This window comes from Eleutherodactylus coqui, chromosome 9 (genome assembly GCF_035609145.1).
Source record: "Eleutherodactylus coqui strain aEleCoq1 chromosome 9, aEleCoq1.hap1, whole genome shotgun sequence".
NCBI classification, from domain to species: domain Eukaryota; kingdom Metazoa; phylum Chordata; class Amphibia; order Anura; family Eleutherodactylidae; genus Eleutherodactylus; species Eleutherodactylus coqui.
Window position 1 is genome coordinate 142,961,532 of NC_089845.1, and position 144,179 is coordinate 143,105,710.

The 144,179-nt window shown below is 46.9% G+C and overlaps 1 protein-coding gene across 2 annotated transcripts; it reads right to left on the reverse strand.

The window, feature by feature from the left end:
- Positions 1 to 8,367: 8,367 nt before the first annotated feature.
- Positions 8,368 to 109,541, reverse strand: JPH1 (junctophilin 1). Of its 2 annotated transcripts, XM_066578592.1 has the most exons (7): positions 109,030 to 109,541; positions 92,202 to 92,516; positions 91,763 to 92,093; positions 46,387 to 46,505; positions 26,180 to 26,814; positions 14,581 to 14,677; positions 8,368 to 12,588 (listed from the first exon to the last, which is right to left on the reverse strand). In XM_066578592.1, the coding sequence occupies exons 1-6, from the start codon at positions 109,406 to 109,408 to the stop codon at positions 14,597 to 14,599; spliced, it is 1,860 nt and encodes a 619-aa protein (XP_066434689.1). In that variant the 5' UTR covers positions 109,409 to 109,541; the 3' UTR covers positions 8,368 to 12,588; positions 14,581 to 14,596. The 2 variants fall into 2 exon arrangements, with proteins under 2 accessions (XP_066434689.1, XP_066434688.1); XM_066578591.1 differs by having other exon boundaries at positions 91,763 to 92,516.
- Between the last annotated feature and the right edge of the window lie 34,638 nt (positions 109,542 to 144,179).

The window sequence follows — 144,179 nt, forward strand, 5'->3', positions numbered from 1 at the left end:
CTTTTTAATTTTTATCTCCCCTGGAGGACCACAACTAGCGATGCTTTGATCGCTCCTGCAGTATTATGTAATGCTACAGCATTACATCATACTGCAATCTGACAGGCAGTCTATTAAGCCACCCCACCGGGAGGCTTGATAGGCAGTCTGCTAAGGGTCTTTCAGAAGGCCCCCGGCTGCCATGACACCCATACAGCTCCCTGCGATCTCACATCTGGTTTTTAAAAGGTCTTAAAATTACAATCTCAGATAAAAAAAACACATGATAAATTACACCATGTCATTATTTATTTATCAAAACTAGGCCAAAATGCAGAAGAAGTGTGTGAAAACTTATGTACATTCTTACTGCTTTCATAGGAATTAGGAGGGTATGTAGCAGCCAGGTGCTGCTAATCAAATACCCTTGATGCATTCAGGAGTGTGTTAACGCAGTGCCAAGGAGGAAAGACAGCAGCAATGATCTTGGAGAAGCAGTTGTTGCTGCCCATCAATATGGGAAGGCTTATAAGGCCATTTCCAAACAATTTGGATGCCATCATTCTACAATGAGAAAGATAATAATAATAATCTTTTTTTGTATAGCGCCAACATATTCTGCAGTGCATACATAGACGGGGAATATAGAAAGACCAAAAATTACAGAACCAGGGTTACATAGTAATCAGTTGATGGAAACAATAGTACAAGTAATACTACAAGTAATGGTGTGATACAGAAGGTAAAGGGCTGGAGATGTGCACGGTATGGCGAGGTGGAGAGTGAGGGATTCTATACACATAGACAATGGTAAGACATTTGGCCGTGTGACGGCAGAAACGGTATGACTGCAGGAGTGGTTTATGATGGCTAGTGTTGCAGCCGTTCTGAGGCCTGTACCTTGCTTGCAGGCCAGACCAGGTTTTGGGTGCGCCCTTGCTTCTCCTGGAGCTGAGGGGTGTGGTAGCTGCAGGAGTAACGTCAGTCAGCACCTGGTGCTGAGTAGCCTGGCTCCTACTTAAACAGTGCCAGCATTATCTCCTGTGCTGGTAAATACTTCAGTTGCCTTTGGACAGCGACGGAGAAACATATCTTGGCTGAAGCTCTCCATGCTAGCTAAGTTCTTTTCTGTTTTGTTTGGTTTTCTGATTCACCTTTCTTTTGTGCTAGGGCTCCCTGATAGGGACTTGTCAGTGGACCAGGCATGCGTGGGGCTCGCACTTGTCAGAGCGATCGGTCCGCTGAGTAGGCAGGGCCCCCTCCCGGATTAGGGGACTATAGGGAGAGAATTCCCTATAGTTTTCTTTGCACAGTTGTGCCTTTTGTTTATGTTTTTGAGGTTGAACGTCCGGAGGACGCAACAGCTAGCAGGGATTACAGTCAATAGGTCAGGGAGCATGTTATCAGGCGAAGTACAGAGGGGTTTGTTTAGGTATTGCGGTATGCATTCCTTATTATTCACAAGTGTAGAACATTCCAGATAGTTGACAATCTTCCCAGGATTGGACTCCCAGAAAATACACCCCAAGGCCAAGCCATGCAAGGCTTTGAGAAATTGCAAAACACCCAAGAGCTTCATTTCAGATTCCAGATTCCTTGGATAGCATGTTAAATGTTCAAGTACCTGACAGTACAGTTAGAAAAAGACTAAACAAGTGTGGTTTGTTTGGAAGGGTTGCTAGGAGAAAGCCTGTTCTTAAAAAGAATGTGGCAGTATAGGTAAAGTTTGCACAGTTGCATCTTCTGGAACAATGTCCTTTGGACATACAAGACCAAAGTTCAAATGTTTGGCTATAATACTCAGTGCCATAGTTTGTGATAACCAAACACAACACATCAGCACAAACACCTCATACCAACTGTCAAGCACAGTGTTGAAGGGGTGAAGATTTGCGCTTGTTTGGCAGACAGGAATTGGGCAGCTTGCAGTCACTGAGTTGACCATGAACTCCTCAAAGTATTTTAAAGTCAAATTTGAGGCCATCTATCCAAAAGCTAAAGCACGGCCGAAACTGGATCACGCAACAAGTCAATACCACCAAGCACATTAGCAAATCTACATCAGAATGGTGGAAAAGGAAAAGAATCAAGGTGTTGCAATGATCCAGTCAAACTCCAGACCTCAACCCAATTGAAATACTGTGCAGAGTTGAGTATAAATGTATGCTCACAAACCTCCATGAACTGAAGTAACATTGTAAAGAAGAGTGGGCCAAAATTCCTCCAGAATCATGTGAGAGACTAATACAGTGATATAGATAATGATTACTTCAAGTTAAAGGGGTTGTCCCGCGCCGAAACGGGGTTTTTTTTTTCAACCCCCCCCCCCCCCCCCGTTCGGCGCGAGACAACCCCGATGCAGGAGTTAAAAAAGAACACCGGACAGCGCTTACCTGAATCCCCGCGCTCCGGTGACTTCTTACTTACCTGCTGAAGATGGCCGCCGGCATCTTCTCCCTCGGTGGACCGCAGGGCTTCTGTGCGGTCCATTGCCGATTCCAGCCTCCTGATTGGCTGGAATCGGCACGTGACGGGGCGGAGCTACACGGAGCCCCATTGAGAAGAGGAGAAGACCCGGACTGCGCAAGCGCGTCTAATTTGGCCATTAGACGGCAACCATGGAGACGAGGACGCTAGCAACGGAGCAGGTAAGTGAAAAACTTTTTATAACTTCTGTATGGCTCATAATTAATGCACAATGTACATTACAAAGCGCATTAATATGGCCATACAGAAGTGTATAGACCCACTTGCTGCCGCGGGACAACCCCTTTAAGTTATTGTTGCTATAGGTGGTTCTACAAACTATTGATTCATGGGGCGTACTTAATTTTTCACACACTGCTTCTGCATTTGGTTAAATAAATAATGACACGGTACAATTTGTCATGTGTTGCTGTTCATCCGAGGTTGTGAAGGACCAGATGTTTTTTATTATGTCCTGATAGGTAAAACCATAGAATTCAGAGGGCGAACTTAGTTTTTCTCATGACTGCAGATGAACCATCAACACTTTTGTTTTAAAAGTGACACTACCAGTTCTCTATTTTTCTGCCTTGCTTATAAAGTGAAGAGTTGTAGTCACGCAATATGCAACCTGTGCATCCATGAGAAAATCTGCTTCCTGTAATTCTTCCTCACTGTTCGGCAAGGGATCTGCAGCAGCTCTTTGTAATACAACTATCTGATTTTATACAGCTGGATCCTAAAGGAATACTTTTTGTTAATTGCGACTCATTACATACTTGAGGAATGTCAGGATGATTTAATGGATAAACCATTAATAATGTTTATACTGTATATAGTAAAAGGCAATTCTAAAAAATAATGTACAAATAGTTATAATGATATAATAATGAATACATAGCTACTAGAGATGAGCGAGCACCTAAATGCTCGGGTCCGCGTTATTCGAGTCGAGCTTTTCGTAAAATTCTAGAGCTCTACTTGAGTAACGAACCTCATTGACTACAATGGGAGACTCGAGCATTTTTGTATGTGGAACGCATGGTCCCGAGCGTTTTTTTTCTTTCTTGGTTTGTGTCTCTCTCTCTCCCCCTTTCTGCCAGACTAAAAATTTTCAAATGACGCACGCTGCGTCGCAGTGGGGAGGGGCCAAAACAGGCACGTCACTGCGGGGAGGAGCCAAAAGCTGGGACGGTGTCGAACGCGATTTGATGCTCGTTCGAGTAACGAGCACCATTGAGTACGCTAATGCTCGAACGAGCATCAAGCTCGCCAAAGTACGTTCACTCAGCTCTAATAGCTACCTTTAATGCCCGTTTCAGGTTCCTGAACTTTAGGACCAGGAGGCTAATCTTCTTATAACCTGAGAAGACTTTCCATCTGGACCAATTCTCTGCTACTATATATACAGTAGAAAAAATGACAACCACTGTGCTAGAAAAGATCTAAATGTCGACGACCGATACAATGCTTTTTTCAAGCCCAATTACGATAGGTCGGCCAGGTTTCCTACAGCTGTTACAATTTTTTTTTACTTGACAATGTTTTCCCTGATCTTTCTCTTTTTGCCCCAGAAGATGTTATATATGAACCCCAGGCGCTTTTACACACTCATTTACATGTTTAATAGTAAAGATGAGCAATTGCTGCATACATCGTAAGGCCGGGTGCACACTTCCCTTGTATAAGAGTTGTGCCCAAGGGATTTGGGTGAAATTAGCATCGGACAGCACACAGATATCAGTCCAGGTGCAGGCCAGTTTACGCAGATGCATCACATTGACATACGTCCTGGTTCTCGTTCATCATACGGACAAGAATAAGAAATGCGATGAGCTTTTCTCATTAATGCATCAGTCCATATGGAAATATGTTGTTTATAGCGCGTGGTGTCCGTGAATTAATGCTAGCGTGCCGAAAGCCTAATATGGAGAAAATCACAGACATCTGCTGCTCAGAACGTACAACTTTGCCTATCGCCATGCCAAACAAGCCCACTTCACCTCTCTTATCTCCTCACTACCCAATAATCCAAAACAACTCTTTGGCACTTTTCACTTCGTCTTTAGCCCTAAAGTGCAGCCGTCTGTACCCATGCTTTCCATTCTGCTTACAACCTTAGACTAAATTTCTCTTTAATCCAAACCTCGCCAATATGTTTCCCAAGCTGCACCAGTACTTTGGACTGCGCTACGCCAGACAATATGGTTAATTTCAACGCCTAGTTTTTTTAAGCATGCCCTAGAAACACATTTTTAGGGAGAACTACCATATTCCTTAATCTAAATTCTTCTCCATTTTCCCTGCTTCTACATTGCCTCTCAGAACCCGGTCCCCTTCAACCCTCCGTATCCCCCTCATCCCATACACCCTAATGTACTTCATATCGGTATATACACAGATACTGATTGGTGACTGATTCATACAGCTTTAAATATAGTACGGTGTGCATTTCAAAGATGGCTGGACCATTGTACAGAACAAGCACTTGTAGCTTTTAGGTCACCCCTATTTCCTCATAGCCTGTAAGCTTTCATGAGGATAGTCATGCCTATTGTTCAAATGGTCTATTGGCTTTATATAGTGTCCAATTTTGTCTGTTTCCCTTGACTTGCAAAGTGCTACAGAATATGTTGGTGCTGTATGAAGATTATTATTATTGACTTTCTTTGGTCTGAACAATTCTTTACTTTGCGCAGCAGAGGTGCACATTGACTTTTTATTAGGTAACCTTATACAGTGACTGTAAACTTGATGACTTTTGGGCAGAAACACCCCATGGGATCTGAGCGTTTAATGGTAAGTATACTATACATGCCGTCAATAATGAGGGTTAGGTATCTCACCTTGTGCTTGAGTTCATTTCAGGATCAGAGAGATCCGATTGGCCAGCGCAGAAATGGAGGGAAAAAAAGGGGAACAGAATTGCTGGCCTAGTGATAAGCACTGATTGGCTGGCTGTAAAACAGAGGGAGGGAGCTGTTCTATAAGAACCCTGGAGATCAGTGAAACAGCAGCAGTTACAAAAACTCCAAGTTGAAGCTCCCCCTCCCTCCCCTTTGGTTTACTCCGTTGCAGTATTCAAAGGGTGGTTTGGTGGTATTAATTGGTTGGGATGGGGGCTTGAGTTGGTAGGACTAAGTCCTCTTTTAAGTTATTACAAAGTTGATGGCGGTATGTGGGCTGCAGTTGGTAGGATAAGGCCCAGATGACTTATATGGTCACTTGTGTCGTGGTGACCAAGTATTGGTTTAAATTATTACATGGTGTTTGATGAAATTGGATTATGGGCGGTAAACTCCCCAACTGAACCCTTTAATATACCGCAGCCTTTTACCTCCAAAAATGGTGTCTTGTGTTTTTTTTTATTCAATGAAGTTGGTTTAATTATACGTCAAAAAAGCATAAGATCCCACGAAAGAAAAAATACTTTTTAGAATGGAAAACAAAAATGTAAATTGTGTTTTTTTGCGCTCCGTTACCCTCTTGACTTTCTGCACCTTGCATCAACACACCTGTAAGAAGGAAAACGATACAGCAGACGAAGCCTGATAAAGAACATTTTTATTGAATCGAGTGAAGTTCAGAAAACCATAAATTAAACATTTTTAGGTTCATAAATAAAGGAACTTGTAAATAAAGACTTTTCTTCCACAGCAAGAAACATTTAAAGAGACGACATTCCATTGGTAAGTACATTGGCAGACTGTTCCTTGTCCAAAACGTAGTGTACAGTATAACAACCAATTATAAATAGCATCTTATGGAAAATACAGCTGTGCACATCTTTAGAAAAATACCAACATTTTCTGTTTCAGCTTTGTTTTTATAAAAGCCTATAAATCGTACATAAAATGTAGCCGACATGCTTATTAGTGGTTTATTACCCAGTATTATCTTCAAGGAAAAATAAGGGGGGGGGGGGGGGGGGGACATTTATAACAAACAGGGTTTCAGTAAGAAATGTATAATCCTCATCCAAGAGGCTTCTGAGCTATACAGGAGGCAAAGAAGTTGTCAAATATATATATACACATACAAAAGTTTAAATAACAATTTAGTGTCTTATTAATTACTCTGCAGCTAAAACTATATAGAACAATATGTTAATAAATATACAATTTCATTTATTTCTATCAGTGTTTTCTCAATACAGGCAATCACACCAAAGGGGTGAGAAAAAAAATATATAAAAAAATATGCACCCTCTCTGTAGACTAAAGGGATATTCCGTTTTCAGCTAATAAAGCTTATTGTTGGTGTAATGAGAAGTTCATAAATTTTTTAATTTATTTCTATATAAATTCTTAGGTTTTAAACTTTTTTCCTTACAGTAAATATCACATGGAGAGTGGAGTACAGAAAATAAAGGCCCACTTACACTGAAAGATGATCGCTCAAACCGCAGATTGAGTAACAGTTTTGAGCGATCACTTTGCACAAACTCCTAAGTAGCTGATTAGCTACTTAAAGAATTTATTAGTGTATAAATGAAGGCTCTTGCTGTATGCAGATGACAGCAGGAGCGCTGTTATCTGCAAACAGCTGCATCGTTCTCGGAGCTGAGAACTCATAGCGGGATACTAGCTGAAAGAATACTATCAGTGGTGTCCCGCTGGGAACTCAGCGTTCGGCGCTGATAAGGCTCATTGCTGACTTTAAGCTAAGTGAGCGATGAACGAATAGTACACGATGGGCGCTCATTTACACACAAGAATTATTGCTCAAAAGCCATCTTTTGAGCGAATTTTGAGCGATAATCGTTGTGTCAAAATGAGCCTTTACATGAAGCTCCCCGGAAAGTTTTATTTACAGACCCAACAGAGTGGTGCCGTTATGAGATTCGAAATGTTGATGAGTAGAAAATGCAAGTGTAAAAGGTGTTCGCGACCCAGTTGACGCCATGAAATTGGAATGGGCGTGATACTAAATGTCAGAGAGTGTGCAAAATTCTGGGAAATGGTTTAACGATTTATAGAAATAAGCACTAAGACCATTATAAATCTGACTTCTATTTTATTTGTTTAGAATCAGCCAATACGATGCGTTTGGCGGACACAGCCCCTTCCTCAGAAATGCTGGATAGTGCACGACTTTTTGGTGTTTAGGCAGGCATAGTAATGCCCACGGAAAAAAGAGAGTTGCTATAAAAGTTTAGGTTAAGTTTCAGCATGTTCAGGTGGTTGAGCCTCAGATTTTTAGCGCATTTTTACTCCGTATTTTTATAGATTATAATACGGAACATTTTTTAAAAATTTATTAGGCAGCTACGAATGTGTATTTGTCACGTAGAAAACAAAATCAATGAGAGCAAATACGGATCGAACAATAACAAAATAATGATGACATATGGCTTCAGTGTCAACTGTAACACGCCGTACTGCGAATCTGTATTACGTGTGAACATACGCTAGAGTGCAACTGGCCTTCCAGTTATCAGAGCTGTGTCCTGTGATAAGCCGTGCACCTGTTTATCTATCATATCACATGACAGATTTTTATCGCCTACTGAAGACTCCTATTGAAGAGAAGCAAACAAATCTTAAAAAAAGGGAATTGATACTAAAAGGATACCAGAAAACTCTATAACTTTTCATCACAATGGATAAGCTTTAGGAGATGGAATTGCAATATCCCTTTAACACTACTCCCATTTTATTATAAAATATTCTAGACTCCGTCACACCATGCTCATATATAACACTTCAAAGGATAGCTAACACCAGTAATACTCAGCTTTGCATTAAGCCATGCAGACTACTTCAATTTGTTACAGATAAACCCAAAGATCAAAAAGTAGGAAACACTCTTCATGAAGATAAACTCTGTATTGTAGATCCAAGCCCTTTTCTGAGTAATGCTTTAAAGTGAAAATATTCTACCGGCTTACAAAAAAAAAAAAAAAAAAAGGCCCTCAAAAATTAAAAAAAAAAGAAAACACAAAAGAGATGCTAGTAAACATGCTCTAAAAGTACAAAAATATAATGTGTGCTGTGTAACCAATTGCACATTAAATCGGCAAGCCTGGATTTAAAAATCCATTTAAGACGCTAAAAGATGGCCCAGTAGCATTAAAGTTAAGGGTTAACTAGCATTTCGGGTAAAAGACAAGCAAGCAAATCTTCCCGAAGTAAACAGGCTTTATACTTCATGGAAGAGGTTGTCCCACAAAATTAACTTATCTCCTATCCACATAATAGGGGATAACTATCTGATTGGTGTAGGAATCCAACCGCCGGCACCCCAACCGATCATGAGTGCACTACCGCTCCATCTATTTCAATGGGACTGCTGGAGAGAGCCGAGAACAAGCACTGGATTTGGTTAACTCTGGTAGCCCTATTGAAATTAATTGAACAGCGGGGGTCCCAGTAATTGGATCCTCACCGATCAGATAGTTATGCCCTATCCTGTGGCTAAGGAATAGCTTCTTTTCGTGGGCCAACCCCTTTTACTTTCTGGTCCATTGCTTAATTAGAGCAAGCAAATCCTCCAGTTCCCCTGACTATAGTCTGTATAACTCTTCACAGAGCGCTCTATATACCACTTTAGTTTTTTCACACTGATGGCACTTTGAACACAACCCGTGATTAGGTTTGTTAAGTCACAACTGTGCAGTTTGATATAAAAGTAGATCCTAAAAGATGCAACTTCTGAAGAAAACCAAGCTGGGCCGGCCGGCTGGAGGCAAAGTTGCACACTAGTATGTTAGTGCTGGTGCTATATACTTCTAGAAGGGATCACAGTGCTCATACTACTGATGTCTACCCTGCGTTAACCCCTCTAATCCAATTCTGTATTTGCCAATGCAAAAATGGATATTAAAACTGCACCAAAACTACACTGTGGAAAAGCAGGGTAATATAATTTACCCGCCGTAAAACGTAATCACAAAGAAAGAAACCTAGGAGACCCAGGCAAGAAGATTGAGACCTCATGTGCACTACATAGTATGGCACCCATAGCTTGCCATGAGCCCATTCTGTCTAATATAAAACAGATAAGTTGTGACAATGAAATATTGTATTAGCTTATTTTCATATTACCCAGAGGAGCATGGATGGCCTTATAAGTTTCCTCACTCACCTTATTGGTGCTCTCCCTAAGGAGTGATGTTACCCCTACCGACCAATGAAATATCGTGGCATGACGTATTATGAAGGGATTATAAGAGAGAATATTGTGCATTACAAATGCAGCATACACTTTACAAGGTGCATGCAGAAAGCCTTGCCATATGCAGAAGCAACTACACTGACTACAGGAGGGGACTTCTGCCGCTATATTTAAACAATAGGATGCAAAAGGAAAAGTGACCCTCCAGTGCCAGAGACACAATTTTTCCAGAGGGAATTACATTACCTAGTGTTCTCCTCTGTGCTATTCCAAAATGGGACTAGCCAATCACAGGTATATGTAGTATCTTAGACTAACGCACTACCAGTGTATCAGGTAGTCTAAGAAGCACAGTTACCATCGTGGAACACCACAAAAGGGTCCTGGGAACAGGCAAATTGGTGAGAAAGGATGGCACCAGGCAATATAAATCCTCCTATCTGCTCCCAGGACTGGAGGATTGCTTTAATAAAATAGATGGCAAATTTACTGCTGTGAGATTTGCCTGCTTGTACATTCTGTCTGAAATGAGAGGAACATGCTAGAAATAAAATGTCAATCACATTTATTCCCATCCCTAGCATGAGCAATTGTAAGCGGCACAAATACAATCTTTGATTTATGCTTTAAATAATGTGATTAATATCTTAAGTAATGCCGAGAACGTTCATACTAAACTACTGGATGAGCAAGTTAGCAATTGTTGCCATCGCATGTATTATAAACGACGTACGCCCGGGAGATTAAGAACAAATTATTGTGCAATATAAAATCTAGAAAAAAATAGCCGCCATCTACACTGAAACAACGTCAGACATCTCAAAACCTTAGATTTTTTAGTTAATTTGTGCCTTTAACTGAAGAACAAAATGTGCCCAAATGTATCCTTGTGCAATTGTTCTTCGAATGTGATTTTATACATATTTCTGTACATTATCTAATGTCATGTAGAGGCCGGAAACATTTCCGTTCTTTTCTTGTAACATATGGCTTCTTCTAGGAAAATAAATCCCGTTCATAAACTAAAAGACTTTCAACCTTCCATTTCAATAAAGATCAGCAGAATAAACCATCACACATACCCATCTTTGTCTGTATGAGTCTTCAAATAAATAATGTATTCAGCACATGTAGGCGGGCATCCATAGAGCATATATACATACTGTATATATTCGAGTATTAGCCGACCAGAGTATAAGCCGAGTCAATAAGTTTTACCACAAAAAACTGGTAAATCTTATTGACTCATGTATAAGCCTAGCTAGACTAGAGTATATACTAGGTAAAGAAAAGATGCAATACTCACCTCCCAGCCGGCGTCTGTATCCCCGGCCCAATGGTCTCAAATCACAGCCGGCGCTCGATAAACCTATCACAGCCCTTCAGTGATGTCATCCACTGAATGGCTGTGAATGATCGAGCGCTGGCTGTGATTGGCTGGTGCTCGATCCAATCACAGCGCTTACCTACACAGCACTGACGGCGGGGGAATTCCAAGCTGAGCATGGAGATGACAGTGGGGAGAATTCTCGAGCAGCTTGCCGCACTGCCAGGGAGACCGGGGACACAGATGCCGGCTGGGAGGTGAGTGTTGCGGGGTTTTTTTGTTGTTGTATAAGCCGAGGGGGGCTTTTTCAGCATTAAAAAATGTGCTGAAAAACTAGGCTTCTACTTGAGTGCATATGGTATATATATATATATATATATATATATATATATACACACACACATTCTGCGGATGCCCACCTACACATGCTGAATATATTATACATATATATATATCTTATACTGCTGGGTCGTACAAATGAGAGTAGAATGTAGGAGCCAGCCCGGTTTCTCTTAAACTACAAGCATGGAAGCAAATTCATTGACCTCAATTATACATTGAGAGGAACATTTAAGTGTCAAGAGTCTGTGTCTCCAGGGATCTGTCCAGCCCTTAATTATGTACATATCCATACATAAATTGCACAGTACTATGACATAAGGTTCAGGGAACTAACACAAGCAAAAAAAAAAAAGTAAAATAAACTACTAAAAATTGTGAAAATGTAATTGTATCAAAGTAAAAAATAAAATAAATAACTTCAATCAGACATGTTGTGAAGCGCTGCCAATGCACAGTGGAGGCGGATCCTTAGTATCCTCGACCGATACCCCCAAGGAAGATACGGGGAACATGTGCCTCACCCCAACCTCCGAGTGGGATGCAGTTTAATGAATACTGGTTTTGTTCATCCTCACCGTCTACAAAGTGTAAGCTAACATTTTTAAAATAAAATTTGTAATAATTTTTAATAAAAAAAAAAAATTGTGAGAAACTGCAATGGATGTAAATGAGCAGATTTTATCTTTCAGACTTAATTCGAGGCTTTTGTCCTGGTTTTCCCCACTTACTGGGGCAAGTAATTCTGGCTACCCATAAGGTATATGTACCATCATCAAGATCAGCCTCCATGCACAAGCCAAATGAAATACTATCTTCCCCAGCGCTGCAAGGAGATGTTAAAAGCAGCGGGTAATGGAATAAGACTGGTGAGTGATGCTGCTAACTATTTCTTCTGAGATAGGAGAAAACTTTGGAACCTCATCCGCAGCAACCGAATCCTCTGAGCACATTCCTCTGGCAGTCATTTTTCCTATCTCCTCGCTATAAACGTCAGGCGGCAAAATAGTAAGGCAGCTGTTAGCTTCCATCAACGAAAAGTGCTGGTCTGGTGTGGCCGGTGGCCATCTTCACTGACTAGGCTGTTACAGCAGATTGTGTTTTGCCTTCTGACACGGTGACTGACCTACCTTTCGGCTAAATTCAAGAGTGGTAAATTACTACCAAAAGATCAGATAGGCCCCACAGGCTTACACACATACACATTTTTTTTAATTTTTTTTTTTTTTAAGTCATCGATCTCGCTTCCAAAAGTCCAAGCCTTCTCTTTCCCGTCTCATGGCAGAATAGGTGCCATAACAACAGCTTATGACACTAGTAACGGGAACCGTGTGCCAACATCTCTTGTTGTCCAAACGTCACTACAAAAAAAAAAAAAATGCATAAAAACACAGGTTGTATGTCAGCCATAAAGGAAAGTATAGGTTTACCTTTCGGCACCATTCTACATGTGGAAATAATTACATAGGAGTTGAGTAACATTTACAGTTCTTCATCCTACTGACTGCAAAGACTACTTTCTGCAGATCTGTAGTCTATCAGATACTCTACAGTAATCGGAATATTGGAGCTGTTGGGGATGTGCCAGCATGGGGTCCATCTAGACCAGGGGTGTCAAACTCATTTTCACTGAGGGCCACATCGGGCTTATGGTGACCTTCAAAGGGCCGATTGTAAGACAGTATAGTAAGGGCTTGTTCACACAAGCGTATTTGCGTACATAATATGTAGTGAATAGAAGCCATTGATTTCAGTGAGTTCAGTCACATGATGTACATTTTCACACAGCATGACCTATTTTGTTGCGTACTACGCACCCCAATAGGCCATTGAAGTGAATGGGCCGTGCAAATATGTGGTGAATGCGCAGGAAACCTATGTATTCACTGCATATTTGGGCACCATCTCAGTGAGCCCATCTGCGTTCTTTTTTCCGTGCCTAAATATGCAGGCATTAGCAATTTTTGATTGCGCATATACGCAGCATATCTGTGCTACCGAAATACCCATGTGAACAAGCCCTAATAGTGACCCCCCCCAGCAGCCACCATTATCCCCCCCCCTCAGAAGCCACCATTAACCCCCCTCTCAGCAGCCACCATTAACCCCCCCCCTCTCAGCAGCCACCATTAACCCCCCCTTAGCAGCCACCATTAACCCCCCCCTTTCAGCAGCCACCATTAACCCCCCTCTCAGCAGCTACCATTAACCCCCCCTCTCAGCAGCCACCATTAACCCCCCCTCTCAGCAGCCACCATTAACCCCCCCTCTCAGCAGCCACCATTAACCCCCCCTCTCAGCAGCCACCATTAACCCCCCCTCTCAGCAGCCACCATTAACCCCCCCTCTCAGCAGCCACCATTAACCCCCCCCTCTCAGCAGCCACCATTAACCCCCCCCTCTCAGCAGCCACCATTAACCCCCCCCCTCTCAGCAGTCACCATTAACCCCCCCCCAGCAGCAACCATTAACACCCCCCTCGGCAGCAACCACTAAATCCCCCCCCCCCCAGCAGCCACCATTAGCCCCCCTAAACCACATACTTACCTCCTCCTTGCTGTCTGCGCTGCTTCCCCTCCGCTCACATATTAACATTTTCCACATCACTTCTGCTTATTCAGCAGTTCCAGCAGCCTGATTGGTTGTTTGGGTTGGCTGATTCACCAAGCAACCAATCAGGTTGCTGGAATTGCTGAATAGGGCAGAAGTGTTGTGAAAAATGTTAATATGCCAGCGGGGAGCTGCAGCACTCCAGCTGGTAATAGCTTAGTGGTGAGCAGCGTCGGCACGCCGCGGGCCACATGAAACGAGGCAGCGGGCCGGATTCGGCCCGCGGGCCTTGTGTTTGACACATGTGATCTAGACGGCTCAATATAAGCCAGATGACAACAGCTAATGGAAGGGATCAGCACTTGTTTAAATGGCCTTCACCTGGGCCAATTCAGACAGTATACGGGACATACAATTGTTGATATGGTCTTCGTCCCCTATACAATTTCATTATTGTCGGCAGCACATCTCCCATTTATACGGGGAGATGTGCTGCCGACAACAGCCATTGTCTTCAGCAGCACATGAGATTTAATCAGCTGACCAACAAGTGTCTTCTCATTTGTTGGCCGATTGCAGCCCTGCTTCCATGGGGCACGGATCGGGTAAAAACATGTAATGAAGAACGTCTGTTCACGATCACTGGCCCATGTAAAAAGGCCTATATTGTCACCCGGTTTCTAGCAGCAACCGACAGGCTTCTGCACTGCCTGAGATCACAGATAAGCCGGAATGAATATCAGCGTGCATTAACTGAAGCTACAGTGTGTGCGAAATCACACAATAAAACATAAACATATTACCTGTACCAGCATCCAATCAGGTGAGAAAATGAACAAAAAGAATTGCCAAACCAACGTTTAGAAGCATAACCAGGGCAATCATAACCGAATTGGGCCCCTGCGAATAAAGGGAACATTATTTTACTGAAATATTCTCCACGTCAATCAAAAACAAAAAATGACAAAACACTCCAAAATAATATAAAATCAGAATAACGACCCAATATGAAAGCAGAAAAGGGCAGGCGCTTTACATTTTCATTTGCTTAGGCTGAGTTCACACGGGACGGAATTTCAGCAGAATTCTCACAGAATGACAGCACTGATATCCCGTAAGAATTCTGCCGGAGAAGCGCAGCTTCAAAACATGTGGCATTTTGCTGTGGGTTTGAGCGGTTTCGCCGCCGGAATGCCGCTGCGGCTATCTCTCCCCCTAGAGAGGAGTGAGGCTGCAGTGGAAACGAAAAAAGAATTGACATGCCGCGGAATTGAATTCCACACTGCATGTCCGTTTTCGCCCAGCTTTGGCTGCCACATTTGGACGAGATTTTTGGAGCCGAGATTAGGAGCCGCGGCAATTCCATCTGCTGTGAACCCAGCCTTAGAGGGGGTCTGTCAGCAGTTTATGGCCTGTTCATGATTTCTTAACTAAAGACTTCCATACCTTTGTAGAATATTGAATTTCACTGGATGTCCATGCAACCATAATGCATCCATCTATACGGACCATAAACTGCCGATCCAAGCTAATTATTACCCATTCATCTACAGCGGTGCTCCACCAGCTTAACAGTATTTGAGGACTGCACTTTCTGTGCAGAAATGGCTGTTCATTTTATACTAATTGAGATATAAGAAAACAGCCAAGAGCAAACCAGTTCTGATTATGTGGGGTCCGATAGATCAGATTAATTCTTTAATAAGACATTTAAAGGGGTTATCCCACAAAAAAGCAAAATGCAGCCCATAAGTAAAATATTTTTTGTATGTACACCTATTACATGTATCTATCTCCAGATATTCCAAGACTGATGTTAGAATAGCACCACCTGCTGGTTCTATTCTGCGTCCACTTCAGTAATTGTTCCAAGGGGGTCACACATGCTCAGAGCTAAAAAAGAGCCTGGACCAAAGTGTGAGACGGACCGCCCATCAGTTCAATACAATGCAGGAAGGGCTTTAAGACTCGTAAGTGTGGAATGGAGTATCGCATCCAAATGATAACAGTAGCTTTATAATCTTTATCAAGACCCTATCCAACATTACTACTGCTTAAAGGGGTTGTCTTGCGAAAGCAAGTGGGGTTGTACACTTCTGTATGGCCATATTAATGCACTTTGTAATATACATCGTGCATTAAATATGAGCCATACAGAAGTTATTCACTTACCTGCTCCGTTGCTGGCGTCCCCGTCTCCATGGCTCCGTCTAATTTCGGTGTCTTCTTGCTTTTTTAGACGCGCTTGCGCAGATGGGTCTTCTCCCTTCGTGTTGGCTCGGCAGCAGCGGCGTTTTGGCTCCGCCCCCTTGTACGCGTCATTGCGTAGCTCCGCCCCGTCACATGTGCCGGTTCCAGCCTCCTGATTGGCTGGAATCGGCACATGTGATGGGGGCGGAGCTACGCGATTACGCGTACAAGGTGGCGGATCCAGAACGCCGTTGCTGCCGAACAGACCCGAAGGCAGAAGACCCTTCTGCGCAAGCGCGTCTAATCAGGCGATTAGACGCTGAAGTTAGACGGCACCATGGAGACAGGGACGCCAGCGCAAGGAAGGTAAGTGAATAACTTCTGTATGGCTCATATTTAATGCACAATGTACATTACAAAGTGCATTAATATGGCCATACAGAAGTGCTTAACCCCACTTGTTTTCGCGAGACAACCCCTTTAACACTGGAAAAAAAGTGTTGTGACAGACTCCCTTTAAGGCCAGACTCACACAAGCGTGTTTGCGCTTACTTGCGTGCGCAATATGAAGAATATAGAACCCACTGACTTTAATGGGTTTGTTCTCATTGCTCGGCTTTGCGAATGCGTTCCGCAAATATGGAAAAAAAAAAACAACACAGCATGCTCTATTTTTGTGCACATTTACACACCAAAGGCCATATAGAAGTCTATGGGAGTTGCACATTCAATACCTGAGCGATTGTGCAATACGCTGCGCAATTTTGTGGGAAAAGGAAAACACCTGCAAGCATAAAAAGTACTGTAATATACAAAAAACAAGCGTTTTTGCGCATACACCCGTGTGGGTCCGCCATAAGCTATTTGTTGGAATTTAGTGAAAACTATTATAAATAAACCAAGTTTTCAGCAGTCCTTTAACTATAAACTTGCGGACAATCACGGAAACCTTATTTGTACTTGGTTGACTTGAGATTGGCATCTCTTTACAGAGTTTCCTGGGAATGGCATTAGAGGCGGACAGCCTGGAGTTTGATAGCATATACACATTTTATTCAATTACCCCCCATCCTAGGCTCGGCAAACACAACAGGAACAAGACCGGTTGACGGGGCTTTGATTAGATCCCTGGAGAACTATCATTTGGAATCAATTCAGTATATAAGAGAGTTTTATTAAATAGTCAGTAATCTTCTTTAAGACGTGAATAACAAGCAGCTTGCTAATAGTGAAGAAGTAATCACAACTCCCCAGGCCATTACTTCTGTTCTAGCACTATTTATACATCGCCTGCTACAAAATGTACTGCTCTGAAGGTACCTGCCAGCTACGGACAGAGGGACCAGTCAATCATTTGGTGGACTCAACCATGTTCAGTATATAAAGTTGGGATGTCTTAAAAGAAACCCTCCAGCTGCCCCGACACTTCATCCAGTTCACAGCTTCATGCCATTCCCTGTTCTTTATCGTTAAATGCTCTTACTTCCAAAGTCTTTGTTCTGATTTGAGCCCAGCAGCCATGAGATTTCACTGGTTTCTCTATAAGGACGTCTATGCTATTATTTCTCTGTGAATAAGAAAATAAGTGACCCCGCCACACGGGGGAGCCATGGAGGCAGTATTTGTATCTACAATATTTTCCAAGGACATAAAAAAGACTTTGCGATCACATTGGTTGTTGTAATGCAACAGTCCCAGTCATTGTAAGTGCATGTACCGCGTTTCCCCAATAGTAAGACCTACCCCAATTTTCGGGGAAAGCTTGAAATATAAGCCCCCCGAAAATAAGCCCTAGCCAGGCTACATGTAAAAAAAAAACAAACAAAAATACAATACAATACTCACCTGCCGCCGGTGTTCCGGCCCTCACGCTGGTCTGGTCCCCGTCGCTGCTGCAGGCTGCCGCATTCTCCTTCACGACGACAGAGCAGTTCTTCCTAGAAGCGAGGCTTGAATAACCCGCCTCCAGGAAGCTAATGCTCTGATTGATTAATCCAGCGCTGCGTCAGCCAATGAAAGCCAGCACTAGATTAACCAATCACAGCTATTCAATGATGTCATTGAATGGCTGTGATTGGTTAGTCAAGCGCTGTCTCTCATTGGCTAATGGAGACCAGCGCGAGGACCGAAACGTCGGCGGTAGGTGAGTATTATTAGACACTATTAATATATGACAGTGTCTTATTTTCGGGAAAACACGGTAGTTGTGAAAAAATTAAAAAGACATATTATAATTGTTAATTATAACTTTAGAATTATAATTAAGGTACATTCACAGATGGAATATCTCTATTTTTGCCAGAGTTTTGTCCCATGATTCAGTTTATGGTGTAACGATAACATGTGCCACAAATATATGATGGTTGATGATCTGGCCACTGGGACCCCCAAAGATTTTTAAAACTGAAGAGGTCTACTTTGCATCGTGCCTCTTTTTCTCTGCCTCGGAGACGATGGGTTGGTCTGTAGACTACAGGGTGAGCACAAAAACAGTCCTTGATCTCCAACAGATACAAGCAAGTATAATGACTATAGACTAAAATGGGTTAGCATAGTGTTTCCCAAGTCAAGTCATCGAAAGCTAAAGGGTCCTATCGGTTCCACCTGCTTGTCTTATACATTTATGGCAAATCTTATTGCTATTCCATAACGTTAGTGGTGAGAAGACCTTATTAGAAAGCCTTTAAGTCATCAGTCATCATACGGCTTAGTTATGAGGCCATTGAAGGTACAATATAAGGAAAACTGCCCACTGTCTCCTAAACCCCCCCCCCCCCAACCCTTTTGGATATACCGCGTTTCCCCGAAAATAAGGCCCCCCCGAAAATAAGACATTAAGAAATTTGCAGAAATCGCTAATATAAGGCACACCCTGATAATAAGGCATACTAAAGTGTGCAGGCAAGTCGAGAGGCCTGTCCCCTGCTGCCATCCCCGTTGTCTCCTACCTCCTCCTGTGCTGTACGAGTGTGCTGTTGTAAGCTCCCCTTGCTGGCTGGAAAACTCCATACTGTCGTTCTGTTGCTGCTGCACACATCTACTGTGATGAGCTCCCCCTGGTGGCCGGAAGCTGCAATACCATCCCTGCTTACAAGTGGTACCTGTCTGCAGGTACGTTACTTTTTTTTATGGCTCTGTGTGTGAGTCAGGCAACCATATGTGTGATTCTTAAGGCTGGGTTCTCACAGAGTGTATTTCCAGCCTTAGGGGGTGAGCATTACAGTCTCCAGACAGTGTGTGGGAGCCAGGTACTTTACAGCTCATTTTTTGTGGCCCTGTATGTGAGCCAGGTAAACAGTGTGTCATTTTGATTCAATAGGGGGTGTCTGCTTTTTTGCTGAAGAGTCTAAAGTACAAGAAATAAACAATGTTGCTACCGTATATTTTTACCCCTAGACATGAGCGCAAAAAGAAAGAGCTATTCCGTTGAGTACAAGAAAGGAATCGTGGAAGATTCTTGGGGCGAAGATTTTACAAGAAAAGGAGTGTCAAGAAATTCAGCAGGAGATTCCGGGTTCAGATGTTTATAATGATGTGCCAGAAAATGATGAAATGACTGTCACTGAGTAATTTTTGCTTTGTTTTCACAGTTTGTCTAGCTGTATTGGTTTGTGGTGACAACTACGGTACTGTGCAGTATATACGGTAATAAATGTTCATTTTTTTTGTTAAACAATAAATGTGAATTCTTCTTCATTGAAAAATAAGACACCCCCTGAAAATAAGACATAGCGCATATTTGGGAGCAAAACTTAATATAAGACGCGTCTTATTTTCGGGGAAACAGGGTAGATACTTACTCCAATAAGAAGTTGAATTGAGGGGGTCTTGCTTTTTTGTAATAAGGGAGCCAACTGCTAGTTACTGCTATTTTTTCTTAAATAGTAATTGCACTTGAAAAAGTTAGAATCAGTGGGAGTCGAGGTGCTGAATCCCCCACTGATCACTGGAAAGAAGGGTCTGTAGCGCTCTCCCAAGCGCTGTGCCCCTTGGAATGTCATTGTTACTTGTCGGCCCTTCCTACCAATGCCTAGACTTCTAAAGACTTCTTTAGCTGTCAAGAGGAGCTGACGAGCAACTATGACAGCTAAAGGGACACAACGTTCGGGAGAGTGATGTAGCCCCTTAATTTTGATGATCAGCGGGGGTCTCAGTGCCTGAACCTTCACTGTCAAAAGTTTTTTTTTTTAATTGCAGTTACTCTTTAACGAAATACCCACTGCAATCAGTGATCACCTGTAAAGCTGAAGCTGTACCATGACAGCTATTAGCACCCTCTATTTTTGCTCTTTGTGGCCATCTTGTATTTGTCCTTATTTCATGTACTTTTTTCCTTGCGATAGTCATGAAAGAGGAGCTACTGGAAAACAAAGCGCTCTCCATTATGTTCCTCCAACAGCGGTTGTTACCATAGATTTCTTAGGCCGTCTTAATATAAAGCGGCCGATCTCCATGGCCGATTCCCAAGAAACCCTAAGCCTGTTATAACCAGTCTTCACATGGCTCCTTGTGTTGGATTAGCAGAAGAAATGTCTTGAAATGGAAAGCGGGGCCTTGCCAACACCAGACTGTCAATCGGTGCTTAAAAAGGAAAGCGGGTTTTAAATAGTGTTTTCACGGACTAATTAAATGGGCTGCTAAACGTATCAGAATCATTTACAACGACTCCCTCTATAGATGTGCACTTCTAGAGCTGCTATGTACATGGAGCAGGTCCTGCGGGGCACTAGCATAATCCCACCATAAGGACACCTGGAGTATCTGTATATAGTAGCAGGTTAGACGTCGTGACACGGAGCGAGAGGATTCAATTGCTCCAAAGAGAAATAATCATTTTTAAGGTAAACTCCGGATGAATACACACTGGATTAGACATCGCCTGTTAACCCCTTCATCACCGGGCCTTAAGGATCGCACTTCTTTCATCATTGTATTTCTAGGGCCATCACTTTTTTATTTTTCAGTTGACCTATCTGTATGAGGGCTTGTTTTTTGCAGGGATGAGTTGGAATATTTTCAGCCTTTTGGGTTATAAATTGCTTGACTTTTATTAACTCCTTCTATGTAGGAATGGAAGAGAAACAGCAATTCTGCTATTGTTTTTTTTTTGCATTTTAAATTCAGTGCCGTCCAACGTGTAGAAAAACTAGCATGCTCCCATCATTGTTTGATCATACGATTAAGGCAATACTGATATATATATGAATACATACATACAGACATACACACATATATATATAGATAGAGATACATTTTTTTTTAAATGTCTTATTACCTTTATACAATAAAAACACTTAGGCCTCATGACCACAGGGAAAATCAGGCCCACTGCGGACTCTTCATGTAGAATCCCGCAGGGGGTCCCTCCTTTCCCACGGACATGAGGCTAAAAAGTAAGCATTACTTACCTGTCCGGATGCTGCGGATCTTCCCTCCGTCGTGGCCGGATCTTCTTTCTTCGGCCCGGCGAATGTGCTCAGCACGCCATCAGCGTGCCGCACGCTTGCGCCGTGCACTCCATTTTTTTAACTCCTGCTCTCACCGGCTCCTGCGCTGGAGAGCAGGTATTCAGCTGCAGGTGTCCCACAGATCTGGACGGCTTTCATAGGTTTCAATAGAAGCCTGCGGGAGCCCTGCACTAAAATGGAGCGTGCTGCGGGTGTTTTCCCGCACACAATACGCGCTTCAGGGGAAAATGACATCCGCAGGTATTTAATTACCTGCGGGTGTCCAATGCATCCCTATGGGGCGCGGATCACGCGTGCGGGGGACCCGCTGCAGATCTGTCCCCGTGGACATGAGGCCTTAAAAAAGAATTTGTTTTTGTGTCCCTGTATTCTGAAAGCCGTAACTCTGCTTTACCATTGACGGAGCTTTGTGAGGGCTTGTTTTTCTGTTAGATGAGTTAATTTTTCATCAGTTTTATACACCCTTTTTTTCTACTCCATAGAAATAGATAGATTAACAAGAAGCTACACTTCATTGTTCTCATTATTTTATTTCTACGCCGTACGACATGCAGCTTAAACAATGCGATGATTTAACGGTGTGGGTTGTTATGATTACGGGTATTTTTCCTTTTTCTTTGACACAACAAAGCATTTTTATGGGAGAAAAAATGGCTTTTTGTATCTTTTTAATATTTGAAAACTTTATTTTTTACTTTGGTCCCACTTGAGGACTTAAATTTTTCCAACCTTCATTGCTCATATGATACACAGAAATACTGCTGTATTGGAGTGTATTATGCTTATCAGCGTAATGCTGGCAGGCATCTTATTACATCCTGCCTCTGACGAGATCTATTAATTATACTAAGATGTCTGATCTTGGACCATTGCTAGGTCCCAGAGTGCCATGATAATTCACTGGCACCCTGGGGATTGCATTTTGTGGGGAAGTGGGGTGGGGGTGATGGGCAAGAAAGGGAGCCCCGGCCCCTCTGTTTAAATTAGGCTGCCCCTTTGTGCTGCAAATACAAAATTTAAAAGAATTTAGAAAAACGTTTCACTATAACAAAAAAAAACGTTAAAAGGGAACACAATTGTAGTGCCATCCTTCAAATGTAAAGACCAGAGCCACAAAAAAAAAAGAGGGTATATAGAGGCACTCGGAAATTCTACCTAAAATTTGCCACATGTTCCGTAGGATCATGGGACTTCCTCAGAGCGTCTGAGGAAGATGTGGCAGAAGGGCTTGTAGGTTTATACAACATTGCCATTTGGGGGTAGAGATTTTCTGCAATGAATACAAGTATTCTTGTTAACTCTTTCCAATCCACTGTCTGACGTCTGAAGACATTCTGATTGAAGGCTGTACAGCTCCGATGTCAGAAGACGTCCGGCAGGGTATTCTTACTGTATATTACTGTCCGCTCTGTTGTTGAGGGCCTCTCCAGCAAGTCCCATACTGCAGGACTGGCTCTAGCCAGCAGATGGCGCCATTATATAATGACAGAAAGAGAAAGTCCCCTAGGAAACCCTAAATCCAAAATTGGATTGCAAAGGGTTAAAATAGATACCTTAGACTCTGAGTATTACTCCAATTTATACAGATCCACTCAGAATAAGACAGTACCTGAGATGCATGAATAGCTGGCTGGCCTTACATTTCCAACTGTCACGTCAGACCAAATGGATTTCTTGGTCGCTCCATTTATGCCGGAGAAAGTGAGTCAAGCAATCATGATCCGGCCATAAATAAATCCCCTGGGCAGATGGCTTCCTGGTAGAGATTTACCAAAAATATGCGGAACAGCTCTCCTCACGATACCCTACGACAGACTGTGGAAAAGAACTCTCTGCCCTCCTCATTTTCCCGTGGACAGGCACCCTAATTGGCAGAAGTCCGCAATATTGTTTACCGCGCAAAGCCCGATTATAGATCCACATTTAGCTAGACACAAATCACTAGCGGTGTCTAAATTTAAATACTTAGGTATAACAATGGTATGTGACCAGGAACAGGCCCCAGACGAAACTATCGGCCCACTGCAGGATCTAATCAAAATAAAACTCAAACTCTGGTCTAAACTGCCCTCTCTGTGGCCGGGAGAATAAATCTTATTAAAATGGCCCAATTGCTTGTATATTATGTAACACGTACCAGTCCAGATCCCACTGAGATTTTTCCAGTCTATAAATTCCATACTGACTACCTTCATATGGGGCTCTTAAGGTGAAATTAACCACATTACAAAGAGCTAAGCACCAGGCAGGTATGGCCCTCCCAGACTTCAAACTACTACCACCTGGCGGGACAGCTAAGACATCTAAGACCGTGGTTCTTGACTGAGGAGCTCCCCATTGCAGACCACTTTCTAGCTGTAACAGTAAATGAGAAAAACCTGGTAGGCTACCTGGAAGGACCAGAACACACTAAGGCCCAGGGTATACGTCTGTTACATAAATTAGCCCCTTCTGTTTGGCGGTTGGCTAAATCCGTGCAACATTTTGAGGATACGACAGCAGAAATGCCATTATGGAACAACCCTGTTCTACCCGCCATGGGCTCGGTACCAGATCCCAAGTACCAGGTAGGTCTGGGAGTAGTGACGCTGGGAGATATATATATAAAGGACCAATATGTTCATTTCCTATACAGAATTATGGGATGAACTGAAAACACCCCACCTGCAACTCTTCAGCTACTTTCAACTACGACGTGCTGCCCATGCCCAGTCCCTACTGCTGCATTCCAATTCTCTAAATACCCCATTATAGGAATTCTCAAATCTCAAGGCTCTAAAAGATTGATCTCTGTATTATATTCACACCAGTTGTCGGCCAGAATTGGATACACCCCACTAGTAATTCAAAATAAATGGCAGGCTCTTGTTCCAGAAATAACATCGGAAGACTGGCAGGCTATTCTAGAATCCCATTTGTGGGTATCCCCGGCAGGAAATAATAGATTACTAGAACTATATATAATACATCAATCTTATCCTAATGAGTGGCCCAGCGCTGCCTGTGATTGGCTGAGCGCTGTGATCAATCACAGTCAGCGTTCAGCTATCATTCATTGAGGGCTCAGCCAATCAGATACAGCTTTTTCAGCCTAGTGAAAGAGCTTCAGTACAGTGCAGGGAGAACAAGCGGCTACACGTGGCTAAACGACGCAGCCGAAAGGTCAGTATATGTATTTTTTATTTTTACCCATGCTAGGGATGATTTTCAGGAAAGGGCTAATATTAAAGCCCGTTTCCGAAAATCAGTTGCAGGGGTTGCTGGCAGCCTATTGCGTTTAATGGGGCTGCCGGCAGCAGCGGCACCCCCATTGAAAGCAATGCTGTAATGAGGAAGCAGGCTTGTAACCCAAGTTTTCGCTCTTATAGCCGCCTGCAGACAGGCGGGTCGGATCCAGCGGCGAGGATTCTCGCCGCGGAACCCGACCTGAGCGCCTGTAGGGACCAGAGCGTACTCACCCGCGCCCGCGGCTCTTTCATGTGCCTGCTGCCGGGCAGCCGGCACATGCGCAGACCGGAGCCGGCGGTGGGTGAGTGACGTTTCTGTGCGGGGCTCTGCGAGTCCTGCACAGAAATAGGACATGCCGCGATTTGTTAACGCAATCCTATGCAGGCTTTCAGTGGCGGAAATTCCGCGGGAAATCCTGCAGCGGAATTTCCGCTCGTGTGCAGGCGGCCTAAATCAGAGCAAAAATTCAGAAGAGAACCTGCTTGCAAGTCAAGAAACTCGCAAGCTGAGGCACTCGCCACCCAAGGTATCACTGTGTTTGGAAACCCATTGGAGTGGGACATAGCGGAATTTATATTGCCTATGGATATGTTATAACTTTGATTATTTATCCATGGATGTATTATAAAGATAAAAATATGACTTATTATGATGAGTGATTTTCATCAATTAAGGCCTCCTGCACACGGGCGCATTTCCATTGCGAAGTCCGCAGTGGGCGTCCGCCTCCAGGCTCCGCAGCAAATACAGCCCATAGTATTAAAGGGCAAAACGCCATTTCATTTCCAAGAGCGGAAATCGATTGTGATTTTCCGCTTGTGGAGATTTTCTGCGGGTTACGCACAGTCGGCTTCCATTGAAGTCAATGGAAGCCGGCCGTCCCGTGACACTTCTGCAGTGAGCACTGTGAAAGCATAGTGGGACCCTTGTCAATCCAGAGCACTGTCTGCTACTGCACATGCAGGACTTAGTGCCAGACAGCAGAGCCGCCGGACAGATACGCAGGGGTCACCGGCCAGGTAGCGGGCTGACCTGTGTGTGTGGGGGTGTTAAGGACTGGAGTTAGGAAACACTGACGTAGTGTACATTGCCCTGCAAGAAGAGGATCCGGTTGGCTGGAGGTGATGTGACCCGGGGACTGGAGGAGCCTGGAGATGATCTATGAGGTGAAGATCTGGTAAGAAGGCTGCCTGGGGAGGAATAGGGAGGTATTGATTTTTTTTTTTAATGACAGAACCCCTGTCAGTTGATATTCCCCTGGATCGGACACAAAATAGAAGCTAAAGCCAATCGCCACATCTAGCTTGGCTCTGGGTCCCATGTGGCTACAGGCATTCATATCAGCTACCACTAAATGCATGGACTCCATATGACAGCAGCATTGCACTGCGAGGAAACTGGCGCCTACTACACATGTATTTCCTCTTAATTGGAAGGATAAACTAAATAAGCCAAACCTAAAAGTAAAAATGCAAGATATCAGTTAGAAGCCATTGGAATAATAGCCAATACTTACTGAATTCATTTCATTTCCAACAGGTGATACTGAATCATTATGGGTTTGATTCTTTGGTGCCACGAGTTGGGGCATAACTTTTGGCTCAGGTGTGCTTTCTTTGGCATTTGGCTTTAACTGTGGCTTTGTAGGGCTTTGCTTTTGGGCTGGTGGCACATTCACTGTTGATGGTAGCTTTTTTGGGTTGGAGTTTTCTTTTATAGCTAGATGCAATGATGGGTTGACTGTTCCATAGTAACTATGGAAATCAGCGTGAAGTTCCCCATTCCCAGTGCTCCTTGGATTATGGCCCAACGAAGCCTTTGGTGATTGTTTGACAATGGCCTCCTCTTTCACAGGAGCTTTAGTAGGCAAAGGTTTCAAGGAAGCAACAGGTAGGTTCTCTGTGGATGCACTTTTTCTTTCGAGATTGGGGGGTGCTACTGGGACCGCGGTAGAATTTTTCCTCTTTATATCCTGTGAAGACGACTGTTGAGGCTTCTTTCGTTTTTCCTCTGGCGTTCTTGGGGGAGTTGTTCCTTTCCTATAAAAATGGGGTGACTCTTTTGGAGTAGGTGGCTTCGGGGGCAACTTTTCCTCGGCGTTCTCTTTTATTTCAGTGACGTCTTGAAACTTTTGCCTGATGTAATCTGGCCCTGAAATGATAAAAGAAAAGAAGTAATAACCAGGAAGGAACCATGTGAATGCTACTAGAATCCTATACCATGGACTAAGGCTCCTAGAAAACCAAAATGAACCAGTTTTTTTCTAATCTCAGACAACCTTTAACTTAACTGTCCACGTAGCGATATCCCGGAGCAGATCTCTGCCATGTTAGCCGCCGCCGGGGAGCAGAAGTCAGCTGATGATTCTCCGCACTGAGCCTATCTCACCGCAGAGAATCGCAACAAATCGCAGCATGCTGACATTTGAATCCTGCGGCTGCACTTTCCATAGCAACTGATTACTCGACAGAGCACCATGCGGGGGTCAGTGTGAGGGGGTGTGAGTGAGGGAGATCTCTCTCCCCCCCTCCCCCCCCCCCCCGCATGGTGCTCAGTCGAGTAATCAGTTACTTGACAAAACCGATGCTCGATCGAGCAGCAGCCTTAAACGAGCGTGCTCGCTCATCTCTACTACTTACCTATAACTTAGGACAAGAGACAAGATGACAATTCACCAGATATACAAGTCTTTTAATTAGTGGGTTAAATATCCAAGAGAACACATCTTAGGTCACCAAGAATTACTAAAGTACTTAAAGCTATGAAGAACGCAGCTTATTCATGCACGGTGCATAAAAGGATATTGCACAGACGCCTGAGAAAAATGGAAGCCATCAATATGGCTACAGCTCTACATGATTGGTTGTCATGATCGAGTGATCCATCTACGAGGGTCACTCCGAAACTAATGCCTACAATTTCATTATGTTGGCACACAATTTCAGAAGCGGATGGAAGTAGAGTTTGAACCTTCCTAACAATATCCGGTAAATTTGGTTGTTGTGTAACTAATGGCGCAAACTGATCAAATAAAATGGCGTCCGACGTGAAAATGTGTATAAAACAAAAAGGTGTGTCATTAAATTCTTCCATACGGAAAAAAAAAATTTCAACCATTTACATTCATCGATGCTTGCTGAATGTTTACGGAGCGCAAACCGTGAATGCTAGCGCAGCGGTGCGTGGTATCAAACACTGGATGTTAGCACACTGTGGTATGTTTCAACAGCGGCGACGTGAAAGACGAGTCACATTCCAGCTATCTCAATATGAAACACATAAGGGAGGTGGAATAATACCTCCACATCGCCACCTATTGGAAGGCAGCATTTCTTCAAGCCAAAGTTAGACTCTTTATACAAGCCTTGTAACAATGACTGGGAATTAAAAGCAAAGCCAGACTCCATGTACAGACAGCTGTTTTAAGGGTAATTGCCCATCATCAGTGTAGAGTAGGAGTCTGGCTTTGCTAGTGAGAGGCCTGGGACGGGGTCAGAAACGCTATCTTATCTCCTTAGGGTGAGCATCTAAACGGTGAGTGAGGAGACTCACCTAGATGGCCAAACATGTTCGGTGAAGCGGGCAACAAATGAACGCTCTTTCTCAGAACATTCTTTCGACAAAAGATTGTTCACGGATGTAAGAATGTTCTTTTCTCCGACTGCTGGAAGAAAAATTCAAGAGTCGCCCTAACCTATTTCCAGACAAGGACGGTTTGTCATCAGTCCGCTAAAACAATCATTTGTTCTTCAATGTTTCTCGACTAATGATCACTTTAGGTAATGTCTACGTGGAGCTTCATGCTGCGAGCGGGGTAGGAGGTACAGGCTGACAATATATACTCAACACTCCAGAGGTAAAGCAGCGGGGAAGTATAATTCTCTGTACTTGTCCCTCAAGCCACATATCAACCCCAATGTACAGTTTGCTACAATTTGCTTATGGAGTGAAGGTTGCTCTATAGTAACATAACATGTAGCCTGCTGGAAGGCGGCAGTAAAAGGTAAAGGGAGGTTCATTTCCTCATGCTAGCTGCATCCAAGCAGGAGCGATTGGATTAGGGAAGTGCAGACAAGGCAGATTCCTTTATAGGATATAAAACATGAAAATGTAAATTATTATACGCATCTGAATAACGGCAATTCATAAAAAAATGGTATTCCTATAAAAGTATCAACTATGGATAAGGGCATGTCCAGGATTCTGTAAGGAGTTTGGAGCGGATTTTAGGTTTATATTGTCATTCCACTACCAATGCTCCGGAAAACTTTCTCTCAAAACGAATACATTTCAAAAACTACAGCATGTTCATTGTAGCCATGGACTCCGCAACAGCATGTTCATTGTAGCCGTGGACTCCGCAACAGCATGTTCATTGTAGCCGTGGACTCCGCAACAGCATGTTCATTGTAGCCGTGGACTCCGCAACAGCATGTTCATTGTAGCCGTGGACTCCGCAACAGCATGTTCATTGTAGCCGTGGACTCCGCAACAGCATGTTCATTGTAGCCGTGGACTCCGCAACAGCATGTTCATTGTAGCCGTGGACTCCGCAACAGCATGTTCATTGTAGCCGTGGACTCCGCAACAGCATGTTTATTGTAGCCGTGGACTCCGCAACAGCATGTTCATTGTAGCCATGGACTCCGCAACAGCATGTTCATTTTGGCCATGGACTCCGCAACAGCATGTTCATTTTGGCCATGGACTCCGCAACAGCATGTTCATTGTAGCCATGGACTCCGCAACAGCATGTTCATTTTGGCCGTGGACTCCGCAGCAGCATGTTCATTTTGGCCGTGGACTCCGCAGCAGCATGTTCATTTTGGCCGTGGACTCCGCAACAGCATGTTCATTGTAGCCGTGGACTCCGCAACAGCATGTTCATTGTAGCCGTGGACTCCGCAACAGCATGTTCATTGTAGCCGTGGACTCCACAACAGCATGTTCATTGTAGCCGTGGACTCCACAACAGCATGTTCATTGTAGCCATGGACTCAACAACAGCATGTTCATTGTAGCCATGGACTCCGCAACAGCATGTTCATTGTAGCCATGGACTCCGCAACAGCATGTTCATTGTAGCCATGGAATCCGCAACAGCATGTTCATTGTAGCCATGGATCCCGCAACAGCATGTTCATTGTAGCCGTGGACTCCGCAACAGCATGTTCATTGTAGCCGTGGACTCCGCAACAGCATGTTCATTGTAGCCGTGGACTCCGCAACAGCATGTTCATTGTAGCCGTGGACTCCGCAACAGCATGTTCATTGTAGCCGTGGACTCCGCAACAGCATGTTCATTGTAGCCGTGGACTCCGCAACAGCATGTTCATTGTAGCCGTGGACTCCGCAACAGCATGTTCATTGTAGCCGTGGACTCCGCAACAGCATGTTCATTGTAGCCGTGGACTCCGCAACAGCATGTTCATTGTAGCCGTGGACTCCGCAACAGCATGTTCATTGTAGCCGTGGACTCCGCAACAGCATGTTCATTGTAGCCGTGGACTCCGCAACAGCATGTTCATTGTAGCCGTGGACTCCGCAACAGCATGTTCATTGTAGCCGTGGACTCCGCAACAGCATGTTCATTGTAGCCGTGGACTCCGCAACAGCATGTTCATTGTAGCCGTGGACTCCGCAACAGCATGTTCATTGTAGCCGTGGACTCCGCAACAGCATGTTCATTGTAGCCATGGACTCCGCAACAGCATGTTCATTGTAGCCATGGACTCCGCAACAGCATGTTCATTGTAGCCATGGACTCCACAACAGCATGTTCATTGTAGCCATGGACTCCACAACAGCATGTTCATTGTAGCCATGGACTCCACAACAGCATGTTCATTGTAGCCATGGACTCCGCAACAGCATGTTCATTGTAGCCATGGACTCCGCAACAGCATGTTCATTGTAGCCGTGGACTCCGCAACAGCATGTTCATTGTAGCCGTGGACTCCGCAACAGCATGTTCATTGTAGCCGTGGACTCCGCAACAGCATGTTCATTGTAGCCGTGGACTCCGCAACAGCATGTTCATTGTAGCCGTGGACTCCGCAACAGCATGTTCATTGTAGCCGTGGACTCCGCAACAGCATGTTCATTGTAGCCGTGGACTCCGCAACAGCATGTTCATTGTAGCCGTGGACTCCGCAACAGCATGTTCATTGTAGCCGTGGACTCCGCAACAGCATGTTCATTGTAGCCGTGGACTCCGCAACAGCATGTTCATTGTAGCCGTGGACTCCGCAACAGCATGTTCATTGTAGCCGTGGACTCCGCAACAGCATGTTCATTGTAGCCGTGGACTCCGCAACAGCATGTTCATTGTAGCCGTGGACTCCGCAACAGCATGTTCATTGTAGCCGTGGACTCCGCAACAGCATGTTCATTGTAGCCGTGGACTCCGCAACAGCATGTTCATTGTAGCCGTGGACTCCGCAACAGCATGTTCATTGTAGCCGTGGACTCCGCAACAGCATGTTCATTGTAGCCGTGGACTCCGCAACAGCATGTTCATTGTAGCCGTGGACTCCGCAACAGCATGTTCATTGTAGCCGTGGACTCCGCAACAGCATGTTCATTGTAGCCGTGGACTCCGCAACAGCATGTTCATTGTAGCCGTGGACTCCGCAACAGCATGTTCATTGTAGCCGTGGACTCCGCAACAGCATGTTCATTGTAGCCGTGGACTCCGCAACAGCATGTTCATTGTAGCCGTGGACTCCGCAACAGCATGTTCATTGTAGCCGTGGACTCCGCAACAGCATGTTCATTGTAGCCGTGGACTCCGCAACAGCATGTTCATTGTAGCCGTGGACTCCGCAACAGCATGTTCATTGTAGCCGTGGACTCCGCAACAGCACGTTCATTGTAGCCGTGGACTCCGCAACAGCACGTTCATTGTAGCCGTGGACTCCGCAACAGCACGTTCATTGTAGCCGTGGACTCCGCAACAGCATGTTCATTGTAGCCGTGGACTCCGCAACAGCATGTTCATTGTAGCCGTGGACTCCGCAACAGCATGTTCATTGTAGCCGTGGACTCCGCAACAGCATGTTCATTGTAGCCGTGGACTCCGCAACAGCATGTTCATTGTAGCCATGGACTCTGCAACAGCATGTTCATTGTAGCCATGAACTCCGCATGGAAAAACTGTGGATTAGCTGCGTTGAATGGAATAAACATGCATGGGATTTGCTGGGCAATCTCTGGCAGAAATCTGGCTAATACATCACCCGACGCCCTGTAATGTCCCCTAACCGCACCATAACTTAGGGGGAATGTGACGGTTTCCCTTTAAAGAGGTTGTCAAAATTTAGACTGAAGGCTGTAGTCATATGGGCGATGTTCCCCTGCGAGTTCTGTCTGATTCCGAGATGGACACACCTCGCGGGAAAAAAGAAGCCATTCAGTTGAATGGGTTCATTCATACAAGCCATATTTCACTTTGAGTTTTAAAAAAAAATCACTATTTTTGGGTGATTTTTGTTCAGCAATTGCCAATTGTTTTCTTTGGGAATGTTAGAAAAAGGAAAGCGCTCTCCTATGGTTCGAGTTGCATGTGAGCGCGATCCGTTTGTGAAGCATTTTACTATTGCAATCCCGTGTGATTTCTTTTATGTGAGTGAAAATCGGATGTAAATCTGATGCGTATCGTGCGTTTTTATCGCAAAAATACATTCGACTCGCGTGACATTTGCAGTAAAATGGTGGCACTGGACTAACCTACATGGCACTCGCCCGTATGAATACAGCCCTAGACGTTGCCAACCACAATTCTAAACGGAATTTTAATATTAAGCAGACTGCTGAAACAAAACGGCTTTGGATCATTGCCACCAAACGATGTTGTAAGCATGTTGGTACGATTGCCCTTTAAATCTTGTTGTTAGCAGTCCTGAGCCGATGTGTTCCATCCCGCACAGACTCCTTCACTTACACGACTTTATCTCCTGGTAACAACTGCTATTCTGAGAACATTTCTCTTCCGTGATCATCACGCTCCGCAGCGGTCACGTAGTAGCGAGACAGTCATTTATATGCAACGTAAAGACCTTTCAAACTATGAAAGATATAGATTTGTATGGGAAGCTGAAGCCAAGCATGCATCTAATGGCCAGGGCCGCATCAACCTTGATGGCCAAAGTACTGGATGAGAGTTCCCAATAATGGGTTCTCCCCATTCTTCAGACTTAAACTGTACTTTCAGTTTTAAAAAATCTTTGAAAAGTCATAGTGACATGTGACAAGTCTTAATTGGGGAAGGAGTCCGGGTACTGACACCTTCATCGATCACAGGAATGGGGGGGTAGAAGCACTGAGCTACGCCCTTTGGTTGGGTTTGGCTCAGCTTGGCTTATCGAAGAGTGGTGGAGTTAGCGGTGTACCGGGTCTCAGGAAGTATAGAGTCCACAAGTATGGAAGCTCTGCCTGGGACTCTCAGAAGCCTACAAAGGCAAACATGGCTGAAGGGACATAGCACTCCGCTGAGAGCTTCTGTTTCTTAAGTTTCAGCGATTGCCGGGGCTCTCAGCACCCAATCTCCATCAAGCAAAACTTCTGGCATGTCATAACGAGACAGAATACATGGTTCTCCGCGTGGCTGGTTCTATCTGAACCGTGAAGTTTACAAGTGCATAAAAAACCATACAAAGGTTTTAATAAATGAATAGAAATGTTTCAATTTATGCTACCCGTACAATGACACTCTATAAACAACATCAACACCACGAATTGTAATAGAAGTGCAGGGAGGGGGAGGAGGTGAGCTCTAGCCATTGCCGATTGTGATCCTGTATTATCTATGTATATGTGTTGCCTGCAATGATAATGACTGCTGAAAGGTTTTCTCTACATAACAGGAATGGTAGACTATTATTAGGTTTAGCGGTCAGTGTGAAAACTGCAGGAATGTTTTTAGAATATAGATTGTAACATTGAAAATTAAAATAAACATCCCCAAATCTTCTTTAAAAATATGTTTAACATAAAAGCTTTAATCAATCCTGCTATCAGTTACTGTTAGGGCTGTTCTTAGACAGGGTGGCTGAAACCCCACCTGACCACATCAATCAATGTCATTTTGATCCTGACAATAATAAAGGTGACCAGACGTCCCGATTTAGGCAGGATAGTCCGCTTTTGGACCCTGTGTCCTTCTTTCCCCAGAGTCCCAAATGGGACAACCATTTTCCCCACTTTCTAGACATCTGTCCCGCTTTTAGGACATCTGGTCAGCAGGAAAGTGATTACCAGCCTGGGTGCCGCAGCTCCCCAGCTGGTAATCAGTCTGATGGCAGTGTGTGTGCATCCGGGATCTTCCTCCCCTGACCTCTTCTCCTTGGTTCCACAAGAGGAGAGGAGAAGGGAGGAGGCGCTGCTGTGGGCGCACACACTTCCGCTCGCAGCAGCGCTGAGAAGAGGAGGAGCGGCGCTCTGAAGACCAGGAAGGGAGGGCAAGTATTTGGGTTTTCAAGGGGAACCTCTATTACTACTGGTGCTACTGTGGGGGTCACTGTTACTACTAGGGTCAATATAGGGGCCAACATTACTATTGAAAATGATCTAGGGGACACTATTACTACTGGAGCTGATATAAGGGGCCCTATAACTAATGGGGCCACTCTGGGGTCCAGCAGTAGTACCAATGATATAGATTTTGACTGTTTTTTGAATGCAGAAATTCTTTCTATCTTTTTTTGAAACAGCCCTGTACAAGACGGAGGTAAAATCATGTTATGATAAGCCCCACCCCCGACCACACCCCTTTGTCCCACTTCGACCTTGGGAATATCTGGTCACCTTCTAATAATGTAGGCAAGATCGTGCGAGTAGTAAATCTTCCCCTATATTCCTAAAAAGACGGTCCATGTTGGATACTTGGTTTAACGACATGGATTTCTGCAAATCTATTTTGCCCCACATTTCCAACCATTGTTCCTGCCTCTCTTTCATCGCTCCATCTAGTTTTCCCACAAGTACTAATTGCATTGAGTCCCGATAACCACGCTGGCACAGCGGTGCCCAAGTGGCTACCACTTTTTAAAGACACCCAGAAATCCCAGCAGGCAGCAAATGGACAAACACATTTAGTGACTCGCTTGTGTGCAGCGATTTCGGAAATATCTTTAGGTACCCTTCACATGGGTGGAATTATTCCCCCGGTAGAGGAATTTGCCGCTGAGGAATTCTGCACCAAGATCCGCAAGGTTAGGCCTCTTTCACATGGGCGATGCGCTTTCACAATAGTCGGCTGAAAAATGCATGCAAAAAAACCTCAAAAAACGCAAGCGAATAGCGGCTAAATTTTGCATTTTTGACCATTTACATGCGCGGATGCGGCGTAGTAGGGAAAGTACACGCAGCAGCCCAGATATCCCTCAGTCGGCATAAATCCTTGGGATGACTAAGGCCCAATACACATGGGCGTATTTGCATTGCAGAATCTGGAGTGGGCGTCCCATAAACATGCTATTGAAAGTCGCTTTTCCATGTCCACGAGTGGAAAGCAATGGCGGTTTTCTGCTTGCAGAGGGAAAACTGCAGCACGTTCTATTTTAGTGTGGATTCTGCGCGGACAGCTTCCACTGAAGTCAATGGAAGCCGCTTGATCCGCGGCCCATCCACACTGAAACTGTAGACGGGTACGCTGGGTCATTCGGCCTAAAGATTAAATAGAGTCAGCTGTAAGCTTTTCCCTGCGTTGGACGCTGCTAAACTCCCTCCCCCTCCCTTTTTCTGCAGCTCCCATAGGAGTCTATGGGAGTCACCAGCGTATATCGGCCAAAAGATAGGGCAAGACCTATCTTTTACGGCCGAGTGTAAATTTGACCGCAGTACTCGGTCACCAATATCCTATCTTTACCGAGGTGATATTTTTACGCACCTAGAAATCGGTCATCTGAATGAATGCATTGGAATCCAGTGCTTCAGACGGTCGCCATCTTTTACGCAGCGAGATTAGCCCCGTAAAAACGCTTGTGTACATAAGGTCTTAACTGCAGATTTTGATGCGGAACTGCAACTGATTTCACCCATTTTCTTTCCGCATCAGAATTCACATGGAGCTGTGCGGCTTGTGATACGAGAATCTACCACGGCCAGCGGTGCCGAATGAGGAAAGGTTCCCCGAGCCACTTCCTTCATTCCTGCGGACAGAGATTTCGCAGTGACTTTTGGCAGTACTAACAAGACGTCTCGCGTAGCAGTTGGCGCACAAGTAGTGCATTGTTACATGTTGGAAAGGCGCTTTTACCAACTCACTCCTCACCGCTATAACAACATGTTAGCGCTGAAACGGTCAAACTGCTCGCTTTAATCTGCACTTAATTTAATTGCACGGACCATAAAAGTGAATTGTGGAAGACAATAAGGGCCGCGGGGATTACGGTAATCTGCACTTCTTTTTAGTAATTATTTTTTGGGAAAAAAAAAAGAAACAAAAAAGAGAAAATGTGCCAATAAAGGCATATAATTACCGGGGGTTAATCTAGCAGTAATGGCCCAATCACAGCGGCGTATCATCTGTTCAGATTCATTCTGTATTTTTTTGACTCACTACCTCTATATCGAAGACTTCTTCACAGAACGGGACAAAACAACTGATTTCAGTGGTTTCATTTTCACTGTCAGGATTCTCACCCGTTAAATGTACGGGCAGGAAGAGATAGGACTCCTGCGCGATGGCGTAAAGTTTGAACGGGCAGCGAAAAAAAAAACGCTCTGTCTGAGAGCGGCTTCACACGGGCATATTTGCACGCGTTTTTGCATGTGTAATATATACGTGCGCAATGTGCAGAGAATGGAGCCATTGATGTCAATTGGTTCATTCTCATGAACTTGGGTTTGTGTACGTGGAAAAAAATAGGACCTGCTCTGTTTTCCTGCATATTTGCACACCGAGGGCCCCATAGAAGTCTACGGGGAGGTGCGCAAATGTGCAATCAATAGGCTGTGCAAATGTACCTCATCACACCTCGTTCACTGCGCAAATACATCGCTCGCGATGATGTATGCGAGATTATTGCCCGTGTAAGTCGATGGGATTTTGAGAAAGGCGGTTACGTGTATGCATCTTGCCAGAAGACAGTGGGAAAAAAAGTGACATCCATTGGGCCGCTCGAATTTATTTTCTACATGCGTAAAAACGCTGTGAATATGAAAGCAATGCAAATGTAAAAAACGTGCATGTGCCCCAAAAAGGCATATAGACCGGCCGCACGAGATTTGTGTATTGAGAGAGGCAGAAATTTTGTGCAAACGTGAACATACGGCCTTTATCCTATCGGGCGAGCGCGATGTCATGCTTGTAAACGTGTGATTTACCGTAAAAAACGCAGATGTGATGCAATTTTCAGGCGAAAACGCCTTGCATTGTTACTGGGAAATTCCGATCCTCTCGCCCGAGTTTCGCGCATGATACGGGGTTTTTTCCAATCGGAAACGAGCACCCATTGATTTCCGAGGAACGCGCAGAGATAGACGACGGCACGATTTTTTTCCTGCACTGAGAAAAAAAACCATCGCTCGTGTATATGACTCCATTCAAAAGAATGGGCTTGATATTTCAGGCCTGTTTGAAAACGGCCTTAGACTAACTGCGCACGGGCGAGCGCAATATGGAGCCGTGAATCCCACCCTATGTCGCGTTCACCATCCATGTGAAATCCCTATGGATGCGAGGCGTTCTCATGACAACACAGCCTCGCATCACTTCAGAGATTACCTATAATTTCACCTATCTTTTAACGCAGCGTGAGAAATTGGCCCTGAGGACGCTCGGCGATTAGACAATTTAACGTCTGCGTGTGAACTGGCCTGCGCATGAAAAAATGAGGGTAATATGCACAGGCACATGCAGCCCCCTCCCTTCTGGATTATGGTCCTCTTCAAACCTCGTCCATGTGCAAATACACTGCAGCGAGCGCATTTGCGCGAATACTCGTGTCTTTGCTCTTAGTCCTGTAACGCAAAAATGGCTGACAATGTTTACAACTTTCTGGTCAAATCACAGTAGAAACAGCAGCTCCGGAGCACAAACTGCTGCCGTATAGTGTGCAGATATCAGCTTGGACAGTGATGCCCTTAAGGCGACACTCACATCGCATCTTCACCCCTGTTTGGGGGCTTCGTCCCACGGCTCTGACTGCATGGCAGAAAACAGTGTCAAGATGGAGCCCTGGGTGCCTCCATAGGCTGCCATTCGTAAAGCTGCAAGCTTCGGTCTCCGTTTTAGTAGGTTTCCATTCAATTCCGGCATTTTGGCTGTTCCATTCAGAACAGAATGGAAACCCGCTAATAGCAGCCTATGGAGCCAACCAGGGTGTCATCGGAGCGCCACTGCTGGCCATGGGACAAAACTCCCGAAAGGGGGTGAAGACAGCAGGTGAAGGTAGCTCATAGCAAAGAAGTGAGAATGAACCCATGGAAACCCATAGGTTATTCTGCGCATTTTCCGGATGGGAACAAGCTTGTCTGAAGGAGCCCCTATGCACAGTGCAAGGCCTGAGGGGTGCACAACAGCAACTATAACGTTTAGGAAGCGACATTTTTGGTCTTCCGTCATGCCTGCATTATTTATTTCTGTTCCCTCATAGGAGCCGAACATAAGAGGAGTGCCAGATCCGACAAATGATGGGTGCAAACTCCGCTGACCATAATGGAATCCGTCAGACCCCCCAGTATTTCGCCAGCTTAGCATGCTGCGCTACCTTGTCCTGGATTCCATTACGGATCCTTGGAGGCAGATGTGAACAAAGCTGTAGTAGTTGGAAGGATTACAATAAGGACACACACAGACTTCTCCATATCCGCCATATAGTGCTGATACAAAGAAGCCCCTCTCAGTATAAGCGCTATCAGTTTCCAAGCACCCAAAGCCATATCTCCCAACAGCAGTATTTTACGAGCCGTTTAGCCGCGCATGAATTCCTCGCCGTGACCTTACAAGCTGTCACATTCTATTAACGGTTATTAATAAAATCTTCACACAATATCAGATTCAATACCCTTCTGTAGTTTCCAGCATTAAAGCCTATTATGGTAAGCATGGCTTGTTTCAGTGACACCTAGTACACTGGGGCCTGTGTGCGGCGGGCGAGGGGTTAGGCCCAGCAATCGTCTCCATAACAGACATATTATCCCAATAACAAAGAGTCTTTGTCGGCCATGATGGAGAAGAGACGTCTCTAATCCTTCTAGTAATCTCAGGCATTACAACAAGAAGAAACGCCGGGAAAAGGCAAAGCTGATCAACCGCATGATAATAAACGACTTGTGATTAATGGGTGAAGTAGACGAGTGCATTGATGATGATGACCACAGGATACATGAAGGCGGAGTTCAGCCATTCCCTTTCATACAGTCAACCATAACCTCATGTGTATGGCTCCATACGCAAAATAGGGAATAGCTTAATGATGGGGTCTCCACCGATCGTGAGAACGGGGTCCCCATCTTCGCTGCAGGCTTACTGCACAGTGAGGAGGAGATTAATTGGAGCGGCAGACGCGCATGCGCAGTGCTGCTCTATTCACTTTCAATGGGACTACGGAGATGGCCAAATACAAGCGACCGGCAGTTTTTGTCAACCCCACTGATATTAAAGTAGTGGCAGCTGTGCATGCACAGCCAGTGCTCCGTTCAGTCTGGTATCACTGCGGGTGGGAGAAGTGACCCCGCAGTGATGAGAGAAGGGGGACACAGGACCCCAGACTCGGGATTGGTTGGCTCCAATCAATTATAAACCTATCCCTTATGCTGTGGATAGGAGATAACTTTAGATTGGGGGATAGCCCCCTTAATTCTTCCCCCGTTCTACCACTGGCTGCCCATCGTCCAGTGAATTCAGCTCATAATATTCATGATGCCAGGCTGTCCATGACCCGTCTCCTTACAATTTAGATAGGTGGGGGCTGACTGCTGGGACTCCTACCAATCACAGTAATGGGGGTCCCAAAGGCCCCTAAATGAATGGAGCAGCGGTGTTTTTAAACTGCAGCAAAAAACTACATGCGTTTTTTTTTTTTGAAGAGACGCATGCCTTGTTAAAAACCGCACGTGGTGTCCAAGAAAACACACGCAGTTCTATAAAAACACAGGGCCAGTTCACACGCGACGCACCACGTCCATGGATTCCAGGACTATTTAGCCCCAGATGTGTTCTTTTTTCGCGGTTTTGCTCACTGTTTCACACATCCCCTTGTGGCTTTGTGTTCCTCCCATAGGCGTCTATGGGGGCCCTTGCTGCACAACACAGAAAGAGCAGGTCCTACTTGTCTCCACGCAAAACACACCCATGAGAATGGACCAACAGTAATCAGTTGGTTCTCTTGTCTGTGTGAAGAAGCCTCTAGATAGATTAAATTAGTCCTACAAGATGTTCTGGGGCAGCTGATGGTTGCTGAGGTCTCAGTCACAGCCAGTGAAACCCTTTTAGAAATGCCGTCAGACTGGCACCTTACAGACGTAGAGCGCAGGTCGCTCAGGTTAGACCGCAGAACGGTCTAGGAGAGTAGGGGACAGGATTCCCACCCACATTATCCACTAACCAGCTGCTCTTTTTAATTTTCCCTTGAAGAATGTGGCATTTTTGTGGCACACGGCCGTAAGCGCAAAAATGCCCGCGGTAGCGCAACGTTTTTGCGCGGTAAAGGAGTCTCTTTTGTGTGCATTTTAGCTCATTTCACTGTACTTTTTGCGCTGTCACAGACCGCTCACATCGGAGTGATTTTAAAGCACCCCGTGTGTTCGATTTTTGAAAAGTTTGCTCATCACTACTTAAGACATTTATCAAAGTCACAAGTAGTTACAGCAAGTAGGACTACTGTATAACCTCTATGGCAAGATGTCTACAAGGATGAGCCTCTAACTGGCTATTGGTGTTTGTAAGGGACCTTTCACACAAGTGGAATTTGGCTGTAGGGTGCACCGTAGCATGCAGAAGGTTCCACGCCAAATCCATATGGGTCCGTGCAGATTTTGATGCAGAATTGAATTTCAGCCTCCAATTCTGCAACCAAATGAAGATGAGCCCCCGCGCCCCCCGGGCTCTGTCTACTTCTGTGCTTGTCAGCGCTCGCTATTTATAAACAATCACAATGTACCAACTTTGGCCATCTTAATTAATAGTCTCATTTAACTTGAAAGGGACAACTGTAACAATGATTGCCTTTATAGATGCGAAACATGTAGCCAGCAGCAAAGAGCGCCCTGATTAGCTTTGTGCTCTGGGAAGACGGGAAGATTTATAGACTTACTCAGCTTACCAGGCCGCCCCGCTGCAGCACCTACCTGGCCGTGCCACTGTAGCACCTACCTCGCCGCCCCACTGCAGCACCTACCTGGCCGCCCCACTGCAGCACCTACCTGGCCGCTCCACTGCAGCACCTACCTGGCCGCTCCACTGCAGCACCTACCTGGCCGCCCCGCTGCAGCACCAACTGGCCACCCCGCTGCAGCACCTACCTGGCTGCCCCGCTGCAGCACCTACCTGGCCGCCCCGCTGCAACACCTACCTGGCCGCCCCACTGCAGCACCTACCTGGCCGCCCCACTGCAGCACCTACCTGGCCGCTCCACTGCAGCACCTACCTGGCCGCCCCACTGCAGCACCTACCTGGCCGCCCCACTGCAGTAGCTACCTGGCCGCCCTACTGCAGCACCTACCTGGCCGCCCCACTGCAGCACCTACCTGGCTGCCCCACTGCAGCACCTACCTGGCCGCCCCACTGCAGCACCTACCTGGCCCCCGGCTGCAACACCTACCTGGCCGCCCCGCTGCAGCACCTACCTGGCCGCCCCGCTGCAGCACCTACCTGGCCGCCCCGCTGCAGCACCTACCTGGCCGCCCCGCTGCAGCACCTACCTGGCTGCCCTGCTGCAGCACCTACCTGGCCTCCCTGCTGCAGCACCTACCTGGCTGCCCTAGTGTAGCACCTACCTGGCCGCCCTGCTGCAGCACCTACCTGGCCGCCCTACTGCAGCACCTACCTGGCCGCCCTAGTGTAGCACCTACCTGGCCGCCCTAGTGTAGCACCTACCTGGTCGCCCTAGTGTAGCACCTACCTGGCCGCCCTAGTGTAGCACCTACCTGGCCGCCCTAGTGTAGCACCTACCTGGCCGCCCTAGTGTAGCACCTACCTGACCGCCCTAGTGTAGCACCTACCTTGCTGCCCTACTGCAGCACCTACCTGGCCACGCTACTATAGGGATCTCCCAGCAATCCTGTGAACAGGGGTGTCTGTTTCGTTTCTGGCTGAGAAAAGGCTGCACATGCATGTAATCTCCTTTCAAGTCTGTAAGATTTGGAAGCCGCCTTGTAAGTTTGTACAGCTGTTTCCGTATCCCTCATAGATCAGTGGAGAGGCGCCAGTATTTCTTTGTTGGGAATGGACACTGGGCACTGCTTATCTGTGGATTAGTGTAGTTGCCCTGGCAGTCAGATGCCTATTGACCTCTATTAATCAAAATGTCCATTTAAGACCGGTGACATATTGCCGTAGTTTGACTCCATAATACGAAGCGCATCCTTGCCGACCAAACTCCGACCATCATGGGAATGAATGTATGATGAGAGGAGTTCATGGCCGGGAGATCCACAGTCAGGCCGGGAGACCCACAGTCAGGCCGGGAGACCCACAGTCAGGCCGGGAGACCCACAGTCAGGTTGGCAGACCCACAGTCAGGTTGGCAGACCCACAGTCAGGCCGGGAGACCCACAGTCAGGCCGGGAGACCCACAGTCAGGCCGGGAGACCCACAGTCAGGCCGGGAGACCCACAGTCAGGTTGGGAGACCCACAGTCAGGTTGGGAGACCCACAGTCAGGCCGGGAGACCCACAGTCAGGCCGGGAGACCCACAGTCAGGCCGGGAGACCCACAGTCAGGCCGGGAGACCCACAGTCAGGCCGGGAGACCCACAGTCAGGCCGGGAGACCCACAGTCAGGCCGGGAGACCCACAGTCAGGCCGGGAGACCCACAGTCAGGCCGGGAGACCCACAGTCAGGCCGGGAGACCCACAGTCAGGCCGGGAGACCCACAGTCAGGCCGGGAGACCCACAGTCAGGCCGGGAGACCCACAGTCAGGTCGGGAGACCCACAGTCAGGTCGGGAGACCCACAGTCAGGTCGGGAGACCCACAGTCACGCCGGGAGACCCACAGTCACGCCGGGAGACCCACAGTCACGCCGGGAGACCCACAGTCAGGTTGGGAGACCCACAGTCAGGTTGGGAGACCCACAGTCAGGCCGGGAGACCCACAGTCAGGCCGGGAGACCCACAGTCAGGCCGGGAGACCCACAGTCAGGCCGGGAGACCCACAGTCAGGCCGGGAGACCCACAGTCAGGTCGGGAGACCCACAGTCAGGTCGGGAGACCCACAGTCAGGTCGGGAGACCCACAGTCAGGCCGGGAGACCCACAGTCAGGGCGGGAGACCCACAGTCAGGCCGGGAGACCCACAGTCAGGCCGGGAGACCCACAGTCAGGCCGGGAGACCCACAGTCAGGCCGGGAGACCCACAGTCAGGCCGGGAGACCCACAGTCAGGCCGGGAGACCCACAGTCAGGTCGGGAGACCCACAGTCAGGTCGGGAGACCCACAGTCAGGTCGGGAGACCCACAGTCAGGTCGGGAGACCCACAGTCAGACCGGGAGACCCACAGTCAGGTCGGGAGACCCACAGTCAGGCCGGGAGACCCACAGTCAGGCCGGGAGACCCACAGTCAGGCCGGGAGACCCACAGTCAGGTTGGGAGACCCACAGTCAGGCCGGGAGACCCACAGTCAGGCCGGGAGACCCACAGTCAGGCCGGGAGACCCACAGTCAGGTTGGGAGACCCACAGTCAGGCCGGGAGACCCACAGTCAGGTTGGGACATACCTCTGTATAAGGGTGCCTACCCACTACAGTTCTTTTTCACTGCGAAATTCGCAGCGTGTTTTTTCTGCAGGGGTCTACGGCAAAATCGCAGTTTTGCGGTTGCGATTTTAACATTAACAAGTCCCATAGACACCTGGAGGGAAAGAAACGCTGCAAATTTCACAGTGAAAAAGAACTGTAGTGGGTAGGCACCCTAAGGGACGGAAACAATCAGCCAAAATCCGTCAGCATACCACTGGCTAGCATCATAGAGCCTTTGCTTGAGCCTATTCTCAATGCACCATCTCACCCGCAGCGCTCACCTCTCACACGTCATGGCACATTTCCCTTATTTTCTTGGACAACTTCTATTAGTAGACGAGATACTTCCTGTTTATTAGGGATATAGCGTAGGTATTAAGAACTTTACTTTTTAGGTTCTACTTTTTATATTATGTTAGTATGATATGTAAGTAGAGACAAACTTGCAGATTCCAGCAGTCACTTGGGCCAAGGCTGGCGGACTTTGGTGCGAATCCATACAAAATGCAGACCTTTTGGTGCACATTGTGAATGGGATCAGCAGCATATTTCACCCTTAAACTGAAAAGCTGCGGATATTGGTGCGGATTTTCAATGGCATAAATGCTGCACCAATTCCGCTATGTGTGAATGCGCCCAGCGGTTCTTTTCCCATGCGAGTTCTGTCCATCTTGGCATTGGTCAGAACTTGCAAAGAGAAATCGCCCGTGTGAATAAACCTTTAGGCGGTATGTGCGTCCGATCTATGGGTGTTCCCTCGGAATGCCTTGCATTGCATTGCCCATTGTTTGCAATGGGGCTTGAGCAGCACCGTGCGGCGCGCGAGGTGCACGCAAGTGCGATGCAAGGTTTGCCCATTGAAAACAATGTAAGTACTTGGCTACACAAGATTAGTCTATAAGGGCTCCTTATTCACATGGCCGTATATATGCAAATAATTTAGCTGCGTTCTAAAATCGCGACCATTTGAAGCATTGGATTCCAATGTATTCATTCAGATGAGCGATTTTTAGCTTTGTTAATAAAATCATGCAGTGACCAATTTTATATGCAGCGCCAAAAGATAGGTCTTGCCCTAACTTTTGCCGAGATACACTGGAAGCTCCCATAGACTTCTATGGGAGCTGAAAAAAAGGGAGGGGGAGGGAGTCCAGCTGCGTCCGACGCCGGGAAAAAAAGACTCCACTGAAGGCTCTATTTAAACATTAGCAGTCATTCCGAGGATTTCCGTTGACCGAGGGATTTTCGCACTGCAGTGTATTTTTTCACCCAGACCCCCGCCTGTGTGAATGAATGAGAAAACGCTAATTAAAATTGGGACTTGATCGCGGCAATTCTCCTTTCATGTGATATTTAGCCGTGATCGGCCGACCGTAAGAGAGCGCATGTGGTGTCTGAAAGAGGCCTTATACTGTATTTTTTGCGCTGGGGACCATTTACATCATGGAAGGACACACCCGCGCTGTGATTTTAAAAGCTGTGCAGCCTTAATCAGCCCCTGGTGTCTTGATTCCCATGGGTATTGGGTGCACTTTAACAATAGATTCCTACAATACCTGATTAGCTCAATGAATGGCTGTGATTGGATCATCCAGCACTGGCTCTGACTGGTTGGCAGCACTTTCTGGAGGCGGGGATTTTCCAACCCCTGATTAGAAGAGATACCTGAAGACAACTGCCGGGGTCCGGGAACAAGACGTAGTGTAGCCGGACGGCACTTCTTAGGTGATGTATGTGCTTTTTTTTTATGCAGCTAGGGTTTATTTTCGGAGTAGGGCTTATATTTCATGCCCCTCCTCCGCCATCCCACTAGAAAATCCTCACACGTGGTGCTGCAAAGTCACACAACACAAAATTGCATTATCACTGCAAGAAAACCCAGCGATATCGCACAGACCACCGATGCGATATCGCTGCGATTTCCTCGCGTCCATATTGTGTCGCCCATGTGGAAACGGCCTTAAAGGGATTTTCTAACCCCATGAATTTTTTGTACAAATAGCTTATAATGCTATAAAATAATAAAAGGAGTAATGCCTTATAAATCCCCCACCTGTCTCTAGCGATGGGATGGTGTGCCGGCAGCAGTCAGTCACTGGCTTGTAGCGGTGTGCCTGGTCCAGTGATTGGCTGCAGTGAGCGGTCACATATCGTGTCGAGATAACCTTGCTAGACTGGCAAAAAGCCGTATATTCCCCAAAATGGTACCAATAAAAACTACAGCTCATCTCGCAACAAATAAGCCCTCATAGAGCTCCGTACATAGAAAAATAAAAAAGTTACAGGACTTTGAGTGCAGCGATAAAGAAAAAAAAAAGACTTCCAAAAAAAGGGGTTTTATTGCAAAAAAGTGTAAAAACCTAAAAAAAATATAAGAATTTTGGTATCGTTGTAACCGTACCGACCCGCAGAAAAAATGTATTGTGTCATTTATGCTGCATGATTAACGCTGTAAAAAAAACAAAAAAATCTATGGCAGAATTGATGCGTTTTCTCTCCCTGTTATCATAAAAAAAATAATAAAAGTTTTACGATATTGTCTATATACCCAAAAGTGGCACCGATAAAAACTACAGTTCGCCACGCAAAAAAACAAGCCCTCATACGGCCGCGTCGATGGGAAAATAAAAAAGTTATGGCTTTTGAAAAATGGAGATGAAAATCCGCCAAAAATCATTGCGCCCTTAAGCCCAAAATAGACCACGTCATTAAGGGGTTAAGCATGACCTCCCACTGACTTGGTACATACAGATAGTGACGCATGATGATGCAGAAGGTGGATTAAAACTAAAAATGACATTAAAAACACACAAAAATCTGATACCTGGTTGATGGAAGCTTGGAGAGAGTTCTCTGGCCACGGTCCTTGCGATCTCAGACTCCTGGCGTGCGGCGTGGCTGGCCTGGTCGGCAGCGTCCCCCTTGGCACGAGCATGAGCTGTCCTAAAACAGAAGAGAAATTGGTGAATATATGCCAAGGGGCAGCAGTCTGGCAGACTAAGGGTTACACACTTCTCCGCAGCTTTACCGCCAAGTGATGGTAGAGGAAACCGGTTGGCTCCCAAATAAAACCAAGGACGGGTGTTACCAGCGCCGCACACGGGGTACGCTCCGAGGTCCTGCGCCAAAGTCCTTAGTTTGTCACTGGACATTCTCATATACATCCCGAGGCACAGAACCCGTGTCTGGTGAGGACCCCGACCGCAGGGACATTCGCTATCCACGGAACTAAATATCTCGTTTGCAGAGAGACGGTAGTCCGCCACGTGCGCTTGTAATATATGGGAGATAAGCAAATATTTCTGATTGACGCCATGGAAGTTATTTCCAGCCCTAAGAAGTGATAAGTGCCGCGGTCAGCATACTTTCCACGTGCGCCTGGGTACTTACTGCCCACATCCCTCAGACCTCATACATAAATGCTTAGGCTGCAGGCAGCCTCCTGGCCTCAAAGCTTTAGGCTACTTTCATGCACAGCGGAACATTTCCGTAGTATGTGCACATCAGCATCCGCCATGACACGTGGGGTTACTGTGGATTCAGCCCCGGGATCTCGTAGTGCAATATCTGCGACAAACAGAGCGTGCTGCGGTTTGTGAAATCCACAATATGACCCAAATTAAATGTTTCTGCTGTCAGTGAATGGGGTATGTAGTTGTAGAAGGCTTGAGCGGGCAAAGCCTGCAACTAGTAGGCAGCGTGAAAGCAGCCCTCGGGTATGTCCGCACGGGCCGGAATATATCCTTAGGGTGTGTTCACGCATTGCTGATTTACTGTGAATTGTGCTACAGATCTGCAGCAGATTTCATCCCTTCCAGTTAAAAGGATGAAATCTGCTGCAGATCCGCGCCCGAATCACCGGTGTGCGAACTCACCCGTAGGCCATATTTGCACGGTCGATAGCGAGTCGTACCTGAGATTTCCGCATCACGCCCCGCCCGTGTGCGGCGTGATACACTGCATATCTGCGTATTCTACGGGACAGGACAGGTCATGCTGTAAATGAACGCCATGCAACGCACAACATCTGCGCAAGAATATCAGCTCTGTGAATATGGCGTTAGAGTATCGTCACGCAGCGCATTTTATCTTAGATCCCACAACTAAATCTGTGTCTTTTGAACGGGAATCTGTGTTGCGGTGTTCATAAGCATAATTGGAAAAAAAAGACGCGTTATTTCTTAAAGGGCGCCTTCATACTGGTGAGAAAATCGCATGATGTGCAAGTGAGTGAAAATGCAGAATTCTGAAACAAACAGGATAGGGGATAACTTGATGATGGGATAAATGGGGGTCTATTCGGTCCCTGAATAGAGTGGCGGTCGTATCGGCGCCCCACCACTCCATTGACTTCAATACCAGCACCAAGTTCAAGAGCTCCGGCACCAAGTTCAAGAGCTCCGGCACCTTTTAGCGCTGTCATTGAAGTGAATGGAGAAGTGCCGCGCCTGTACGACCCTCGCTTCATTCACCTGGGGACTGACTGCACCCTTGTTCTTGGGATCGGTGGGGGTTCCAGCAGTCGGAGCCCACCAATCATAATGTTATCCTCTAGCCTGTGGATAGGGAAGGCGCCGTCACCTACATCTAGCTCTATAAGCAGTAGTGGAGTCCGGGGATGTAAGATCATGACCCTGCACTGCGGAGGCTCGCAGGTCATGCGCAGTAGTTTTTTTTCTTTCTTTGTATTTCCCGCGCCTTCCCTTAGCGCTGACGCGGGTACTTGCATACGAGCTGCTGGCTGGACACCCTCATTGACATCAATGGAGGCCCTCTGCGTTGATTCCGCAATAAGTAGAGCATGTTGCAATTTTTTTTTCCGCTCATGAAATACACAATTCGAATAAGAAAGTGTGAAGAAAAAAAAAAAAAAAAAGAAAACGCCAGACTTTCAATACCCACGTTTTACCGTGGAGAGTCAGCGTGGACGCTGATCGCAGAATTCGCAATTCAAATCCGGTGGTGTGTTATGCTCACCTTCCCTGTCGTTCCCCCAGTGTCACCGCTGAAACCCGCCGCTCAATGCGCGCGGAATTCATAGCCACGGCATGTCAGTCGTATCGCGGTTTCCGTGGTGGGCTTTCTCCTTTCTATGGAGATAGAGGGCTGCAGCAGAATAAACCGCTTTCAAAACCTGCGGGGCTTCAGCTGCGGAAATCTCGCTGAATGTTCGTGCGTTCCCGCTGCAGACATTCCGTGAGATGATGATTACCTTAGTATATACTTTTCCTGTATACCTTAGACAAGAGAAGAATGACTATAACATGCTTGTAAATGGGGTTACCCAGGGGCTAGGCGCCCAATATACAGATACCAACGTCTGTTTTATGCTGTGATTGGCATCTAACTGAAAAGGACATCAGGGAGAAGCATTGTGAGCAGAGCTCCGCCTCTCACATCCTCACAGCCAATAGGCACTGCTGAGAGCATTCATGAATGTGCTGATTGGCTGAAATCAACTGGCTGACAAACAATAGCCCAGAAAGCTACAAGCATAACTTTATGCTGCTCTTCAGCGACTCCTACAAGCACAAAGCTATGGCACAAGGTGTCAGCCAGTACTGGTGCATGGGTGGAGACATGGGTTGGCCGGGCTTAGTGACAGGTCTCGCCCCCAGATGTGCGACTTGGCTGCACAGCTCTCACTGGCCATCTCCCTAACAAGACACATCTGTCTGCTCCCGCCCCCCAGAACAGCTGGCCCCACAGTCAGTCAAGCATATTGGTTGCACACCTCTCATCGCCCAGCCCTCTGACAAGCTCAGACATCTGGTGGATCAGGCAGCCCCGCTGTCACTCTCCTTGATGTGCTACTTAGCACTTCAACGCTGTCAGTCTCAGCTGCGGTCCCCCGCATCAGCCGTACACCGCCGGCAACCCCGCTCTCACCAATCCAGCTGTCACTGTAAGGCTGGGGTCACACAGGATGGAATTCCTGCGGAATACTTGCCGAATGGCCGCACCGAAATACCGCTAGAATTCAGCTGGAAAAGCGCAGCTTCAAAACCTGTTCCCTTTAGCTGCGGATTTTGGAGCGGTTTCGCCATCGGCATTCTGCTGTGGCTTTCTCTCCCCATAGAGAGGAGGGAGACCGCTGCAGAAAAAAAAGAATCGACATGCTGCGTCTTTGTTTTCCACGCCAAGTGTCCGTTTCTGCGCGGACGAGATTTTTGCAAAATCTCGTCCACTTTGCTGGCTAATCCTGGGATTAGGAGCTGCGGGCGGAATTGCTGTGCAGACATACCGCACGGAAATTCCTCTGCAATTCCCCCCACATGTGAACACAGGCCACAGGCAACCTTTGCATCAGGGGGCGTGACCTGTCACTAAGGCCAGCCAACCCATGTTTCCACCATACATCCGGTGGAGACATAATGCACAGGTACAGTGTCAGCCTTCCTCCAATATGACAGGTCATTGCACTGGCAAATAGCTTAAAGGGCCATTTTGGCAAAAACCTTTCCATCCCTGCCTCGTCTGTGTATTCTAGTCACTTCCATGCCATGCAGCCCCCTTATCAGACCCCATCTTGATGGTGTGACTTTTTAACTTTTCCTTTCAATCAATCCCATGATGCATCAGTGCAGCATTAGTTAAGGCTATACCATTTTTGCCTGCAAAGGGGGCAGTTTTATTGCCCTCTATTTTCACCTAAATATGTTACAGCCCATAAGTATATAGTCAGAAGGATGAGCTGTGATCTCCTCTATGATCTCCTCTATTATAATTGTGTTACAGAAGCTGTATAATTATCACTAGCAACTGTGACAAGAGATCTGATGCTCCCTCTACGCAGTTTCATTACCCTCTATCGTCACCAAAATAAGTTCTAGCCCATAAGTATATAGTCTGAAGGATGAGCTGTGATCTCCTCTATTATACCTGTGTTACAGAAGCTGTGTGATCATCACTAGCAACTGTGACAAGAGATCCGATGCCCTCTCTAGGCAGTTTGTGGTTGATCCATGCAACGGCATCACACAGACTGGGAAACTGAATAGACAATAAATCCATAGACCGCAAGTAGACCTGAGCTGGTCAGAACTGAGGTCACATGACCATCTGAGGAAAAAGCTGGGAGTTTTCACTAGAAAGCAATAACTAATAAAGCTAACAGTAGCCCACTGGGGGGTATTTACATAATAAATGGATTTTAAAAATCCCCAGCGTGGCCCTTTAAGATTCTGCTCGTGTGGCAGTATTCGGCCGCACATAAATTGTTCATATTTTTTCCGGATCTTAATTACATTACTTTAAAAAAAAAAAAGAAACATTTCAATGACGTAAATTGACATATTGGTTGCTTGCTGCGTGATAACTAGCCTGTTTTTGCTGGAAAACAATCTGGGCTTCTTGGAATCTTCCTTGACAGTGAACAGCTGACATCTCAGCTCTTCTGATGTATAACCTGCTGGCTGACAGCACACAATGGGAAGAGTACAGGCTGCCACATGCTCACTTAGAGCAGTTAAAGGGACAGGCGGCATGGCTGCACAGTGGGGTGAAGTGTAAAAACCCACAGTTTGGTCATTTTTGGGAGGTGCTACAAAGGACATCTCTTTATCATGAGTCTCTAGGATACCAAATTCATATATTTTATTCATGTTGTGTTACTTTAAGAATATACTTTTTTTAAAAATTGCTTTTTGTCGCCATTTTCTGACGCAACTATTTCGGGGTTCATATGACCTTTTGATCGCTTATTATAACATTTTTTCTTGGAGACAGAGTGGCCAAAAAACGCGGTTCTGGCATTGTGTATTATTTTCTTAAAGCGGCCACCGTTCAGAATAAATAATGCGTTATTTTAATGGACCAAACTTTTACGAGCCCAGTGATTTTAATTTTTTTTTTGTTAAAAATGGGGAGCGTTTTTTTTTTTTTTTAAACTCTTAATATTCTTTGTTTTCAATAATTTAAAAAGTCTAAATAGGACCTACCGCAAGTTTGTCGCGATCGAAATTGCAGCTGTCTGCATAGGATAGCACAATCCAATGCAATCCTATGGCAATGTGCAACGGTGGAAATTCCGTGTGGAATTTCCACCCGTGTGCATTTGGCCTTAGGCAAGAGTTTTCACACCCAACACCCCCATACACATTTTGAAGAAGTAAGCCACTACCAGACACCTCTGTCAGCAACTTGTCCGCTGAGAATAACTTAAATCCACCTGCCCGGTCCTTCCACCTCCCGCCCCTGTCATTTGTCATCAAGCGAGAGTTGGAGGCCTCCACAATTTTAAAGACTGTCCAGGGCTGCCGAAATCGTTGTGCTTGGCTCCTTTCTATCTAATATGCATGGCCATCCTTACAGCCTGTATTGTAGTCTGGAGCTGCATTCACAATTCTGCTAGTTCCTACCAAGTAAAAGTCATTGGTGGCAGATGCCATCTCTCTGGTCCGCTGTCTACTTCCCACATGACTGTTGCAGCCAATATGAGGACGGCAGGGAGATCATCCGTGACGTCCCAAAAACCTTCTATATTAGGAGCTAATGTGCCGGGTTTACGGGATGTCACCAGGCCTTCTGGTTGGGTGATGTCACCTGTCAGATTGCAAACCAGGGCTTCGGTGGCATGGCAAGTATATTTCTTTTGTATAGTTTCAGGAGCCAGCCGGAGGACGCGCCTGAGCGGCAGAGAGGTGAGTATATAATTTTTTTTATTTTTTTTCGCCAGCTAGGGATGATTTTCAGGGAAGGGCTTATATTTCAAGCCCTTCCCCCAAAATCATCGCTGTGGCGTTTGACTGCAAACTACTGCTTTCAAAGGAGCTGCAGCAGCGCCGACCCCATTGAAAGCAATGGGATAGCATCCTGAACTTCTGAGGTTCCTTCGTCCCTGCGGTCCCCTGCTGCTTGTGCAACTCCCATTAACTTCTATGGGATTTACAGGAAAACCCGGCCGCATTCTGCTGTTGTCGTTCTCTTGGCTACCTTGTAGAACGGTGTTCCCACCCCTTTGTCACACTAAGGCACAGTTGCAGCAAGCTTTAACTTGATTTTATCAATAGCTTTTGCAGTGACAAGTGTCCATCTAAAACTTGGTGCAACATTTGTATTTAACGCATTATTGCCGTATTTATGCAGGTATTTAGCCGCGTAAAAAAAAAAAAAATCGTCCAACAATCGTGACCATGTGAAGCATTGGATTCCAATGTATTCATTCAGATGAACGATTTTTGGCTGTGTAAAAAAAAATTGTGCAAAGAAAAATAGCACAAACGCAACCGTTTTCGGTCGCCGATTTTATATGCTGCTTTAAAACATAGGTCTTGACCTATCTTTTGCGCAAATACGCAGGAAACTCCGGTAAACTTCAATGGAAACTGGATAAAGGGGAGGAGGAGGGAGTTGCTCGGCGTACAATGCCATGGGAAAAGAAGACAGCTGGCTCTATTTAAGCATTATTAGCCAATTCTCAGCATTTTACACCCAGCGACGGCTTTCCTCGCTTCTGCCTATTTTTTTGCCGATACGCAGCAGCTCGCCATGTGAATAGCATGAAATACGCTAAGATCGGGACTAGAACGCGGCAAATCTTCATTTAAGTGATCATACGGTTGTGTATGGGCGAACGTATAAATGCCTAAGGTCTTGTGAAGGAGGCCTAAGGGCTCATTCACACGCGCGTATTACTCACAGGTGTCTCCCGTACGTAACACTTGCTGAATGGAGGCAATGAAAGTCTATGGACTTCTTCCATTCATGCCTGCGTTGGAGCTGTGATGGGGCATGTGTAGAAAACGCAGGAGAAATAGATCACAGCACTCTCTATCCCTCCACGTTTCCCCCCTTCGCAATCCCTGGAAGCGGGGAATTTGAAGAGTCACACTGTGCATGTCCGTGACGTCAGAACCTCGGGCATGCGCGGTGCCAGTCGAACCCTATACGTGATCTCTGCCGGCAGAGCGTAGGGACTGCGATGAGTACAACGCTATGAGACTGGCAGTGTTGTCCTCATACGCCCTGTGAATGAGCCCTAAGTGTCAGGTTATCGTTTGCTACATCTGTAGTCTGTCTTCACACATTGAGGTCCTGCGCTAAAGTTCTGATAGAATCCGCTAACATTCATGTGAATTACGTACTTTTAGCTGGAGATCGACCAAAAACTGCCTATGGTCCATCCTCACTCCAGAGGATCTGCGGCGTGCCCAGACTGCCATATACACTGCCCCCAAGCCCTTAGGCTATGCCAGTGTCGCCCGACAGCCCAGGCATGCATGCAGAATGGCTCTGAATTGTTATATTAGGGAATTACAAGTTAAGCGCTTTCTAGAATACAAGGAGGGAATATAATATGGACGGATATTTCAAATATGTCCTCTTTAATACGCATGCTCTTGGAAATAACGTAGATTGTAGAAGTCAAAGACTTGGAAACGTGAGTCTTGCAGTATTTGATCCGTAACATTCTTACTGTAGAGGCATTCCATGGCAAGTGGTCTAAAACAGGAAGAACTCCCCAACTTCACATCTCAGATTCGGTTCACAATTTGTGTGTTACCCGCTCATTTCCCAAAGTTTTAGGTTCCTACAGCGAATGGTTCCTGAGTTAGCGCCCCCTCCTGTTTAGGGGGTGTCTACAAGGGCCGCTCAACAATGAGTAAAATGGCATTTTTTAAGCTATTAATACATTTGGAACTTCGTGATTATAAAAGCTAAAAATTGGAGGTCCTGCAGAACTTTTTATGCTGGAAGGAGGCCTCACAATCTGTCATTCTCCAGGGTTTGGGCCACTGTAGCATCTACCAACAAGGTGATACAACCCTGATATCTCTCCCATGTATTACACTAGTGGTAGTCACAATATTGGGGGATGTTCAGCCCTGAAGACCTGCAGGCCCTTCACAGCGATCCATCAAATATCTCCCTGTTTACAAACATTAGAAGGCCTCCTGTCCACTGGGAAATTTGGGCCCGCCGCGGATTCTCCATGCAGAATCCCGCAGCGGGTCCCTCCTTTCCCGCGGACATGAGGCCTGAAAATAAGATTTACTCACCTGTTCGGACGCTGCAGATCTGCCCTCCGTGGCGGCCGGATCGTCTTTCTTCGGCCCCGGCCGAGGTGCATGCGCCGTGCACACTTTTTTTTTTTAACTCCTGCTCTGCCGCGTCAGAGCAGAAATTCGGCTGCGGGTGTGTCGTGGATATGGACGGCTTCCATAGGCTTCAATAGAAGCCTGCGGGAGCTGTCCGTGCGGAAAACCGGCAGAAAATGGAACATACTGCGGGTGATTTCCCACACGTGCGATCTGCGCGGCAAGAAAAAATGACATCCGCAGGTATTTACTTACCTGCGGGTGTCCAGTACCTCCCTAAGGGGGCGGATCACGCGTGCGGGACATCCGCGTGGATTTACGAAATATAATTAATGCCACCTATGGTGCGGTTATCATTTCTGTATGGGGGGTTTTGAGATGATTACCAGTTTATCTAATTATTACCAGGTACATTATAAAGAATTATGAGTTTCACGGCCCAATATCGCCGGTGTGAAATCACCCTAAGCATCTATCTTCCTGCTGTTTTACGCATACTCCTGCACCATGGCGCGGAAGTTGAGCATGAATGTTTTTTTTGTGAAGCCGCAGTGGCCATGATTCACATGAGGATTTAGCCCTGTGAATGAGCATAATCTGCCTTTGCGACTCCTCATGGCTCTCTGTAACTCTCTCCCCCTCCATTTTTTCCAGCTTCCATAGAAGTCTATGGGAGCTTGCTGTGTATCACTTCAAAAGATAGGTCAATATCTATCTTATCACACACCGCACAAATCCGGGGACTGAAAACAGTTGTGTATGCGCCATTTTTCCAGGCGCATTATTTTTACACGGCCAAAAATCGTTGGCCTGAATGACCTCATTGGAATCCTGCGCTTCACATGTTCGCGTTTTATGTGCGATTTAATGCAGCTAAATACCTGCGTAATAATCCCTAAGGGCTTGAACATATGGTCGTATTCGCAAATGCACTCGCCGCTACAGAGCGTATTTGCACATGAACTAGGTTGGAGATGGCAAGCGTATAATGCAGTAATTTTCATGCTCGCCATGCCAGTTCCCACGTGTGTGATGCTCCCTTTCCGTGGAATAGAATGGCGATTTAATTCATGCGTACTCCATCCCCCTCCCTTGTATAAAGCTGTCATAGACTTCTATGGCAGATCTCTGTTTAAAATGCAGGGCAGCTCCTATCTTTTCACATTCATAGGAATTGCGCGTAAGTAGCACGCCCGTGAGAACAAAGCCATTGAAATTAATGACTGCGCTTTGTCACGTTTTATGGTCGTGTGTTTCATGCACGCAAAAACCTCTACAAACACCGGCATCCGTTTAAACACAAATAGTGTTGAAACCTGTAGTCCAAAGCTGCAGCTTCAACGGACGCGCTGACCCTCTGGGGCGCCTCCACGTGGGGCGCAAATGCAGTAGAATTTCTCCACCGTCTATGGAAAATCGTCTTCTCACGAGAGTAAGACGCGTTTCACTGTACTGTTTGCGCGGTCGGGGACTGTTCATGCCGGCGAAGGACACGCTTGCGCCGTGATTTAAAAGGCTGTGCAGCCTAATTAATCCTCGGTGTGCTTGATTTCAGGGCCTTTGTGCGCAAATGTACACAAAGATAGAGCATGGTGCGTACCAAGAGGGGACCTAGTGAAATCAGTGAGTGCGTATTGCGCATGCAAATACATCTGTGTGAGTGCGCCATTACCGTACAAACCATTTAAAAAAATGTTGTCCACATAAGGCCAAATTCACACGGGCATCGTGATGTAAAAACATGTAAATGGGCGTACAAATCTAACGATTGTGCACCCGTTCAGAAGGCCCTGCCCTGGCACATATACGCCGAGGCTGCAATGCCGTTGGCGGGGAATGACAGTTTAGCTCTGCTAAACTCTCTCCCCCTTCTCTCCCCCTCGCTGGCTCTCTGCAAGGGCAGGAGACGTGACGGAGTGGGACCTAAGGTCCCTGGGTACTAAGCTCCTGCCCCCTCTCCACCCTTTGTTGCAGACAGCTGAGTGTAGCTCTGCCCCATCCTGCCCCCTCCCATGGCAAACAGCTGGCAAGGGGTGGAGAGGAGCAGGGAAGGTGGTGGGAGTTTAGCAGTGAGGCTCCCATAGGAGTCTATGCAGCCACTGCTGGCGTAAAAGCGCCCGGCCGAAATGCATTATCTTGGCCGGCCGGGCGCCTTTACGCCGTGGAAATACGCCCATGTGCACTGATGCATTGTAAACCGATATGCGGCGGCGTATATCGATAAACGCCCGTGTGGATCCGCATCAAACCGTAAAGCTCCTAGCGGAATCCCCAGCGTGTTCTAAATAATCAGCGTATCAATTTATGAAGCAGATTTCAACCTGTGAATTGCAAGGGTTGAACGCCGCGACAAATCCGCACCCATTCGCCGCCGCACATTTGCTCCCCCCGTGTAAAGACGCCCTTATAATCCACGGCGAATTCCAAAAATATTGCGGATTTCATGCAGATTTTCTTTTCGCTCCATGTAGACGAGATTTTTTTTAAATCGGCTTGTACTACAGGGGCGGCCACAAAATTTGTGCGCCAGATAGAACCCATCGATCTCAATGGCTCGCTTAACGGACTCAGGTTGAGCACGGGGAAAAAACGTGACATAACCCACTGAAGACCTCCATCTGCCTGACATCGTAGGGTTAAACGATAATAAGATGGCGTCACCCGCACGTGTTGAGTCTTTACGGGGGTCCGGGTCAGTGACGACCGCACGACGTATTGCTAGCAGGTTTTTTTGCGCACGCAGATGTGCAGCTACTGCGAACAGAAAAAAAGACTGCTGCACCGCGCAAATATGTTGTGCAGTAGGAAGCGTATACGCGCTTACGCTCATCTGTAAGAGCCCTCAGGCCGCAGTAAACCCAGCAGAGGTGCGTTTGCGGTTTTTACTGCACTTCTTATGCACGCAAATCGTGCGCCAAAAAATGCGCAACAATGCTGTCAGCCGCTGAAATGGCCACTCAGTTTCATGACTTCAAATCGCTCTCTTTACCGGCGCAAATGTGCAGGAGAATAGAACGTGCGGCGGATTATTTTACGCGATGGACTTGCACTTGCAGAATGCGCGCTGATGAATACGAATAGGAGTGAAACCGATGGGCGCTATTCGCTGTATACTGCGCAGGCAAATACCGTTGCGTGAATGTGACCTCACACCGCCGGTAGTTGCAGCAGCGGTGGAGGAGGCGCATACAAGCACAAGTCCGCAGAGTTCCCTTGGCGTCAGCGGTACGGAGCGCTGGGGGGAGGAGCGAGGGCTTAGACAGGCCAACGCGATTGGGTCATGTTTTGTGACTCTGATAATCACGCCTGCAAATCGTACTGAAACAAAACCCCCGATTTCAATGCTTTTGTTTTGACCGTTGGGATTCTGGCGTGATATTACTACGTGGTTTTTTTACCGCGCAAAATTTTGCCAATAGCGCGAAATTTAAACGGCAACAGAAAAAAATAATTGTGATTTGACGAGGGTCTGTGCGCCTGTCTGTTTAGGCCTCATCTTAGAAATAAAACGCTAAATCTGTTTGTCCGTGTCAGATACAAATCCACAGTTCTGGTCTGATTTGAGCAAAATTTCGCATGAATGTTCTTCAGCACCCGGCGACAAATGCTGGCGTAATTAAAAATCGGAAACTCACCGAATTATCCTGTGATTGCCAATCACAGCTCAGCTTTCATTGCTTATACTGCTGAGGTAACATGAAAGCTGCGCTGTGATTGGTTATTATTTCTTAGACTGCTGAGGTAAAATGAAAGCTGCTCTGTGATTGGTTGTTATATATTATACTGCTGAGGTAAAATGAAAGCTGCACTGTGATTGGTTGTTATTTCTTATACTGCTGAGGTAACATGAAAGCTGCGCTGTGATTGGTTGCTATTTCTTTTTCTGCTGAGGTAAAGTGAAAGCTGTGCTGTGATTGGTTGCTATTTCTTTTTCTGCTAAGGTAAAGTGAAAGCTGTGCTGTGATTGGTCACCTTTTCTTATACTGCTGAGGTAAAATAAAAACTGCACTGTAATTGGTTACTATTTGTTATACTGCTGAGGTAAAGTGAAAGCTGCACTGTGATTGGTTAATATTTCTTATGCTGCTGAGGTAAAATTAAAGCTGTGCTATGATTGGTTGCTTTTTTTTTTACACTGCTGAGGTAGAATACAAGCTGCGCTGTGATTGGTTGCTATTTCTTAGGCCCCCTGTCCACAGGCATTGCGAAGTCCCGTGGTGAATCTCAGTTGTGGGAGCCAGCGCACGGGAGCAGGAGCCGGCAGACAAATCTCCGCGGGTCAGCCTATCTTACAGATAGGCTGACCCGCGGAGAATCGCAGCAATTTGCAGCATGCTGGTAAAGTGAAAGCTGTGCTGTGATTGGTTGCTATTTCTTATACTGCTGAGGTAAAATAAAAGCTGCGCTGGGATTGGTTGCTATTTCTTACACTGCTGAGTAAAGTGAAAGCTGCGTTGTGATTGGTTGCTATTTCTTATACTGCTAAGGTAGAATACAAGCTGCGCTGTGATTGGTTATTTCTTATACTGCTTAGGTAAAATGAAAGCTGCGCTGTGATTGGTTGCTATTTCTTATACTGCTAAGGTAGAATACAAGCTGCGCTGTGATTGGTTATTTCTTATACTGCTTAGGTAAAATGAAAGCTGCGCTGTGATTGGTTGCTTTTTGTTATACTGCTGAGGTAAAATGAGAGATGTGCTGTGATTGGTTGCTATTTCTTATACTGCTAAGGTAAAATAAAAGCTGCGCTGTGATTGGTTGCTATTTCTCACACTGCTGAGGTAAAGTGAAAGCTGTGCTGTGATTGGTTGCTATTTCTTATACTGCTGAGGTAAAATAAAAGCTGCGCTGTGATTGGTTGCTATTTTTCACACTGCTGAGGTAAAGTGAAAGCTGTGCTGTGATTGGTTGCTATTTCTTACACTGCTGAGGTAAAGTAAAAGCTGTGCTGTGATTGGTTGCTTTTTGTTGTACTGCTGAGGTAAAATGAGAGATGTGCTGTGATTGGTTGCCATGGGCAACACAGATTTTCTTTTGCACTACTTCCATAACAGTGCGGTGCGGGGTTCATGTTTCTGGCTCCCTTTGTATGTTGCAGGCCTGCTGGACATGAAATCACCTAGTAGTGTATATCCTCTGCAGCGATATGTACTAGTACTGTATATCCTCCTAGTAGTGTATATCCTCTGCTCCAACATGAGCAGCATCAGCTGGGAGAGCGGCGATGATCAACAGCAGCCGGGAGTTAAGGTATTGAGCGGGGAGGCTGGGAAAAGAGAAGCAGCATTGGGGAGCTTAACCTGTGGTCCGCCCCGAGGAGTCTGGCAGAGTGAGAGCAGCAGCGGGGAGGAGAACTCTTGACTGGGAGCAGAGGGGAGAATTAAAGTCACCTCCCAGGACCTGCAGGGGAGACATCTGTGCAGCCAATGAGGTACTGGGGGCGTCACCGGGCTGTCAGTGCTCTCTCCAGCACTACTTCCTGGTGGCGTCAAGGTACACTAATACCCTAGTACTGTATATCCTCCTAGTAGTGTATATCGTCTGCAGCGATATGTACTAGTACTATATATACTCCTAGTAGTGTACATCCTCTGCAGCGGTATGTACTAGTACTGCATATCCTCCTACTAGTGTATATCCTCTTAGTACTGTATAGCCTCCTAGTAGTGTATATCCTTTGCAGCAGTATATACTAGGACTGTATATTCTCCTAGTACTGTATATCCTCTGCAGCGATATGTACTAGTACTGTATATCCTCCTAGTATTGTATATCCTCTGCAGCAGTATGTACTAGTATTGTATATCCTCTGCAGCGGTATGTACTAGTACTGTATATCCTCCAAGTAGTGTATATCCTCTGCTGCTATATGTACTAGTACTGTATATCATCCTAGTAGTGTATATCCTCTGTAGTGATATGTACTAGTACTGTATAAACTCTTAGTACTGTATATCCACCTAGTAGTGTATATCTGCTGCAGCGGTATGTACTAGTACTATATATCCTCCTAGTAGTGTATATCCTCTAAGTACTGTATATCCTCTGCAGCGGTATGTACTAGTACTGTATATCCTCCTAGTAGTGTACATCCTCTTGGCACTATATATCCTCCTAGTACTGTATATTCTCTGCAGCGATATGTACTATTACTGTATATCCTCCTAGTACTGTATATCCTCTGCAGCGATATGTACTAGTACTGTATATCCTCCTAGTAGTGTATATCCTCTTAGTACTGTATATCCACCTTGTACTGTATATCCTCTGCAGCGATATGTACTAGTACTGTATAGCCTCCTAGTAGTGTATATTCTATTACCATGTTTTCCCAAAAATAAGACAGTGTCTTATATTAATTTTTGTTCAAAAAGGTTTAACTTTTTTACATGTATAGCTGCCTGGACACTATTTAAATTGACTTTTTTAAATAACTGTTAGCAAGGCTTAATTTTGGAGTGAGGTTTACATTTCAAGCATCCTCAAAAAGTCTGGAAAATGATGCTATGTCTTATTTTCAGAGGATGCCTTAATTTCAGGGAAACAGGGTAGTACTGTATATCTTACTAGTAGTGTATATCCTCTGCAGCGATATGCACTAGTACTGTATAGCCTCCTAGTAGTATATATCCTCTTAGTACTGTATAGCCTCCCAGTAGTGTATATCCTCTGCAGCGGTATGTACTAGTACTGTATATCCTCCTAGTACTGTATATCCTCCTAGTATTGTATATCCTCTTAGTACTGTATATGCTCCTAGTAGTGTATATCCTCTGCAGTGGTATATATATCCTCCTAGTAGTGTATATCCTCCTAGTAGTGTATATCCTCTTAGTACTGTATATCCTCCAAGTAGTGTATATCCTCTGCAGCGGTATGTACTAGTACTGTATATCCTCCTAGTAGTGTATATCCTCTGCAGCGGTATATATATCCTCCTAGTAGTGTATATCCTCTTCTGCTATATGTACTAGTACTGTATATCGTCCTAGTAGTGTATATCCTCTGCAGCGATATGTACTAGTACTGTATATCCTCCTAGTACTGTATATCCTCTGCAGCGATATGTACTAGTACTGTATATCCTCCTAGTAGTGTATATCCTCTTAGTACTGTATATCCTCTGCTGCTATATGTACTAGTACTGTATATCATCCTAGTAGTGTATATCCTCTGTAGTGATATGTACTAGTACTGTATAAACTCTTAGTACTGTATATCCACCTAGTAGTGTATATCTGCTGCAGCGGTATGTACTAGTACTATATATCCTCCTAGTAGTGTATATCCTCTTAGTACTGTATATCCTCCTAGTAGTGTATATCCTCTGCAGTGGTATGTACTAGTACTGTATATCCTCCTAGTAGTATAAATCCTCTTAGCACTATATATCCTCCTAGTACTGTATATTCTCTGCAGCGATATGTACTATTACTGTATATCCTCCTAGTACTGTATATCCTCTGCAGCGATATGTACTAGTACTGTATATCCTCCTAGTAGTGTATATCCTCTCAGTACTGTATATCCACCTAGTAGTGTATATCCTCTGCAGCGATATGTTCTAGTACTGTATAGCCTCCTAGTAGTGTATATCCTCTTAGTACTGTATAGCCTCCCAGTAGTGTATATCCTCTGCAGCGGTATGTACTAGTACTGTATATCCTCCTAGTAGTGTATATTCTCTGCAGCGGTATGTACTAGTACTGTATATTCTCCTAAGGGCGCCCACCCACTGGCGTTTTTTTTTCCCTGCGAAATTCGCAGCATTTTTTTTCTGCAGGGGTCTATGGGACTTGTAATGTTAAAATCGCGATCGCGCAAAATCGCAATTTACCGCAATTCGCGGTAAATTGCGATTTTGCGCGATCGCGATTTTAACATTACAAGTTCCATAGACCCCAGGAGAAAAAAAATGCTGCGAATTTCGCAGGGGAAAAAAAACGCCAGTGGGTGGGCGCCCTAATAGTGTATATCCTCTGCAGCGGTATGTACTAGTACTGTATATCCTCTTAGTACTGTATATCCTCTTAGTACTGTATATCCTCTTAGTACTGTATATCCTCCTAGTACTGTATATCCTCCTAGTAGTGTATATCCTCCTAGTACTGTATATCCTCCTAGTAGTGTATATCCTCCTAGTAGTGTATATCCTCCTAGTAGTATATATCCTCTGCAGCGGTATGTACTAGTACTGTATATCCTCTTAGTACTGTATATCCTCCGAGTAGTACATATCCTCTGCAGCGGTACACCGCATGTCCTCATCTGGCACACAATTCTGCGTCTGAGCATTTCTTGCCCGCATACATGGCGCTAATTGTTATCTTTGGCGTCAGAGGAAGGGCAGTGTGTTTTCCCAGGTTCTGGTGTAAATACACCTTCTCTGGTAAGGAGGCCTGAGCCGGCTTTGCATGGGCAGCGTGGCACACAAGCCCCGCACGTCTCGCTGACACTCGTCCCCTGCAGCTACAAATTGTACAGTATATAAATAGTGCGGAATGAAATCCTTCCAACAAATGGCAGCGGAGAGGACACATAGCAAGGAGGACAGAGAACAGATGGCCGGGCACAGAGAGACAAACACTAGGGAGACCGCCAAGATCTAATCAGCGGGCTCAAGAGGCAAAGCGCTGCGTCCTGACAGCGGCTTACAGATGAGAGAGAGCAGGAGCTGGGGTCTGCTTCCTCCATGTCCGTCCGCCACAATCCCAGGGACCACCTTACAGACAGACACTATGCTTCCTTCAGTCTGCAGGAAATTACTCTTTACTCGCTAGGCAGCGCAACAACCTGCTACACATTGCGCAAAATGTAGGCTCCTGCAGACGAGGGTGACGTCAGTGCGCTCTGAACGCCGTCACGTCCCCTCGCGGGCGGATCTGGCGAGCCGGCTGATTTCAGCGCGGGATACATACAGCCCAGAAGTCACAGGTGTAATTGATCTTCCCCACAAACTGCGCCATTCAGTGTACGATGTCTTGTGGACCGGGTGCGCACAAATATAGAGCGTGACGTGTATGTTTTTGGCACGACACAAATGTGAGCACAAAACCCCTCCGTATAATAGGTTCCTTTGGGTGCGGTATGCGTGCGCAAAATCACCGGTGTGAATGGGGCCCTCCAGCTGTGACACGCAATAATGTCCGCACCGTCCGGGATTTTGTGTCCAGGTTTGGATGCACAAATAGCTGCAGTTTTTGCTCATCGCACTGAGGGCGTGCGTTCTTCTCCGCTCATACGTCCGTGATTAATCATGCTGCTGTAGACCATTCACATTGGCGCGGGACACATCCGCGCTGTGTTTAAAAAAAGGCTGTGCAGCCTAATTAGTCACCGGTTTTATTGATTTTCCCCATGGAATTGCGCAGTAGATTGCGCGTTTTGGCACGCAGAAATACATTCACAAACCGCAGAGACTAGAACCCGTTGATTCCAATGGGTGCGCTCACATCACTCATTTTTGTGCGTGCATTTCCATCAGGCAAAAAAAATATGCGCCATGCTCTATTTTTGTGCGAATTTGTGCACCAAAGGCCCCACAGGCCGTCCCGCTGTTTTTTTTTCAAACTCGTGTTCTATGGCCCAAAAAAAAAAAAAAAACGTTCAAAAATCGTGACCATCTGAAGCATTGGATTCCAACGTATTCATTCAGATGAGCGATTTTTGGGGACGTAAAAAAAAAATTGCGCCTGGAGAAATAGCACATCAGCGACCAACTTTATATGCAGAGTCGAAAGAAAGTTCTTGACCTATCTGTTGCCGAGATACACTGGAGGCTCCCATAGACTTCTATGGGAGCTGGGGGGAAAAAAAGGGAGGGGGAGGGAGTTCAGCAGCGTCCAATGCTGGGAAAAGAAGACATCTGACGCTATTTAACCATTAGTAGTCATTCCGAGCATTTAGAGGGATTTCCGCGCTGAAACGTATTTTTTCTTGTAATTCTACCCCTGTAAATGGATGAAAAAAATGCTAATTAAGATCGGAACTTGATCGCAGCTATTTTTTTTTATGCGATTTTCTGGTGCGATCGGGCAAACGTAAAAACGCATACGGTCGCGTAAAAAGGCCTAAGAGGCCGCTTAGATGGGCCTTTTTGGCATCTGAAGGATACCATCGCAGTTACTGATATACAGGCAGTTACGCCGTCGGCTCGTTCGCGCTCGCTGTATGAGAACGACTGGACGACCGGTATTTATGCTGAACGATTAGTGAACGAGCCAATTACGGTTTTTATGCCTGGATAACATGAGCGATGAACGGTACCGCACAGGGTTTCCTTTCTTTGTCCGTATTTCCCGCGATGACCGGAAATGGTAATTGCGTACGGGCTGCGGGTCGGATGCCTCCACTGACTTCAATGGAGGCCGCTTGCACAGATTCCATAGCGATTTGTCTCCCGCTCGCGTAACCGCAAGTGGGAAGGAAAAATGGAAGGTACACACTTTCAATGCCCCGGTCTTATCGCAATCCGCAATCCATATCCAGCGGTGTGCTTAGTCTCCGAGCGACTTCCCGCAGACACGGTAATCAGGGTTCTGCGCTGTTATCCCGCGAGGACCCGTTCCGGACTCACTCCACGTTTTACGTTACTGTTTATTTACGGCTTTGAAGCTTTTTAACGCCCCTTTTCCCGATCCGATTCAGACGCAGCTGTGAATGTGAGCGGTGATGCCGCACTGGCATCTTGCCCTCCCATTAACCCCGTCTCGCCCTCACGAGACGCATACAGTCGTCCTCTGCGACCAGCGAGCCGCTTCCCCTCCGTGACGGGCCGGATGGCAGTCATCTACATATAGGAAGTATATGAATAAAGATCATGCTTCGCTCGTAGCGATTCTGTTGATGTGGAAAACCAGGTTATAGCAGATGAGATGGAAAGAGCGATCTCCATGGCAACCACGCAGCTCTTAAAAATAGAGGGGGAGGGGCGGCTCATCTTTCGCTGAAGGCCCCAGTAAACAATTTTAAGTCGGCTTTCTGAAGCTCAAGGGTCTTGCTACGACAGTACATATAACCCATCACATCCGCACAGAGAACGTGCGCGGCCGCCGTAGAACGCAGCGGCGGGGGAGCCGGCCACGGGGGAACGTGCGCCGAGGAAACTAGAAGTGGATGACAACTGGAAAGTCATCTTGTAAAACAGAAGTACAGAAAAAGGGTCGAAGACCACTATATGTCTCTGCTTTAAAAATAAATATATAAAAGTAACCCTTTCCTGACCGAGGGTCGGCGACATTCCGCAGTTACGTTATACCCACTTTCAAAAAATCCTAATTTATTTTTTTCCTCTTTCAGGACTTGTTGCTGTTGCGGGACGAGTTGTATTTTTCAACGGTACCATATAACGTAACGTATAATGTAGTGGGAAAGTTTTAAAGGGGTTTTCTAGTGAAATACTATTGATGACCTACCATCAGGATAGGTCATCAATAGTTGACTTGCCGGGGTCCGTCGCTCAGGACGCCAACCGATCAGCTGAGCGGGCCGCAATAGTACAGAGGTCGGAGCAGAAGGCTCCGACCTCCGTATAGTGGTCAGCGCTGGTAACTGCAGGCACAGCTCTCATTGAAATTAATGAGAGCTGTGCCTGCAGTTACAAGCGCCGACCACTATAAGGAGGTCGGCGCCGAGGCTTCCACTCCGACTTCTGTGTAGTCGGAGTGAAAACAATGAAAACGTGGGCGGGGCTAGCAGAAGGCGGGCATGGCTGCGCAAGCCGTAAGGATTGCTATAACTTTCTCCAAAAACTAGCACAAAAAAAAGGCTGCAGTGTATGCCAGCTCCAAGCCGGTGTGGATCTTATCTCGGGTGCATTTCCTGGCAGCGCCACTTTTGCTTATACCAGCCTCTAAAACACTGGTCTAAGCAAATAGACACCGCGGATTGTTTTTCAAAAAACCGCATCAGCCTGCTATATCAAAACAAACAATGATATACTTCCCTTCCCTGCTGGTCTCTATTTGTGGATCAGAGAGCCAGCGATGACGCCATCAACACCACGGTCATGTGACTGCTGCAGCCAATCACTGTCTCCATTCAGATGGAGATCAGCAGCAGCGGGCACATGACCTGCTGTCAGGACTTCAACCCTCTACAACCGGAATAAAGACCAGCGACGACAAGGAAGGGGAGTATACTTTTATTTTACCATCTGTATCTTATATTTATTGTGCCAGTTTTCTGGTGTACAAAAGCCGCAATGTTACTTTATGAGCACTTATTAAATAAAAACAAATTATATATATAATAAATATGGGTGTGGCCTAGTGCTGGTGGGTGTGGCCTACATTTACTTGCACGCCGAAATACGCTGCCCATCTGATGCAATGGTTTACAATGCATCACTGCAGATGGGCATATTCCCACGGCGTAAAAGCGCCCGGCCTGCTGTGGCGCTTCTTGCAGAAGACAGCTGGTTCTATTTAAGCCAAATAAAGCCATTCTGTCAACCACCGCTGCAGCGTCCTTTTCACGCAATACGGCCGTGTGAATGGACAAGAAAAAGCCAATTTCTTTTGAAATTAGATCGTGGCGATGCAGCGTTGTTGCCATTTTCTGACGGGACGTGACCAGCATGAAAACGCTTCTCTTGTGTGAGAGAGGCCTTACGCAGCGAGCTCCCATAGACTTCTCTGGCAGCTGGAAAAAAGGGAGGGGGGGGGGGAGCTGCCCTGCGTACTACGCCGCAAAAAGCAGACCGCTCACCCTAATTAAGCATTCTAATGCCATTCCGAGGATTTCTGCTGGCGGTTGCTTGCCATGGCTTCTGTATATTTCTTAACATTTGTGCAGCAGTCCCGTGTAAATGGCTTTAAATACGTTAATTAAGATCAGGACTCGATTGTGTCTAAAAGTAATTCATGAGAATATATGCTGCGTATGGGCGAACGTAAAAACGCATGCGATCGTGTGTAGGGGGCCTTAGGCTGGGTTCACACACACCGGAATCCCGGTGGAAATCTCGCGGTTTGGCCGCAGCCTGGCCGTTTGCTCTTCCACTGCCGCCAGCACTCCAATAGAGGAGAGAGCGGCCGCAGCGAAAGACGAAAAAAAAATGAACATGCTGCGTCCGGCGAATCCGCACTACAGCGCTGGCTTTGCCGCGGCAGATTCGCCGTCCCGTGTGGACGAGATTTGTGAGAAATCACGTCCACATGGCTGGCTAATCCCGGGATTAGCGGCCGCAAACTGATTTGCCATGGCGAAATTCCGGACGGAATTTCCGTGGCAAATCCACCCAGTGTGAACCCAGCCTTATACTCCCCACCGGTGAACTCTGTACACTGCCTGACTCTTCTCAGACTGCTTTGCACCTGCTCTCCCATAGAAGTTTATGCGCACAGCGGTCTGAAAGGAGTGAGATTTTCGGACAGCGTGGACACCGGGAGAACGGGCGAGTATAAAAAAATAAAAATACACCCCTGGATCTCCCTGAACAGCACCATAAGGGCTTATTTACACGAGCGTATATCGGCCGCCGTTTTCATGGTCAGATGATACACACTACCATCTGAGCTGCCTTCCCCCTTCTCTCCCCCTCACTGATTCTCTGCCTCTCTTCCCCCCTCCGTCTGTTTGCAATGGGAGAAAGCGGGACAGGGGCGAAGCTAAGCTCCGCCCTACCCAATTACTGGCTGCGGGGAGGCTGTACGCCGAGCATGTACGCTGAGCCCGTGCATCACATGGCAGCGTATATCGTCCGGCTGTGAAAATGCCGGCCAATATACAGTTGTGTGAATAAGCCCTAAGACATATTTCCACTTACAGCCTCCACGTTAGGCAGCATAAGGCCCTATTCAGCTGAGCATGTTTTTTTGCGCGCCCATACACGCGGAAAAAAATTGCGTCAATTAGAAACATTGACTTCCTATGAAGTGCTCACATGTCTGTTTTTTTAGATGTACAAAATACTCGCACCTGCAAAAGATAGGACATAGGAGTGCCATTGCACCTGTTCACGCGCATTTTGCACATTCGTGGAGCGCATTTTTCTTGCGCACATAAGCGTATTGCGCATATTTAGCATGTGCAAAAACGCAGAATGTGAGGTTACCCATTGGAATCAAACTGTTTGCGCAAGCGATCTTGTGTGCAAGAAAATGTATGCAAAACTGACCGTCTGCAGAAGCCCTTAAAGGGCTATTTAGCCCAGACGTGTTCTTTCTTTCAGAGAATTGCACACCTCCCATACATTTCGGTTCTGCAGTTTCAGCCTTCCGCAGCTACTAATCAGCTGGGGTCTAGAGCCGCAGACCCCGGTAATTTGCTGATCCCTTCCGTCTCTCCTCAATGCAGCAGCCGGGCTAATCTTTTCGTCCAACTACACAGCGGCCTCCACCCTGCGCCGCTCACCACTCTATGGAGAACAGCTTAAACTCATCACTCTCACCCGTAAGGCATATTATTATATGATGCGGTACTGACCTTCACGCACAAAAGACACGGACAGACGACAAACAAGCTTTTGCTCGTCCATCAGCTGATCGTGTGTGTGTATATATATATATATATATATATATATATATATATATATACACACACACAGACATACATGATGTCTTCCTCCAACCTTCCCCATTCTCTTTCACACGGGTGTCGTTTTCACGCAGAATAGGCACGTCAAAAAAATCGCATCTATTACCGTAGAACCAATAGTTTCCTATAGAAACGTTCAGATGAAGGAATTTTAGACACAGAAAAAACTTGAAAATAATAAGAAACGGAGATACAAAGAATATGGAAAGTTGTAGAACTTGTCACTATGTAGCGGTTCTTCTCTCTGGATGACTCCTCTCATGAATGACTCTTCCTTTATTAGAAGTGTTTCCTGGTAATTAGCATGTACCCCATTACCCCCCCCCCCCCCAGCTCGGAGCGCCTGTCCATTCCAGATGACTAATCCCCGGTGTCGGCGCAGACTTGGGGACGGTGTGTGAATCAGGGCCAGCGTCGGCACTTCTCAGCATTCCTATGAACACTATATACATGCCGCTCCCTTTGATGTGGCGGAGGGGATGGAAGAATAGATAGACGGAGGAATAAGAGTCCATTTCTCGCTGAACCTGATGAAGCACGAGTCATATCAGCAGGAGAGGGAAAGATCAAAACAATCTTCTGGAACAGTTGGCCGAAAATCTGTCTCTTCAGAAACAGCCCACAGAATAGAAGGAGGTGGCAAGAAAATCTGCTGAAATCTGTTCTGCAGCTCCCTGGAGCGTTCCCATTATATATAGTGTCCTTGGTCTGCACACTCATATACATTGTTACATATGCTGAAATGTGTTTGATACAATGTATCCGTGGTATAAGGCATTGTAACCAGGATCTCAGCACCTTTACCAAATGCTCTACTGCTGAGCCTGGAGGTATGACTGGTGATTTACAACAATCAAGACTGCTACATACTTAACTCAGGTGTGACCTAGAAGGGGCCAGACGGCGGACCCATCCCCATTTCCGTAGCTGCAAGACTGCGGCCTAGAGGAGTCTGAATGGGCACCGGTCAGGCACATGCCCATTCCATGCAAAGTGTATAGCATTGACGAAAGCTGTGACCATGCGATCACTTACAGATCGAAATATGGGACCCCTGCTCTTGGGATCTGTGAGGGTCTCATTGGTGAAACCCCCACCAATCAGCAAGTTATCTCCTATCCTGTGGACAGGGCATTGATTCTCAACCAGGGTAACTGCCAGGGGTGTCACCACAACAGTGGCAGATTGGCCATTCACTCCCAGTGGGCTGGTCACATCCTGGGGTTGGCCGCAATGGCTGCTATGCGCATCCCCTAAGACTTTATGAGGTGGCCGGGTGAGGCTTCGCTTTTCCTATGGTCTGATCCTGCCTGACTTCCGGCTGCGCGGTGCTGTCCTATGTGACAGCTGTGGCCAACTGGACACGGCGGTCATGTGTGACCGTGCAACCCAGACGTCAGGAAGGACCACCGCAGCGGAGCAGCTTAGACAGCAAAGGAGGTGAGTACATCTATTTTTTAACTATACAGCATAGGAGGGTCCGGGGGAGCATTATTACCGATGGGGGCAACAAGTGGGGTATCATGATTACTGATGGTGGCAATATGGGAGAGTGGTTTCACTGATGTGGGACAACAAGCATCATTACTGACGAGAGCAATGAGGGGGAGCACTATCAATGACGGGGCAACAAAGGGCAACATTTTTAATGACAAGGCAATAAGTGGGGCATTATTGGTGAAGGGGCAGCAATTTTAATTATGGCCCAACAAAAGCGGCCATTATTAATAACGGGGTAACAATGATGGGGACAATATGACAGCATTTTTAATAATTGGGCAATAAGAGGGAGCATTATTCATGATGAGGGCACAAAAGGGGGCATTATTAATACTGTGGCCACTTAGAGAGGGAACTATTACCACTGGGGACACTGAGAGGCGGCACTATTACTACTGGGCGCACTGATAGTGGGTGCTATTACTTTAGGGCCACAGGAATAACTACAGTGTAGTTAAAATCATATATCGTGAGAAGCTATGTGCCTAGCCCCGCCTGTAACCACACCCACTTTTTTGGTAGGGGTGCACCGCGATAACATTTTAGATTAGTATCAAAAGTAGAAAACAGACCAAATCTATATCTGCTTGTAGTTTTCCGGTTGTTTTGAATGTGTTGACAAATTATTTTTCACGGCCCCGTAAGATGTTAATGCTTCCCTGGATGAAGCTCTGTCAGGGTTTGTATGTTGCCCGACAAGTTCTGGTTTTTATTAGTAATGTTTTGGGGTACATATAATATTTTGACTTTTTCACGATGGCCACATGACAGTAATTTAGCTGTGGTAATCGCCCAGCTCAGTCATGTCTGACTACTACAGATTACACTGCAGACATCTTTATCTGTTACACCCAAACTGCTACGGTTTATGCTTAACCGTAAGGATGAGAGACGGGAGACCACGACGTGTCTGATATATGGTACAGGACTAGAAGAAGGGGCTGTTCTGTCCGTGGGCTGCGGCTGGTATTGTAGATCATCTACTTTCAAGCCAATGTAGCAGAATTGCAATACCAGACAAGCCCACAAGGCAGATGTGGTGCTGTTTCTGGTCCTGGAAATCCCCCTTTAATATCTCCTCATTGAAAATAAACAAAAAAAAACCATAAAAGTGTGGCTGCTACCCTCAAATAAGGATTTGGGCCTAGAAGACCTCGGCAGCTCTTGTAAGGCATTGTCACTAGTGAGCCCATAGAGAAAGCACAGGGGGGGGGGGGGGGGGCGTATATACAGGGGGATTTGCACATAAATCAGGAAAGAACTGTCCTCCCATGTTTATAGTATAAAACATTCAGGATAACTGAATCATATTGCTGCAGACTCAAGGATTTGCCGAGAAGTCAGCGCTCCGGTGTCCGGCTGTCGTAGTGGCACTCATCATAAAACCGCCAACAGTAGACCTCTCTCTATATGAAGCCGCTGATCTCTGGCTATATAGGAACATCACAGAATGCACCACCCTACATTGTCATCTTTCTAAAGGGCTTGCTCACACTAGCGCTATGGATGCCGTTTCCTGCTTCGTTGCAAGAAAACGGAACCCAGAAGTCAAATGGAACAGTCACATGACTTAACCAAACGGCACTGAAAGGACCCCATTGACTTGAATAGGATCAGTTCCTGGCTTTGGCATTTTCCCAGATGACATCGTGCAGCACGGTGCGCTTTTTCGGGCTATTTGTTAACGGAAGTCGGCGACAGAGATTCAGAAAGAAACCTCCAGCACTGATGTGAAAAAGCTATCCCAGCAATCAGCCAACAAATGAGCAAATGGCTGCTCGCATATTATGTGTGATGTCATAAAAAATGGTCATTTGTCAGCAGTGCATCTCTTGCTGTACAAGGGCCCTCAGCAAGTGCAGGTCCATTTGTTTCATCATCATAGGCTCTTGTCACAAGGCCAATTTATCCATAAAAAGACCTGTAAGGCCCCTCCACACTGCAATATTTGGGGCGTGCAATATGTAGTGAATACAACCCATTCATTTCAATAGGTTCAATCCCATTACTCCTCTTTGCGCATATAGTAAATAACGCAGCATGCTCTATTTGTGTGCATTTACACACCAGAGGCCCCATAGAAGTCTATGGGAGATGCGCAAATACACACTCAAAACGTGCGCAAATGGGTAATACGTTGAGCAAAACCGCGGGTGAAAAGAAAACATTTGGACTTCATTAGACTAAGTAATCTTTTAAACCATGGAAGGGGTGCGTCGTGCCGGCGGGCGTGTGTGAAGGGGCACAGTAATATGTGCAGACATGCGTGCAAATCTACCTCATCCAACCTTGTTCGCTGCGCACATACATGACAGTGAGCTGAGTGTCTTTGTGCATACGGTCGTGTGTAACCGCCCTTATACCAAGCAGATACCGACTGCAGACACAGACACATTGCCGCATCGCCCAGTGCACAGAACCCAGCGGCCGGAGGGGGCTCAGCTTCTAACGAGCGTTGAAACATGAAAACGCTTGTTCCTGCGCAACGTATTTGTGCTGTGAAGGAGTGTTTTTAGTGCGCAGGCAGTGTTCACTGACACGGGCAGCGTAATCGCCCTGGTCCTGATTTAAATGGCTGTTACGCCAAATTGGATACCGATGTTTGCGGGTATGCACAGTGTTTTGCACCCCCCCCCCCCCATAGTCTCCTATGGGGACTTTTGGTGCGCAAATACGCACAAAAATAGAGCATGTCACGTTTTTTTTCACACAAGAGAAATGCGCACGCAAAAAAGAACAGCGAGAAGAAAGCCATTGAAAAAAACGGGTTCTATTCTCTGTGCAATGTGCGCACGCGAACACACCAGTCTGACTCCACCCTTAGAAGTGTTTTCAGTACTTAAAATGGCGATGTTCACGTTTCCAAAACTCTGCGCGTCCATTAATTTTTTTTCCACGTGTGAAATGACCCCCGCTGACATTCATCATCAGTTGAGAGAGACGTCCGGTAAAAGTGTCATGAACGTGAAAAATGTGCGTCCGTGGGTGCAACAGTCCTAAGAAGGCCGAACGTCATTAGAGAATGAGCCAACGAGCCGCGGCCGCACAGCGAGCAGTCCGACGCCATCATCACATGAGGACCGCTGACTGTGGAAGAGATTGCCTGCGCACCACTCTACGGAAAGACCTGAAGATGCCGAACGTTTCCTCCAGTTGGGTGCCGCGAATATTGACCGATGATCACAAGGGGTCAGTATCTTTTCAGAAAACATTCATAGACGTTCGAAGTAGGATGTCCCTCGTAGCCGCCGTTCTACACTTTGACGGACGCGTTGTAGACCAATCTGGGACAGCCGCATGAATCTGAACGGGGTTGGTAAAAGTCCACCTAGAAGAAACCCCGCAGATGTTCGGGATGGATTCTCAGTATCCAGGGGCTCTATTTACTGCGTATCGCGTTCGCACACCTAATACGCAGCACTAATGCGTCTGTGAATCAGCCTATATTCTTATTCACACGAACATATTTGCACTGCGTATTACTAGCCACTCCCATGCCTGTCTGATGCTTATCAGGCACCATCATGAGAGTGAGATTTTTTTTCATCTGACTTTTTATCAGCCCCGCGTTGAATCGGCGCAGCATTATCTGAGGATATACCATTTTTTCCTGCTGGGGAAAGTTTAATCATCATTACTTTTTATAGTTCCCAAAATATGCTACAGACTATATGTATACAGTCAGGATGATGAGCTGTGATCTCCTCTATTATAGCCGTTTGATCATCACCAGTAAGGCCGAATGCACACGACCGGGTCAGATTCTGCATGCAGGATCCCGCAGCGGAATCTGACCCTGTGCCCGGCCAGTGACCCCTGTGTACCTGTCCGCTGTTTTCTTACCTGTGCTGTGGATGTACTGACTAGCGCATTGACTTTAATGGAAGCCAATAGAACATGCTGCAATTTTCCCTCCGCAAGTGGAAAATCGCAATTGATTTCCACTCGTAGACTTGGAAAAGCAGTTTTCAATTGCATGTTTATGGGTGGTATGCGCTGCAGAATCCGGAGGCAGACGCCCCCTTCAGATTCCACAAGGCAAATACACCGTGTGCATTGGGCCTTACTGTAGCAGAAGATTCTGTACCCCTCATCACAGTTTCGGTGGTAGATCCATGTAGCAGCATCACACAGACTGAGAATCTGACTACAAACTGAACACACAACCCCAAGTAGATGTGAGATCACAGGACCAACGGAGGAGAAAGAGGCCAGGAGTTCAGATAGAAGGCACTAACTAACCCAGGTAACCCTAGCTGCCTTATATATATACGGGGGAAAATAGCTACAAAAGGAGGGAATTAAGAAAATCCAATTCTGCATAACGCATGCGCAGGGCAGCCCGTTACAGACAGACTGAAGCACTGCGGGCGCCCTGAACGCCCTCATAAGAGCTTATACACACGGCGAACGGAGTTGGAATAGTACAAAAAAAAAAGATTCATGAGCTAATATGCTCCATAGCGGTGAGCGTATTAACGCATGCGCTCTAAAGCTGTATACCCCTGTGAGATCTGTCCGACTCTGAGATGGAAACAACCCATTTATTTATGGGCAATTCTTGTTCAAGAACTGTCTATCATTTTCTATGGGAGTGAAAAACGGACCCTGTCTGCTTGCCGTCCGCGCCGCATTGTGAGTTTGATCCGTTTTTAAAACCTTTTTCTATTGGAACCTCATGCGATTTTTTTTTTTTTTGTCTCGTGTGTGAAAAACTGAAATTATTACGTGACTAAAACACGCCCATCTGTTAAAGCCCTCAAACAAGGGGGGGAAGCATATTAGCAGTTTACGCTTAGGTTAAGCAGCGCTGCTGATTAGAGCCACCTGATTGGCTCTTCGGCACCACGTGACTACACAGCGTGCACGCGCATTGCCTTCAGCAGCCGTGCACTACACACTACAGTTAAGCAGACGTGCACTACACACTACACTTAAGCAGCACGGGGTTAGGTTTAGGGTTAGGATTACCTAAACCTAACCCTAACCCCAACCCTAACCCTAAACCTAACCCTAAACCTAACCCTAAACCCTAACCCCGTGCTGCTTAACTGTAGTGTGTAGTGCACGGCTGCTGAAGGCAATGCGCGTGCACGCTGTGTAGTCACGTGGTGCCGAAGAGCCAATCAGGTGGCTCTAATCAGCAGCGCTGCTTAACCTAAGCGTAAACTGCTAATATGCGGGGGGGAAATCTGCAGCAAATTCACTTCAAACTCCACACCTTTGGGCTTATTCATACGACTGTATTTACGCAGATATTTCGCAAAGTACTGGATTCCAACGGGTTCATTCAGAGTTTTTGCTGCATAAAATAATTGCGCCGGAAAAAATAACACCTATGTGACCGTTTTTGGTTGGCGTTTCTATGTGCCGCATGAAAAGATAAGTCTTGCCCTATTGTTCGACGAGATACGCTGGAAGCCCCCATAGACTTCTGTGGAAGCTGGAAAAGAAGGAGGGCGAAGGCGTTACCCTGCGTACAAGGCTGGAAAAAAGAAGACAGCTGGCGCTATTTCTGCATTATCGGTCATTCCGTGCATTTTTGTCGGATCGTTGCGTGCCATCGCTTCTGTGCGGTTTTTTTTTATATTCACGCAGCAGCCCCGTGTGTGAATGGCTTAAAATATGCAAATAGATTGGGTCTCGATTGGGTTAAAAAGTCATTCATACGTATACACGATGCGGACAGGCGAACGTAAAAACGCGTACGCTCATAAGAAGGAGGCGACTTGGTGAGGATTTGCTGCTCTGAATCCGCCGCAGAGTTTTTGCTGCAGATGCTCCGGTTGTGCTCATGTGTGCAAATACTCCGCTTCTGTAATTCCATTTGGAAGGCTTACTTATTGACATAGTTGTCTCTTTGAGGCCGCTTCCACATGGCCGTGAAAATCGCGCTAGATTTGTGCATTGCGAGATGCACAAATCTCGCACGAATACGAACCCCATTCTTTTGAATCGCGGCCCTATCTTTGGGCGTTCCCTCAGAACGAAATGCCCATTGATTTCAATGGGGCTGGAAAACGCATCACACGGCGTACGACATACACGCGAATACGATGCAAGGTTTCCCATTGAAAACGATCCTCTGCCGCGGCTGAAAGTCGTACCGGAGCATCACAACCTCACTGCAGTGATGGGAGGCGTTTTCTACATCGCACGAGTGCGATACCGGGTCACGTTTCATGGCGCGATATCACGCTCGGCCGCGTGTAGGACGCCTGAGGCTCCTGAAGTTCTTCTATCCCAATCCCAGCGCTGGATTACTGAGCGTACGTTTTTCTGGCTGACATTTTATTGGGGTCTTACTAGGATTGGCCAGCGCTGCTCAAGTAAACCGCGACCGTAGGATGGCTTTAATTGTCACATTTCTGCAAGATGATGGCTACGTCACCCGGCAGAGCGCCCCCTATATCGTATGGAGGGTCTGTGCGGCTCCAAGGTTATATACAAAAAGTTTCCTTGCGGCGCACGGCTGTAATTCAAAGAAGAAAAAGTTTTGCGAACAGTCAGTACGAATTAGCGAGACCTAAATATCATCGCTCAATCACTTGTAATAGTCTTTATAATATGGTACAGGGAATATAATCTTAGTCATGTGTGACCTTTACAATTCCTATTTGTTATGCAAGCATGTAGGTAGTAACCCAAGTGCAAAATGAGTAAGCCAAGACAAAGGGAGCAGCAATCAGCAAGTGCGTACAGCCCGGCTCGCAGTCTAGGGGTCCCAGTAATGGGAAATGCTTCAAGCTCAGACAGCAACACAGTAAATACATAAATTAAAGGGGTTATCTGGGGCAGTTTTTCCTATTGATGACCTGTGTGGGCCGGCCGCTCGAGATTCCCGCCACCACTGTCAGTACGTAGATCACGCTGTCCATAGTGCAGCCGCTCACTGAATTCAATGGGAGATGTGCCCACAGTACCAGACTAGGCCACTGCAATGTTGACAGTTCTACTGTGTTTCCCCCAAAAATAAGACCCTGTCCTATAATAATTTTGCCCCAAAAGAGGCACTAGGTCTTATTTTTGGGGGAGGTCTTAATAAACGTAACTAGCAGGCTCAGACCTGGTCCCTTCCACAGCTCTTTGGAGCTCCGACATGCTTCCCACAGTTCTCGGCTGCTCATACAACATCACTTCCTGGTTACAGGATTCATAAATCCCACCTCTAGGAAGCGATGGCTGTGATTGGTTCTTCGACCGCTGCTCAGCCAATCAATGCAGCCCTGGATGAACAATGCAATGGCTGTGATTGGTTCAGCCAGCACTGCATTGATTGCCTGAGTAGCGGTCAAAGAACCAATCACAGCTATCGCTTTCTGGAGGCGGGATCTATGAATCCTGTAACCAGGAAGTGATGTTGTATGAGCAGCCGAGGAGTGTGGGTACTGCGCTGAACCACACTGAACCTCCAGAGAGGAAGGACCTGGGCTGAGCCTGCTAGGTAATGTTTAGGTTTTTTTATGTAGTGTAACTAGGGCTTATTTTTGGGGAGACAGGGTATCTGCTTCCAACGCTGACTACACTAACAGCAATGCCAGGAATCAGCTGATCTGTAGTGATCCCAAGCGGCAGGCCCCCAGCGATCATCTATCCTGAGAACAGGTCATCAATAGAAAAAAATGCTCAGAGTCCTGGACAACCCCTTTAAACTCGGTGGCCAATAGTGATTAACGGGGCTGTCGGGTTATATACACATTTTAAAATTGAGTTCAACTGAGTTAAAACAATAAAGGAAAGGGTATCTACCCATCCTCAGCACCCACAATCAAGCGATTCTCCCTGGGTCTGTTAACAGCAAAAGTAAGATGACTGCCGCCAGCCAATCAGAGGCTGCAGTGTCACCACCCATTCTCCTGGCATCAGCGCTCACCTCCTGGGTGCCATGATGCCAGGAGTTTAGAATGATGATGCCGGGAGAATAGCAGGGCTGCAGCGCTGGATCGCTGGATCGCGAGCGCTGAGGACAAGGTAGTACCCTTTGTTTTATTGTTTCAACTCATTTGGACTTCATTTTAAAACACCAATATGTCAGCGGACAACCGCAGGGCACCTGTCAGCACAACGGAGCATATAAAACCGCCTGGAGCGATACGGCACTGAAGTAGAGCGGATTACAAAACGTATTTGGTCACGGATCCTGAAGAAAGCATACTATTACGCACAAGTCTGAAAAAAAAAAAGCGGGAGGATAGTTTTTCTACATACGATAGGGCAGGTCCTATGTGCAAGAAAGGTAGGGCAGGTCCTATGTGCAAGAAAGGTAGGGCAGGTCCTATGTGCAAGAAAGGTAGGGCAGGTCCTATGTGCAAGAAAGGTAGGGCAGGTCCTATGTGCAAGAAAGGTAGGGCAGGTCCTATGTGCAAAAAAGGTAGGGCAGGTCCTATGTGCAAGAAAGGTAGGGCAGGTCCTATGTGCAAGAAAGGTAGGGCAGGTCCTATGTGCAAGAAAGGTAGGGCAGGTCCTATGTGCAAGAAAGGTAGGGCAGGTCCTATGTGCACCGCTGGCCACACGCTTGTTCCAATTATCTCGCAGTCTAAAAAGGCCCTTTCCCTTTTGTCATAGAAGCAGAAAAACGAAATTCAGGATGTGACCCGCTGCTGTAGGATGGCGTCCGTCATGACATCAGATGCCGCACTAGTTTTATCAAATACAACAGAATCCGTGACGATTGCTCCGTCAACGCTGATTTGAATCCATCCCCAGCTTAGCCATCTTATGATGACGAATGCCGGCCGGTCGGACATTGTCGCCATTTCCTAAATATACACTATAGATTGTAACCAGCAATGGTGGGGAATACCAGTCTTCTATGCGTTTTTGAACGTGCCTCAGCGCAACACATTTGCGCCTTTTTGTCCCTGCAGGGTGGTTTACACGCACACGGGACACCCCCACCCTGATTTAAAAGCCTATTTAGCCTCATGAGGTCCAGATGTGTCATTTTTTCTGCGTTTTTTTTGGCTGTATTTCACGTATTTGCGCACCCACATAAACTTTATGTGGCCCTTCAGTGCGCAAATGCAAACAAAATAGAACAGTTTCTATTTTTTTGCCCACACGAGAAATACGTGCACGAAAAAGGAAACGTGAATGAACGCATTGATGTCGATGGATTCTATTTTTGCGCATGCAAATCCTTTGTGCGCAAAAAATAAAACTGTGCGGAGGAGCCCGTAGGCCCTTTTACGCAGAAGGACTATCCTTCAAAAAACCATTTAATGTAGTGTAAATGCAGCCAATGACTGAACGATGAGCAATAAATCATTCGCTTTTCATTCATCATTCATGTTACACAGGCATAAAAATCATCGTTGGCTCATTCGCTAATTGTACGGTTTAAATACCGACCGCTCAGTCTTTCTCCCTCACTTATACAGCGGATGGGAACGACTGAACGAGCCAACGCTGTATCTATAAACCGCCTGCACAAGTGAAGGGGCGATCTCTGACGTCGTTCACACGGTCTTTATAACAAAAGCGTATTTGCGTGCGCAATACACGGAGAACACAACCTGTTGATTTCAATGCGTTTGGTCACACGCACGTAATTTTACTGCGCATTTCAGTCGTGCGAAAACAACAACCCCCCCACCCCCACCCCGCAGCTTTATCGTTTCTCCTTTGCCCAGCCAAATTTCCCATAGAAGTCAACGGAGATATGCCAGTACGCTAGCAGATGCGTGAAACGCTGATCAATTGCGCAGAAATAAGAATGCATCTGGAACTCATTAGACTAATTAGCCATTTTAATTGATGCTTCTGTGTTTGCCACGCGCAAATAAACATGCCTTTCGGGCGCAAGAAGTACAGTAAAAATTGCAGATGTGCGCATTAAAAAGTATTGTTCATTCCGCAAATATCTATCGCGCAGGCGTGTGAAAAAACGCGTACGCTCGTGTGTAGGGGACTGAATATGAGAGCTCCAATCAAACCGAACCGTGGGAAGATGCAACCCGCTGCAGCTTGTATGACTCGGCGGCTATCCGGATGAATCACATCCGGTCGGTTCGCAAGAATGAGCGCAATTATCAGTCCTCCATTCCGGTTCGCAGTGGGAGGTCCTGAGTGCCGGACCCACGATCTATGCCTAAATTTCCATATTCTCTAGAATGAACTAATCTGATCTGCCTAATCTGTCTGACTAATCAGATCTGCTGCGGACTTTAAGTGGCTTGTAACGCATCCGATGTGTTAGCGCTCTTCACAACGTGGCTGGCGGCTATTACTGCGTTCGCAGCACTTACAGCCGATTTGTGAAATGAATTAATCCGTCTCCGGTCTGATGTGCACTTTACTACGGAAAAACAAAAATAATAGGTTTGCAACAAAACATCAAACAGCAAAAATCAATCAGCGGAGCTGAAAATATAAACATTTTCCCTGCAAAGCAAGTAAAGTCTGAGCAAAGTAACCGCGAAGATCAGCGGCTTTATTCCCACTGCCGCGCCATTGTCAATTACTTCTAGAGTGATCTGTAAAGCCGGCGCCGTGGGGAGCTACGCAGCTGCAGCACTACACATGGCGGTCTACTCCGGGAGGGGGGGCACCGGAGCTCAGGAAAAGTCTACCGGGAGTACTGGACTTCCTCTGCTGTCACTCGCACTGGTGACATACAGACACTGGCGTACCTGGGCAGGTAACCTCCGAATGCAGGTCATGTCCCAAAATGCAGCCATCAGTGGATGCCTGTTATGACTGCCCGCCATGTGAAGAGGAGACGCTTTCCTTTTTTCCAACTTGCCATACTGCTGGGCATCTCTGCTGGAGGTCAGAACGGCAAAGGGTCCTTTTATGCAAGATGGCCGCCAGGCAACAATGGTGCCGACTATTTGCGCTCGCTGATTGGAGATGGAGCGCCGGAAACCGCTTCCGATCGCCTGCATTAAACAGGCAGTCCCTGATAGATGAACGACTGCCTTATTTATAGAAAATGGGGTTTAACCCCAATTGCCGTTTGTCAATAGTTTTTTTATAAAGTAAACCACATTTTCTTGTAGCTTCAGCCCATATAATACCGCCATGTGTGCCGCCCATGTAACACCGCCATATGACGCCTCAGTAATATGCAGTTTGAAAATGCTAATACTAAGGTCCAACGTCCACAGCGGATTTGAATGGCACAATGGATCCGCATCATGGATCCAAACGGACCATCCGCAGTTCAAGCCGCTCATAGGGAAACATGCTGAATTAAAGCATTTGGATTTGATTTGCAGATCTTTGGATGCGGAAATCAAATCGCAGCATGCTCTATTGGAAACCATCTGACCCGTGGCACGTCCGCCGCGGGAAAGCAGGAGGTTAAAAAATAAACTCTACTGCCCATGTGTGCCGATTGGCACTTCCGCACAGTAAAGAAAGAAGAAGACCCGGACAGGTACGCAGGGTCCTCAGCCGTGGGCAGGGTCAGATTCTGCTGCTGGCTCCCACATGCAGAATCCAACCCGCCCGTGGGCATGAGGCCTAAAGAGCCCACATAATCCTTGGGGCCTCTTAGTACACAAGGAACAATTGCGCAGTTTGCTACGACCCCCAAAAACTTAGATGACAACTTGCAGGTTAGACAAAAGTCATCCAAATCCATTGATTTCGCCAAGACTGGAGGCCCCTCGAATGTGAATCAGTCTACCTGATATTGGGGGTAGGGAAGGATCTTACTCTTGTCCATGGCTAATGAGGCTGTACCGGCATCTATCGTCTCTCCTCCAATGAAAACTTGGGTGGTGAGGTCAATGCAGAGCTAATCAAATGATATCAAATGTAGGTATCAGATGATTAGGCATGGGGGTTGCCAAAAACTATATTAAGAAAAAAAGTCGGACAACCCCTTTATGAGCCCGTTCCACCAACTTTTTTTTAATGCCAAAGTGATAAGATCTTTTACGGACATCAGCCTAAAATAAACCCAAAAATTAGGCAGCAGCAGACATTTCTAGGCAGATAAGGTACTTGGCGGTCGGGATTATCTTAATAAGAACCTCTATAGTTATCACCAGAACATGTTACAAAACGTGGGACTCCAGGAGTTAATTCCTGGGCACATAGGTTACCCGGCCCTTGAGAGTGTCCGGCCCTGGTTTAGGACCCATTCACCGGGCCGTATAATCAAGCCGCGTGCTGTTTGTGTATTCCACGCCATACTAGCGTTCAGAAGAACCATTTTTTTGACGCACTTAAAAAAAAAAAATCAGACCACAAAAGATAGGAAATAAGTTATTTCAATGCCAAAATTTCTTTGTGCTCTAAAAGATAGATCTTGTCCTATCGGCACAACGCAGGAGGCTGCATAGACTCTTATGGGAGTCTATGGGAGCCGTCAGAAAAGGGAGGGGGAGTTTAGCAGCGGCTCACACTCCTAATCACCGACATGTGCCTCTAATTGAGGCATTTAAAAGTCATTAAAGTAGTTCTACCGACCGAGGGCTTTCAGGGCTGCGCCGTTATCTCCCGCAGCCAGCCTCACGAAGACGATAACATCGTGGCCATTCTTCATTCATCTGATTTTCGACAGAGTTAGGAATGTTTGATTTGATTTGCGGAATCCACACGGGTCACCCGCACGGAAGATCAGCAATTCAAAGTGCCCGTAGGGAAGCATCGGCGCCCGCAACTGAATTTAAACATACGGATTTGATTTGGTGCTGAGAATAAATCGCAGCATGCTCCATTAGACTGGGTTCACACAGGGCGGATTTGCTGCGGTTTTGCCGCGGATTGCCGTTGCATATCCGCACTGCGGCAAAACCGCTGCGTTTGCAGTGCAATGCAGCACAAATGAGTTTTGTAAAAAAGTTGTTCTCACAGGGCGGATTTTTTCCGCACAGCCACAGTGCGGAAATGCAACTGTGTCGCGGTTTTCAAGGATGCAGCATGTCCTTTCTTCTGTCTTTTCCACAGCGTTTTTTGTCCATAGACCTCTATGGACGCAGCTAAATCTGCACCAAAATACGCGGCAAAAAGTAAAAAACGCTGCGGGAAAAAAACCGCTTGCGGATTTTTCCGCAAGAAAATCCGCTAGCCAAATTTAACCTTTGAAGCGGTTTTGCCGCAGAAGCATTTCTTCTGCGGCAAAACCGCAACGGAAAAACCGCGGCAAATCCGCCCTGTGTGAACCCAGCCTTACAGTGCGGAGTCCGTGCGGACGGGCTCAATAGAAGTCAATGGGTGCGGACGATCCGCAAATACAATTATGGATGCACTGCGGATTTGACGGTTAAAATCAATTAGGGGAGCGGGGAAAACGCTGGGAGGTGGGATTACGTTTTTTACCGCGCGGAAAAACCATTACATCCGCGATCTCCCGCAAATGTTTCCGCAAGTCTCCCGCTTCAGAAATCCGCATGCGGAATCTGATCCGCCCGTAGACATGAAGCCTTAGTCACGATTTTTTGGCACGGCTCACTTTGCCGAGAAATTACGTTTGTGTGAAGGAGGCCGCAGGGGGTACAAAGAGTTTGTGTGAAGGAGGCCGCAGGGGGTACAAAGAGTTTGTGCCACAATCTGTACAAAAACAGCCAGAAAAACAGCGCACTTTCTCGCCTCTGTCACAGCTTCTGATATCTGACAGGAGAATAGCGCTGCATGAAAATGACGCCTGACTCGGTGAAACCCCACATGGGTGCCTTCGGGCATCGGTTGTGTCTGGCATGGGACGGGTCTAGCACTGCGGAAGCCATGGTATAAAAGAGAACAGAGCCGGACGCCAGACAATACGGCGCCATAGATGGCACCTCGTACTAAACAGCAGCGCCTGCAGTACCCGGCCCATCAACAACGTTACAAGTGCTTTAAACATGAGACAAAAAACAACATTTCACTATTTCACATCACAGAGACGACATCTGGTGCCGCAACCCAAAATGTGCATTATGTCAGTAATAAGAAATAAAGCCGGCATTACCCCCCCCCCCCCCCCCCCACCGCGATAACCCTCTTCTAATAACAATCTCCCATGTAACATTTGTTGTCACGCAGCATCTAATCTGAGCGGACGCTGCACTCCTCACCCGACATGATCCGAGCCAACTGTTCCACTACACCGGCTTATACACATCTGCCGCCGGCGGGAGAAGCGCCTAATCCCAGCTCATGCCAACAACCGCAGGCACTTTCACAGTCACCGATCTGACGCTCGCTGGATTATACGACGGACGGGTAGAACCACTGAACACCTTTAAAATGCAAGTGGCAAAACTACAACAGCGCAAGAACGGGAGCATACAGGGGGTGGACAAAAATATGGAAACACTTTACGAAGTGCATGGGATTGTATCCATTAGTAATGAACTTCCCTTTTGACCCCTGAGAGCTTTCCTGCCAAATTTGTGTCTACTTCACCTCTTGCCCTGCTCTGGGTGGTTTTGGGAGCAGCTAAGTGGCTCAAACCCCTGACCAATGGAATATTGATATATTAGTGGTCCCAGGATTTCTGCTGATAAAGGGATTTCCGCGCAACAGTGTATTTTTTTTTTGCCGAAAACTTCAGAAAGCGTTACGTGACGGACAACGGTCGTTGCCTTTCTGTTCGCACCACGCGCTCATCTTCAACCCCACACCTTGTGTTATGGAATAAAGTACCGCGACGGAATTTGATATCCTTGAGAGCCGCCCGTTCGTTCTACTTTGTGGATTTGGGATATTCTTACAATGGCGGAGCACCGTTTATTACCACACGAAAAACGTGGTCACAGATTTACCTGTCCATTGTTGAGGGCCGTTTCCTTCAATTTCGAGTTTGAAGCACTGAAAAATAAACAAACCGAAGCGCGAACCTGTGAAACGCAGACGAGCGTACACCATGTGCTTTACCTATAAAGCTTGAGGTATACGTAAGTGTGTGCTTTACCTAACAGTGTGTTCAGCGGACGCAGAAGCTGCAGTGTGATCGCTGCTGTACGTGTGATGATGATGAGCTGACTGCTGAACAGGACGAGTCACCCTATGATAACACTTAGCGGTCAGGGAGAAAGCAGCGGGATTTTAGTTTTTGTATATTATAGGCAGGGATGTGGAAAATAAAAAAAGATCTTTAAAAATAAAAAAAGATTAAAAATTCTTTCAAGTATGTTTACCTCAAAGCCTGATGTAAACAACTGGTCATTTTCTGAGGCTTGGTTCCCTTTAATGCGCTTCCGCACGGAGCCTAAAGTGCCTACAGAGGCCCGGACCGCTGGACGGTCTCCCCAGATTATTCAGATATTGTTTTTACTTTAAACAGCCCCATAAAGTGCCTTAAATGTCCGAATGGGCGAGTGACGTCACCGATACCTCGTTCACCAACTTTTGCGCTGGTGCCGCCTGTTCCGACAGGCAGATCGTGGTTGAGAATCGTTGACTTCTCATTCAGCACTTCACATTCTACGTGTTTAGGTCTTATTCATACAACTGTTTTATCGCGGCAAAATAGCCACCAACTGTCAACCGAAAATCACGACCATCTCATACATTGGATTCCTTTGCATTTGTTCAGATGGGCCATTTTCCGATGCGTAAAATTGGCTGTCCGGAAAAGAGAGCGCATATGTTGCAGATTCTGGATGGAAAAGATAGGTCTTGCCCTATCTTTTGGCCGCGATCAGCTGGCAGCTCCCATAGAAGCCTATGGGAGCTACCGGCAAGGGGAGGGGGCTTTAGTTGTGTCTCACACTGCTAAATTCCCTCCCACATCCCTTTGCCAGCGGCTCCCATAGGTTGCTATGGGGTCTTCTATTGCCGTGATCAGCCGGCAAAGAGAGTTTAGCACTGCTGGAATTCTGGATGACGGAATTCCGGGCTGCGGTGTATATACACCACATGCGGCCGTGTGAATGGGCAAGAAAACATGGGATTTAGCCGTGACTTGGTCGCAGCTTTATCTCGCTCATGCCATTTTTGGCAGCGATGCCCGTGTGAAACAGGCCTAAATGTAACGAAAAGTGAACGAGCCAACGATGATTTTTATGCCGGCTGAAACTGAGCGACTAATGAGAAGGGCGCGGTTCTCGTTAGCCTTTCAGTTGTTAATCGTTCACTTTTGTCCGTTTGAGCAAATTATGTGTAAACAGGACACAAGACAGCCCTAGTATATGTGTCTCCAGCAACCGCTAACATAGGTAAAACTACAAGGCAACAGCCATGAATAACTGCGCTACAGAAGCAGCTTTTCACGTTCCCCAACTGAAACCCAAGGAATATGCCGGCCTGTAAGAGAGCGTCCCTATAGGATCACCATGACAGCCGAGAGAAGCATTCCAGGATTTGTGTCTCATTGTAAAGGACGGACCTTATATGGGAATTACATTGTACTGCGGGGAAGGAATGCTCTGCAGCACATCGCGTCCGCCCCTCCCGTGTGCCGTAGGTGAGAGCATGTGGTCCGGTCATGTGCTTGGCCATAGCACATATGTGATCCACAGATTAGGACTTACATTGGGGCTCACAATCTATATACGTCTATCAGCAAGAACCCACAAAGGAAGAACATACAAACCCCATGCAGATCTGAACTCAAGACTGTAGCGTTGGAGGACCCTAGTAAGGCTGGGTTCACACGGGGCAGATTTACTGTGGAATTCCCGTGCGGATTGTCCGCACGGAAATTCCACCCACGGCTCCTAATCCCGGGATTAGCCAGCAAAAATCTTGTCCACACGCTGCGGCCAAACCGTGCGCAAACGGCCATGCGGCGCGGAAATTAAAGACGCAGCATGTCAAATCTTTTTTTTTTTCTGCAGCGGCCTCCCTCCTCTCTATGGGGAGAGATGGCCGTAGCGGAAATGCAGGCGCTGAAGCCGCTCTAAAACCCGCAGCTGCGGTTTTCCAGCGGAATTCTCACGGATTTTCGGTGCGGCCAATCCGCGAGAATTCCACTGGAAATCCGTCCCGTGTGACCCAGCCTAACACTTTCTTTGTGCGTTTCTAAAATGTGTTAAAACTCAGAAATTATGTCCACTTTTTTCCTGATAGCGGCGAATGTACGTGGCAGAAAGCAGAACACGGCACGCAGCGCAGAATTAATCCTCCTACCTCCTTGCAAACAACAAATTGTATCTGAACGACTGTCACCCCACATATTGGTACATTGTCTCCAGGGCTTGTTAGAGGAATCTCAGAGGAATGTCTGCAGCGCTGCGGTAAGGAAGAAGAAAACTGAAGAAGCATCTAAGAGACTGGCGAGACGTCTCCTATACCCCAGGTCATCTTCCCTATACGTCCATGCTCCGCTAATAATCACTAAATAATCAAATCATATATGGAACCAAAATAACTAAGGTGAGGCACAGACGCGCGATGTTAGATATATGACCAGGGTGGCACCTCTTCACATCTGCCAGGATGCCACTGCTGAAGGGACGAGTAACGGGCGCCGATAACTACAGCCAGCCATGGGGAGCTGCCGATTATAGTGCAGCTCCCGGTTCCTGTGGCTATAGATGAATGTATAGTGCTGGACTGCTCCAGGTCGCTCAGCAGGGGCGCCCCCCACCTGCGGGTCGCTTTCTCTATTCTGCTCAGTTGGTATACTGGGCATTATACCAACTAATGGGCACAGCTCATACAGTAGCGGCTCTCTGGGCAGAACAGGGTTCTTATAGTGACAATAACGGCTATACTAAGTGAATTTTAAGGGGCCCAATGATAGGTTCACATTTTCTAGAGATGCCTAAGGGCTCTTTCACACGACTGTATGCTGTTTTCCGTTCGCCCATACGCGCCGTAAAATCGCATGATTGAAGAATTGCCATAATGGATTCCAGATCTATAGTCGTGTATTTCCTGCCGTTCACGTGGTTGGCTGCTGCATATCGGCAAAAAAATACGCTGCAGCGCGGAAATCCATCAGCAGAAATCATCAGAATAACTACTAATGGTTAAACAGGACCCGCTGACTTCCTTTGCCAGCGTTGTACGCCAAGTAACTCCCTCCCCCTCGCTTTTCCCCCACTTCTATAGACGTCTTTAGGAGTTTCTTATGTACCCTGGCAAAGGATTGGGCAAGACCTATCTTTTAATGCAGCGTGTAAAATCGGCGACTGAAAACGGTCGGCGATATGCTATTTTGCCTGAGGTGATTTTTTTCCATGCCCAGCTATCTTTCATCTGAATGAATACATGGGAATCCAACGCTTCAGATGGTTGGGACTTTCTGACGCAGCTAAATTAGCTGCATAAATACGGTCGTGTGAATAAGGCCTTGGGTTCTCTTGGGGTGCCTCCACGCAGGGTGTATTTACTGCCAACTACGACGCTGCAGCGGATGTAGAATGCGGTGAATTTAGATTCTGTAGCGGAATTAGAGTCTGCAGTGGATTTAGATTTTGTAGTGGATTTAGATTATGCAGTAGATTAAGAATCTGCAGTGGATTTAGATTCTGTAGTGGATTTAGAATCTACAGTGGATCTAGATTTTGTAGTGGATTAAGAATCTGCAGTGGATTTAGATTATGCAGTAGATTAAGAATCTGCAGTGGATTTAGATTCTGTAGTGGATTTAGAATCTACAGTGGATCTAGATTTTGTAGTGGATTAAGAATCTGCAGTGGATTTAGATTATGCAGTAGATTAAGAATCTGCAGTGGATTTAGATTATGCAGTAGATTAAGAATCTGCAGTGGATTTAGATTCTGCAGTGGATTTAGATTCTGCAGTGGATTTAGATTCCGTAGTGGATTTAGATTCCGTAGTGGATTTAGATTCTGCAGTGGATTTAGATTCTGCAGTGGATTTAGATTCCATAGTGTACTTCCAGTAGGCAGCATATTCCATGCAGAATTCCCCCGCTCCATGTGGATGATACTTGTATAATTTTGTCCGCCTGTCCTGTATTGTAAATGTTCCGGGTTTTCCTCAGTAAATTCTGCTGTGGAGTTCTTTTGGAAGACATGTATAGGGCCCATTCATAGGGGCGTATATGCCATCCGCAGGCTGACCGTGCATTTCACAGACAGCACAAGGACACACTGTAGTCTGTGAGGCGATTTGCATGTGCGAGTTTTCACATGGACTGACGGTCTGTATAGAAAAAAGGAATCCCAGCATGTTCGGTTCTGGTGCACATCACCAGCCATAATTGGACATGCCTTGTCCCCTCTTTAATGCGAGTTGCGCCCAAGAATCTCAAGTGCAACTCGCACATAGTCATCTGAATGTGGCCATGGGGTGATAGTCACCTACGGCCGAACCAAGCCCAACCACAGTGGCCAATGGATGAATCATCTTACAAGTACATCCTGCAACCATTGGCCACCAGCAGTGGGCAGGGTTTCAGCTGTGAGTGGTCCCGGACCATCTTACCCTACCCTTATAGGAGTCCAGAACCTTTTCTATTGATGACCTAAAGAAGGAAACTGCCTGAACAGTAAAAACCTCCACGGTCTCGACTTCTTGTCAGTACAAATAATTTATTACCCCAGCAGGGGAATAGGATAAAACACAAAACAAATCTAAAGTCACATAACAAATGGCCAGAGCGTGGTCAGAGGGAACCCTCACCCACTACTTGGCACTAAAGTACGGGTGCAACGCGTCTCTGCGGAGGTCCACCACTTAGGATCACTGCCAATCAGCAGATAGCTCTGTCCATATTGCTGTTGGCCCAGTTTGGTACTGCAGGCCATAGTTCATTTAATTCAGTACCAAACTGGCCCGATGCAATGTTGACAGTGAAATCTTCTTCCACTGCTGTCTGATCAGCTGCCCAGTGATGACCCCAACTGGCAGACTCCTGCCGATCAACTATTATCTACCCTGAAGACAATTCATCAATAGTAAAAGTCCCTGACAACCCCTTTAATATAAATTGTTCCTTATATAGTACCATCAGCCGCTGTAAAGAACTTTATTATCGTCTGTATTTGGCCGCCTGCATGTGGCAGCCCGTAGCGGAATCCAACCCTGACTGCTTGTTTTTCCTGTGCTGTCTCCAGGTTTTCACGCAGAATCCACGACCTGTCCGCAATGTTAATTGTGGATGGGCCACGGGTCGGACGGCCTCCATTGACTTCAATGGAAGCCGCCTGTATGGACACTGAACGAAAATGGAGCATCCTGCGATTTTACCTCCGCTCGCGGAAACCACAATTGGTTTCCCCAAGTGTGCAGGACAGAGTGTTTTTTTCATAGGATGCTATGGATAGTATTGGCTGCGGAACCATGGTGTGGGTGCCGACCGCGGATTCCGCAATGCAAATCCGCCTGTGTGCAGACAGCGTTTGTCAGTTGAAAAACAGCAGTAGTCCCAGTGTTATAATATGATACCCTACCACCTAAAAGCTCTATACAACCTCTGTTAAGCCATAGTATAGCACCAATGGAAGTTAATGGGTCCTTACTAAACCTCTATATGCCTCGTAAAGCATGTAAAGTTTTTGTGTTGGAAGAAAAACATATCTCCAGAATATGGTGCCGTATAGAGGCAGCACACAGGGAGCCTACCAAAGGATCCATGTTGTTCTGTATTGACACTGCCTGACATAAAGGGGTATTCCCATCTCCGCTTTTCATAGCGGAGATGGGAAAATGCTGCTGCAGTAACTGGCCACCTGGCCAGTAACTACAAAAACAGCTGAGTGCTTCAGCCCTGCCCTGACTACACAGCTGTTTTTGTAGTTAGCGGCCAGGTGGCCAGCATATTGCAGTGTTACACATTCTCTATGCTGTTTCTCGAGGAGTTACAGAAAGAGCATAGCGCAGTATTCTACACTGTTTCCGCACCTCTCATTAATTTCAATGGGCGCTATGCAAACAGCTCTGCGCTGAAGTGGGTGGGCGAAAACAAAGGGCTGGGTTTTCCCGTTTCAGCCGAGATGGGAACACCCCTTAAAAACTCTGATCAACTTGCTGATCATCATCGGAAGAGGAGCCATAATAGTAATTATCAGACGTACAATACTGATAGAATGGTTTACCACTACAGAGGGGCTCATCGAGCCATATTACAGGCTTCATATATTAGTACATCACCAATCGTACGAGGCCACACACATATTGCACAATCCGTTGAAAAAAATGTGCAATATGATAAATATGGTATATGCCCCGATTGTTATCAGGACGGTCCAGCAGATAAAAGGAACAACTCCTGTAAGGAGATATCAGGCACTTCATGATTAAGCGGTCCGGATATTTTCACCCGCTACCTACCTGGAAGCTGCGATCTCCACCTTTGTTCTTGCTACGGCCGCTGCTCTTTGCGCTCCTTCCACGGCGCGGTCTACCTTCTCCTTCGTTTTGGTGTTCTTTATGGGTATAAGTTGCTTTCTTATTCCACGGACTAAAACATTATTTTTGTACTTCCCTTCTTCTTTTGTGCCATCCGGAAATATGGTACATCCATAGCCATGCCTTCTGTTGTTCAGCCATTCTCCCTCATACTTCATTCCGTTGGATCGCTCGCTTACTCCAAACCCGGTGCGCTTATCATTCTTCCATTCTCCCATATAGCTTTCGGTGGTGGTGGCATCAACATGATCTTCTGCGGGAGAATAATCAGAGTCTAAATCCCCAAAGCTAATTGTAGAGTTGGCATCGCTTGAGCTTATTCTGCTCATGGCGGCGTCGCTTCTCACAGAGCTGCGCTTACTTGATATGGAGATCTTGGACTCGGATTTTCTCAGCTTAATGCTACCCAATAGTGATCCTCTTCTGAACAAACCCTTCTTCTTGCCCGTCATCAGCTCAGAGTCACTGTGAAAATTCAACACAAACCCCCCACGGGTCCCGGCTGGACTGTCGGCTCCGATGTCGTGGAGTACGGTGCCGTTGCTTTGTTCACTACGTAGTGAGGACAGAGAGGTCCTGAGAGGTGAACGGATGACTGTAGCCATGCCGTAGGGAACGCTCTGACGAACGCCATATCCGTGTCGCATTCCGCCCATCCATTGTCCTTGGTATGTACCTGCCAAACCCAAAAACACAGCGTCAAGTAAGAATGAAGCATGCCAGCAAACCATGCACAGTCACACAAAATACAAGGCTGAGCCCATTTGTAGGGTTAATATGCAATAAAGTACTTTGTAAACCCCGTCACATTTGTATTGGAACGTCAGGCTTGCTGCGGTTTGTTGTTTTAGGATCACTTCTGCCCCCATATTGCCTTAAAAGTTCAATAGAAGTTTACCAATCCAGAAAATGCCCACGAAGAGTTAGGTCCACCCCGCAGCCGAATCTGGCCCTGCCCGCGGCCGAGGACCCTGCATACTTGTGCGGAGCAGTGTCCACCTCTGTACTTCCGTGTTTTCTGTACTGTGGATGGTCCGCGCGGCCCACCACTGGACATGCACAGTACAGATTTTAATTTTTTCTTAAAAATCTCCTGCTTTCTCGTGGGATCCATGGCCCGTCTGCAGAGTCAGCTGTGGGCGGGCCACGGATCGGACGGGTCCCATTGACTTTAAATGGAAGCCGTCCATGCGGGAACCACACTGAAATGGAGCGTGCTGCGATTTGTTTTCCGCAAATCAAATCTGCCCGTGGACATTAGGCCTTAAACATCAGGCACCTACTACTGGTAATGCGGTGTCTACCACATCCAAACCATCCAGCGTAGATGTGTCCTGCGGCAAACTCCCCAGGACCACCGCTTAAGGACAGACCTCCGTCAACAGGAAATATAAGGGGCTAAAGTAAACACTACCTGGCAGGAAGGTAGGTACACTGTGCAGCCCACCTAAATGGTCTTGGGGTCCACAGAGCGGGAGCAGTCGGTCCCTTCTGATTAAATCTGGCTGGTCGTTGAAAGACTAATAATGACCTATTTACACCAGATAACAACATTAATTGACCAGTCACTATTTATGACTAAAGGCCCGTTTACACGTAAGTTATTGCTGAAAATCCGTTCAAATCGCTCAGTGTAAACGCTTAAATAATCACTATTCGTTTGTGGTTGTTTATCGCTGACATCAGCGCTCTGCAGTCGTTTAAACAACGGTCAGCCCGTGCAAAAGGGCCATAATGAATTATTTATCGCTCATAGCCCTGTAAATGGGTTTACACGACACTACTGTTGCGTATATTTGCTCTTTCAAGCGACTATTTAGACAATCGTTGTCTTTTCGTGCAGCAGGGGATGTCAATTTTCTTCGTGCAGCTAAAATTCCTTCGTCTGAATGTTTCCATCGGTAACCACTGGTTCTAATAGCCGCTTTTTTGGGCGCATGCGCAAATTCTGTTGTGTGAATGAGCCCTTAGGGTGGCTTCACACAGATGTGCAATTGCACGTGACTCAGCATATTTTTGCGCTGCGAAGTTTTCGTGCACGTATCAGCGTATCTTATCGGACATTTTTTCCAGCGGAATTACGCCGTGTTTCACGCATCTCCTTGCATATGACGCACACATTCGTGCGCCCCCCACTGACGTCTATGAAACCCCTTGGTGCACAAATACGCAGTAAAATAGAGTACGCGAGACCAAAATACGCACGCAGAATATGTGCATGTGAATGAACCCATTGATAGCATTGTGCATGTAGATACGCCCGTGTGAAGCCGCCCTCGGGGTACTCTTTTTTCCGTGAGCCCTCTGGAGGTATAAAGCGTTGCTCTCATGGACGCGGGTTACGTAACCGTCGCAGATTACGGATCACGGCCATAACATTGTTCGACTGTTTACAAGTCCGACACTTTCCAGAGACATTCCTAGGCATCGTGGGTGTAGGGCCAGAAGGGGTGTAAATAGTCCTATTTATATGTATCAGTGGAACAGACTTGTAGTAAAATACCTGTAAGGGAGACGACGGTAGTGCAGACCCCATGCCCAGGGACCGCCAAGGAACTGCACAATGGATTTACCTGGAGGCTCTACGAGGAAACCAAGCCCATATCTCTCCAGTGATATCCGCTATCTATATAGGCCAGTGGCAGGTAAATACGTAACACCCCTGGTGTTGGCATCTTGTACCCCCGCACACGTCTCTGCAGCTCTGCGTTAAGGAGTCGTGTATAAAGAAACCTTCACAAACCCCTGAATGAAGACGGCCATCATTCTCTCGGCCTCCCTGTGTCATCAGAATTCTGGTGGCCAATTGTAGACAAACAGTCGAAGAAGTCCGTGGTCTTTGGTACCCGGGAGCAAGGAGATTTTAAATTTCCTGCCCCTTCCCGGCTTTTGCGCAGACGCAGGGGAAGGTCCCTGCAGCAAGATTAGTAGTACGCATTAGTATTAGGTTCATATTTTCATCTCCCCTTACGGATCTGGACCACGAGGGGAGATGAAACTTTAACTTTTGAGACTTTATTTTTTACTTTCACGTAATCGCCATTGTCCATTAACTAACAGCGATCACATGATCAGGGACCACAGCCCCCGGTGACAGCTCCAAGCTGTCACCCTCACAGACCCTGGGGCTTCATTCTACATGGCCAACGTGTTTTCACGGCAGAGTAAAGCCCTGACACCCAAGACGTGAAACACGTAGGGGTGGTCACTAAGGGGTTCCATGCACCCAGAATATAAACTTACGTCATATGGGGTTAAAAAGGCAGCCTGTGCTACTTCCTTCTGCTTTTGCCTCCGTATTTGCGTTCCTTGGTATTAACTTCTATTGGACAAATACGATCAGTATTTGCACAGTAGAAAATAGAAGAAATGACCACAAATTCCGAGGCCAATAAAGCTGAAACAATGATGGAATATTGTCGTCATTCTGTGGTCCCGTCATCATGATAGAGGTGTGAGACTACCCCTCCAATGTAGCAGACAACTGTATATACCATCAGAAGCTCTCCTAGATGTCCCTGGTGTAAATACTGGAAACAATAGATGCACGTCCGAATCCTCCATAGTAAGCCCCACTTCCCTCCAGGCATCGGCAGCCTCGCACATCCTGGACAGCCGATCCGTCCTTCAGCCACTTTCCTGTTTGTCTAGCAATTAATCTTTAACTTTTCGCCTTATGGAGTACAAGCTAAACTTCCTTTGTCAAGGCGCTGCCCCCTCCGAAGAGCTTTCCATACAAGACATGTCCGTATTCACAGCACGGTTGTCATTCATCTGTTTCTTACAGACAGCAACTACCCAACAGGAGTCGTACCTGGTATTCCCACTATCCCAGCTGGACCCGTACCTGGTAGATCCACAGGCCACAGACTTCCAGGGCCCACTAGGAACACCTGGTGGTTATTGTTTAGACCAGTGTTCCCCAACTCCGGTCCTCAAGGACCACCAACAGGTCATGTTTTCAGGATTTCCTCAGTGTTGCACAGGTGATGTAATTATTGTTGATGCCTCAGACATTGCCACATGTGTTCTTACTATAGGAGATCCTGAAAACATGACCTGTTGGTGGTCCCTGAGGACTGGAGTTGGGGACCCCTGGTTTAGACCATGGCCAAGAAGGTCACTTACTTGCGGCGATGAAAAATATGACCTCAAAAACTCTGTAAGATTACCGATGTGGGCCGATGAACATTTAGATTAGCACACAATGAAGGAGGGAGAGTAGTTTATGCTGTACTTTATATCCATGTGTAACTACTATATATCAAAACGGCAGACGTGTCAACCGTGAAGCATATCGTGCAGCTGCTTGGGGCAAAGTTTGGTGGAACTCCCATAATGTTACGTCTATTCTAGAGTGTCAGTGCTTGAAGTCTATGAACATCTTTGTCTGTTAATCGATGTGTGTTTGGAAATGAAAACTTTTTTATATAATTGGTTTACATAAAAAAATTCTGATTGTTTGATTTCTCTGTTTGTATTGTTGTCCAAGGCACTGCAGACTGGAGGACTGAAATCATAGCAAATTCTATCAGTCAGAGCAAACTGACCGCTCCTCCTCTAACCTGCCACCCTGTTGTGAACATGTATCCACTACCTTTCTACTGAGCTGCTACAGAGGGGTGTATGACAGTGCCGGGGAATGGTGGAGATCAGGACAGAGAGCAGATAAAGGTGATGTTAAAAAGCGGTTTAATGCTCCTGTCAGCAGTGAAGGGAAACTGCCAGCGGCTACTTAGAGAGAGGATGGAGAAACAGCTGTGTAGTATTGAGAGGGTGTGATTATGCTACACAGCTACTGAAAGATGAGAGGGACTTAGGCAAATGATGCCCGACACTCGTCCCCGCATGTACTCGCTCCCGTGCTGTTGCACAGGAGCAAGTATCGTTGGCTCGCAGCAGGGTGGCTGCAGGAGATTTCTCTCCTCGTTCTCCCCCGCCCCTCTCCATTCCCTTAACACAGCGGCCGTTCAGTACTGAACAGCTGCTGTTTACACTTAAGGATCATCGTTCAGGATTTTATGCAGCCTAAACAATAGACGATGAGCTTAATGATGATCTACCTTGTAAACAGCAGACATTCAGTACTGAATGGCCGCTATGTTAAGTGAATGGATAGGGGCGGGGGAGAGTCAGGAGTGAAATCTCCTTCAGCCGTCCCAGCCCACTGCTGGCCGCTCTGTCAAGACAGCTAGCGATATTATCCTGTGTAACAGCACGGGAGTGAGTACAGGGGGGACAAGTGTCGGGCTTGTGTACCTTCATGAGAGAGACCAGCTGATCAGTGCTGGGAATGTGCCCAGGCCAGAAACCTGAATGTAGGAGAGCCTACAAACCTAGTATCGGGCTTTCTAAGTGCATAAGAAGGAAAACTATGTACAGATAGATAAGTGCATCATTTTCTTTCTGCAGGGACTTAGGGTGCGTTCACACGAGCGCATAAACGGCGCGTTTTTGCGACCAAACGTATATACGTGACCATCTGAGGCAATGGTTTCGAATGTATTCGTTCACATGGGCGATTTTACGGCGTGTAAAAACGGCAACCCGCGGAAAAACGGACATACGCGACCGAAATACGTGCCGGCGAATATTCGATGGCCGAAAAGACCGTTTGAAAAGTAGGAACAAACGAAAATACGCTTTCTAGCTCTGGTCGCGATCGGCGAAAAACGTTCTTTCCAGCGATTATACGCTGCGCTCGTGCGAACGTAAATACGCCTACGCTCGTGTGAACCCACCCTTAGTAAGACATGTATGCATTGAAATTTCATGCACAAAGGTTTCCATGGCTAAGGAGAATTTTGCAGCAATTTTTATTTGCATTGAATGTATTATGTGATTAAAAAAATGTGTAATTGCATTAAATTAAAAAAAAATGCAATCATTTTGCTTCTGTATTCCAATACATTGCAAACTGATTATTAACATTCTCTATCAATTCTGTCAAATGGGCTTCCCCTCAGCTTGGTCCCCTCCCTCTTCTCCTGAATGTTTATTTAAGAGCTTAAACACGCGGGTGCGTTTTTGTCCCATTATGCGGTTGAGAAAATCACGGCGGCATAATGGGATGAAATGAAACCATGGATTTTGGGATTCTTGCGCGTTAATACTAAGTGCAAGAGACATAGGGCAGGATCTATCTTCCCGCTTTTTTCCCCCGACTTGCACACACTAGCGCAAAGTTTGAATAGTAGAAAAAAAATAAAAAATTCTAGTTCACACGCTAATATCCTCTGCAGCGGCGAGCGTATTGGGGCATGTGCCCATGTGGTTTTGCCCTAAGCTTAATTCTCTCTGATTTGATCGGTATTGAGCTTAGCTGATTATTGCAAGGTCTTGGAATACATACAAGATGCAGAAGCTAAATGGTGCAGAACCTTTAATTAAAAGCAATTATGGGAAATGTCTTAAGAGCGCAATAGATGCAACGCAATAAAAATTGATGCAAAGAGGTCGACAGTCTTCAATACTGGTACTTCGTTGGCCTCAGCAGCAGCAAGCGGGGTACGGTTGGGCCCAGGTCAGGAGCAGAATGTACAACTGGAAGCCCCTTTATCCTGATCCATTCCTGTTATCAGCTGGGCCTGTGGATGCTGCAGCATGGGTGATGTGAAGTGAGCGGCTGCATGATTATCATACTGCCAAGCATCAGGGTCCCCGAGGGTATGTCCACAGCACTTAGCTGAATGCAGGGAGTCGGATCACGCGGACAACATGCTGCGCCACAACATGTAGAAAGAATGATGCATGTACGTTCATCCATCACAAGCCATGTGGTTACTATTCCAGCACTGACTTGCAGGCGTTGTCCAACTGATTTCCAGCGGAATGTTCGCAGCGGGGATTCCGTTGCAGATCAGCCGTCGAAAGCCTCTAAGCTGACACCATTTGGTTTTGACGTGGGTTTCATCACAAGCGGAATTCAACCCCTTATTTAGGAGAGGAGAATTCGGCAGCAGAGACGGCTTTAAAATTAAAATGCTGCGGAACTGAATTCCCCGTCATTTCCGCACGGGTTTTGTGCGGGTTATTTCCGCAGTGCGAGAACGAGATTTTCGAAACATCATCCAATTTGCTGCTCCTGTAAATGCCGCAGAATTTTTGTGCAGAGGGTCTGCCCGTGTGAATCCCACCTTAGGCCACGAACATATTTCAGCCCCATCTTTGGTCCGTGCTTTGCAGACCGTAATACTCAGCTAATGTACATTTACGTATCTATTCGCAGGGCCGTATCAGTCACTGACAGACCGCTCAGTATTTGCCCAGGAGGCAAATACTGATGACATATAACAGTACCGTAATCTGCAACACGTCCCAAATATGAATCCATATTTCGGACGCTGGTCTGAAACCGTCCGCTCGCATGCCGCGCATTAGGCAGTGAATAGAGCCAATGGATTACAATGGTTACATTCACAGCTGCATATTTTTCATGCGACGTTTGATCGCGTGAAAACAAACTGGACTTCGTAGCGTCTAACAGGGTACAAGATAATACCCCACACGGGGGATATTAGCTGTTGATGAAATCCATGCATTTAAATGTGGATTTTGATCCGGAATCGCCAACAGAATTCAGACATTTTCGATTCTGCATCAAATTCTGCCCATTATACTTGTAGATTTGGGTGCAGAATTTTCCGCAGGATGGCAATATGTGAAAGGGGACTAAAGGTATGTTCACATGGCGGAATCCTACGCGGCTGTCTGTGTGGATGCTGCCCGCAACGGGCGGGTGCAGACGGCCATAGGCGTGACTACGCTTGCCGGCACGCAGCAAGGTTTTTCGCAGGCCGTACAATGAATGGGTGAGAATCCCAATAGTAAAAACCAAACTGAATGAACTAAACTCAGTGGTTTCGTTTTTTCCCGTTATGCGGCCGTGACAGCGGGAGGAATACACGTTCGTTTGAAACCGCCCAGAAATCCGAGGCTCTTCTGCACAGATTTTGCCGTAGATCTGTGAGCGGATTTATCTCACTTAATAGGCAAAATCCGCATGTGGAAATTGCGATTCCTTTCCGTCTCGAGCGACATGATAGACGCGCTACAGATTTAGAATTCACGGTAGATTCAGACATTTTCTGCAGCATGAGGACATTTTTTACCTTTCCTTCACATTCCTCGTATTGTAGATGTTGTGCTGCGATTCCCGAAGCGGAAATTCTGCAGCGTTTCGCCACGTATAAAGGCGGCGGTAGGATTTATTCACGTGTCACTTTTTGCTATGATTTCCAGAAGTTTGTCAAACACTATTTTTGCTGTGATTTCAGGGAAATCGTGCTAGTTGCGATATCACTGTGAATAAGCCCTGTCCGCGGTTTCATCGGTGGAAGGATGTGGGGGGAGGGGACGTCAGGAGTTACCCATCGGCCGGTGTAATATTAGCAGTAGATTCGGGATGGACAGATGCATTCTGCGCCCTCATTATGCAGCAGATGCCAGTTAATTCCAGAATGTTACATTTACAAGTGACACTTGAAGACTCCTTCATATGTTTGGATTCCTACCAGATGAGGGAAGAGCTATTCCCATAGAAACCCTTCTACAAGGATAGCGATGCGGCAATCAGCCCACACACATCAATCTTATCCAAGAACCCAAGTCTGCGCTCATCACAAGTACGTGAGACAGACACCTCTAGAGCCGGTGTGCACGCTGCTAATGTCCGCTCGTTAGAGCCGGTGTGTACGCTGCCTATGTCCGCTCGTTAGAGGCAGTGTGCACGCTGCCAATGTCTGCTCGTTAGAGCCGGTGTGTACGCTGCTAATGTCCGCTCGTTAGAGCCGGTGTGTACGCTGCTAATGTCCGCTCGTTAGAGCCGGTGTGTACGCTGCTAATGTCCGCTCGTTAGAGCCGGTGTGTACGCTGCTAATGTCCGCTCGTTAGAACCGGTGTGCACGCTGCTAATGTCCGCTCGTTAGAACCGGTGTGCACGCTGCTAATGTCCGCTCGTTAGAGCCGGTGTGCACGCTGCTAATGTCCGCTCGTCAGAGCCGGTGTGTACGCTGCCAATGTCCGCTCGTTAGAGTCGGTGTGTACGCTGCCAATGTCCGCTCGTTAGAGCCGGTGTGCACGCTGCTAAGATCCTCTCGTTAGAGCCGGTGTGTACGCTGCAAAGGTCTGCTCGTTAGAGCCGGTGTGTACGCTGCAAAGGTCCGCTCGTTAGAGCCGGTGTGCACACTGCTAAGATCCGCTCGTTAGAGCCCTTGTGTACACTGCTAATGTGCGCTCGTTAGAGCCGGTATGCACTCTGTTAAGGTCCGCTCGTTAGAGCCGGTGTGTACGCTGCCAATGTCCGCTCGTTAGAGCCGGTGTGCATGCTGCTAATGTCCGCTCGTTAGAGCCGGTGTGTACGCTGCTAATGTGCGCTCGTTAGAGCCGGTGTATATACTGCTTATGTCCGCTCGTTAGAGCCAGTGTGTTTACTGCTTATGTCCGCTCGTTAGAGCCAGAGTGTATACTGCTTATGTCCGCTCGTTAGAGCCAGTGTGTATACTGCTTATGTCCGCTCGTTAGAGCCAGTGTGTATACTGCTTATGTCCGCTCGTTAGAGCCAGTGTGTATACTGCTTATGTCCGCTCGTTAGAGCCAGTGTGTATACTGCTTATGTCCGCTCGTTAGAGCCGGTGTGTACGCTGCCAATGTCCGCTCGTTAGAGTCGGTGTGTACGCTGCCAATGTCCGCTTGTTAGAGCCAGTGTGTATACTGCTTATGTCCCCTCGTTAGAGCCAGTGTGTATACTGCTTATGTCCGCTCGTTAGAGCCGGTGTGCACGCTGCTAATGTCCGCTCGTTAGAGCCGGTGTGCACGCTGCTTATGTCCGCTCGTTAGAGCTGGTGTGCACGCTGCTTATGTCCGCTCGTTAGAGCCGGTGTGCACGCTGCTAATGTCCGCTCGTTAGAGCCGGTGTGCACGCTGCTAATGTCCGCTCGTTAGAGCCGGTGTGTACGCTGCTAATGTCCGCTCGTTAGAGCCAGTGTGTATACTGCTTATGTCCGCTCGTTAGCTACGCAACAGTTCCGCTTTCATTTGCAATCTCACGTCTTCATACAACTCCAACGCTCGTCGAGTACTACGCTAAAACTTTATCATGTGCCGCGGAGATTCAGTCCCAGAACGGAGAACTTGACGGGACGCGGGCGGCAGACGCTTTATGCACAGCTGGTCTGCCCTTTTTTCAGTAACAGCTTCAGTCTGGTCCGTGGGTCGTGGCTGGTATTGCGGCTTGTGGCTGGTACTGCGGCACGTGGCTGGTACTGCGGCTCAGCCTTATTTAGCGGGATTGTTGGAGATATTTGATTCCTTCTTCTAGATGTATGAACCAGGATAAAATACATAAACTAGATATACTTCCTGGCTCCATCCACCACCCGTCCAGTTCTCCGTGTTGGGCTTCGTTCACATAAGTTGCACGTGCGTATATTGGCACATCACCGCTGCAAACACGTAAACAAAGCCAGGTAGGTATCCCTGAAGCGATGGCCTTTGAGGGTATGTGCAGATTTTGCCTCAAATCAGCTCAGTACTTGCAGCCGATTTCAGAAAATACAGCGTCCGCCTCCGAAGTCTTCGGCTGTCGGCATTTCCTTCACCCGGCAGCTTGTACTGAGCGCAGCGCCGCTGGTCACTAACGCATCAACAATGGCGTGGATTTTAACTCCGCAGTATTTCTGTCCCGTGTAGACATACCCTGAGGGTACTTTTACATGGGACGAATTATCATTCCTGTGCTCTTACATAGGAGAGATGATCGCTCACTGAATGGAGGCAGAGCGCGCCAGAGATCTCTTCCCCTCACCTGCCTCTACTTACAGTAAACAGGCAGTCGTTCATAAATGCATGACTGCCTGTTTACACAGGCCGACAGTCGCTTGGAGCAATCACTCACTTTGTATACTGTTATGGACTACAGAGGGCTTCCCCTACTTGGATCCCCACCTCTAAGAGCCGGAGAGAGGGAAGGCATTAAGTAAGAGTGGATCCACTATGTTAGCCCAGGTCCATTCATGTATTTCATGGTTGGCCATTCCCCATGTGATGTGGGTGATAACCGCTGTTTACTAGGGAGCCACCAGGGGTGCTGTACTCAGCTATTTTTGTCAGTCCCTTAGGGTGTCTTTACACGGCACAACTATTGTTGTTTGAAATAGTCCCTGAAAGCATGTGAATGACTTAGCGGGGCCTCTTTTGGCCCTAATGACATCAGATACTGTCAGTGGCATACTTTCTACTAACATCCGATACACTTCAGCTGGTGTTTCCCCCCATTCATCCTGCAAAATTCTAGTTAGTTCCCTCAAAGATTATGCATCTGCTCATCCAATCATCTACAATGGTGCAAGGAGTGCTGTCATTGGACAGTTAAACAATGAAAGAACATTCTGTGGAGTGACAAAGTGTTAGACGGATGCCCCTGGATGTTGAGGATCCTGGGGAACATTTTTTGCCGCAGTGTGTTGTGCCAACAGTTAAGTGCGGCGGAGGTTCTGTTACGGTCTGGGGAAGTTTTACGCGGCACGGTCTCAGTCCGTTGCAGGGAAGAGCTATGAACACAGAGGTATATCTTGACATTCTAGACAATAGTGTGTTGCCGACAATGTGGTAATATTCTTGGAATGGTCATCAATTCATCCAACAAGACAACGTGCCTCGTCACCAATTACACACTGCGTTATGTTGGTTTGAGGATAGGGATGTTCCACAAATTGACTGACCTGACCAGAGTCCCAACCTGAACCCTACTGAACATCTCTGGGACATCAGGTCATTAATGAACAGAGTCCATCTCTTTTGAGAGAACTCACCAGATGTTTGCAGGATGAATGGAGGGAAATATCAGCTGAAGTGTATCAGACATTAGTAGAAAGAGAGAGTATCTGACGTCATTAGGGCCCACTAAGTATTAACATATGTAAATGTATGCTACCTTTGATTCTTGCTCAGGTGTCCAATGACTTTTGGTAGGATAGTGTATATAAGAAAATAACAAAACACCCCCGCGTTTAAAATGTGTCATCTCTTAACAGGATTGTTTTCCCAAATACTATTATCACCTCCAACAACTTTCTTCCATTTCCTACGGGTGTGACCAGCAGATCTCAAGGCTGCGACATATATGACAGGCGTCCAGCTTTCAGTAGATTGTTCCTACCTGGAGGCTGTAATGTGGAAATGTATGAAGATTTGTAGGGAAATCAGCGGCGAGCACGGACCGCGATAACGCTGGTAAATAACAGGCTTACTGCACTTCCCTATTGGAGCCGAACAACGAGAGCAGGGGCAGTGCTGAGCCCTACAGACCCCACTGCCCTTAGAGGGGTCCGCCTGCCTTCCGGCATACTGCCCAGCAATTTCCTGGATGAAATAGGGCTAATTAGTCTGGGGTTTTGCGCCAAATCTGCACTGCAGGCTGCAGACGGGCAGCTCTTATGTGCAGATATTGATGCGGATTTGCCCCAACAATGCTGCAGATTCTGCTCTTTGCGGAGGGTGTAATCCGCAGCAATTCACCACCATTTTCCCATAGGATTCGCACCCACTTCTGCATGTTACAGGCGCTTTCACACGGGCGGATTTTGGAGCGTAAACGTTACACGCACAATACGCAGAGAATAGAGCCCCTTGATGTCAATGTACACATTTCCAGATTTCTTAAATCTCATCAACATGACTTGTACAGTAAATGCACGTCTGAACATACAGGGTGTGGACAAAAATATGGAAACACCATACAAAATGCATAGGATTATAATCCTTAGCACTGAGCTGCCCTTTTGACCTCTGCTTGGCTGAAAGCTTTACCGACACATTTGTGTTTACTTCACCTCTTGCCCTGCTCTGGGTGGTAACAGCAGCTGAGTGGCTCAAACCCCCGAACCAATGGAGCTTTGTTGCTTGGACAGATGTTCACTTCTGCCCAGCAACATCTGTGTCAGATTATCTCCATTTACGTTACATGGGGGTTATAAATCATAATTCAATAGAACATGTAGAGACTGATTTTAAGGCATGCATTTCGTGTGGTGTTTCCATATTTTTGTCTACCCCTTGTACCTTTACAGTTTGTCAGCTGTACATGTGTTCAACCTCATGAACAGACTATATGGCATATGATACAATGAGCGCTGAAATGACTGACATGATGGTGCGCGCCATTGTCATGGTAAATGCTGGTTGGAGGTTCGCTGCGCAGTGGAAGATTGCTGGTGATCCAATTAGACCGGAGTCCGGAGAGTGCGTTACAAGAGGGCGTTCAACGGGTCGGAAACGCTGCGCTGCGAAATTAGCGTCAAGAAATCAAAAGTCCCAGAGAACCCGTTTAACATTTTACCTTGTGCCATTTTTCCGAAGGTTCTCTACCCATACAAGTATGACTGTCCAATAATCCAGAAGATTTAGTAATCCAGCAGCTATCAGGTCCAGGCCATGTTTGGTTAAAGGACAATCAACTGATCGTTTGGTGGTCAGTTCAAAGGAGCTGGTGGTCAGAGCAGGAAGTGTAATAGACATCTTCACTGCCATTGCCATCAGTGGGGGAGATGCCTTCTACTACACTTCCAGCCTTGATAACGACCTCTGACCCAGCAGCCCTGACAGCGGGCTGATCGGTCGGGATTCTGAGCGCTGGTCAACTACTGCGAATAGGTCATCAAAAGTAAAAGTCCTGGAATACTCCTTTAAGAGTGACTCCGCAGGGGGCGGCATGATGTATCTGTCAAACCCACCATGTGTTTTTGCAGCGAAATAGCCGTTTTCCGGTAAAATCATGCACCCACTTAACAACCAATTTAAAAACCTCAGAACTCAAGACGCTCGGCGGCCGCATCAGCGCTGTGGCCTCAGATGACCCCCATGGCAGCGATCATACATAGCATCACTCAGAACAATCAGTCACTAGATGTAACACACCAGACCTTACAACACAAAAAACGTATGAGCACGGACGGGTGACGAGCGCACAATGCCATAGCAGTGGCGTCCCACACCGCAGTTTTTACGGGCCAAAGCCGAAGTGGATCCAGCAGGAAGGTGAAGTATTAGGCGGTACTTACACTTGCACGCGGTTCGTCCGCATCGCATAGAAAAATCGCACGAGTTTGTCGCCCGTGTAAATAAACCCTTCCTTTATATTTCCCATTTCTACTTCTGCTTTTAGCTCCAAAATCTGTGGCGTTTTCGCCCAAAAATGCGCCATTTGTGAAACCTCCATACGTGTAACGTGGACTATTTTCGCAGCGATCACCGCGGACTGACTTATTTCTACGCAAATCTACACATACATCTTCAACGAAGTGTCACATAAGCGGAAAACGCTGCGCTCAGCTGTGCCGCGTCTACAGAAACATGATCACTAGCCACCTGCTACCCCGAATAAAGTCCACCAAGAATTCAAGTTTATTCTGGAAATTAACCTCTGCACTGCCAGCAGGCGGGCGGAATCCGTCCGACATTAATGTAATGGTATGCAGGACTCGCCTGCCACCTACACAGCCGATCTCTATATATACTGCATTTTCTATCAACATGCTGGGACTTGTAGTCCCATAACAGCCGGCAATGTTCTCGTTCAGCATGTACAGGAACAAGCAAGACATAAACTCCATGACAGGTGGCAGCTTTACTGGGAAGTCTCATCTGCTAGCAATTACATCCAGCTCCATCTAAGTGAATTGCAGGGCACAATGGGGCACGGGCATCAATACTGGCACAGCAGGGTTTTGTTGTGATCTCCAATTCTACACCGTTCTATAGATACAGGAGGTGTGCTGAAACGTGTAGTTCTATAACAGCAGAGTGCGAGGCTGCAGAGGATACAAGAGCAGCAAGGAATAAACTCCATGACAGGTGGCATCTTTTGGGCAGACTGATCTGCTGTAGTTTTCCATCCAGCTTCATCCATCTGCGGGACACGTTTATTAAGCGAACAGAGCCAGAACGGTGATGCAATCAGGGTAAGTGACAGGTGCGGAATTTATTAAGGAAATGCGCCATTTTCCAGGTTAAGTATGAAAAAAAATGCATCAAAAAATTTGCAACATCCGACCAAATCCAAAGTTGTAGTCACACGGCGCGGAATTGCTGCAGGAATTCCTGTGACTCCATTAATCTGAGTCGGGCTTGCAGAAATCCGTGCGCTTACCAGCGAAAAAGGTTCATTGAGAAATTGCTGGCACCGTGTAACGCCATGAGGGGGGCACAAGGGAAAGTGGTACGTAATACGTTGCACCAATTCTACTACACAGCGTGATTATAAATATCAATGTTATGATGTTAAGGGTACATGTGCCCCTGGAGGCGCCTAATGAGGTGCCCCTGCAAGTGCCCAATGAAGTGTCCCTGGAAGCGCCAAATGAGGTGTCCCTGGAAGCGCCCAATGAGATGTCCCTGGAAGCGCCCAATGAAGTGTCCCTGGAAGCGCCAAATGAGGTGTCCCTGGAAGCACCCAATGAGGTGTCCCTGGAAGCACCCAATGAGGTGCCCCTGCAAGCGCCCAATGAGGTGCCCCTGCAAGAGCCCAATGAGGTGCCCCTGCAAGAGCCCAATGAGGTGTTTCTATAAGCGCCCAATCAGGTGTCCCTGAAAGCGCCCAATGAGGTGCCCCTGAAAGCGCCCAATGTGGTGTCCCTGGAAGCACCCAATGTGGTGTCCCTGGAAGCACCCAATGAGGTGTCCCTGGAAGCACCCAATGAGGTGTCCCTGGAAGCACCCAATGAGGTGTCCCTGGAAGCACCCAATGAGGTGCCCCTGCAAGCGCCCAATGAGGTGTTTCTATAAGCGCCCAATCAGGTGTCCCTAAAAAAGCGCCCAATGAGGTGTTCCTATAAGCGCCCAATGTGATGTCCCTGGAAGCACCCAATGAAGTGCCCCCGTAAGTGCCCAATGAGGTACCCCTGCAAATGACCAAGAGGTGACCCTATAAGCCCCCAATGAGGTGTCCCTGCAACCCTCCAATGAGGTGTCCCTGCAAGCGCCCAATGTGGTGTCCCTGCAAGTGCCCAATGAGGTGCCCCTATAAGCCCCCAATTAGGGGGGACCCTGCAAGCCCCCAATGAGGTGCCCCTGCAAGCGCCCAATGAAGTGCCCCTGCAAGCGCCCATTGAAGTACCCCGGCAGGCAACCAATCGGGTGCCCCTGTACATGCACTATGATGTGCCCCTGTAAGTGCCCAATGAGATGTCCTTGTAAGTTCCCATTGAGGTACACCTGCAGGCGCCCAATGAGGTGTCCCTGTACATGTTTAATAAGGTACCACTGTACATGCCCAATGAGGTGCCCCTGCAGGCGCCCAATGAAGTGTCCCTGTAGGTGCTCCTATACGTGCCCAATGAGGTGCCCCTGTACATGTTTAATAAGGTACCACTGTACATGCCCAATGAGGTGCTCCTGCAGGCGCCCAATGAAGTGTCCCTGTACCTGCCCAATGAGGTGCCCCTGTAAGCACCCAATGAGGTCACCTATTACACCCCCATGCTAGAGATATAAATGGGCATTTGGCACTGTGTGGCGCTACACTTTATCGCTATCATCACATAGAGCTTCAACTCAGCAAAAAGTGGCAAAATGACCATAAAATCCAAGTTGTCTGTACCATTCCCAAAGCTGCAACGCCAATAGTGGTAAAACATGCGTGTCTTACCAGGCCATACTACCCTGGTACATGTGCCCGCACAGTGCATGCCAACACATGACCCCACCCCCTCTGTGTGGTAGCAGGGGAAGATGGCATCACTTGTTCATGCTGCAATCACTAATTATATCCTAGTCCTTGCTGCATTTTATGACACAGGATCTGACATCCGTAACAGGGTGTGCTGGCATTTGTAGTTCCACGGTAGGTGACTGACTAGCAAACTGTCCTATTCCAGCTGGTACTAGATGGCACAGGTTTACTGGGAGGAATGGCCTCCAAGATCTGGATGAGGGCACCTGTGGTAGGGGTGCTGGTAATGCCCTACCTGTGCCAAAACTCCCCCCCCCCCCCCCCCCCCCAGGGAGAGCAATGATGTACTTATCAGGGTGGCACACATGAGCAATGGGTTAAACCTGGCATAGAAGAGAGCACTTTCATGTTGGCGACCACCAGACCATATTGTGCCATCTGACTGGGCACTGACATAGTAAAGAGTAAACTTGCAGAGAAGTGTGGGCACCGAGGGGGCACACATGCAGACATCGTCACTCACCTCCGTCTCCATAGGTCTCTATGCCGTACCCGTCCTGCAGCCCGTTACTCCAAGTGCCCTCGTACCTGGCCGGGTTGCACAGACTCTGGCGGACCCCATAGCGCCCCTTGAAGCCGTGCGACCACTCTCCGCGGTACATCCACCTGCCCTTGGTCTCCACGCCCAGCCCATGCCTCTTGCCCTGAGCCCAGTAGCCCAGGTAGGTGTTTCCGCTGGGCCAGGTGTACACCCCGACTACCTCAAAGCCGTGTGACCAGGAGCCCGCGTACTCCCCCTGCCCCTTGGGCCCCGTGCAGATGCCGTGCCCGTGCGCCTTGCCATCCTCCCAGCCGCCGCAGTAAGTGCCGCCATCGTCGAAGTCAAAACGTCCGCCCGTCATTCAGGGGAAGCGAGAGGAGTGGGATGCTAGTGACTGTGTCCCGGCGGCGGCATGCACCCTCTCCTGTGCCCTACACCCTCGTCCGGGCGCGGCGAGTACACCCTCTACATCCCACTCACAGCTGCCAACACCCGGCCAATCCCCAGCCGAGCCCGCCAGCATCATCTGCCGCTAACCACGCCTCACCCCCCGCACTCCTCCTCATCATCACCGCCAGCGACCTCACTGTCCGAAACCGGGATGTCACACCTCGGGGCAGCGGCGCCAAACTTATCCCCCGGCTCTACGCAGACACCGCCATAACTAGGTCAGCCGGGGGCCGGCCGCTCTGCCCTCATACTGTGCCAACCACAATGCCCTCATACGGCGCTGCAAGCTACACTGTCCTCATCCAGTGCCAGCTACTCTGCCCACATGTAGTACTGCCAACCACACTGCCCTTATACAGTACTGCCAGCTACACTGCCCTCATACTGTGCCAACCACACTGTCCTCATACGGCGCTGCAAGCTACACTGTCCTCATACAGTGCCAGCTACACTGCCCACATGTAGTACTGCCAACTACACTGCCCTTATACAGTACCAGTTACACTGCCCTCATACAGTACTGCCAGCTGCTCTGCCCTCATACTGTGCCAACCACACTGCCCTCATACGGTACTGCAAGTTACACTGCCCTCATACAGTGCCAACCACATTGCCCACATACAGTACTGCCTGCCGATTTGCCCTCTTACAGTGCCAACCACACTGTCCTCATACGGTGCTGCAAGTTACACTGCTCTCATACAGTGCCAACCACACTGCCCACATACAGTACTGCAGGTGATTGTCCCTCTTACATTGACAACCACACTGACCTCATACAGTGCCAGCCACACTCGCCTCATACAGTGCCCTCCTATAGTAGTGCCAGCCCTACTGCCCTTATACATTGCCCTCCTACAGTGCTGCCAACCACACTGCCCTCATACATTGCCCTCCTACAGTAGTGCCAGGCACACCGCTTTCATACAGTGCCAATTACACTGACCTCACACAGTGTCAGCCACACTGCCCTCATACAGTGCCCTCCTACAGAAGTTCCAGCCACACTGCCCTCATACAGTGCCCTCCTACAGTAGTTCCAGCCACACACCCCTCATACAGTGCCAGCCACACTTCCCTCATACACTGCCAGCCACATTGCCCCCCTACAGTAGTGCCAACCACACTGCTCTCATACTGTGCCAACCACACTGACCTCATACAGTGCCAGCCAGACTCGCCTCATACAGTGCCCTCCTATAGTAGAGCCAGCCATGCTGCCCTCATACATTGCCCTCCTACAGTAGTGCCAACCACACTGCTCTCATACTGTGCCAACCACACTTGCCTCATACAGTGTCAACCACACTGCCCTCATACAGTACTGCCAGCCACGCTGCCCTCATACTGTGCCAACCACACTGCCCTCATACGGTGCTGCAAGCCATACTGCCCTAATACAGTGCCAGTTACACTGCCCTCATACAGTACTGCCAGCCGCTCTGCCCTCATTCAGTGCCAACCACACTGCCCTCATACAGTGCCAGCTACACTGCCCTCATACAGTACTGCCAGCTGCTCTGCCCTCCTACTGTGCCAACCACACTGCCCTCATACGGTGCTGCAAGTTACACTGCCATCATACAGTGCCAACCACACTGCCCACATACAGTACTGCCTGCCGATTTGGCCTCTTACAGTGCCAACCACATTGTCCTCATATGGTGCTGCAAGTTACACTGCCCTCATACAGTGCCAACCACACTGCCCACATACAGTACTGCAGGCGATTGTCCCTCTTACATTGACAACCACACTGACCTCATACAGTGCCAGCCACACTCGCCTCATACAGTGCCCTCCTATAGTAGTGCCAGCCCTACTGCCCTTATACATTGCCCTCCTACAGTGCTGCCAACCACACTACCCTCATACATTGCCCTCCTACAGTAGTGCCAGGCACACCGCTTTTATACAGTGCCAATTACACTGACCTCACACAGTGTCAGCCACACTGCCCTCATACAGTGCCCTCCTACAGTAGTGACAGCCACACTGCCCTCATACATTGCCCTCCTACAGTAGTTACAGCCGCATACAGTGCCATCCACACTTCCCTCATACACTGTCAGCCACATTGCCCTCCTACAGTAGTGCCAGCCACACTCACCCTCATACATTGTCCTGCTACAGTAGAGCCAGCCATACTGCCCTCATACATTGCCCTCCTACAGAAGTGCCAACCACACTGCTCTCATACCGTGCCAACCACACTGACCTCATACAGTGCCAGCCACACTCGCCTCATACAGTGCCCTCCTGTAGTAGAGCCAGCCATACTGCCCTCATACATTGCCCTCCTACAGTAGTGCCAACCACACTGCTCTCATACCGTGCCAACCACACTGACCTCATACAGTGCCAGCCACACTCGCCTCATACAGTGCCCTCCTATAGTAGAGCCAGCCATACTGCCCGCATGCATTGCCCTCCTACAGTAGTGCCAACCACACTGCTCTCATACCGTGCCAACCACACTTGCCTCATACAGTGCCAACCACACTGCCCTCATACAGTAGTGCCAGCCATGCTGCCATCATTCAATGCCCTCATACAGCACCAGCCACACTGCCCTTATACATTGCCCTCCTACAGTAGTGCCAGCCCCACTGCTCTCATACAGTGCCAATTACACTGACCTCATACAGTGTCAGCCACACTGTCCTCATACAGTGAGCTTCTACAGTAGTGACAGCAACACTGCCCTCATACAGTGCCAGCCACACTTCCCTCATACACTGCCAGTTACACTGCCCCCCTATAGTAGTGCCAGCCACACTGCCCTCATACATTGCCCTCCTACAGTACTGCCAGCCACACTGCCCTCATACAATACTGCAAACTGCACCCCTCATGCAGTAACTAGTGCCAGCCACACTGCACTCATACAATAACTAATGCCAGCCACACTGACCTTATACAGTGCCAACCACACTGCCCTCATACAGTGCCAGACACACTGCCCTTATACAGTAACTAGTGTCAGCCACACTGCCCTATTACTGTGCCAACAACACTGCCCTCATACAGTACTGCAGACTACACCCCTCATGCAATAACTAGTGCCAACCATACTCCCCTCATACAATAAGTCATGCCAGTCACACTGACTTCATACAGTGCCAACCACACTGCCCTTATATAGTAACCACTGCCATCTACACTGCCCTCATACAATAACTAATGCCAGACACACTGACCACATGCAGTGCTAGCCACACTGCCCTTAAATAGTAACTAGTACCAGTGTTCTCGGGTTTTCAGTAAAAAACAAAAAACACACCCTGTACCCAGAAGTACCAGATGTGCTGCGCCTAGAATAGCCAGATGCAAACATTGCATCAAGTTTCAGTCATATTTCTCCCACAAGTGCCAACCACAATGCCCTCATACAGTATCTAGTGCCAGCCATACTGCCCTCATACAGTATCTAGTGCCAGCCACACTGGCCTCCTACAGTAGTGCCAGCCACACTGCCTTCATACAGTTACTAGTGTCGGCCACACTGGCCCCATATAGTAGTGCCAGCCATACTACCCTAATACAGTAGTGCCAGCCACCCTGCACTCATACAGTAGTGCTAGTCACCCTGCCCTCATACAGTAACTAGTGCGAGACACACTGCCCTCATACAGTGCCAGCCACACTGCCCTCCTACAGTAACTAGTGCAGACACACTGCCTTTATACAGTGCCAGCCACACTACCCTCCTACAGCAACTAGTGCCAGCCACACTGCTCTCCTACAGTAACTAGTGCCAGCCACACTGCTCTCCTACAGTAACTAGTGCAGACACACTGTCCTCATACAGTAACTAGTGCCAGCCACTCTGCCCTCATATAGTGCCAGTCACACTGCCCTCTTACAGTGCCAGTCACACTGTCCTCATACGCAATTTGCGTAGCCGCGCCTAGTCAAGTCTTAATACAACTCACTGCTATATCGGTACTTTTGAATGACAGTGTATAGTACTTTGCAGTGTTGCCTATTAAGCCACAGGGAGGGCTTAACAGACCTCCATACATGGCCTTCATTAGGCCTCAGGTTGCCATGCTAATCCGTCTGCACCCTGTGATGGTATCATGGGTGGGCCAATGGGGGCAGGGGGAGGGCTGCTAAGACGCCACGACCAGGATTGACTGTGGCATCTTAACACGTAAATGGGTATGATCAGAGCTAGTCTCATCGCAGCTGTTGCAGGTGCTGTTAGCTGTAAGCAACAGCTGATCACCGTGTCATATGCTATGGAGCTGGTTCGGCTCCTGAGCCCATTCTGTACGACCGCATGATGTTTTTATACATGTTTTGGGTAGCCAGAGAACAGGTGGACGGTGCTTCAAAAAATGTTGTGAAGAGGTAGGCCCGATAGACACGGTTGGATTTGCATTGCGGAATCTGGAGCAAGCGTCCGCCTCCAGATTCTGCAGCAAATACCACCAATAGCATGCAATGTAAAAGCAGGTTTCCTTTCCCACGAGTGGAAATCAATTGCAATTTTCTGCTCACGGGGGGATAATCGCAGCATGCTCCATTTTTAACCGGATTCCGTGTGAACGGCTTCCATTGAAGTCGATTGCTGAAAGGCTGCGGAATCTGCGTCATCGCCTAGCGACAGCGCAGTCACATCTGTACTGCGTATGTACGCCAACCGGCACATCTGCAGTACAGAAGAAAAATCATCCGGACGGGTACTCAGGGCTCACCGGCCAGGCACTAGGTCCGACTCTGCTGCAGGATCCCGCATGCAGAATCTGACCCGGTCATGTGCATTTGGCCTAAGAAACGTGTAGCGTCCCAAAGGGAGACCCCGAACACCTGACATACGTGGGGAGCTAGGAGGGTAGAGTGCTGACTTGTCACGGTGGCGCTTACCATGCTGCATCCCGGAGGGACTCACACAGCCAAGGCTAGAGTAGCACTGCAGCCCAATAAATGGAGAGAACCTGGAAACATTTGTCACGCGTGACGCCACCGTTCCTACGCACACTGGTATGACCCACCACGGATCAGAAATTCAGCCACAGACAGTTCTTAAAGGGGTTGTCCCGCGGCAGCAAGTGGGTCTATACACTTCTGTATGGCCATAATAATGCACTTTGTAATGTACATTGTGCATTAATTATGAGCCATACAGAAGTTATAAAAAGTTTTTCACTTACCTGTTCCGTTGCTGGCGTCCTCGTCTCCATGGTTGCCGTCTAATTTTCGCCGTCTAATGGCCAAATTAGACGCGCTTGCGCAGTCCGGGTCTTCTTCTCTTCTCAATGGGGCTCCGTGTAGCTCCGTCACGTGCCGATTCCAGCCAATCAGGAGGCTGGAATCAGCAATGAACCGCACAGAAGAGCTGCGGTCCACGGAGGAAGAAGATCCCGGCGGCCATCTTCAGCAGGTAAGTAAGAAGTCACCGGAGCGCGGGGATTCAGGTAAGCGCTGTGCTGTTTTTTTTTTAAGTCCCTGCATCCGGGTTGTCTCGCGCCGAACGGGGGGGGGGGGGGGGGGGGGGGTTGAAAAAAAAAAAAACCCGTTTCGGCGCGGGACAACCCCTTTAAGTACCACGGGTCTCTAGGAACGGTTAGAGCCCAGCAAAAACTTTACTTGAAATTGGAAACAGACAATACAAGGCAGTTCAATTTTAGACTTCACAGTGCAGGCAAATGAATAGACTTCAGATCTTAGTACCTCCACACGGCTCTTACAGGCTCAAAGACGCACATGTGTGAACAGACATTATCTTGTAGTACCTCCACCCAGACGGTATTAGTGTATCTTAACACCACCGGAAACTAGGGGTTTGACAGAAGGAACGTCTCTCTCACACCCCTAGCTTCCAATAGGGTCTAGCATGGAAGGTCCTAGCTGTAGACTGTGGATTGATAAGGGGCAGCACTGCAGGCTTAGGCTGAAGGTTCCTTCGCTTCTTAGCCTTACATGAATACCTGTAAATGCTGCCATTTTACCGTTGTAACATGGCAGCATTTACATGTATTGAAGTTAAGGGTAACAAGGCAAGGAACTGTCTGTCTTACCTTCCAGGGCAGCCACAATTCAATCCAGCCGCTGCAGCGTGTGTGCTCTGTCCACTCCAAGATTTCAGCTATACCCACCCGCCACCTCCTACCTCCTTGTCGTCAGCCGCCGAACTCCTCCGTCCGCCCGGCGGCCGCGTGCTCCGTGCCGCTGCTGCCCGACTGTGTGTTCACTGACAGCGGCCATCTGTCTCATCCCTGACGGCCGATCCCCTGATGACAGCTGAGAAGGAAAGTGCCGTCGCTTCTGTGCCGCCTCCGCTGTATGCCTTGTCTAAATAAGTTTAGTGGCCTTGCAGGATCTGAAGGCGAAGAAGCACTCCAGCCAATCAGGAATTCCTGGTGGCGTCAAGATACACTAATACCCACCCAGCCTTGAAGATGCGTGGGAGTGACAAATAAAGGGTGTACCTCTATGCGGTGATCCATCCAAACTTTAGACAGCTGCGTAGGAAAATCAGAAGAGTAGATAGTACCTCTGCACTGGCCTTAAAAGAAAGTTGTTACTCACAGATGCTCTCTCTCACTCTTGGGGCTTGATCTATCAACATCCAATCACGTTTGATATGTGAAATCTCCCCTCCTCTTTCATGCTTCAGCACGTGAGGGCTGAAGGTGCTCCCATGTACCTGACCCTCCTTAACAGCAACCCTTCTGAAGACATGGACTCCTTTCCTGCTCTCTGACACTCACTTTTATAACCTCCTCTCATACCACATGACATGACAAATTTGATACATTTACCTGCAGGCTTTGGATTTTATTAGAGGTTAACCTCTCAAGCGCTGCAGCTGTGCAACACACATACTAGAAATGACAAGACAGGCCTCCACAGTGCATCAACACAAGATATACATGTATGACATTTATGGAGGGGACCAGGATGAAGTACTGGGTCACCACAAACACACATGTCTTAAAAACGTTTTTGGGGTCAGGGCAGGCAGCACAACTTCAGCAGGTGGAGTAAGCCAGAGGTTGGGACACGTGGAGGGGGGGCAGAACGGTAAAATAAATCAGAGATCGGGGCGGACAGAAGCCGGGTGAGCATCAACAGGCCAAGGTGAGGAACGGAGACAAGAACATAGTCAAGAATAGGCAAAGTCAGGAACAAGAAAATCAGGATACACTTGAAAGGCACCTAAAGCAGGATAAGCAGTATATACATATGCATCACCACAAATGTGTGAAGAGAAGCTGTGTGGGAGTCAAATATGTTCTAGCTGTCAGTGTTCTAGAACCAAATACAGAACAATGGCAGAGAACAGGTGTTGCTATCATCACCTCTCATAGTTACTAGATATGTTTTTCTTAAAGAGACGCTATCATCATTTAATGGAATCTTTTTTTAAGCGACCCTTCGGGCCTGGATGAACAGAGATGGCCGCACCAGCTTCTCTGACTACCTGATGCACGCTGTATACTACACCTGCTTTGATTAACCCGTGATGTCCATATAAGCATGTAGTGTCTAAGACTACCAATACATACTAGTGTGCAGCGGGCAGTCAGAGAACCAGTGCAGCCATCTTTGTTTGTCCAGGCCTGGAGGGTCTCTTTCAATCTTGTATTTGAGGAAGATAACTTGTTAACCTATACAACATCTGAATGCCAAAGTGCAGGACATTTCTGCTCCCATTTACCTTAAAATGGACTAGAAATGTCCTTTTATGCTAATCTGCATATGTCTTGCCACCTTGTGGTCCCGTTTACCTAATGCTATGTTTATGTAACAGAAATGCTGGATCTTTGGGCAGAGAATCCAAATAAAAAAACAGTAGCAGAAAAGTGGAAAAGATTTGGACAAACGTCGTCCGCAGTTTGTCCATTAGTGCAGCGGAACGATCACGGGTTTGTTGCGGATTTTCCCTGTAGAAGACAGTTGGGGTGAAGAAAGCCCAAATCAAACTCTATTCTTGTGGATTTTGCTGCGGATTACTTGAGGGTTCACAGAAAAATCTGCACAGTGAGGTGTGGATTTGCCGCTGTGGATTTCCGTACGGCTTTGGCCTGCTGCCCACAGACGAATATTTACACTGTAATCCGCAGCAAATACCGCCGTAGCATGCTATGGTAAATCAATTCTTCCTCCAATCGTAGTTTCCCCAAGCGGAGGAAAAATCGCAGCATGCTGAATTCAATGGAAGCCATCCAATCCCTGGCCCTTCCGGAATCATATTGCGCTAGACGATGACGCGGGAAAAGCAGCAGTTTTCTGTACTGTGCATGTCTGACGGCTCGCCGTGCAGACCACCCGCAGTGCACAAGAAGACAGCAGGTACACACGGACGCCGCTGCTTCCAGGGCCGAATTCCGCATGCCGTGTGCAGCTGGCCTTCCTCTAGTTGTGCTGTGGAAATTTACCCAAGTAAGGCCCAATGTCCCCAGGCGGGTTTCATTTACGGAAGATTCACAAATCAAGCCGCCCATAGGGAAACATGGGCATCTGCAAATGAAATAAAGCATGTGGCTTTGACTTGCGGACTGGAAAAAAAAATCGCAGCATGTTCCATTTCAGTGCGGATCCCATTGAATTCAATGGTTCAATTATTAAATGAATGGCAGTGATTGGTTCATGGAGCACTAGCTCCGATTGGCTGACCGCGGCGCTTGAGAACCAATCAGAGGCAGAGCTTCCTGGAGGCAGGGATTTAAAAAAAAAAAATAGATCACCTCTCAGGCGCTGTCAGCTCCCTACACTGCGATTTTCTTGCGGCGATATCGCGTCGCCCATGTGGAAGCGGCCTATATCTGGTGCATGTGATGTTACCCTTATAATTTAGAGCTGAAATGGAACTGCTGGGAAGTACAGTAGAGTATAAAACATTAGGGGTTGGCATAAAACACAGAAGTTGTTTCCACGTGATGTCCTATGGGAGGGGAATGTGATTGGAGAATTTGACAATCCTAGTTATTTAACCCTTTAGGCCCCCAGTAGCACATTAGCCTATTTATGGCCGTGTGGTGTCCGTATTAGTCCACAGACAGCACAAGGTCCTATTATACTGCTATGACGACACGCTCACTGATGTTCTTTAATGGGGACCACATGAAAGAACTCATGGCATGTCCTTTTCGTGTTTGTATCATGGATGAGAAATAGGGTGTCAATGAGCTGCCTGACCGTAAATTGGACAGCTGTCCATGTGCCGTCTGATGCGAGTTACGCCCACGCCTGTCAGGCCCAACTCGCACACACGGGAATTGTGCAGGAGGCTTTATAATCATAGTGCTCACAAATGGCCAGGACTATATTTATCCACTTACTATATGAACCTATATCAAGATCATTAGGATTCATGTATGTACAATATATGCGGACTGCCAGTGCCCTAACTAATGCCCATGTAAGGGTACACTTCTAAAATATGCCAGTAAAAATCAGAAAGTCACAAAAAACTGTTTAAAAATAATTTCATTAAATAAACTTCAAAAATCATTACAAATATGAAATCGCAAAACATACATATATAGTAACATAGTATGTTAGGCTGAAGGGAGACAATGTCCATCTAGTTCAGCCTGCTTCCACCCCCCCATAATATGTAATGCAGCATATATACTGTATACGCTGTAAGGCCGGTTTCACATCTGCGATAGAGCCTCCTACTGGAGGTTCCGTCACAGATGCGGTTGAAAACACAGGAAGAAAGAATGCTGCATGCAGCAACATTTCTTCCATCCAAAAGCCGGCCAGCTGGTGGGGAAGCGGGTAGACCCCATTGCAGACAAAGGGGTCCGCCAACACGAATCAGTTCTTCATGTAGAGCTGTTCGGTCGCAAGGACTCCCCTTTCCTGCTCCCTGAATGGAACCGGAAAGCGGAATCCCGAGAGCAACTGTGAAACCACCCTAAGATTGTAGGTCTGACAATTAGGGTGCACACTTCCCGTGTATAGGTCCATTTAGGGCGAGCACCCACTGGCGTTTGCGTTGGTAGTGCGTGAAAAACGCAGCGTTTTTGCATCTACGCGTTTGCGTTTTTTGCGCGTTTTTCGCTGCGTTTTTTTAACGCAAAACGCGGAGAATGTCTCATCCTAAAACGTTGCATAGCGTTTCTATACCAACACACCCTACAGCACCTGTGAATGCCCGCCCTTCCACAGTCTTCAGTAATGTTGTCTGCAAAAACGCCACGCGGTGCGTGCGAATTGCGTTGCGTTGCGTTTTTTCCGGGAGCATTGAAAACCATGGGAGAAGTTAGATTAAAAAAAGGAGCCAGAGTGTAAGGACAGCTGCGATGCGATTTTGCGGGGCGGGGCGATTTTAAAAACGCCAGTGGACATGAGCACACTTTATCTCTATGCCTGTGCAGGAAAAACGCAAAACGCAAAACGCAGGTAAAAAAACGCCAGTGGGTGCTCGCCCTGAGACACAACAATTCCCACTCAAAATTTGCTAAAAGCTATCTCTTGGAAAATAACCGTTGCGTTTAAACGCACGGACATCGTGCAGTTTTTGTGCACGATTTGTTCCTCGGTCAATTCCAGTTTTCTAGAATTGAGCGATGAACTCTTATCAGCAGTGCAGGCTGTTATCACAGTCGGCAGCGCTGAAAAGATTCTTTCAGCTCGTGTCCCGCTGGTAGTTCACAGTGGGACTCGAGCTGTAAGCGCGGAGACAAATGCAACTGTTTGCTTATGCAAAACAGCTGTATTGTTCGCCAAGCGATAGCGGCGTTATCCCACTCCGCCTGCATGCAAACTAAAAATGATCTGTCATTCGGAAGTTTGAAAATATTACTTTTGTTTACTTAGGTTGTATTTTTCTACTATTAAAAGTAGTTTGCTTATGGAAAAGTGTGACAAAGATTGGTTATGGGTAGCTCACATAAATACATTTTTAAATCAGTGATTTCAATGCTTTCGTTTTAACTAGTGTTATTCTCACGTGTTAATACTACCTGTGAGAGGGATGGGCCAGGAACGATCTTCACGCCCCCCCCCCCCCCCCCGCACAATAGCGTGAAATTTGAACTGTCAAAACCAAAAAGGATTTTGGCTGGTTAATGCTCTAATACGCTCCGTAGCCCTTAGGGTACCTCCACACAAGGCATATTCACTGTCTACTTTACGTAGCACATCTGCAGGCGCCAAATCCGCACATAATTTGTTGTGGGTTCAGCCTTTGAAATGCGAAGATTGAATTCCACTGTCAAAATCCACAGCATAAACTGACATGCTGTGGATTTATAATCTGCAGCATGCTCCACTGTAGACGGAATGCGGAATTTTGGAGTTTTTTTAAACCGCACATTCCACTGTGGAGATTCTGCATTCACTTCCTATGCGAAGACACCCTCAGGCTTATTTCACACAGGCAACCACAATATCGCGCTCCAGGACCATGATTAACCCGTCTATCAAGCTATGCCTGTTGTCAGAAAAAAACCCACAATGGTAGAATTGTGCTTTTTTTGATCACATCGACTCCAAGAAAAAATTGTAGAAAAAGTGATCAAAAAGTTGTATGTACTTTAAAATGGTACCAAGAGAAACTACAGGATGTCCCACAAGAAAAACCAAAACTCTCACTTAACTGCTGATGGAAAAATGTTATGGCTGTCCGGAGATGGTGGCAGAAAATAGTTTTATTTTTTTGCAAAGATATTTGATTTTTTTACAGTACTACAGCAAAAAAAAATCTATATAAATTTGGTATCGTCGTAATCATGTCATTTTTGCTGCAGTTTGTACGCCATAAAAAAAAGAACACCCCAAAAATGACAACATTATTTTTTTACATTTCACTGATACATTTTTCAAAGTTTTTCACTACAATATATATTACATTAAAGGGGTTGTCCCGCGGCAGCAAGTGGGTCTATACACTTCTGTATGGCCATATTAATGCACTTTGTAATGTACATTGTGCATTAATTATGAGCCATACAGAAGTTATAAAAAGTTTTTTACTTACCTGCTCCGTTGCTGGCGTCCTCGTTCCCATGGAGCCGACTAATTTTCGCCCTCCGATGGCCAAATTAGCCGCGCTTGCGCAGTCCGGGTCTTCTGCTCTCTTCAATGGAGCCGCTCGTGCAGAATGCCGACTCCGTGTAGCTCCACCCCGTCACGTGCCGATTCCAGCCAATCAGGAGGCTGGAATCGGCAATGGACCGCACAGAAGAGCTGCGGTCCACGGAGGGAGCAGACCCCGGCGGCCATCTTCAGCAGGTAAGTATGAAGACGCCGGACCGCCGGGATTCAGGTAAGCGCTGAGCAGTTTGTTTTTTTAACCCCTGCATCGGGGTTGTCTCGCGCCGAACGGGGGGGGGGGGGGGGGGTTAAAAAAAAAACAAAAAACACGTTTCGGCGCGGGACAACCCCTTTAAGTAGTACTACTGAAAAATACAACTCGCCCCACAAACAAGCCCTCAGGCCTCATGTCCACGGGATAATTGTTATTTAAAATTCGCAGCGTTTTTCCTGCACGCGGATCAACGCCCCATAGGGATGCATTGGAAACCCCGCGGGTAGATAAATACCCGCGGATGGTATTTAAAAGTGATTTAAAAATTTCCGGTGCATGAAAAAACGCGCCATGCTCCATTTAAGTGCGGATCACGCTCCGGATGGCCCCCATTGATCTCTATGGGTGCGGGAGATCCGCTGCGAATATTAAATGTGAATTAAATGGGTGCGGGAGATCCGCTACGGATATTAAATGTGAATTAAATGGGTGCGGGAGATCCGCTGTGGATTTCAAGGCTGGGAGGTGGAGAAAGTACTAGGAGGTGGGGTAAAGTGGGCAAAACACCTCCAGTGTAAAAATTGCATCTGCGTACATACACGCGTGAAAAAAAACGCATCCGCATGTCACCCGCATGCAATAAAATACAATTTTAAGCTCATCCAGACTGCATCCGCAGCCCAAATCCGCGTTACAAATCTGCAGCGGATCTGATTTTCCCCGTGGACATGAGGCCTCAGACAGCTACGTTGATGGAAAAATAAAAGAGTTACGATTTTTTTGAAAATCGGGAGGAGAAACCACAAATCGCAACAGAATCATAGAATCATAGAGGGGACCCCAGGGTCATCGAGTCCAACCCCCTGCTCAATGCAGGATTCACTAAATCCTCCCAGACAGATGTCTGTCCAGCCTTTGTTTGTGTTACCATGCAGCGCGGCGCAGGGTCCCGGCGTCGGCTCCGGCGTCCTGGAGCTCTGGGATCGGGGCTCTCCCGGCCGTAGGGTGCCGCCCGCACTCCTCCATCACTCTTATGCAGCAGTGGGGGAGTTGCCTCCTCCCACTCTCCGCCCCTGGGCGGAGTCTTGTAGTTATAAGGCTGGCAGTGACCTGAGCTCACTGCCAGTTATTGGTTCTGTCAGCTACTAGTAAGTCCTGTCTGCAGCCTGTCTCAGTCAGCTTCTAGTTTGCCTGTCAGCCTCTTCCAGTTTTGCCTTGTGCTTGAATTTTCTGTTTGGTTATTCCATCTGCCTTCCTTGTCGGCACTCTGTCCCCCGGTAAGTTAGTTCCATCTTTGGTAGTCGCCAGGTCCCTAGCCAGTGTAGGGACCGCCGTCCAGTTGTCCGCCTGGGGCAAGTAGGCAGGGACAGTGGGGTGCGGGAAGTTCAGGGCACCCCATCTGGCGCTCGGGGGTCAGAGTGGCGTAACATAATAACTGGCCCTTTAAACTGTTTTTTCCATGGAGGCGATCAGCGCCCTCGCGAACCAGCTGCAAGCCCTGGTGCCGGTGGTCCAGGATTTGTCCGCTCGTGTGGCAGCCCAGGAGCAGCGGGGGGTGCCGCAGGGTCCGGATGCCTCAACCAGTTCAGAACCCAAGTGCCCTTTTCCCGAGGTGTTCTCTGGGTAGAGGAACAAGTTTTTTGTTTTCCAACAAGCTTGTCGCTTGTTTTTTCGGATGCGTCCCCGCTCTTCCGGGTCGGAGGCCCAGAGGGTCGGGCTTATAATGTCCCTGCTGCGGGGCTCTGCCCAGACCTGGGCTTTTTCCATTCCCGAGGGTTCCCCCTGCCTACAGTCGGTGGACTCCTTTTTTCAGGAACTCGGGGTATCTTTGATGAACCGGACCGAGTGGGGTTGGCGGTTTCTCGGTAGTTGGCGTTGCATCAGGGGTCACTTTGTGTGGAGGATTATTGCTCTAACTTCAAACGCTCTGCGGGTGATACAGCATGGAACGATAGCGCTCTGAAAGACGTTTTTCTGCAGGGCCTCTCGGACGCGGTTAAAGACCTGTTAATTTCCCATCCCGTTCCCGGGTCCTTAAAGGAGGCTATGGAGCTAGGGGTGAAGGCTTATAGGAGTCTCAGGGCTGGCAAGCAAGATGGACAGGCCCGTAGAGAGCGGGAGGTCGGTTGTCCTGTTCCCCCTTCTTCATTACCAGTCTCTGTTCCCGAGCCTATGGAGGTGGACCCGCTGGACCCCAAGGAGCGACGCCGGATTAGTTTATTGCATCATCTCTGCCTCTACTGCGGGAAAGCTGGACATCGGGTGATAACCTGCCACCTGAGGCCTCAGTGTTCACAGTCTGAACCGGCGGAAGAACTTCAAGTCCTAGGCGATTGCAGGGAGGATCGCCTAGGACTACAGGTAGTTCCTAAACTTCTGGTACCTTGTCAGGTTAGATTCCAGAACTTTTCCCGCCCAGGGCAGGCGTTTATTGACTCCGGATCAGCCGCTAACCTGATAAGCATGCGTTTGTTAGACCCCTGATGGCTGAATTTGTGGCGCTGAAGACGCTAATTCGTTTTACTAGCATTGATGCTACCCCTCTTGCTACGGGCTTGGTACGATGGAGGACCCCAGTGTTACAGTTCACGGTGGGGGGTCTCCACTCGTAAGATCTATCATTCCTGGTGATGGAGAACATGTCGGTAGACATGGTACTACGGATGCCGTGGTTGGCGTTGCACAACCCCCAATTCAATTGGACCACCCGGGAACTGACTCATTGGGGACCATCCTGCCATAGCCATCTTGCTCCCCTTCCTCTCTGCTCAGTAGATACCGCGCTCAGCCCCTGCCTTCAGAGTGCTCAGCAGGACGCTCCACCAGGGGTTCCAGAGGGCAGATGGTTTGTGCCCGAATCGTTACGTCTCACGGTTATTGAAGAGTCCCACTCGTCAGTTTTCGCGGGTGATCCGGGAGTGCAAGGGACTCTGGATCTCTGCTCCAGGCTCTACTGGTGGCCTGGCATGTCTCGTCAGATACGTGACTTCGTAAGGGGGTGCTCTGATTGCGCTCGCGGCAAGAGTCGCCGGCGGCGTCTGGAGGGTCCCCTGCGACCGTTGCCCGTGCCGTCGCGCCCCCAGTCGCACCTTTCGGTGGATTTTGCTACTGACTTGCCAGAATCACAAGGGCATCCCCGTGTTCTGACTCCTCTTCCTACCCCGTCTGCCTGTCCTGCAGCTGATGTCGCCACCGAGGTGCTGCAGGGGGGATGGAAGGAAGTGCAAAAGAATCTAGAAGTAGTGGGGTCTCGCATACAGCTGCGCAGTGGGAGAAGCCTCTCAGTTTCTGAACCTTAAAAGGTGGGTCAGAAGGTGTATCTGTCCTCCAGGAACCTAAGACTGAAGGTCCCGTCCTTAAAGCTTGCGCCGCGCTTTGTAGGGCCTTTTACTTTTACACGTGTAACTAACCCAGTCGCTTACGAACTTGAGTTGCCCACCACGTGGAAAGTGCATAGGGTTTTCCACAAGTCCTTGTTGAAACCCTTTGTCCCTTCGGTGAGGCCCACCTCCGGTCCCCCGCCTCCCACCCTAGTCCGGGGCGAGGTCGAGTATAAGGTGCAGGAAATCCTGGATTCTCGTCTGCGACGGGGGACCTTGCAGTATCTGGTGGCTTGGAAGGGTTTTGGTCCTGAAGACCATTCCTGGGTGGCGGCACGGGAATTTCACGCTCCTGTGTTGGTACAGCGTTTTCACCGTCATTTTCCCGATAAGCCTGGTCGGGTTTCCGGGGGGCCGGAGGTCCTCCGTCAGAGGGGGGTAATGTTACCATGCAGCGCTGCGCGGGGTCCCGCGGTCGGCGCGCGCCGCTCCGACGTCGGCTCCGGCCACCTGGAGCTCTGGGATCGGGGCTCTCCCGGCGGCGTGGGGCGGCCGGGTGCGGCGGCGTTGGCGTGTCCGCCCGTAGGGTGCCGCCCGAACTCCTCCATCATTCTTATGCAGCAGTGGGGGAGTTGCCTCCTCCCACTCTCCGCCCCTGGGCGGAGTCTTGTAGTTATAAGGCTGGCAGTGACCTGAGCTCACTGCCAGTTATTGGTTCTGTCAGCTACTAGTAAGTCCTGTCTGCAGCCTGTCTCAGTCAGCTTCTAGTTTGCCTGTCAGCCTCTTGCAGTTTTGCCTTGTGCTTGTATTTTCTGTTTGGTAACTCCATTTGCCTTCCTTGTCGGCACTCTGTCCCCCGGTAAGTTAGTTCCATCTTAGGTAGTCGCCCGGTCCCTAACCAGTGTAGGGACCGCCGTCCAGTTGTCCGCCTGGGGTTAGCCAGGGTCGTGGCAAGTAGGCAGGGACAGTGGGGTGCAGGAAGTTCAGGGCACCCCATCTGGCGCTCGGGGGTCAGAGTGCCGTAACAGTTTGAACACTTCCATTGAAGGAGAACTCACCACCTCCTGTGGTAACCTGTTCCACTCATTGATCCCCCTCACTGTCTAATATCTAATCTGTGTCTGCTCTCTTTAAGCTTCATCCCATTGCTTCTAGTCTTTCCTTGTGCAAATTGTTCCATGGCTGTTTCATTGTTCTGTTCTGTTCCATTGTTGAATGAGCCAGAAGCCAGCAAGAATACAGCATTTCAGCGGTGAATTCTACCTGTTTAAACGCTCTGCACGACCGCTAACGACCTTAGTAATGACTTCAGCACTCATGCAGTCGTTTAGCCGACTGTCGTCCTGTGTAAAAGGGCCATAACAGGGGTTCAGCAAAGGTTCAAGAATGGAACAATCATTAAACAATGGAAGGATTTTTCAACAATAGTTCATCAATATAAAAATAGAACAATAGTTCAACAAAAAAAAGGTTTTTCACAATGCAGCACTCAATTGTTCATCAATGGACGAAGGGTGCAACAATGCTTCAACACTGGAACAATGGTAAAACAATAGAACAAAGCTTTAATGATGTAACAATGAAACAATAGCTCAAAGGGGTTAAATTACACAAAATAGGGCAAATAACAGTAATGGAAATAAAGGGATGGGAATGCTATTACTAAACAACTTTGGCATGGCTGAGCCAGTCTAAAAGCAGGACGATCACCCCGATGGGGCAACCTCACATCAGGAATCTAAAAGAGCGCATCATGTGGGCCAGAATAATTTATGTTGTTGCATGAAAACCCGAATTTTACAATATTTTATGTAGAACAACTTTTAATAAAGATGCATGCTCTGATGCAGAACGTACAGCGTAGTTGAAGCATTCTTTTCTCTTTTCTATATGTATCCATCATATATCATTATAATGATAGCATTACCCTTTCAAGGTTCCTGTAAAAAGCATTTGATAGACGGTTTTATTTACTCATCAAAAGCACCGCATATACTGAACATGTTCTGAAATGATCTTTTCAGCATAAAATGACTTCAAAACCCCTTTGAGCATGAACATTTCTGAAATTTGGTGCATAATTGAAGCCCTTTAAACAAAGGACAAACAGGATTTATGTTATGATTACTGCTGGATACAACATAGTTTGCATGTGACTATAAAACTAGGTGAACATTTCATGGACTCCGGTATTCCAAGGGCAGCGCTGAGACCCCTGCCATGCACTGGGAATATTTTAAAGAACATCATTTTCTACCTTCAACACCCTGGTCTCTGGATGAATGTTGCTGAGTTCTGCCAGGAACTCATTCACTGGGTATTTGGTAATCGGATATAAATAAAGGTGAGTGACGGGGAAAGGGGGTGGAAAGAGAAAGGGAGACTAAATGTGTTTGCCGTGACTCATAAAGTCAGTTCTCATTACTGTATGCTACAATTTACCGAGACAAATAGTTTTATCATGCTATTAAATTATAGAAAACACCCAGACCATGATTGGGAAGAACCACCTTTATTGACATTGGTTATTGATCATTTTTGTAATATTTCATTGGTAACAAATTTTTGATAATTTGCTAATCTTCTGCTTGTGTAATTTATGAAATCATTGCTATTACTACCAGCAACGAGGTATGCCATATCCACGGCATATTAGATAAATGTCTGATAGCTGTGGCTTCCAGCTCCTTGACCCACACCTATGTGTGATCGTCAAGGCACTTCAAGCACTGACTAGTTATGGGTATAGGTACAGGTCCAGTGTGATGTCACGGCGTCAGCACAGGTCTACCTGATGCACCTCTAAGCACAGGCTCAGTGTCTTTTGGTGCATGACATTATGGAAGAAACCTCTCCCTATCTGTATTGTTACTGATAGACAACCCAGCCAGCCTATCTTTTTACTCAGCCTATCAGATTCTCTTTAAATGTTCTTAAACCGGCTCTAGATTTCTGTGAGTGCCAGTAATACTGGTTCTGGTCACTGTTCAGTGCTTTGTATTCAGTGTTCAATGTTCAGTGGTCAGGTGTCCTGGTTTCTCTCTGAATTGAAGTTTTCTTCTTTCCAGCAGTGGGATCGCCATTTTCAGGGTTGGTGCTCCGCTTAGTTGCAGTTGCAGTTCCAGTTGGGGTACTTCATGGAGTACCTTGTAGTGTTACTTTAGCCATTAACCATCATCAGTGTTTGTCAGTTACGTCTGGTTCAAGCCTTCCTGTGTACTCGTCAGTCAGGCTGTCACTATCTTGCATAGGCATAAGCAGACATAACAGTGCTAAAAAGGAAATTAAGCAGAGTTCTTCCAGAAGCAATTTTAGTAACCCAATAGTGGATCTGTCTATCCACCGGAATGGCCGTATGAGCAGGTAATCAGTGAAAGTATCTGGTACAGTAGGTATAAGGGTATTTAAATTGTTGCCGACTCTAGGTTACTCTTACCCAAACCGATATGGACACTGACAGAGAATCATGTGAAGGAGTGCAGATCAAATGCATGAGATCTGGTACAACCCTACTGGTCAGAATCAAAATTGCATAGCCTGAAAAGTTCAATCCTCTTTATTAAAATCCAGCATCTAACATATTTTGAAGCCTGTTATTTCTTCTTCAGAGAACTAATGTTTTTCTTCTGTCCCTGCAGGAGCATTCATGTTCACCTAGAGGTCGCTGAAGAAGAAGCCACAGACTTCGAAATGCGTTAGCTGCTGAATAATAATAAAGAGGTTTTAATTCTGACCAGTAAAGTCACGCCAGCTCTGATACTTTAGCTCTGCACTCCTCCACATCTATGTGGGAAACGGAAGCCCCTTGACACGCCTGGTGATGGAATACCCCTTAAAGAAATTGCTGGTAAAGGATGCATTGTATATATTATGTGTTTGTTTAGTATTTAAAAACATAAAGGAAGTTTTATTTAAAAAAAACTGTGGGCTTGCATACTGTTACGTGTGCTGCTTAGACATGTTGTACTACTGTGCTTTCAGCAGCACAGCCCTCACAGAGTTAATTCATTGAGCTGGCTGGGTGTGGTACTTCCTGCTAGCCAATCACCTGGGTCTGGGCTCACATATAAGCCCAGCTCCTGATCAGTCTGAAGCTGGTCTTGTATTGTTTGGATGTATCTGTGACATGTGTCCCGTTGCCTGCTATGTGTTCTGTTGCAGCTTGCTGTGTGATCTGTGCCTTGTGGTTCATGTCCGTTTGTACGTTTATTTTGTGTCAGTTTGGTCTGCTGAGTTTGTTTGCTATGCTTGCGCTAGGTTGGCCCCTAGGGCCCTCTAGTAGATGTGTCTTTCTAGTGTAGGGACTGCAAGATACGAGGGGCTTGTAGCTTAAGTTCATTGGCCAATGTACGCACTAACACCTCACATTTATATTCAGCTTATCATCTGCTATTATTGTTTGCATTGTGGCTGCTGTATGCTGTGTATTCTGGCTCTGTGTGTCCTGTGATTCAGTCCCTGTCATGTGGCATGTGAATGCGTCCTGTTCTGGTGCGTGGCTCCTAGGATCAGCCAGGGCCCAGATCCGAAGACCGTTGGGCTGCCCTTATTGGGGCAATGTCTCCGCTTAGGTAGGGCCAGGTCAACCTCCCGTGTAGCACAGAGTCATTTTGCCAGAAACCTGTGTGACCTGTGTGCATACCCAGTCATCCACCTTGGTCGCGATCGTGTGGGCCCCGTGCTCAGTTTGCCCACATAATTGTAACATATACTTTTTTATTAACACATAAGTACCCAGTTGTAGATCTAAAGGGTTGTGCCAATATGGCATCCCTTGTTCATATGCCCTATTAAGGTATATGAATGTCATAGAGTAGGGTCCTCGCTCTGAATCTCTCTCTATGACCGAGAACGAAGATTCAGTAAGTCAGAGTGGCTCCCGTTCTGGTGTACCCTGTGGCATCCTGTTATTATAGGGCGATATTCATGTGAATGGCTGTCCTGTAATACCACATTTTCCCTATAGTGGCTGATGCAGGGGAAATGCTTGGATGGCTGCATCTTCCCTCCGGCAAACTTAACTGATTGCTGGGGATGCCGAGAGCAGAATTTGAGGCAATGGGCTGCTTATCCTGGGCCCTACTTTTGTAGTTATTTTACAAGATGTCAGAAGACAGCATTGGTATGTGTCCTTTACCTAGAAACCACCAACAATCACTAAAATTAAGAAACTTTCATGAGCGCCACCCAAGGATGTTGGGCAGTGTTCACTAACCAGTGGCTTAAAAGCCACGCCTGGCTCTTGGGTGACTTGCATGTGATTCCCCTGCTGGTGACAGCTGCAAATAAAGTTTTACACACATTGCCCCTATAACACTACTAAAACTTGGTGTTGGGGTCAAAACCATGCGACTGACAGTTAACACTATGGCAAAAGTCATATCAATCAGTCATTTCTTAGTTGGCTTTTTCTTTTTTAATACCTTCTGCATTAGAAAGTAGATTATGACCTACAGAAGTTTAGGAACCATTGACTTAAAGGGTTAATTATCCAAGCAAAAATTTTAGCATGGAGAAAAAACATGAAAGAAGGTATATTCACCTCACCTGATCCCCTGTTGCTCCCTTTCCGACTGTGCCTGGTCCCACTCTTTACTTACTGTTTCAGCAACAATGATGTCTTGACAATGGGGCATGTGACCTCTGTGTTAATCACATGCCAAAGTGAGCTTGTGATTGGCTGCAGTGGTCACATGTCCCCTTGTTGGTGATGTCATTGCTACAGCAGGAAGCAGAGAGTGGGGGGGACTAGGCACATTTAGAAGGGAAAAAGCAGGGGATTGGATCAGCTTTCCCAAATTTTTTTTTTGCCTGGGTATCTCCATTAAGTTGTATTCACACTAGCATCATGTCATCAGTTCTCAACTGAGTCACAATATTTATGATGGATCCCAACTAGAGATGAGCGAGCATACTCGCTAAGGCAAATTACTCGAGCAAGTATTGCCATTTTTGAGTACATGCCCGCTCGTCCCAAAAGATTCGGGGGGCGGCGGGGGAGAGCGAGGAGGAACGGGGGGAGATCTCCCTCTCCCCCATGCTCACTCCCACAACTCACCACTCACCCCCTCCGGCCCCCAATTTTTTTGGCAAGAGCGGGCATGTACTCGAAAATGGCATTACTCGCTCGAGTAATTTGCCTTAGCGAGCACGCTCACTCATTTCTAGTCCTAACCAAACCTCACAGATCCCACACTGGGTCCATCAGGCTTCCTTAATTTCCAGTGTTTTTTATGGCTTGATGGTGCTACATACTATGCTGTTTTGTCAGAAGTACTGTGAAACCCAGCAAATGGCTCTAAATTAACTTTTCTGAACCTTCTTGGTCAAATAGTTGCACCAGAAGGTCAATAAGTTTGGTAAAAGATTATTCAGAAAGGATGATTTAGAATTGAAACCACACTTAACCATCATGACGACCACGGAATTCTGTTGTAACACGTCATCCCATCTTAATTGGTATGCCTTTTTTAACAAGCTGTAGAAGATCTGCAAAGTGACAAAGTGTTGTATGTAATGGCCTTGCCTCCATTTACCTGGTCCAACACAGATGGCTTGGAATGAGCTGGACTGCAGAGTGAAGGAAAAGCAGCCAACAAGTGCTCAGCATATAGGAGAGCTCAGGGTGACAAGCTGTTCTCAAGCCAAAGGGGCTCTATTCTGAAGCATTTAAAATGGAAGCTAGTGTTCTTATGTTTAAGATTTTTTAGTCATTATATTTGAGAATTATGCTATTTTACAACAATGTATACAATATTACAATGGTGCTTAAAAGTTTCTGAACCCTTCAGAATTTTCTATATTTCTTCTTATATTTGTCCTAAAACTACCTAAAAGTAGATAAAGAGAACCAGATCAAACAAATGAGTCACACATGTTAGACTTGATCATTTATTGATTGATGAAAATGATCCAATATCACATGGCTAGGAGTGGCAAAAGTATGTGAACCTCTGCTTTCAGTTTCTGATGTGACTCACTTATGCATCTAGACGTTTCTTTTAAATTGTTGGCTAGTCCTACAAATCAGCTTGGAGGAATTTTAGCCCATTCCTCTATACAAAATAGCTTCAACTCTGTTATTTTGTTGGGTTTCTTCCCATGAGCTGCTCGCTTCAGGTCTTTCCACAACATTTCAATAGGATAAAGGTCAGGACTTTGATTTTTCCATTCCAAAACCTCTACTTTATTCTTCTTTGATCATTCTTTTGTAGAGCAACTTGTGGGCTTTGGGCTGTTGTCGTGCTGCATGACCCACAAGCTCATGAGGTTCAGCTCAAGGACAAATGTTCTAATGTTTTCTTTTAGAATTTTCTGGTATAATTCACAATTCATTTTGGCCCAGATGCAGCAAAACAGGCCAAACCATGATACTACCACCACCAATGTGTTTCACAGATGGCATGGGGAGTTTATGGTGTCTTGCAGTGTTTTTCTTTCTCCGAACATAGCACTTCTCATTTAAGCCAAAACGCTCTATTTTGGTCTCATCCATCGACAAAACATTTTTCTGAAACCCTTCCAGCTTGTCCAGGCGACCTTTTGCAAATTGCTAAAGACAACATGTTCTTTTGCAGAGCAGCAGCTTTCTCCTATAATTTCTACCATGGACACCATTGTTGTTTAGTGTCTTCCTGATGGTGGTATTATGTGTGCTGCTGGGATCTGTAGTTCTAAGCTTCCTAGCAGCACAGCCCTCACAGGGTTAATTGATTGAGCTGGCTGGGTGTGGTACTTCCTGCTAGCCAATCTCCTGGGTCTGTGCTCACATATAAACCCAGCTCCTGGTCAGTCTTTGTACGGTGTTCAGGGTGAACAGTCATGAATCCTTGTCTGTTGAAGTTTGCTGTGTGACCTGCATTCTGTGTTTTGTTGCAGCTTGCTGTGTGATCTGTGTCTTGCTGGTTCATGTCCGTTTGTACATTTATTTTGTGTCAGTTTGGTCTGCTGAGTTTGTTTGCTATGTTTGCACTAGGTTGGCCCCTAGGGCCCTTTAGTGGATGTGTCTTGCTAGTGTAGGGACTGCAAGATATGAAGGGCCTTGCCGGGGCTTGTAGCTTAAGTTCATTGGCCAATGTACGAACTAACACCTTGCATTTATATTCAGCTTATCATCTGCTATTAGTGTTTGCATTGTGGCTGCTGTATGCTGTGTATTCTGGCTCTGTGTATCCTATTGTTCTGTCCCTGTCATGTGGCATGTGAATGCGTCCTGTTCTGGTGCGTGGCTCCTAGGATCAGCTAGGGCCCAGATCTGATGACTGCTGGGCTGCCCTTATTGGGGCAATGTCCCCGCTTAGGTAGGGCCAGGTCAACCTCCTCGTAGCACAGGATCAGTTTGCCAGAAACCCGTGTGCGTACCCATTCCTCCCTTTGGTTGCGATCGTGTGGGCCCCTTCCTTAGTTTGCCCACACGATCGTAACAAGTGGACTCCTGACATTAACATTAACTTATGTGAGAAAGGCCTTTAGTTGCTTAGTGGTTAACTTGGGTTTCTTTGTGACCTGGTGGACTATTTTACACCTTGTTCTTGACATGATCCTCTTTGGCTGACCACTCCTGGGGAGGGTAATAATGGTCTTGAACTTTCCTCTATTTGTACACAACCTGTCTGCCAGTGGATTGGTGTTGTCCAAACTCTTTAGAGATAGTTATGTAACCTTTTCCAACCTGATGATCATCAACAACTCTTGTTCCTCAGAAAACTCCATTGTTTCTGCCACAATACACTTCTGCAAACGTTAGTTGTGAAGATCAGACGTTGATACATCCCTGTTCTTTAGATAAAACAAGCCACCCACTCACACCTGATTGTCATCCAGTTGATTGAAAACATTTGACTCTAATTTCACTCTCAAATTATCTGCTAATCCTAAAGCTTCACATACAAAAAAATAATTCAAGCGAAAGTGCATGATAACCGTTTGGTTTAAACACAAGCCAGTGACCGAAAGACAAATAAGAATTGTCTCTTCTAAAGGGGGCATTATTCACCTCCGCTGCAGAAATGATACCAACACGTCACACTGTGACGCAATAATTGCCCTTAACCCTTTCCAATCCACTGTCTGACCTCTAAAGACATTATGATTTAAGGCTGTACAGCTCCGATGTTGAAAGACATCCGTCGCGGTTCTCTTACTGTATATTGCCAGCCTCTCTGCTGTCGGAGCCTATCCAACGTGTCACCTCATGCAGTACTGGCTTTAGCCAGCATATAGTGCCATTGTATAATGGCAGAAAAAGAGAAAGCCCCCTAGGAAAACCAGGATACAAATTGGATTTGAAAGGGTTAATGGACCAATATAAATATGTAACAGCAAAACGTATCCATCCAGAATGGACCACTACACTAATGGGATCACTAACCCTAAAAACATGGGTTTGGCAGTCCCTGCCTCGAAACAGAGTCTAGAGCTTCATGTCACATTCCAGGGGCTCTAGCCTATTCTTAGATGGAATATAGGGAAGGATATATATAACAGATGGTAAAGCTAAGATAACTAGGCAAAGGCATAGGAACAGTACAGAAAGAAGCCAAACAACAGAGAATTCAGGCATCTACACCAATAGACAGCAAGGATTAAAGAGTTTAACAACCATATGAATAAATCAAAGACATAGGCAACAGACAACACCCATCTGATGGGCTAGGGATGGAGTCATCAGACATCATCCATCTGACAGAATAGAGACTATGGTGTTAGGCATTACCTGTCTGACTGAGTAAGAACATCTGATGTCCAGAACCACAACTGATTGAAAGGTAAGGGAGCAGAGGCCCACAGACCATGCAGACAAGGGGAATCAGGTGTCCAGACCATCTTCAGGAAAAGTAGAGGAACAGACAAGACACTGGCATTTGACAACCCATACGGACGGAGACTCACACAACTGATAAGGTTGCAGCCAGCATGCATGCACACATCAACAAGCATATGGACAGATAGAGGACTAAAGCATCAGACATTACCCATCTGACAGAATACAACAAACAGAGCTTGCACAGCATGCATGCACAACGAAAAGTAAAATGACCCACACTCATGCAAGGGGGCGGCAGGAATAAACAGCAGTAATGACTGAATGGTCAGTCAGGGGACACACTTCCCTGTCGATCAATCAGTCCATTTACCATAGGAGAGATTGATGCTGGGAAGAGAGGAAGGGACGATTAGTGAATTCCCAATAGATGACACCATAGGGACCTTCTGCAGTGACAGGACAGAAGCTTTCAATTGCTCAAAAAAGCCCGATCATTGCTGACGTAAAGATGCCACCCTAGTTCTACTACCTGTTGCAGATAGCACACCACTTTTAGGACTCGTGTGAAAAATTGATGGAGTTTTAGGTTAAATCTAAGCAGAAATATGGAAAATTCTGAAGGGTTCGCAAACTTTCAAGCACCACTGCATATCTATATATATAAAGCTGAAAGCCCTCACTGACTCACTGACTCACTGACTGACTCACTCACTGACTCACTCACTGACTGACTCGCCAAAAGTTCTCCAACTTCCCGATGTCATAGAAACATGAAATTTGGCGCGAGCATAGATTATCTCCAAAATAGGAAAAGAAATTGGGTCCCAACTCGATTATTCAATTCTAGCGCAAAAGAATTGGCGTCGAAATTTAAGTACATAATCTAAATCACTCACTTCCCAATGTCATAGAAACGGGAAATTTGGCACGAGCATTGATTATGTCATAAATAGGAAAAGCTAATGGGTCCCAATTCCATTATTCAATTCTATGCGCAAAAGAATTGGCGTCAAAATTTTAAGTACATAATCTAAATCTCTCACTTCCCAATGTCATAAAAACGTGAAATTTGGCACGAGCATTGATTATGTCATAAATAGGAAAAGCTTATGGGTCCCAACTCGATTATTCAATTCTATGCGCAAAAGAATTAGCGTCCAAATTTTACGTGCGGAATGTAATTTTCTCACTTTCCTGTGTCATAGAAATGGGAAATTTGGCACGAGCATTGATTATGTCATAAATAGGAAAAGTTAATAGGTCCCAACTCCATTATTTAATTATAGTGCAAAAGAATTGGCGTCGAAATTGTACGTGCGGAATGTAATTTTTTCACTTTCCGGTGTCATAGAAACGGGAAATTTGGCACGAGCATTGATTATGTCATAAATAGGAAAAGCTAATGGGTCCCAACTCCATTATTTAATTCTATGCGCAAAAGAATTAGCGTCCAAATTTTACGTGCGGAATGTAATTTTCTCACTTTCCGGTGTCATAGAAACGGGAAATTTGGCACGAGCATTGATTATGTCATAAATAGGGAAAGCTAATGGGTCCCAACTCGATTATTCAATTCTATGCGCAAAAGAATTAGCGTCCAAATTTTATGTACATAATCTAAATCTCTCACATTCCGGTGTCATAGAAACGGGAAATTAGGCACGAGCATTGATTGTGTCATAAATATGAAAAGTTAATAGGTCCCAACTCGATTATTCAATTCTAAGCGCAAAAGAATTAGTGTCCAAATTTTATGTACGTAATCGAATTCTCTCACTTCCTGATGTCATTTTATATGAAGGAAACGTCGCATGGTTACCTCCACGTGGTGTTTCCTGGGTAACGCAGAGAACTATGCAAAATGGTGAACATATGTTTTTCCTCGGTATCTCTAAAGAAACCACGACTTCATAAGATTTTCCGTGTGAACACCAGATAAACACCAGTACCAAATTAATTCGGGCGAAGCCGGGTATATCAGCTAGTTATAAATATAATCAGGTTGGGTACTGCTGCCTGTTGTGAATGGTTATCAAATTTTCAGAATTGAATTAACTTCTCAGTAAAAACAATTGAACACCTCAAGAACAATACTTATCAGGAAATACTTAAAGAACTTTATTTGTAAAGGCATGAGAACGACTGAAGAATCGCCATTTAAACTGAACGATAAGCAGACGAGCCTGCAAAAAATGAGCGGTAAACAAAAAGTGAACAATTTATTGTTCTTCGTTAGCTGCATTTAAACTAAACAATTATCGTTTATATACTTACTGACTGAGGAGTGCAGATTGCTGCATCCTCTCACCGTGCAGGTAGCTGACTACCAAATGAGGGAGATAATTACACCTGTGTGGGACACCGATGAGACAGCCACTCCCACAGCCTCTTGATATAGGGGGGGGGGGGGGGGGCTGCTTGGTGTGTACTCCCAAACAGAGTGGATACAAAGTGGCAGACCATTCTCATACATGTAGTGCACCATGCAGACCAGAAACCTATTGATGACGACCAAATAGTTTGGCGTGTTGCCCTGCACTTCAAACAGTGAACCACATTGGTACTGCCACCCTGGGCTCCCCGTGGAGTTTTAAAGCCGCACTGCAGAATAATGCTCAGCTGCACACAAGGGGGTCACAGGAATGCCTCCACAACATTGCCACACTTCCGTGGCTGCTCGATCACCAGATTTATCACCAATAATACATGTATGAGATCATCTGCGACACAAACTTCAACAGCCTATGAGTTGGCACGATCTAGAGGCTCAGTTACAGCAAATCTGGACCAATATGCCACAGGATACCATGCAAAACCTGTACACATCTTTTATCCAAGCTAGAGGCGGTACAACAGGGTACTAGAGCCTCCATGCCCACCGTATCACATCTTGTATCCAAGCTAGAGGTGGTACAACAGGGTACAAGAGCCTCAATGCCCACCCGTATCACATCTTGCATCCAAGCTACATGAGACACAACAGGGTACTAGAGCCTCCATCATGCCCGTATCACATCTTGTATCCAGGCTAGATGCGGTACAACAGGGTACTAGAGCCTCCATGCCCACCCGTGTCACATCTTGTATCCAAGCTAGAGGTGGTACAACAGGGTACTAGAGCATTCATGCCCGCCCATATCACATCTTGTATCCAAGCTAGAGGCGGTACAGAAGGGTACTAGAGCCTCCATGCCCGCCTGTATCACATCTTGTATCCAAGCTAGAGGTGGTACAGCAGGGTACTAGAGCTTCCATGCCCACCTGTATCACATCTTGTATCCAAGCTAGAGGCGGTACAACAGGGTACTAGAGCCTCCATGCCCTCTTGTATAACATCTTGTATCCAAGCTAGAGGTGGTACAACAGGGTACTAGAGAGTTCATGCCCGCCCGTATCACATCTTGTATCCAAGCTAGAGGCGGTACAACAAGGTACTAGAGCCTCCCTTCAAGGGTTCAGTTCTCCGCAGTAAATTATCATTTTGCTCTGATATTGTAATCACTTATATCAAAGTTACAGTCACATCTATAAAATGTAATTAGAATTCAACAACTCCTTCTAGGTGTTTGTATTTTTTTTTTTTTTACAATGACTGAATAGACCTCACTGGAAAATAATGAATATCCATGAGGTTACAAGTAAAACAAAGACATCTCTACTGTCCAAGTGTAAGTTATGGCACAGCTATGATCTCATTATAAGAGTATATATCCCAAGATAATGTAATAAAGCATAGGATTGAAGATGAGTATTAAGCCAGCAGTAAAATGAGCATAATCCTCTCCCCGGCATGGAGAGACAGTTAAGGATTGAGACATTTCGGGGAGGGGAGGGGGCGGCGTGTGATTGTGCTGTAGAGGGAATGCTCTGTGCTGGGCACATCCCAAGAATAGACACTAGTGAATATGGCCATGTTCCTACAGCACATATCACGTTCACTCAGAACTGTTCGAACACCAGCGCTCACCCGCAGACACCGGAGTCTTACACTAAATATTTATACAATCAGTAATCCCGTGTTATTCTGGAGAGGATCTGGCAGCGATTGTACATGCTTGTTACGCAGAGCCTGCCACACACACACAGGCATACCATGTATGTATATAATTATAAATATATACTGAAAGGAGGATCATTCTGCTATATAGAGTAGCAGGAAGATCATTCTAATACCAAGCGTATCTGGAGATCCATTCTACTATCCAGGGTATCTGGAGGTCCATTGTACTATCCAGGGAATCTGGAGGTCCATTCTACTATCCAGGGTATCTGGAGGTCTGTTCTACTATCCAGGGTATCTGGAGGTCCATTCTACTATCCATGGTATCTGGAGGTCCATTCTACTATCCAGGGTATCTGGAGGTCCGTTCTACTATCCATGGTATCTGGAGGTCCATTCTACTATCCAGGTTATCTGGAGGTCCATTCTACTATCCAGGGTATCTGGAGGTCTGTTCTAAAATCCAGGGTATCTGGAGGTCTGTTCTACTATCCAGGGTATCTACAGGCTTCTTCTACTATCCAGGGTATCTGGAGGTCCATCCTACTATCCAGGGTATCTGGAGGTCCATTCTACTATCCAGGGTACCTGGGGGTTGATTCTACTATCCAGGGTATCTACAGGCTCCTACTACTATCCAGGGTATCTGGAGGTCCATTCTACTATCCAGGGTATCTGGAGGTCCATTCTACTATCCAGGGTATCTGGGGGTCCGTTCTACTATTCAGGGTACCTGGGGGTCCATTCTACTATCCAGGGTATCTACAGGCTCCTTCTACTATCTAAATTACGCACAAACTGATTTTATAATCCATGTTACCTGCGGGCTCAGTTAACTTCCAGGGTACTACTGAATGTACCCTTATTCTACTTTCCAAGGTACCTACAGGTAGTGAGGAGCAATTATTGGAATAATCAGGTGAGGAGTGACAGATACAATTTTCCAAAAAATAATCGGAAGTCGAGACAACCTGATTCCAATTAAAGGTAATGGGAGCAAAAATTAGGTTCACTAATTTGGAGTGTGTGCTTTTGACTCAGTGGCCACAGTGCTGGGGTATTAGGTTCAAATCTCATTAACCTTTTAAGGACCAGGGTGTTTTAGTCCTAAAGGACCAGACGCTTTTTAGGGATTTTACCTATGTGGTGGTTTTACTGCCCTATTTTTTTATTCAGCTACTAAAACTATTTTTGCTGCGTTTTTTCCCTCATGACATACAGGGCTTATTCAGACAGGTGTATATCGGTCGGGTTTTCACGCCCGGGTGATATACGCTGCCCCTTTCTGCAAGAGAAGGAGGCGGGATGGGCGGGGAGCTAGTACACTGAGCTCCTGCCCCCTCTCTGCCCCTCGTCACTGTTTGCAATTGGAGAATTGGGGTGGGGGTGGAGCTAAGTTTGGCCCCACCCCCTCAAATTGCAAACAGTGGTGAGGGGCGGAGAGGGGGCGGGAGCTCAGTGCACCAGCTCCCGTCCTGCCTCCTCCCCTTGCAGAGAGGGGCAGTGTACATCAGCCAGACATGAAAACCCGACCGATATACGCAGGTCTGAATAAGCCCACAGGACTATCTTTTTGTACTGACTTAAAAAAAAAATTAGTTTTATTGGGGAAAAAAAAGATTTAAAAAATGAAATTTTCAAAATGTATAGTTTTTTATTTTTGGTTTTCAATGTTTTGATATATAATTGGCATAGTTTGGGATTACAGGGCGCATATGGCAACAGTTTTGGTTGGACATCTATGTCCCCCATGATGTCATATAAGACATCTGGGGGTCATTCACATTGTTTTTTTTAAAATTGTATTCCCTTCAATTGGGCATCTTTAGGAGCCCCGGTTACAGGGGAAAACATCGCCTTGTAATGACATCAGTCACTAACAGAGCTAATCAGGGTCTGTAGGACTCTGCAGCTCTGCTGTGACAGAAAGCATTGGGCAGACATGCGATTGCTGGATCGCATAGTGAAAGTAGTACTTCCACTTTCACTCTTTAGTACATAGTGCTCATTGAGCACTGTGTAGTCTGGAAAGGAGAAAGCAGAAGCAGTAAAAAGTGCTTTCTCCTTCTTCTGCTGTGTTTGACAGATGAGGACCTGCCCTGCTCTTGCTTGATTGCAGGAGCAGAGGCTTTAATCCTGCACAGTACTTCTGCTATTGGTCAGGAATAAAGCCTAGGACCAAGTGCTGTATTTTTACTGTACTTGGTCTTTAATAAATTGAGTTACATGGACTTGAAAGCACTGCTGAATAAGTTGGCTCTATACAAATAACAAGTCCATTTTCCCCTCCCTAAATGGAAAGGTGATTTTTGGAACAAAATGATGCTGGACTGACCTGATCAGATTCTCCAAAAATCGGCTGGATTTTATTGTCTGGCCGATCACAATGAGCAACGCTACGTCCGAGCTTATGCTACTATCAAATGTATTTGCAGATGTATTCTACTATTCAAAGTAACTACAGCCCATTTTAAAGTTCCACTTATCTGAAGACTTTTTTTTACTTACAAGGGCATGAAGAACGCAGATATTTTAGACACTTTATCCATTGTATCTCTGCTGTTTAGCTGATAGATACTGGTATGTACATGTTGGAGTTAGAGTTACAAGTCCAGAAAATGTGCCGGTCGTTTCACGGTCTCTATAAAACAAATACATAGCAATTCAGCAGAACTACAGAACCTTATGGTGCACCTGTTGCCCACATAGACTGGCAGCAATGGCTTAAAATGTCATGCCCCAATTATGACACTTGTACCTAGTCAGTTCATTAGCCATATTCTCATGAATATCAGTTCAGCCTATAAATCGTCTGTCTCCACTTCAAGTTGGTAACAGGTGCCCTGTAATGCAGCCATGAACACGTTCAGCAAAGAATAGAATATTGTACAGCAATAATAGCACATTTACAACTTGGACACACACAGATTTACAGTAGGATAGATATTCCTGATGTCACAGCCATGGAGCTTTGTGAGGATTCTATACTTTAGTGACTGCAGTTATATGCTGTGGAAACCATAAAACAAGTGATTTATTGTGTATGTCAAAGGGATCGTTTGGTGTAGACATGCCCTGCCAGGCTATACTAAGCTAATCAAAGGATTCAAGCACTTGGGGATCTCGGACAGTCCCACTAAAATTAAGGGAACTGTGGTATAAATGCATGACCCCCTCTCCTTTCATTAAGGGACCTTCAGAATCCTTGTTCTCATGAGCAGTTGGGGTCTCAATGCTCAGACCTCCACTGATCAGATAGTCATTCCCTATCATGCGGATAGGGTATGACTTTATTTTGCTGGACAACCCCTTTAAAGTGTAAGTCCATATTTGGTGAACTTGTGGGAATTGATAAAGTGGCATAAATAAAAGAATTTACATAGAAGCAGTGCAGAGTCCCGGACAGATGGCATGCGCTGAGGAGCTGGGAGGGCAAGATGCTGGCTTGTCACAGCGGCACTTACCATGCTCTCTCCCGGAGGGACGCACGCAGCAAGGCCAGGGCAGCGTTGGGCCCCTTCCGGACACCCCCGGCATGGGGATGCCCAATAAACATTAGGACAGGTGTAAGGTTTGTGATAGGTGATGCTACCGTTCCGGCACCCACCAGTTTGGACTTTGGTGAGGAAATAAATGAGCCACAGACAGTTGAATAATACGACAGGTCCCTGGGAACGGTCAGAACCTCAAATAACGTTTACTTGAAAACATCAATAGTACAAGGCACAAAGGATAAGCTTAGAATGTGCGGGAATTAGATGAAACCGAGTACCTCCACACGGCAGACCCAGACTTTAGGCCGCCCATGTGTGATTAAATAAAGACGCGTACCTCCACTCAGGCAGAATTCCAACTTTTGGATGTTTGAGTGTGAACAATGAAACTGAAGTACCTCCACCTGGTGATCCCAGACCGTAGGATGTGCGGGTGTGAATTGATTAGATAAGAGAACCTCTGCACTAGACCTTGCCAAAAGGACACGTATGCTCAACTCATGCTGTCTCTCTTTTGGGGGGCTCCTATAGCCGCATTTCTGGTGGTGTGTGGGGAATCTCTCTTCCTTCTCCATTCTTTACTACATGAAGTCTGAAGGTACCCCCATGTAGCTGGAAGTCTTTGACAGAAACCTAGAAGACATGGAACTTTTCCTGCTCTCATGCACTCCAATTTATACCTTCTCTCATCCCACGTGACAGGACAGAATTGTTACTCTTGCAGACAGTCTCCATGCTTTGTGTAGGCACTTAACCCATCAGGCGCTGCAGCTGTGCAATACACATAACAGAATGACAAGACAGTTTTGCACAGAGCATCTACGTAAGACAGACATGTATGACATTGATGGAGGGGGCCAGGAAAGCATGTACTAGGCCACTACAGCAGCTAGTGTTGAGCGAACCGAAACAGTCGAACTCTGTTTCGGGTTGAACTTTGTTAAAAGTTCAGTTCAATGCGAACCTGAAGCTTAGGCCGAAGTCACTACAATTATTTCCCCTTCTTAATAAATGTATATGCTACATAAATAAACGTGATCGTTATTATGAAGAAGCAACCCACACAAACATTTCCACATGGATTGCAAGGGAAATATCAGGTTGTGATTCATGGCCTGATATTGCCCTCACCAGTGTGAAGGAGCCCTGACTCTTCCTAGCGGCGCTGTTGGCTGAAGCACAACAGCGCCGCTAGACCTAACATAGGAACTTTGACCTGGCCTGACAGTCACTCAGTGTATCAAATTCAAATATTTTGGATTTTACGGCGGTCGTAAGGATGTCACAAATCCAATGACACAAAAATCATACACCAAAGGTCACATAAAGGGGTCAAAGTGTGGTGCAAGAGAAAGCCTGTGGGCTTTTTTATATTACATGCTTCCACTGCTGCAAGGCAAGAGTGCTAACTACTGAGCCACTATGCTGCCTCTTGCTACTTTCATCTTCCTCTGGTTTTTCAGGCTATTTTTTTATTAATGACTAGAGATGAGCGAGCACCAAAATGCTCGGGTGCTCGTTACTCGAGACGAATTTTTCGCGATGCTCGAGGGTTCGTTTCGAGTAACGAACCCCATTGAAGTCAATGGGCGACTCGAGCATTTTTGTATATCGCCGATGCTCGCTAAGGTTTTCATTTGTGAAAATCGGGGCAATTCAAGAAAGTGATGGGAGCGACACAGAAACGGATAGGGCAGGCGAGGGGCTACATGTTGGGCTGCATCTCAAGTTCCCAGGTCCCACTATTAAGCCACAATAGCGGCAAGAGTGGGCCCCCCCCTCCCAACAATTTTTACTTCTGAAAAGCCCTCATTAGCAATGCATACCTTAGCTAAGCACCACACTACCTCCAACAAAGCACAATCACTGCCTGCATGACACTCCACTG

What these genes read in the sequence shown, in the direction of transcription:
- JPH1 (XM_066578591.1), bottom strand. Translation starts at nt 109,408, where the DNA reads ATGACGGGCGGACGTTTTGACTTCGACGATGGCGGCACTTACTGCGGC. An exon ending in AGAGACCTATGGAGACGGAG is followed by an intron (nt 92,517 to 109,029) that starts GTGAGTGACGAT and finishes TGGGTTTGGCAG; the next exon opens with GTACATACCAAGGACAATGG. An exon ending in TTGGAAATGAAATGAATTCA is followed by an intron (nt 14,678 to 26,179) that starts GTAAGTATTGGC and finishes CTTTATTCGCAG; the next exon opens with GGGCCCAATTCGGTTATGAT.